This window comes from Protomyctophum bolini, assembly GCF_963924005.1.
Source record: "Protomyctophum bolini genome assembly, chromosome: 11".
NCBI classification, from domain to species: Eukaryota; Metazoa; Chordata; class Actinopteri; order Myctophiformes; family Myctophidae; genus Protomyctophum; species Protomyctophum bolini.
This window is the reverse complement of record NC_137872.1, coordinates 33,214,545-33,346,931: the sequence shown is the minus strand read 5'-3', so window position 1 is coordinate 33,346,931 and position 132,387 is coordinate 33,214,545. Positions and strand designations below refer to the sequence as shown.

The window sequence follows — 132,387 nt, the reverse complement described above, 5'->3', positions numbered from 1 at the left end:
ACTTCATTCTTGCTACATATTGTGTTACCCACTCCCCTCTCCTCGTGCCATGGTCCCACCCCCACCCCCACCCCCCATCTCTCACTCCATCCCTCTGTTTCCTGCGTTCACTGCATTCGCACCTCTGAGAGGAGGGTGTCTGGTCTGCTCCCACCCCCCCCCCCCCCCCCATCTCATACATCCTCAGTGCTATACTTGAGCTCCAACAGCATAACATTGACCTGTAAAGGCCTATTCATTATATATACCGTACTCCAGTTTTAGGAGATGAGGTGACCACCTTTTCTGTGCAGGCCACCTCAAACTGGAGTATACATGAATAGGACTTATATAAGGGTCCACTTTTACGCTGTTGCAAGAGATGAAGAAAGACTGAGAATTTGTACTCGTACGAACTCCCCTTCCACCCTATATGCCACAGTCTCCCCATCTTCCTCCTTTCCTCCCCGCCTCGCCTCGCCTCCCTCTCTTCCTCTCTTCCTTCCCTCCTTCCTTTCCCCCCCTTCCTCCACCCCCCCCCCCCCGCCCGCCCGCCCGCCCACCACTTCGATGGGTGGGGTCCGCTCTGCGGCGGTGCCAGGCACTGTGTGGTATAGAGTGAATCCAGGAGAACATGAATATTCATAAGTGAACCAACCACCCTGCACCCTCTCCACTACACCCTCCTCCTCCTCCTCCTCCCCCCCACACCCCACCCCACTCGGCCCTGCAGTCGGTGGCAACACTTGGTAGTGGCACATGGCGAGACAGCTGTTGCAAACCAAGCCAGGCATCTGTGCAGTGGGAGAGAGCACCATGGAACAGGAACACACACACACACACACACACACGGAAAGAGAGAGAAATAGAAAACAGACAAAAAAAAGAGAGAGAACAGACACAGAAATGCATGCAGAGAAAGTCACAGAGAGAGAGAGAGAGAGAGAGAGAGGGAGAGAGGAGTGAAAGAGAGAAAGAGAGAGGGAGAGAAAGAGAAATGGAGGGTGCAGAGAGAGAGAGAGAGAGAGAGAGAAAGGGAGGGTGGGAGAAAGAGAGATGGGGCAATATACGCTTGATGCGAGAGTGTGGGGCACTAGCCAGGGCATCTGGGTAAAGGCGAGCCAGACAGACAGAAGGACAGGGGCGGTGGCAGGGTCATCTGGGTGAAAAGAAAGGGGGCGAGCCAGACGGAGGGAGAAGAAGGGTGCTGGTGGGGAGGGTCTGTCTGGAGAGAGAGAGAGGGAGAGAGAGAGAGAGAGAGAGAGAGAGGGAGAGAGAGAGAGAGAGAGAGAGAGGAGAGAGAGAGAGAGAGAGAGAGAGAGAGAGAGACGGATCAGAGCGGGACACGATGGGCATGGAAGTGTGAGACGACCAGAGAGACAGGACGACGTGGGCATCTGTACATGGAGACGACACACACACGGGCACACACACACACACACACACACACACACACACGCGCGCGCACACGCACGTGCACAAGACAGTAAATAGATATAGACAGGCAGACAGGAAGTGGGAGGAGACAGCGAGCGCATGCAGTAGAGACAGCATGGATCTGTCCATGCAGGCAAGGAGGCTAATTTATAAACACAGGCTCGTCTCCTATACTCAGATAGTTATGGTCTACACCTGTTCTGGTCTTGCTGCTAAATAAGTATATAGATGAGAAATGTGTGAGGACATCTTTCGTGCGTAGAAAAGACAGACATTTCTAAGGTACATAGAAGGTGGTGGGGGGGGGGGGGGGGACTGTAGTTGTGAATCGAGAATAAGCGAGAATTGTACTATTATGTCACAACGAGCAAGACGTATATGACAAATTATATAAAATCACACCTGTGTGAACTGAGTGGTGCAACTCCCCTCTCCCCCGTCCTCTCCTCTCTCTCTCATTAGCAGGCAACAGTGCAGCACTATAATACTATCTCTCTCTCTCTCTCTCTCTCTCTCTCTCTGTGTTTCTGGCACAACAGCGCCCCTACTGGTACGCATGCTGGTGCTCATTAACGTCACAAACACGGACATTGCACGTTGCACCATGCACTCAAAAATAAAAGTCGCCTCCCAAAGCAAGCACGATATAATTTAAACGACACCTCCAAGTCTTTGAGAATAAAGACTCAGTAAAAAAAGCATATATACATTCTGTAACTCCAAGAGTGCATGTGAATGTATAATAATTGCACACTCTCAGTTAAGTTATAACACTGAAGATTGCACTGAGTGCGTGCTCACACACATATATACAGTATAGTATAAATCTGAGGGAATGCTCCTCTTTGATGACCATCTCCCAGCCATGCCCAGTTTGTGCCCTATCCTGTGCCCTATAGCAGTGGCCTGCCATGTCTAAGCCCCTCCACCAATCACCAACCATGTATGCACCCCTCCCGCCCCGGCCCTGCCATGGGGGCCCCAATCCTGGCTAGCATCCCTCTTCTCCACCAACCCCACTCCTCCCCTATAGCTCCCCCTGGACCCCCATGCAACCCCCCCCCCCCCCCTCCCTCTCCATTATACCCACCAAGGCGGCAGAGAGAGAGCCTAGCGCTGCCCTACATAGCAGCGTGCGCAGCAGGCTGGCACCGCGAGGCACCCATGGGCCTGTAGAACTGTGTCAGGCCTCGGGACTCCTTCTCTCTGTGATCGACACCAACTAGCCCTATACCGCGCGGAGGAGGAGGAGGAGGAGGAGGAGGGGCAGATATAACATGAGAGCTGCTCTATACCGAGAGATTAGTGCCGATTGAAGTCGTCAATGTGGGAAATAAATCAAATAATTGTAAGAGAGGAAAGGAAATAAAGCGCTCTCTGATCTGAGGTAAACCGGCGTAGAGTGAATGAGCGACAGCTGAACGCTTGCAGAGCGTTCAGCGTATAGCACAGGAAGACCTGAGGACCTGATTCTATACAAATGTTTTCTTCCAGATCACGACAGTTTTTCTGATAAACCTATACGTTTCTGTATCAGTGGTTCTCAAGCTATTTCATGTCAAGGACCCCACATTTCTTTTGTAATTGGCCGCCGACTCTCGTCTGAAAACATGTTGTTCCAGGAATCCCCATAAGCAATGATATGAGATAGAAAATGTTCGCTGTGAAAGAATATATATATTCAAAGATTTTGCACACATTTTCAAGAATTTCCCAAAGATAGCAGATCTATAGAAGCTCGTAGCGCGGCACTCGGTGCCACGCTATGAGCTAGTAGATCTGCTATTTCTCGACCGCCGAAGTTTAAAATAATGGTTGAAGTGGTTAAAAGCCATGGTGACACAGATGCATTCCCGGTCTTAATGGCTTAACACAGGAAGTTCTGCTCAACGAAGCAAAGTTTGCGGAAACCTCGTGAGAGCATTCTCTTTTTCAAGAAGCTATAAAATATATTTGAAATATAGATTTAAAGCAAAAGTAATATTTATTTTCAAAGGTCTCAAGGCCATGACTAATAAGGCATGAAGCAATGAAGACCACTTGGGCCCTTTAGCAGGCAGCGTTTAGGTCCAGGACACTGAAAAAACTGAAAGGAATAAATAGTATTAGTCATAGCTTTTTGAAAGGTTTTTGGCTACAAGCAATTCAGTTCAAATGTGGCCTCTGCATCACGGCCATAAATAAAAAAAATCTTAATCATTTCCCCCTCTGGTAAAAATAGCATGTAATTAAAAACCGTTATCCACAGGGACAAGCCCTAGATACACTTGACATACTCAATCTTTAATTAATACACTCCAATATCCAAATCCATCTTGCGGTCTGACATTCAAGAAAATAAAAAACGAAGAGCAGTTTAGGAGCAAAAGAAACCTTGGTGCGTTTGTCTAAAACATAGATAAATAAATACATTGATCGTAGTTTCACTTCATTCACATTTGGTGCAACCGCTTAAAACAGGAGAGCGTAGATATTTCCTTTCATATAATTTAAGCGAAAACATTCCATCATAATTCCAACAATAACTATATAATAAAAGATAAAATCTTGCACGATCCCCACAGATAATTCAATTTGCAGTCATCCCTTTTTCAGATGTGCTGTGAGGAGAAGATCTGAACATCACCACAACCCGGCCCTCTCTCTGTTCTACAACAGACAGCACCAAAACAGACCTGGGATCTGAACATCACCACAACCAGGCCCCTCTCTCTCTGTTCTACACAGACATGCACCAAAACAGACCTGGGATCTGAACATCACCACAACCAGGCCCTATCTCTGTTCTACACAGACAGACAGCACCAAAACAGACCTGGGATCTGAACATGCACCACAACCAGGCCCTCTCTCTGTTCTACACAGACAGCACCAAAACAGACCTGGGATCTCAACATCACCACCACAACCAGGCCCCTCTCTCTGTTCTACACAGACAGACAGCACCAAAACAGACCTGGGATCTGAACATCACCACAACCAGGCCCTCTCTCTGTTCTACACAGACAGACAGCACCAAAACAGACCTGGGATCTGAACATCACCACAACCTGCAGGCCCTCTCTCTGTTCTACAACAGACAGCACCAAAACAGACCTGGGATCTGAACATCACCACAACCAGGCCCCTCTCTCTCTGTTCTACACAGACAGCACCAAAACAGACCGAGAACATGTCGACGTCAAGAAAGTCAACAAACAGCTGAGCAATGACAAAGAGGACGGACGGACAGACAGACAGACAGACACACACACAGACACACAGACACACACATCCTACCATCCACCAGGACCTGGCAGAAAGGTCACAACACAGCTGCCACCTGAGCCCCGGGTCACACTGCCTCTCCCACGGCATTCCTGTGTCGCCGCCCAGCAGCAGCACGCCACCTCCCACTTCAGGGGGAAGAAAAAAAGGGAAAAGTCCTCTTCCTGGGACTGCAGCAGACGAAGTAAAAAAATAAATAAATGAAACACCAGACTGTCAATGAGTGGGAATTAGAACACCCGATTGGGAGAAAACACCAATCAGGGAACCGCCTGCTATAACCGGAGTGTGTGCTCCTCCTGCGCCACCATGAGTGTTAGAAGAGAGAGTGTGTGGGGTTTATGCTGAATGTATGCATGTATGTGCCGTGTGTATGTGTACCGTGTGCGTGCGTGCGTGTGTGTGTGTGTGTGTGTGTGTGTGTGTGTGGCGCGTGTGTGTGTAGTATGCGTGTGTGCGCATGGGAGCGAGCGGAGGAGAGGGGACATGGGCATGAGAAATGCCACTGAGCCCTCGTTCCAAGCAGCTGTGCCTCCGCCGTGCCCGTCCAAGTGCTCCTGGTGCCATGTGCACCCTGAGCCACCAACTCTGTACCAAATACGGAGCTTAGTGTGTGTGTGTGTGTGTGTGTGTGTGTGTGCACGCGCGTGCACATAATTTTTAGCATCAAAAAACGTGTGCAGTACATCTAGTAGATATATCCATGGCTCTCCTATAGAAATATGCATTAGAGCATCTTGATAAGCAAAGAATGACTGAAAGCAATCCCACTTCTGTGTTCTGTGGTGAAGTATACCAGGTCCGCATGAGGCCAGACTCTTGATGTCTGAGCCAGGATACTGTAGTGTAAACTGCACCCACTGCAAATACAAAAAGGAAAATAAAATGTTTGCTTTTATTTTGTTTTTACTGAGGTGGTTGTTACGAATTTATACTTAGCCGTATGACCGTGTTGAAAATAGCCAATTGGGTATTTTTGACACATGTTGGCGATAGATAAGTCCAGCACTAGACTTCTGCAAACCTTCCAGTTATTTACTTCAGTAAAGCAGAATCCAGCGGTTTGGTTTGAAGTTTCTCTGCAGTGCGGTGTGGTCGTATCGTGGCATTCTGGTGGGTCAACCGTGTAACCCCAAGTTATAACGTCCTGGGTTTGAGTCCCTTTCTGTCACTCACTGTCCTGTACAAAGGAGAGGCACAATGCCATGAACAAAACCATCGACATATGACAATGTTCTCCGATGTTACAGTCAGTGTGTTCTCTACCACACATACCATACCACACGATTCTGGTGGTCTGTGGGAGATCAGCATGAAAAGCATACGGACAAGGGTTGTGTTCGTCCCCAGGCCCACCCATACGGATAGTGTTCGTTCCCAGGCCCACCCATCTGTCCCCAGGCCCACCCATATGAAGTGTTCGTCCCCAGGCCCACCCATACGAATAGTGTTCGTCCCCATGCCCACCCATACGAAGTGTTCGTCCTCAGGCCCACCCATATGAATATTGTTCGTCCCCAGGCCCACCCATACGAATAGTGTTCGTCCCCAGGCCCACCCATACGAAGTGTTAAGGCTCATATACATAGTCTGGATTTTCGGTGGTGGGGTGACCACCGAACTACAACATGACATCACGAGCCGCGGTGAAGAGCAAACCACCGCCACCGCTCCAGCCCTTCTCTCTGTTTTTACTCACCACCGCTCAACGTTATTTCAGCTCCGGTGGTCAGCTCACCACCGGAGCGGTGGTCACCTCACCACCGAAAATCCAGACTATATGAATAGGCCTTTAGTCCCCAGGCCCACCCATATACGAATGGATGCAGTGTTTGCACTCAACGGCTCTGTTAAGGCACTGTTGCTGAAGAAGAAATTAAAACCCTTTTCCACATCTACCCCTCACCTCAACAACCCCACCGTCACCCCCATACACACCACCATACTGTACACACACACACACACACACACACACACACACACACACACACACACACACACACACACACCAACGCATATACGGACCGAGAGGAAATCTGTTGTTGATGAACATAATAAAAACATGAGAAAGTCATTTTCGTCTGCGGTATAAACATTTAGTCATTTCACATGAGGACAGCATTATTGTGGATTTTATTTAGTCATGCCCATTATAGAAAATAAAAAGGAAAACGTCTGAGAGTAAAATTGGGTTTGCCCGTTGTTTTACTTGTGAGCTCATTCCAGTGGAACAGTGGAATTATCTGATGCATTGTATCTGCCCCATCAATCTGACTGTCTTTGTCTGTCTGCGCGCCATGCAGCCTGCAGATGATTCCGTCTATTTCGCCTGTCTCTCTCTGCTTGGAAACCTGTCTGTCTCTGTATCCACACTGTCTGTGTCATATATCTGTCTGTCTGTCTGTCTCTGTATCCACACTGTCTGTGTCATATATCTGTCTGTCTGTCTGTCTGTCTCTGTATCCACACTGTCTGTGTCAATGCCTGTGTTATATATCTGTCTGTCTGTCTGTCTGTCTGTCTGTCTGTCTCTGTATCCACACTGTCTGTGTCAATGCCTGTGTTATATATCTGTCTGTCTGTCTGTCTGTCTGTCTGTCTCTGTATCCACACTGTCTGTGTCAATGCCTGTGTCATATATCCGTCTGTCTGTCTGTCTCTGTATCCACACTGTCTGTGTCAATGCCTGTGTTACATATCCGTCTGTCTGTCTCTGTATCCACACTGCACATCAAGGAAGCAAGCACAACTCCCAACTCTCTCTGAGCATTCTTACTGCACGGTTCGGGAAAGTAACTTTACAAAAGAGAAAAAAGCAGCACTCACGGAGCAGTCCTTTAAGGTAGGGGTCTGCATCCTTATTTGTTTTTAAATTGAGTGCCATGTCTTTATTTTCTAGATAGTCAGTGTGCCATATCAACATTCGTTTTAATGACACCACATCAAAAATGTCAACATATTTTGATTGTCCACGAATATAACGTTTTTCCTTCTTTTTAAATATTTTCTTTCACATTGTTATAATGATCATTATATAACCCACGCACCTCCCAGACTCCCTCCCCAGTCAGAGTTCAGAGTTTTAATGAATGTAGAATTATGTGCAGGATGTAATTTACATACAAATGTGAGAGACTTCATTTATTTGACTATACATTTTCTAAAATAGTTTATTTTAAACCAAAAATGCTCTCTCACATACTTATGCCACGTGTGCCAGTGATCACCCTCCTTTGTGCCAATGTTGGCACGGGTGTCTAAGGTTGCCTATACCCCTGCTTTGAGGCACTTTCAATACAATAAATACATTAGTGTATGGTACGCTGCAGAGCAGGCGGCACAACGGACACGTTTTCCGCAGTCTGTATCACATCATATATCTGTCTGTCTCTCTCGGTATCCTCACTGCCTGTATCCATGCCTGCGTGGCAGCTAGCCTCTCTCTTGTGTGTCTCACACTTTTTTCTTTTCTCTTTTTTATTCAATTATTCAGGGAAGCCCATTGAGTGTGAGCTCTCTTTTCCAAAGGACAAACAATAACAAACATTTGAACCGATAAAGCTCAACGTCACAGATGAAAATAAATACATGAAACAGGTGCAGTCACTATATGTAGTGTGTCCTCAACAAGAACCTCAAATGTCTCTATGGAGAGACCAATCAAACTAGTTTCAGAGAGTCCTGAAGCTTGTTCCATTTGTGTGGAGCATGATAAATGAAAACAGTCTTTGCTTGTTCACTGTTCATATACGTGGACTGGACTTGGTATATCTAATGTGTGTCTGTGAACGTATTGAATGTGCAGCAACCTTTGGTGTTCGAAGCGAGGCTATACAAAGGAAGGTTACTTAGTTAAAAATGAATAAAATACAATGTCTGTCCAACCTATTGTATGTACGGTACGCACATGCACATGCACACGCGCGCGCACACACACACACACACACACACACACACACACACACACACACACACACACACACTTACTTATTAGGAACGCCTGTCCATGTACATTATCACAATTTCTAATCGGCCAATTGCATGGCGGCAACTCCATCTGCTGAAGTTCAAAGTAAACCGAGCATCAGAATGGGGAATACACGTGATTGAAGCGTGGCCTGAAGCGTTGACACAAGGCAGGACAGGACGTGTAGTCATGTTGTCAGATGCCAAATTCTGACCCGTACACCATATCAATCCAATCGAGACTCATCAGAAACCAAAGCAAGGAGTTTCCAATCATCCATCATGTCATACAGTATTTCCATGAGCCTGTGCTGTTCCTGCATAGCCTCAGTTACCGGTTCTCGACAGGAAGCTGACAGGAAGTGGAACCCGGCGTGGCGTTCTGCTGCTGTAGCCCAGCTGCTTCTAGACGTTTGACTATAGTCTACGGACCCCCCCCCTTTAATGACATTTCTGGAACCCCCACATTTATATAACTATAAATTGCTATACAATGCTAATTTAACTCTGTGTACAAATGGAACCTTAGCAAAGATAGGGTCCATAAGGTTCCATTTGTACACTCTCTGAGTTACAGACCCATAAAGGTCCATATGGTTCCTAACTATCATTTAGGTGGGGACCCTCTGGAACTCCCTCAAGGACCCCTGGGGGTTCCCGTTGACCCCACTTTGGGAACCACTGATTTAAGGTACCTTAAACCTTTATCTGCTCGACCCAGTCGGGCCCTTCTCCTCCCACCGCTGGCATCAACCAGGCATTTGTGTTGCCCTCAGAACTGAAAGATCTGTTATTTCCCAGTGAGCAGCAACATGATGTTATACGGTAAAGTATATGACTCATGCATTTAGAGCATGTATGTTACATGTATGGTGTATTATCTGTGAAGGAGAGCGACTATACATTAACATCACCGGTTTGTAGTTATCACTGAGGTTTATACATGCTTGCAAATGAGCGGATAATCGTATGCACGGAGGAGAGGGGCTGTGTACCACACACACACACGCGCGCGCGCGCACGCACGCACGCACACGCACACACACACACACACACACAAAAACAGTGCAGTATTCGAGACGGCTGTGGAGATGAGTGGCAATTATAGGGTTCCCGTTCTTGTGGGATAGCCTGTTCCGTGCAGGGCCTATAGCTTGGCATGGATCCTCATTTTAAGGGAATTTAAAAACACTAGACGGGACCCTATTGTGTGACCCCCCCCCCCCCACCCCCCTCACATTCGCTTCTCCCCCCACACGCTCACTTCCATCCCTCCCTATAGCTCCCGGTCATGATTCAACGCTGTTTTTAATCTTGCCAGGGCCCCAGTGGGGCCTACAAGCGCAGGGACTGGGCGCCATGCCTAGATGACCCCCGGTAATATGGAAATGGATGGAGTGAACCCCTCGCTGCATCTCTCACTCACACACAGTCCCTCGTGGACCCACTCACTCACTCACTCACGCATTCAGTCGCCTACATTTCACAGGAAGAAAAAAAATACACCCTCGCCTCTTGATTTTCCATCAGAACCGTTTCACCTTCGACAATATTCTTGCCAACAGAAATGGTGCTCGCTCTCCTGGAGCTGTGCAGTCCTCATTGGAAGCGCTTTTCTCTCTCTCTCTCTCTCTCTCTCTCTCTCTCTCTCTCTGGTGTTATATAACTGCACTAGATTCCCCTCTCTCTCTCTCTGTACACCCACACCACGGGTCAAGGGCTCACACTGGACAGCCACTGATAATGTCTAGTGAAGTGGACCTGCTCGGAACACAAAGTTCCAGAGCTCATGGAGCCGCCTGGCTAAACTGTTCCACAGCCACCTAGAATGCGTCACGCACGCACGCACTACACACACACACACACACACACACACACACAGCCCACAGAGAGCCGCAGAGTTTGGGATGTTGTTATACAGTTATTACGATGGTGCAAAGGGTCTATAGTTCTCCTGTAATGAGCTTTTCTAGCCCTCCGCACTGCACTGTAGTTCCTGATACTAATCACACAACATCAATTTTCCACTCTGGGCTAAATTTATGCCTGAGGGACAGGATACACTAAAATTCCAAAGTTTACCCTCTCTCTCTCACTCTCTCTCTCTCTCTCTCTCTTCCTCACACACTCCCGTCGTAATTTGTCCGCCCACTGGCTTCACTTATTAAGTTTCAAAAGGTTTCTGGGCAACGTGGTTTGAGAGAGGGGGGAAAAAGGAACCATGGCATTTTTTTGGCACACCACTCTGCCCGTCTTGCCCAGAACGAGGGGGTTACCATGGCATCAGTGGGCACCTCATAAAGCAGACCATTGTTGGGGCTTGTGTGTGACTGTGTGTGTGTGACTGTGTGTGTGTGTGTGTGTGTGTGTGTGTGTGTGTGTGTGTGTGTGTGTGTGTGTGTGTGTGTGTGTGTGTGTCTGTGTGTGTGTGTGTGTGTGTGTGTGTGTGTGTCTGTGTGTCTGTGTGTGTGTGCAAGCATGCATGCATGCATGTGTATGTGTGTGCTATACTGGGGTTGCATGGCAACATCCTGTGCTGTGTATATATGGGCACTGCTGGTAAAAAAAAAAAAAAACCCTAAAATATTCAAAAGATAAAAAATAATAATGCCAGCCAATCAAATCATAACCGCGCGCACTTTCCTCTCCTTGTCAAGCTGTTCCATTTTGTGCTTCCGTCTCCTCCTGTATATATACCTGTACTGTGGGTCTGTCTGTCTGTCAGTCAGTCTCTCACACGTAGCACGAGGCACTATACCCACATCCACAGTTCCACACACCATTTCCACACTATAGGGCCATAACTCTGTCTGCACATTATACCCCAGGAATTAAAAGATTACACAATCGTTACTTAAGATCATGATTTATCATTCCCAAACACAACTGCAACAGGTCTGTCTGGGGGTTAGCAAATTAGAAATGATAACGGACTCCTCCCCCCCCCCCACCCCCCCTCCACCCCCCCTTCTGCGTCTGTGCAGCGTTTCTCACAGATTTCCATTAAAAGCTCGAAAGTGACTGCAGAAACATGCACTGCATGCTTAAAAGCATGGCCGCCGTAATTAGAAAATGAGCCCCGGCAATCTAAAATAACCTGAGGGAGGAAAACAGAAAACATTTTATTTTCCTGTCCTTCCTACTCAGATCCATTAGCCGAGAAGGGGTATATAATGCAGGTTTGTTTGTAATTGTTTCGGTTCCAAATAGCCCCAAACACTAAGTTACTATGTGTGAAAACCTGGAAACAATTTGTGGCTTTGACTTCAAAAATAAATAAATAAATAGAAAAAGATGTGTGTCAGTGTGTGTGTTTGTGTGTGTGTGTGTGTGTGTGTGTGTGTGTGTGTGTGTGTGTGTGTGTGGGGGGGGGGGTATTTCAGTTAATAAGGGTTTGGTTAAGGCTGAAACAAGCGAGTTGACAATAGCCTTTGACAGGTGTCTGCTCATCGACTTTCTGCATGACCAGAGTTGGTGCTAAAGTTGCATCTAGAAGTGAGGTACATACTAACCGTATGTACTGTGTGTATGTTCTTGTGTTAGTTAGATAAACCTAGAATGCAAATCTATACAGTCTAAAAATCAGGGTACTCTGCCGCACTCTGCTGGTCGGTCTGGAGAACTACGAAATGAGATGACGAGGAATCCCTCAGTCAACTCGGGTGAGGTGCAACGGGTGCACATTTATATTTCATACATTTTATTGGGCGATGGACTGACAAAATGTTGTTATGTAATCGAGTGTCTGTTACGTTGTCAATAACAGGGGAAATAATTAAAATATGGGAAATAACAAAATATGTTGTTCATAACAACTTGCTTGGACACACTTTCAATTTGATGTAATTCCCTGACAAGTCCAACATACTACGTGTATGCCAAGAACAGTAACCCGGGGCCCACATTGATCAGAACTATAATAATGCAACCACCTGGAACAGACTATACCCAACTTGGCAATTACTTACATGCCATGATTAGGCCGGGTATAAGCCTGGCTGCTGCATGCATGTGTGTGTGTCTGTGTTTGTGTGCGCTTTCTGCCGTTATCGTGTTTCTTGCACTGGTCTTGCTGCTCGCTGCCCTAGCGTTGTGCAGCAGCATGTGGCCCACAGATTAACGCTTCAGATGAGACTCACTCCCGTTCCTCATAACATGAATGCCCTCTCTGTTTGCGTACAAGGCCCGGGTGAACAAGAGCGACGCGATATATATGACAGGGGTCTTTGTATATCTTCTCCTGTGCAGAAGCGGGGCATCCTATTATGACTAAGAAGCTAGGGGACCGTTTTGGTCACAAAGGGTTAAAACCTGAGGGGCCGTTTTTTGGCATTATATGCCGAATTGGCTTTTTTCCCCCCTTTATAATACATGTGGAAAACGGCTCCAAACAGATTTTAGTGCAAGACAGGTGCCAGCACTGCCATCTGCTTTCAGTTTTACCTCCCTCTTTCTCTTCTCCTCCTATCCACCCCCACTCTCTCTCTCTCTCTCTCTCTCTCTCTCTCAGAGCCCCCCTCCCTAAATTAGCCCCAATCCCAATCCATCCAGCACCCTCTCCTGTTCTGCTTCCACCAATGAGGGCAGCTCGTCATTTCTCTCGCTGGAGCGCACACACACGGTTTAAGTACCTGAATGACAATGAAATGTTATCAGGTATGACACGTCTTGCAAGAGATATAGCGGATAGCAAAAAAAACATGTTCAGAGGAGTATATAGTCCACCCTGAAAATGACTTATTTTCTATCAATTCTACGCCGCACGGAGCCTTGAATACAGGACGTTTTTGAGCATTCCTGAGCCAATCATTTGATGACCGGGTCGTCGGTCAATAAGGTCTCAAAGACTCCGCCCGTCACCAAATGATTGGCTCAATCCCGTGCGAATATGGCTTTAGAAAGAAACTAAAAAAATAATCTCTGTGAATTCAAGGCTTCATACATGGGGTGTGTGTAGTGTACTGTGTCATTTATGGAAAATACATTTATTTTTGGGGGGTGAACTACTCCTTTGACGTACACATGCACACTCAAGAGTGAAAAGACACACATACGCATATACTTTTCTATTCCGCAGGTGAGAAATATCTACAGTGTTTCTCGTCCCCTGACTGCACTTCAATCCGGACTAACTAATTATTTTGCCACGTCTATCCAAGCCAACTTAATAAGAACGCCATAAGCCACATAAGTCAAAAGCATTCTCTCCCAGGAGCTATCACTTTCATGTCTAAATCCTTCACATGGTCTTTCACAGGCTGGTATTGTCTTAAAAGGAGGTGGAGGAAGAGATGTCAATAAACGCCTTTAAAAAAGACCTAAGGCTGCAGCTGTCAGATACAGGAAGCCAAAGCCCTGCATGCTACAGTTGATAGGCTATTCCCAAACCCCTTTTCCTGTGCGCAGATACATTCCTTTACTGTCTGCAACTTTCAAATAGGCAAATTCTCGTTAAAATATAAATTTTAGTAATGTACTGTTATGAAAATGTATCGCCATAAAAGTGAAAACATATTGTTGGCTACTCTTTTTGGGCTCACCCAACGTGCAGAAGGCCAAGCCTCATTTAAAACGTGGCGCCATGTGCCGTGTCGCTCAGTTCATAAACGCCATGCGTCTCATTACTTTAACTTGCGTTTTGTGCTTTCCTGGCACTTGGCCGCCACTAATGAGCCCATTAGGACAAAGGTGAGTCCTGAATGAGCGGAAGACGAGTCGACGACGGTAAACAAGCCAGGTGACGAATCGCAAATGAGGGAACATCAGTCGTCTAGATGAGAGCAGCGCTGTCTGTCTGGGAACACAAACGGCTTACCTCGACCACAGCGAGAGGACCAACTGCTTGTTGATGTTGTCAAGAGTTTTTGAGACTTGTTTTTGTTGGCATGTTTTGAGAGGGTCTTTTAACACACAGGTGCTCTTTTTCAAAGGCAGTCCTGAGCGCCAGAGCACTTCTTGGCCGATCATGATCGTTGTGGTTCCAAGACGTTTGTTTGGGTGCACTGCTTTTTTTTGTCTAGCTTGATGCTTGGTAGGCTGCATATGGCACTTTTCTGCACTGTGCAAATTCACATTGTCCACAAAACACCTTTCAGGATTTCCCAAATAATGAACCTCCTCTGGTTGAATATTTATTTGAGCACAGTCAATGGTTGAAAGTAACAAAGAAAGTGCACAAGTACTGTACTTATTTAGAGGTATACAAACACAAACCGCAGATCTCACATTACTCCCGTGTTTGCTGCACTCCATTGGTTACCAGTCAAATCTAGGATGCATTTCTAAATTCTCTTAACATATACAGTAAGGCATTACACAGGCTGGCTCCACTTTACATCTCCGAACTACTGCATGCAAAGCCAAACATACAGTAAGATCTCTCAGGTCCTCTGATAAAGGCCCTCTGTCTATTCCCTTCCGACAATATAGACAACTAGACCGTGCATTTGCAGTGGTTGCTCCCACTTTGTGGAACGCCCTGCCCTTGCAGTCTGTCGAAAGAACTTGTTAAAAACGTATTTATTTCGTAAGCACTGTTTTTTGTTTGTTTCTTGCCCTTGTTTTACCTTGTTGACCACTGTGCAGCACTTTGTAACATTGTTTCGAAAGGTGTTCTATGAATAAAATGTACTGACTTGTGTTTTACTTGCACATTTTTTGTGTTTTATTTTTTGTAGTTTAACTGATAATTTATGTAAATTATCATATATTAAGCTCAATCTTAAGTAATTAATGTTGCAACTGGTAAAAGTGGAGCTGTTATTAAAGTAACACATTTGCATTATTAATCAAAAAATGTGACAGTGAAATAGGCCATTACAATTTCTGAATGTACTTTTACAGTAACTTAGGTATGCTGTAAGCACTGTATATTTTGAAGCCAATATGATACTTTTGTACTTTTAAACATTTTAATTGGGGACTTTTACTTGTAACAGAGTACTTCTACAGTGTGGTATTGATATTGGTACTGATACTGGTTTTACTTCCCCCACTTCTCCCACCACAAAGCACAGTAAAGAAAAGGCCTTTTAACCCCATTTTGGTGTTAGCATTATGTTATGCTTTAGCTATTGAAAAATAGCAGATCTACAAGCTCATAGCGCGCGCTACGATCTTGTAGGTCTGCTATTTTTGAAAAATCGAAGAACGACTGACATAGAAACATAGCTTTTTCAGAAAACTGTCGTTTTCAAACAGACATTTTTAGAATCTGATCTCAGGTCAAAATGGCTTAAAGTTAAAGGGGAAATAAATGACCCACATCAGGAAAAATGTATTCCACTCCATAAGCTTTCTATCCATAACGTTGATATTGTTTCTACCCATCATCTTTATAGAGGCAGTCCGGTAAATATGACAATCGCTTATTTGATCTATCTCTGACTATGTCTATGTATATGTACACAGTAAAATCCTCAGTGTTATACTCTTAAACCTGTAAACACTGAAATGTAATATTTGTGTGTGTCAGATCGATGAGGATAATATGTGTTTGTGCCAGGCAGCTATTCAGCTATCCTGTGTGGTCACTGGGTCAGGGGCCAGAGGGCACGGTGGGGGTTCAAACAGTTGTTGTCTCTAATTCACATCTAACTGGAAGGAAACATCCTCCCACCCTCACACACTGGAAGCGATGCTACTGCTAGGCACTAGGGAGGGAGGTTGCCTTGTGTGTGTGTTGTGTGCGTGTGTGTGTGTGTGTGTGTGTGTGCGTGCGTGCGTGCGTGCGTGCGTGCGTGCGTGCGTGCGTGCGTGTGTGTGTGTGTGTGTGCGTGCGTGCGTGAAGCTGTGGGAGACATGCTGTGAGAGGTAAAACGTGGTTCACCGCCGCTGTGCTTCCATGCAGACTTTTGTGCAAAAAAATACAGATAGGAACAAAGAGAAGGGAAAATGTGTCTCAAAGATATGGCAATTCTCAAAAAAAACACACGCTTTCCTGCCAAGCCCTGTGTAAAAGTAAAAAATCCCCATCCATATCACTCCATTTCATCCAGAGAGCCATCGTCGGGACGGTTTCACTCGAGAGTAATCCTTGAGATTATATCCCCGCGTGACGGACAATGAGCATATTGTTTTAATCTCGTTGCTGTAATCCAGCTCAGCTCCTCCGTATGCAATCGATGGCATTAAGGCTCTCCTGAGAGCTGGAGCCGTGAGAGAGATACATGCGGTCCAGTATTAACTACTTAAGAAGGCCTGATCTATTCGTTTGCGTGGCGAAAGCAGACGATCTACGAGGTGAACAATGCACTGTGATCTTTTAGATCAGATACTTCCACAGCATGTGAAAGCATGTATAAAGGCTCTTGCCCATATGCCCATGCCCAAAACAGGAACACCAGGGAGGCAATCCGTCTGCCGTTGCCCCTCAGTGTCTGGAAAAGGATCTCGGCTCATATCTAATGGGATGATAGAGGAATAAATGGGGGCGGTTTACAGCACGTTACCCATTTATTTTAACCTTGCAATACAGCAGGCTACTATTTAGGCAGGCACATGTCATCGTTATGATGCATGTGCCCTGAATGCATTCTTCATTCTGAACACACAAGCACACGTCACATGGCGAATACAGACATTTCCATATGCACTGCACCACGGGGCAGTCCGTCACGAACTCCCCCAGAAAAATCCCTTGCAAATGTGAACATGACTTCAGCTTCGGCCGTGTAACCCCGAGTGCTCTTATGGAGGGGAGATTAAAAAACAAGGATGGGGTGAAGCCATCTGTTTCACGGTAGAACCGGAGAGACAGGGAAAAGACATGTGGAGGAGCCAAGGCTCATAAAGAAAACGGCAGACTCAGGCCAAATTGTCAGTCAGTCGGTGAGATGAGATGTCATGCTAGCCAGATATGCTAGACAGGCAGGCGGCTGCGCCTCAGGATGAATCCTCCCTATTTAATGTGCCCCTACAAACCCAGCTGATTCACTGCTATACACTAACGCACACACACACACACACACACACACACACTTCAGTCTAATAGGTTTTGTTCTGGTGAATCACTCCAGGTTTCCTTAATGGAAACACCAAACATGCTGCTGTAACATTGGGTGACAAGGGCACCTTGGGCTTGCAGATGTTCACGCCGATGACAGATGGCGCCCGGTGCAGCTAAGGGAGCGACGGGAGTGATGTCTGCGCCAGCCTGGTGCCACTTGCACTCCCCCCTCCCAACCCACCCTAAATTCCCCCTCTGCACCCCATCCCCAAATCTCCCTAATTCTCTCTCCACCTCTTCATGTGTGTGTGTGTGTGTGTGTGTGTGTGTGTGTGTGTGTGTGTGTGTGTGTGTGTGTGTGTGTGTGTGTGTGTGTGTGTGTGTGTGTGTGTGTAGGTGTGTTGTATGCCATGACTCAGCGCCCTAGGATCACAGAGCACTGGCGATTGGCGATGCATGCTACAAAACACATACAATGCGCTTGGATCCGAACGCTCCAGCTTGGATCAGGTTGGATCAGGTGACACTGTCTGCTGCATTTAAGTCTTTGGGTAAAGTCTTTCAGCAAGTCCACTTCCTCACAGAAGGAGACCATGCAGTGAAAGGCAAGCCCATGAGGTCAAATCTGTTTTCCATACTGCCCTCCGATCTCGGGTTTTGAGCAGGATTTAAAGATTGTAAAAGATATATATATATACTGGCCAAAACCTCTATTTCTCACAGATTAGTGTGGAAATGCCAATGGTGTTTCAGTGTTTTAACATGCCACTAGAAATGGAAACGCAGGTGATGTGAGGAAGGGAAAAGAAATAAGGCATTCCGTCATTGTTGCGCCCAATCTGCAACATCAGTGGCGACTATTCAATTCATTTGGTGACAATTAACCATATTTAGTGCCTTTTGGCAAGCGGGTTCATGTGGATTAATGGCATGGTGACAACGGGCCAAGCAATGTCAGAGATGACAGTCACGTTGACTGAGTGATTTACAATTAGAACGTATGCATTTATCCAGAGTGACTAGACAGTGTGAGATCAGAATAAACAAACCCTAGTCAAAATAGGGTAAATCTGTCACGTAAGTAGAGTGGAAAAGGAATAGCCTACTATTTAGCGCTTCAAAGAAACAAGAATATACCAGGTAATTCAAACCTAGCATGAACAAAGAGGGGAAGCCACTTAAAAATAGCATAAGTTTATCAGATCATTCAACTTCCGACTGAAAGCAAATCAAAACTGTATGTTAAATAATTTGTTTTTTTAGATTTGCTATGATGACAACACTACTGTTGCATTAGCACCCAGTAGCATACCCTTTCATTATGTGTTACGTTGTTACGGACATCCATGAGCAGAGTGATACAGTGATATAGAGCAATGGTTCTCAACCTTTTCGGGCAGTGACCCCAAAAAAGAATCATATTTGAACTGTGAAATTTACCAACAAGCAGTTGGAATTGTAGGAGTTGAGGCATTCAATTGCATGACTCGGTTCCACAGATAGATATTGTGAAAATAACAGATCTACAAGCTCACAGCGCCTCGTATCGCGAGGTGTTATGAGATTGTTGACAATTGTTGCCTCTTTCTAATAATTTCACAATTTGACCAGTTCTTTTATAGTATAGTTTGTTGATTTCATTGGATTTAACTTTTTAGGTAATAAGAAAAAGTCTTAAAAGTCATTAAATTGTCATTTCACTGTCATCTTGGGACCCCCCCCCCCCGCCCCTGGCGGTCCTGACCCACAGGTTGAGAACCATTGATACGGAGAGCCTTCATTCATGTGCTACAGCCGTGCGGCAGTACAGACTAATGACTCGCACGCGAGCCCCGGGAACTTAAGCCCCTCCGAGAAGAGGAGCAGAGGACTGCGAAGAGAGGGTAGAGCTGATAATTACCTCCATTCGTCTTCATGGGAGCACCGGCACTCGATGATGAAGGTACGTATGCCCGAGAACCGGAGCAGGCTCACGTTTGATGAATCTCCCCTTAAATCAGCAGTCACCGGTGGATGGAGGAGGGCCTCCGTCAGTCCGTATGCTCCCCATTCATCATCTCGTTAGGACCACAGGGCCGGTGGGGGGGGGGGGGGTACGGGCCTGAGGACCGCCCCGGCGATGGGGCGCTGCAGGGACTTCAGAGCTGCAGCAAAATCCAAACATTTTGGGGGTGTTATGAAGGTTGTTTACAAATCTGTCAAATCAGGCACATTAAATGCCTTTTCCCCACCACCACAATCTGTTCAGTCCCTGCACTGCTCCATCATTTGTAGAAACATTTTAATGTATCAGAGACAGAGTGGCACGGGAACGCACGTGGGATTATAGGCATTTACAGACCACAAGCCAATGCCAAATCCTGCTGTAAAGCCAGTGTGTGTACAGATGTATTAGTAGTAAGTTTGCGACAGGCGTGTGTCCTTCTCGCGCAGGTGTTGTTTACAAGAGCGTGAGAAGATGTGAGTGGAGATTCCCGTTGATGCGAGTTAATTCGGTTAAAACGTCACTGCAACAATGTGGTGACATGCAGGAAATATACAGCAGGGGGCCCCGGGAATTCCCAACGAGATTAGTTTTTTTCTTTCACTGCACTCTCTTTGCCACTAAGTGAGCAGAAATGAAGGCAGGAAGCCTGTTGGTTTTACCCCCCCCCCCCCCCCCCCACACGCACGCACACAGCTCACAGCTTCATCCCTTATAGGTGGATGAAAAAGAAAGAAATGCCACAACCATTGCTGCTTTCTCCCCCCCCCCCCCCCACACGCACGCACACAGCTCACAGCTTCATCCCTTATAGGTGGATGAAAAAGAAAGAAATGCCACAACCATTGCTGCTTTCTCCCCCCCCCCCCCCCCCCCCCATTATAGACCCAGAGGAGAAAGGCAGCAGGGCACGGATCGCCCCCAAACCTCCCGTTGCGCTCCAAACACATCACTAACTGCATCTCCATGTGGTACATCCATTACTGTAAAATACTCTGCTGCTCCCCACTGAACCCCCCCCCCCCCCCCCTTTCCTTCCCCTTCTGTGCCCCCACAACACCCCACCACAAACCCCCCCCCCCCCCCCCCTCATCATAAGACCGCTTACGCTGGCAGTTCTGAATTGGGCTACGTCCAACTTTAACATTAGCAGGGGGCGGGGGGGGGGGCCTGCAGAGAGGCTGTAAGAGTGATCACAGCCACAACTTGGGCTTTGCTGATAGGATCTGCACATGGATTACTTTCAACGATTACTTTCACACTCTTGAAGTGAGATTCCCCCCCCCCCCCCCTTTGTGAGGATCATGGCTTCTTTTGTGCCCTTCTATATATTATATACCACGACATTAAACAAAACTAAAATCAGTCACGTCGTTGAAAACCTTTTCAGATCAAGTGTTTGCTGAGTCGGCCTGTCTATGTGATTAATCCATATCGGGATGCCAAGGATGCCGTCAGTATAATAAAATGTTACCATTATGGGCCCTATTTAAGCATGCTATTCCCGTAGAAAATATATCATTCAGCAACAGTGCAGAAGAACATTCTTCAAATGGCAGCTTTTCTTCTCGTCCGTCTCCCGGTTACTAGTGTGTACAGTACGGCCACATGTGGTGTCATTACTGGGAAATGGGATATTTTTGGACTAAGCTCTCTTTTTTGCTTGGAATTTGAGGAGATGCTGACAAAGCTGATCGTTTGTGCCAAATCTGGAATAAAAGTTCTTTCATTGTTTAAAAAGATCATGTTCAAGTTCATTTTGAGCCCTGATGTTTCATTATGATTTTTTTTTTCTTTGGGTCAACAAATAGTATCACAGACTTAGGCTAATAGCATTGTATCAAAGACAAACTTAAGATAGTCTGTGACGTGCTGTGCGCGTGTGACAAAGTTTTTTGTTTTGAGAAATATGACTGAAAATCATTTGTGTTCATTAAGTTATACGACAGTCAATTCGTGATTTTACAACTTAGACAATTATCTCAGTCACAGTCACAGTCACAGTCACAGCCAAGTAGGTGAAAGACAAAGTTTTGCATGCAGGCATCCTGCTGGAGTGGCTAAACCTCTGCTGCAAAGGGGCTGCGCACCACTTGTGAAATCATGAACCCATGATAACAGGATTAAATGCGGGCGCAACAACGTGGCAGGGGTCACCGGAATTAGAATAGGACAGAGTTATCTCCTGCCATTTAAACATGAATTTTACATGTGTTTATAAAAGTGTGGTGCAGAGCCGGACCGTGTTAATAATTCATCTGAGGCCCATATGGATGGCCTATACTGTTGGCACTCACATACTGAGGTCTGCCCTGGCCAACAGTGGAATTCAGGCCTAATGTAAATGTGCCCTTGCATCTCTGGTCTGCATATGGGGAAGCCGCCATGGTTTGATGCCAGGCTCAAGCCCCTGGGTTCGGCCCCTGCCTGGGTTTATATACCCTTCAGCTCACTTGCCAATGCTTCTCAGAGGACACCATGTACATCTCTTCATGCATGCCACCTCTTTGACCTCTGCCATGTCCTGGGCATTGCATGTAGACTGTAGAGTATAAAAGAAATACTCTATAGTGTACAAATTAACCCTGCGTCGCGAGCCCTATATAGCGTCCCTATTCCGGGCACGGCATAATACGACGACCATTTGGCAAAATAGGGCGAACATTTGAAAATATCTGATCTACAAACTCCATGTGCGACACGACGCCTTGTGATCTTGTAGCTTTGGCAGTGATTTCGTACAGAGTCTACAGACGGGGGGAAAAGGAGGGGGCCTGGCCTGCCCTGCCCGGCCTATAGTATCTAGCAGACGGCAAGCATTCGTTTTTAAAATGAGGCCAATAAGGAAGAGCCATTTCCCCTGATGCACTTAGTTCTCATTAATGGCCCAGCAGAAGAACCAGGCGTTCAAAGTGAATGAAGTTTTGGCTGAACTTTACACTGGATTTTTATTACCGGAGTATACATTTTCATAAATACTTTGTTTTCAAGCGGTCGTTTTTAAAGTTTTTCGTTCCATTATCATGATACGCGTTTAATAAATGATGGTCCCATTAATTAAAACATTTATGATAAAGTAGAGTATGTTCTAGCTAGGGCTTCTATGCAACATTCGAAATCCCACCCGGGTTGTGCTTTATAACCACGCCCCGCTTCTGTGGCCAACGCGGGGGTGCCTCTCGTCTCTCGCCTCCAGCTGCAGACTAGACCTAAATATATGACTATGGACTAGACCGCGACGGAGGCCCGTCGTCTCAAGCGAACCCGAGCGAGCTAAAGCGAGCGACTTGCCGTCCCAAATATTCTAGCTCAAGACCCAAAAGAGAAATTTGACGTTTGCCCGGGTACCAAACTAGTGGGGAAAAAAAGTCATAGCAGAATTTATGGAATTTCTTAAATGTTGGGGGAGGGGCAAATCTTTTTAAATACTTTTTTTTTAAATGTAAAATGTATACGTGGGATTTTTACTCAAGCTGCGAGTCTCACGACGCATAAAAATTGGTCAGTGATCCACTGTTTGGGAAACAGCTATAGCTAAAGACCCCTGGCACTGGGGGACAAAACATACAGGGTTTATTTTGGTTAAAAAAAAGACATTTAGCAGACACAACAATCCAAAGTGATTTACAAGTGCAATAAACAAGAAGATCTGATCATCACCAAGTGAGTAGTATAGCGAGGAGAACCAGGGTCAAAGCAACAGAGCTCAGACCACACTCCTGTGGTTCTGGGATACCAAAATAGGAGGTTATAGACTTATAGTGGCACATGAATCTTATTCTGAGAAGTTGAAGGAGCCTGAATGAATTCAACGTTGTATAATGAATACTGAAAATAGACAATCTACAAGCTCACAGCCTCACACGCGTCATACAGCAAAGTGTTGTAAGATTTTAGATCGCTATTGTCAGTACTTGGTAGTGGTGCATTCAATTAATCGATATGGCAATATATCGACACAAAATCTGGACGATAGGTGAATCGATCGAGAGGCTGCTGTATCGATACGGCAATAAATGGCATGAATTATCTGGGTGACGCAGTGTTGACCAACGTACCTCTGTTTAACGTTTATCAAAGCCCCCCTTGCACGTTGCACTCCCTTCCCAGACCCCTTGTTAGGATGTTTAGACATTTTATTTTAATTCAAAGATCTCTGTGGGCCTGAAAGTGTTTTTATTGACAATCGATATATATCGTACTTATAGTACTTGGTTGTATTTTATTTTTTGTGTGACAACATATTAGGGACACTAGGTTTCATGCAGGGCTTAAGTAACTGAGTGAAGGTGTCCTACTTAGCTCCATTCAGCATTTATCACCATGCCCGTCTCTGTCTCTCTCACACATACGCAGGAATAGACCTGTCATCTTGCCACCATTCCCTTATCTTCGAACTGCTAACAAGCCTATTTGCCAATGACTGACGTTGATGTGATCCTCAAAGCCCTGGACTTGGCACCAGATCGCTCCTAAGCCAAATTAAGCCTCTGTCATGCCCCCACCACCACCACCACCATAACCCCAACCAACCCCCATCACCAAACACCCCCCCCCACTCCTCCTGCCACCCCTGCCATGGGAACCCTACATGTTTAATGACGATGGAGGGCTTTGCGCTCCCGCAACACAAAAGCAGTGACATCTGTCTCTGTAAGTGGTGCACTCCAGCACAACCCCATTCGTTCTATCTCCTGTTCTTGAAAAGAAATCAAATATAAAAGTTAGCGGGAGAGAGAGAGAGAGAGAGAGAGAGAGAGAGAGGTTGGGGGGGGGGGGGGTTAAAGAGGAAAGAGGAGGTGGAGTTAAAACAAAGACCCTTTCTTTGGAAGTGTGTTTTCTGGTTAATTCTCCTGCCCAGTGGTCCCTGAACGTTCAAAGAACGTGTTAAAAGAGCCTCAGTCCCCCCTTGCTCTGTTGCTCTCTAGCCATTGCCCACCTGCTCACAAATAATGGCAAGTCAAGTAGGAGCTTGAAAGACCTAACAGCCCCCCCCCCCCCCCCCCCCCCCCCCTCAACTCCCACCACACACACACACACACACACACACACACACACACACACACCTCTACGCCCTGTGAAAGTCAATTAAAGTTAATGGCCTGCCTTTGAAACACATTTAAGATAGATACCAGTATACAGGCCTTAAAATGGTGGACAGTAGGTTTTGGCCAAGAGAGAACCACACAACCCCACGTTTTAGAATATATAGCTGCACTGTGTCATTTCAAGTTTCCACATTTTTACCACAGAACTAATAGAGTTCTGCTTGCTCGCTCAGGGGATGTTAGGAGGATTTCACATCTTGGGAGATCGCCATGGTTACTCAAGAGAGTGAGTGACCTCATGGACTCCAAATTTGGACATAGTGGTCGACCCAGGATTACGACCAACACCATATTTGGGCACAGGTGCAGCGGGAACTCTATATATGGTTATGGCCCAGGCATAGTGACATCAGGGGGATGACATGGCATCCTGCTGGGGACAGTAGAAAATGGGAAAGCGCCTCACAGACACCACTTGAGGATGGATGAGCGAGCTCTTATTGGCACAGTGAAAGACTCTATCGATATTGAACTTGAACATCATTGTGTCTTCTTGACTGAACATCATTGCAGTGTCTTCTTGACTTAACCAGAAAACCAAAATCAACACAGTTTGAACCTTGGGTCAAACTTTTTGTCAAACCAGAAACAAGATTGTGTCAAAGGTCGTGTCGTGAAACCAGACAGGACAGGATCTAAATGTCTGAATTGAAGAACAGCTGGGAGACCAAATATAACCACCCCAATTGTAGGCCTATAAATCAAACCTCCTCTACCAAATAATTTGATCAACAAATAATTTGATCAACTAAAGAAGTTGCACAATATACAGCAGCTTAACCTTTCAACAAAATAACGTTTTGTTTTCAGCAAATATTACTACATTTACATTATAAATGCTATGGTTGTGTTTCGTAGCTCGTCTTGCTAATATTTGTGTTTTTAAATGAAAATATCCAGAATAAGTGACTCCAGATTAATAGTACTTTATATTCATGCATTCAATAATGAATTAGTCCATTGTTTACTTACTTCGTTTGGTTGGGCAAGAGCAAGCCGAAGTCAAACCGTACATACTGAATATATATAGGCTTTACTCATTGTGTAAGTATTGCTACAGGCAAAGTTCCAAGATGTGTATAATTGTTTGTTTCTCAACAATATTGAACAGGCAGTGTAGTAGTCGCCTGTGAATGGGAAGGGTCCTTCCTTCTTGCCAACAAAGATGGCGGCTTCCATACTGAGCAGGAGGACAGCACTATTTTGTTGGAGATTTACAGCGAATTGTTCGTTAAAAACACATATCCCCGTTACCTCACAATGCGGAGCCTTACAACAAGTCGCAAATTATAACCCTAAACCATTGAGACTGAACCTTAAAGACCCATATATCCCAGACAAGGAGGACGAGAAGACACCGGAGTGGCGGAAGACGGCGAAGAGTGACCGCAAGCTTTACGGTCGCTATGGTTCGGCATCGGGGATCAATCCTGCCACGCTGTGGCCCAGCGAAGCTCAGCTGGCTGCGATCATCGAGGACGAGAGGCAGTGGCACCCTCCTTTAGAAGTGCTGGTGGAGAATGTAGCGTCGAAGGAGAAGGAGGCGACAGCCAAACTTGTTGCTAGGTAAGTGTCTAGTTCATCAAACATGCTGGCAGCAAAAAATATCTCTCCTACAGTCTCTCTCTCACCCTAAGATTTTGAATCGCGTAGATGTATTTGATCGATTCTGACATTGATTGAAAATGTCAGAATCGATAAAATACATCTACGAGAGTCTAAATCTTAGGCTCTCTATCAAAGGAGCTTTATTGGCACGAGAAAACATACGTTTGCATTGCCATATCTCTCTCACACTCACACACACGAATTGTACTGAATGGAAATAAGATCTCTACGTGACATATTGTCTAATTCAACAGTGAACGCTTTTGTGTAATGTAAGTTAACTTACCCGTTTGGTCATCTGCAGGTCGGCGATGAAATGTCTTCCCAGATCTTTCTAGTTTTGCATTGTACTGCAACCCTTTAGTCCCAATTCCCTCCATAGACTGCCCCATTCGTGACTGACAAAGGTGTAGAGATGCTACCATATTGATACATTATTGCCATTATACAATTTATTTCTCACAAAGAGGGCATTCTATGGAGAAAACTTAGCCCCATATGTGCCCTCTCCCTACGCTCATTCTGTAGCTCCGAGCTTGTTTTTCATAAAAATCCACCGTAGACATGTTATGAGCTACTTTCTGTCAAGACATCCTCTGCAGGAGTGCAGGTGAAGTGCTGGAGTTTGGAAGCACTCGTCGTATGTCACTGAACGGCCCTGGCTGGTACCACCTGTTTCGAATTTGCACATAATGCTGATTAACAAAAACGAGTGCTTCCAAACTGCAACACTTCACCTGCACTCCTGCAGAGGATGTCTTGACAGAAAGTAGCTCATAACATGTCTACAGTGGATTTTTATGAAAAACAAGCTCGGCAGATTGAAAGAGGATAATTCAAGCTTGGACTACAGCTGCAATGTTGGTGAGTTTAACGTTGTTTAAGACAAGCAGATCGCAAACCAAATTGGATGAGTGGGGAGTCAATGGAGGGTATTGCAACTCTAGATTCATCCCATTATAAAAAAGAGAGTTGCAAATTGCGGCTACAACTACCCTAGTCTGTGTGCATTTCAGTGATGAATGTCCCATATCCTAAACCTGTCCATTTTCCAACACAGAGACAAAATCACTGCAGAACATATGGCTAAGATGCCCAAGATGGTCGCTGACTGGCGTAAGGGAAAGAGGGAGGCTAAAGAGAAGACAAGCGAAGACAAGGCCCGCCGTTCCAAGCTCCTGGCAGAGGCTCGGGAGCGCTTTGGCTATGCAGTAGACCCCCGCAGCCCCAGGTTTTTGGAAATGGTCACTGAAATCGAAAAGGAAGACAGGAAGAAAAAGAAACTGTTGAAGCGCAGACAGAAAGACGAGCAGGCAGGCATCATCCAGCCTTCTGCTTCAAGTTCTTCATAGTCTTGGACTGATATGCTCTGAATTACTGTACATAATAATTATCAGTGAAAAAGGAGTCCGTAATATTTGCAAGCAACATTAAAGGGATGTTTCACTTTGAAGCATGTTTGGGGTGATCTACTCTGACTTTTGTGAGCACCCGAGACTAGTGCTGCACGATTCTTGCTCAAATGTGAATCTCGATTTTATTCCACAATTCTCATTTTTTTCCATGAAAATATTTACATGTTGCAAGGTGAATCATTGTCTAGCATTTTATGTAGACATAGCACTCTAAGCGTATACTCTGTTTCATTGTACAGATATTCTACTCTTAGTGCTCTGGATAAAGAGTGTCTGCTAAATGCCTAAATTGTAAATTGGGCTTTAAACCTCTTAAAGTCTCTCTTGTAGCAAAAACAAAAGATTAAAATTAATTGGACAGCCCTGAGCCAACTAGTGCTGCACGGTTCTTGCTCAAATTCTGAAATGAGATCACGTGTCTGTCATGTGTCTGAATCTAGATTGCTTTTTTTTATCATGCAGCAGCACTAACTTAAGACAGTTATGGGGATATTTCACTTAAAAGAAACTGCCATTTCATCATTTGAATACCCCAGATATTTGATTTATCACGACATGCCCCCATTGTAACTTCAAACTCAATTTTAGCCTTGATGGATTAGAGAATGGGTATCCTCATACGTGTCTGGGCTGCACACAAGCCAGAGTAGACCATTAAAATTATGCACCAATGGATATAAAACGTACAGTCACAATAGACAACTTACTTTGTTTCAGTGGCGGTGACATTTAGGAGACAACAACATTGGTTTAACATAAAATTTATTGGAGTCTTAATTTGTTAGAAAAAAAAGGAAGTGTGGGCAGGGGCAAAAGAACTTAGAACAGAACAGTTGCTGTAGCACCTTCTACACTTAAATCATGCCGACTCCATGATAATACCTGAACATTAACATAGTAGTCATTCTGCAAGACCTTTTTCTACCACAAGAGGACGTCCATTATATAATTCTCCAATTAAGCTGTAATAAAATAAAGATGTTTTAGTGTAAACGTAAAAGCAGTGTAAAAAAAATGTATGTTTTTATTTAATAAATCTGTAAACCTATGAATGGCAGTGACATTAATACTATCTTCTGTACTACAGTAGTATAGGTGGCACCATTGTCAAGATGCATCGGCAACATTGACTGTAAAGTGCAAATAAGAGTGACAAGAAACATGTATGGGGGAATTTGAGTATTGCCTAAAAAACAGGGCCTATAATGGAGCTTCAAGTGGTATGGATGGATGGAGGATTCCAGTGTGTCCAGCCTCATCTATCATGAGGAAATGGAGTCTCCTTAAAGCCGGGTGACCTCATTCCCGTCACCTGGATCTGCCTTGAGTTTAGTGAGGGCAGCATGTATTCTGAACTGAGTCCGGGATTCCATAGAGTAGTCTTTGTAGCTGTGTCTGAGAAGAGACAATGGGAAGCATTGGTAAGACTGAGGCACGGCATGAGCTAGATACACGTACAGTATGCAAACCTAGTTATTTAAATGACCATCTACTGTATGTGGGGGTGCTACGCATTTCATCCTTGCCGTTCTATACATATTATTATGAATATTACATTCAATTACACTTATTTTAACCAGATAATTGCATTAATTAAATTGATCACCCCCCCCACACACACACACACACACACCTTATTATCCTAAACACACCACATAACTGCATGGCTCTTAACTTTGCATGTGATGATGTAAAGGTTGTAAAATAACAGACTTAGCCTTGTGCAGCAGTTTGATAGCCTCTTCCTTCCTGCCATGGTTTAGATACAGCAGACCGAGTTCCAGCAGGGCATTGGGAACCAGGTAGTGGTCATACTTAATCTTCTTCTGACTTCAGGACACAGGGGGATGGGAAATGATGCATTATTAACAATGTTTCACATCTAAGCTGTAGTTGTGAGCAATATAGCCATGTCAGGTTTTTGTTTGTCCAGTAAAAAAATATTTTCCCCTGGGATTGATTAATAAGTAATTACATAGAAATTGGTCTTTTATGAATTGAGGCTCTTCTCATATCACACTTGGTAACAGGTCATGTCGCCCCAATTCCATCTCGCCTTGTATTCTTTATTTTGTTTTACTGAGAATAAGGTTAGAAATCAGTTTAGGGTTAGGCATAGTTTTACTGGGGTTAAGTTTAGGCATCGTTTTACTGAGGTTGTGGTTAGGAATAAGGTTAGGTTTAACCGTTTAAGCATAATTTACTTAGATTACTTTAGAAATACCAGGCCGCGCTGTTCCTGTTGTATGCCTGGGGCGAGCAGTCTCGTATTCTCACAAATGACATGGTATTTGACTTAACCTATTCAGGACGGGAACCACTTTTGTTTTCAGCATTATGTTATACTTTAGCTATTGAAAAATAGCAGATCGAGCTTGTAGACCTGCTTTGTTTTTATCTTGAAAATGTGGCACAAATCTTTGAATATATATTCTTTCAGAGCGAACGTTTTTAACTCAAATATTTGCTTCTGGGTGTGGTCCCTGGAACAACATATTTTCAGATGGGAGTCTGTGGCCAAATACAGATAATTCTGTGGGGTCCTCGACATTGAAAAGGTTGAGTACCACTATATAGAAACATAGTTTTTTTTTCTGTGAAAACGTTTAGGATTTAGAACCTTGACCTCATTCCTAAATGGGTTCAACATGGTTTGTCATTTCAAGACTTCTATCACTGCATGCATATTTCCACATCCATGTACTACAGTATGTGTGTGTATGATATTGTATGCATTTGTGTTGAACTACGGTCTGCAAAGGCCCTCCGGGACAGTAAAGCTTTACCTTACCTTCAACTATGACTTGATGGGTGAGTTTTTATTTTTGTAAACATTGTTTGTTGATGCTATCTCACAGAGAACTGGGCATGCTTAAAAGCACAAATGTTAATATTTTTGAAGCCAATTATGTTTAAACCCAAGATAAAGAATGTTTGAAGCTTAAAGATATTTTTTGAGTAGTTGCTTAAAGTAATGTGTGAATAAAGGTTGAATTTGAAGATCTCTCACAGTACAGTCTACTATCTTCAACCAAAGTTTGCAAAAATTGTATTTGAGCTACATGTAAAATAATGGTGCTGCTGGCAGCCAGCTTGTTCATTCCGGCTTTTGCTAAAATGCAACAATCCTAGTCAACATTGGTCAACATTTTCAAAAGGAAACTGCTTGAGCTACTTGTCTTTTGAAGGCACTGTAATGAAACATTCATTTTACATTTTAAATGGTTCCTCACCAGCCATAAACCTTGTTAAAACATTCCTCAGCTGCCTGGACTTGATGCTGATTCTTCAGACACAAACCCTTCAGTAGGTAGATCAGACAACGGTCATCCACCGAAAATTCATTTTCTGCAGAGTAAAAGGACTATAAGCATTATGGACAATTTATGCATTGCTGCACGACCATGAAACTAAAAAAGAAAAGACATTTTCAACATGAATTATGTATGTATTATCATAAAGAAGATCAATATTACTTCCATGTATTTACAACATACGTATTAACCTTAAACTCACCAAACCATACCTAAATTGAACCATTATACCCTGCCTTATGTGAATTATCTGCAGGCTACAACCACATGGCATACATTGCAGAGCATCTGACTAGCCATTTGTTATTTAGTTCACTCCATTATAACAGCAGACTTTACCGGGAGTCTCCAGCAGGGTGCGCTCTGCCTCCAGTAACGTCTGCATCAACCCATCAGTCAACTCTGGCCGCTTGCTGATCACGGTGAAGCCATTCCACATGTACATCATCTCCTACAAGAGTACAGTATAAGTGGAAATACTGTTCACATACTATTGCACAGAGAGAGAGAGACTGTCTATCTATCTATCTGTCTGTCTGTCTGTCTGCTTACCAACACCGGCACTGGTAGCCTGACTGGATGGGAGGCCTTGTAACGCCTGGCTTTGCGGATAGCAAATTTCTCAGTTGGTGGAGACTTTCCTGCTATCTTTTGCTTGAAGGTGGGCACCTGTCTGAAGGCCCAAGCCATTAATAAAGACAAAATCAACAAGCAAAGGATGGTTAAATATAAATAATTGTTAAAAAATAGACTTTCAACTATCGTAGATCGGTTGACTTACCGGAAGAGTTCCACTTCATCTTCCCCGAAAGGCCTGGCCTCTTCCTTCGGCAGCATGCTGAGGCAAGCAGCCTTCATGTATATATACATGGCCTGACGGACAAACATTTTGTTTTACTTCATTACTTCATCACACTATATAAATACACGGTGCCAGGATTTGGTCCTTTTTCCATTTATCTAAAGGACTCAACATTACTGCTCTCGTCATATTGTCTCTTTATTGTTAATGGTGTTTAATGTTTGTGTTTGCACCGTTTGTTTTACATCACCATTACATCACCTAATCAACATGTATTAGCGCCCCTCAATTCACACGGGTGTGATTTTTAACACTTAAATTTAACTTTTGGGGGAGAAAAGCGGCATTGATAGTTATACAACAGATTGGTTAAAATAATGTTTCATTCATTAAAACTGATAATTGTAGCTTTTAATAATAGGGTGTCCTCTGTACCTTGGACCAGCGGCTTTCCTGGCTCAGAAGGTCTGCGTAGAAGTAGGCCATCTTCCACACTCGTTTGTAGGTGAAGCACCACATCAGCTCCCAGTAGCACATGTGGTGGAACTGCTTCCATGTCTGCTGAGCCTTGCAGCCGTCCTCAAACAGTGCCACTGCCTGGTGGTGCAGCAACATTACACCCAGTACATCCTTTTAGGTCAAAGCACTGCAGACTTGGCAGTTTATTGATTTGAGACAGGACAGCAATGTGTTTGTTTGTGGCTGAACCACATCTAGCCGAGCATCGTAACAGACTTTCTTGTGGACACGACAAGAATAAAACTCCCGACATTGAATTCTGGGTTTTTATGCCTCTCTTATATATAAGAGACAAAACTGTGGATATGAGCTGTGAATCTTACTTCATCTATATTGCCTTTGATCTCTTCAGTTCTGCCTGCAAAGAAGAGGAATATTGCTCCCTGGACAGAAGAGGAAAGATAAGATGTAATACAATATTTAGGCATACATTTGCAGTGACGATTAATTCAAATTGAAACAAAAGCAGTCAAAGAAGAAAGGATCATTGTAGGACATGTCAGCCATCACATGCCAACCGAGTGTATTTTGTATATCAATAAATTAAACACCCATACTGTACACCTATCAGATGTGGCGGTATTTAGTCAAGACACATTGTTTCCTTGTACAAGTGCACACAATGTCCTACATGGCTACGTTTGCTCTGTGGGCTGGGCTAGCAGGTATGTAGGTCCAAGGTGGAGTGGGGAATAGAAAGGGATGATGACAGAAGGAGTCATAGACTAAAAGGTATGCAAGTGGAAGAGCAGTAAAGTATTAGTTTGATAGCATGACAATATAATGCTTTAAAGTTTAGTCAGTGTTCCTAAATACATTTTTTTTTTTTTTTTTTTTAAATGTCATATTGATTCTTTGTGCTACAGATTGAAAGCTTGTTTTGCTTGTTCCGCTCGCCAAAAACTGGTCACCGGTCTCTTTCTGTCTGGACTATGGTGATACCATTTATAGGACTGCTTGCTCCTCCACCTTGGCCAAACTGGATCCCTTGTACCATGCTGCACCATAACCTACTCACCTTTCAAAACACATCACTGTACACGGCTATGCTGCAGTTGGTCGATTCTCACGGATATCTCGCAGGCTACATCAATGATTTTATTGGGTAGGCCCATAGAGTATATAGGTAGGCCCTAAAATCATGATCGCAGGAATTATTTTTGGGTACTTCTGATTCCGGCTTGTGGTTTCCTGCCTGATGACAACAAATCATTGACTACAATGTTACCATGCGTTCCCGACCGGATCATACACCCGAAAAGGAATGCTGCCCAGGCTAGTATAGGCCTACAAATGTATTATTTCTGTACATATTGTACATTGTGTATTTTTTCTATATGCACAACTTTGCGCCCTGTCACACTGTATCACTTTGGAGATTTCTTGTATTATCATGGATGTATTATTGGCTGTTCTGTAACTTGACATGTACGATGTAGCATTGAAGTGTAATTTTATTTCCTGCCTCTTGGCCAGTTAATTCCCACTTGAAAAAGAGACTCTGTTTCAATGTGTTTTTAGTGGTTAAATAAAATGGAGAGAGTGAGAATTGTGTGAATGAAATCTTTCTGAGCGAAGAACATGTAAGAAAATGTTTGTTTTCTCCGTCTATGGACGGTGGCTATAGGGTCGGTGGGCTGCTAGCTGGGATTGGTAGGAAGAGTTTATTTTGTGCGATAAATTCTCAATAATTTAAATGGCTGGTTGTGTCATGAGTACATCCACACAGAGTGTGAATAGAGTGTCGCAGTCCCGCCCCCTCGAGAGACCCGGAAAATAAATCCCTGTTCATTTTCCTCATAGACTTTTCAAAAAGTATTTATTATTATTATTTAAGACGTTTACACGCGTACAAAGCCAACTCTTGTCGTGACAAATCATGACAATAAACACAATGTTTTGGGCCAAACAAAGAATTAGAAAGTAGAAAAAAACGGCAGGTTACAACTTTTTTTGTTGTTTTTCTTCTTAGTAATTATTTGGTCCAAAATATTGTGTTTGTTGTCATGATTTGTCACGACTCGAGTTGACTTCGTAAGACGCTTAAAAGGTCTTTAAATAAATACCTTTTGAAATGTCTATGGGAAAAATGCTTTGGGATTCATTTCCTGGGCCTGGCGTCGTCATGAAAGGGGCGGCACTGCGACGCTCTATATAACTAAAGGTATAAACTAGGTCGATTTCAGCAAGAATAAAATCATCAACCTGTATGAATAAGGTATCACCATATTAATAGTTTGATTTGAAATATTCATACCCTGAAGAAGGCATTTTGTGACGCAACGTTGGTCATCTTAAAATATGTTTTGCATCGTGACTACAAGATTCTTTTTCAAATGTGAAATATTTGCGACACATTTTCAGATCGTATATTAGTCATCATAAGTTCGTCCCGAGTTGGTGTTGGCTAGACCACACTCAAGTCTTATTTTTACAGCATGGAACCTGAGTTGGGCATCTAGAAAAGCATTTCTCTGTCCGTCTGTCTGTCTGTCTGATCTTGTAAACCACTTGTCCGTCAGTGCCAAATTCTTGTGCACGAAGCCAGTAGGGCATGGAAGACAGTACATACTTTTTTATGTAAACGTTTAAGGATCTAAAGTATGCAGACAGTAGAAATACAGTCAAATGGTGAGTGACTGCGAGTATTAAAGAGCCAAAGTGTGATAATCTGGGTGGATGGAGGGATTCATGGAAACGACTGCGGATGTAAGCTACAAATAAGGTTGGTGTTGGGGTGAGGTAGTGAGACGGAAAGTTGAGTAAGAGTGTGAGAGCACGAGGGAGAGGGAGTGAAAGAGTGCCACTCACCCGTGGGTAGCGGAGCCTGAAAGGTTTCAGCAACTCCTCAGCATCAGAAACCTCCGCCTCCCCCGTTCCTAAGAGACGGAAAAAGATAAATTGCATACTGTAATTGCATAGGCAGCATCAAAGTAAAGTATGTTTTTTCTTCTACCAATGGGTGCCCTCAAAATGTAAATAAAATAAATAAATTTTATTTACAGTATACATTGTTGGTTTCCAATGAAGTTCCTTTGTAAACAATCACATGGGGTTATACATGTGGGTTGATATCAATAAGCTTTTAAAAAGCTTCTGTATTTTGAATATCCTGTTGAATCTACTGAAATTAATGAAGCATCGTTAGTTCATGCAGGAGTAATTGGTCCCAGCTGTAATCAGCCGCCAGCCTGTTGTTTGAATAAAGTGAAATGAAAAAGCATTTCTATGCCCATTTACGGCCCCGTCGCACAACAAAGGCGGTCCATTTAAACATGGCTGACTCCTACACACGCTCATGCACTGACGCTGCAGTGCTACACATGCTGTTGCTGGCAAAGCGTGCCTTCCCCTTTCAAGGAGCATGGTTTGCATGGTCTTGCATGGGTTAAAGGTTAAAGTGAAATGAAACATCTTCCTTTGGGCACACTCTTGCATAGGCTACCCAAGCGGGGTTTCTGAATTGTACAAAGTATAACTGTATTCCATTTCTTGCAATAAATGCTTAAATCTATTCCTGACTGAATTGTCATGTCAGTTTAATGAAAAGACAATAGGACGATAGAGGGAACATGTCTTTACTGGAAGTAGATTTGCTTAGCCCAAGAAGACCAGGTATACTAAAGAAAATATCAAGATAAAGTTCAAACAATAAGCCACTTAAGTCTTGCATTTACACTTTTAATTGCTCATGGACAAATGTGGTTGGATGTCATCGTCCATGTTAAGGTTTCACTTTGAACTGACGGTTTTGTTCTTGCACCACACACACACACCAGACTGTATATCTACCACAAGGTATAATAATGTTTTTGTTTGAGATCTATAACATTTTCTTTTCATTTTTGTTGACACAATCCAGGTTTCTAAACGCGATTGTATGTGATTTGTAGAGAATGATAGAATAAGTGTCATAATAAGATGAAATAAGTGACCATGGTTGCGATTCATGGGTCTACCCTGTCTAATGATCCATAGCATCTGGTGGGTGGTTGAGGATTGAAGTGTGTATGTAAACACTGACAGCGTACAGTAGTTAGTACCTAGTATGAAACTAAGAAAGGTGTAGTAGCAGAGCAATAGCAGGACACACAGCATGGAGCGCAGGTTCGTCCCTATCGCACCATCATGCAGTTGAGACAGGCCATATTCCTAAAACGGGACACAAACGTGCAACGCGCATTTTAGTGCAATGGGCTTTAAGCCTGAGGGAGAATGATATACTGTAGTGATGTGGGAAGTACAGTATTTATATTCACATACCTTGTCTCCAGAAAAGCCCGCAAATTCTAAGATTTTGAGTAACCGTGGAGGAAATAGGGAGAGAGCCTGAAAAAAAGTACAACTGAAAGTCAAACTCTTTGTGGTGTGAATTGGTCATTGCCGAAAAAAAACGTCAAGCCAATTAGGAACACTGGGATGCTTGTGGGATGTACCAAATTAAATGCTCCTATTCCAAATGAGATTCCTCCCTCCAACTGAATGTGGCTGGGTCCTTTGAGAGAGTTGAGAGACTGGACGTAGGAATGCAGTTCTCTGGGCGATAACAGGCAATTATGTCACATATTTACAAACACAATTATGCATAATAGCATAATAGAGGATAATTATGTCTCATTATGCAATAAAAACTAATCTAAATGTACTGATAATGGCATGCACTTAAGCCGTACAAAAGGCCATTATTGTTTTACGACTGTGGGAGGTCTCTTGAGCCATTTGCAAGTTACCGTATATCGTGTACAGGATTCAATATAACCGTACAGTGCTTTCTTTTAAGATGCCACATAACATTTCACACACACACCTGAAGAAGCTCTGAACAGTGACGACTTACTTGTAAATCAGGAAACTGTTGCGTACTTTCATTCCTCCTTTGATAAAACTCACCATGTTCTCATCCTAGATTAGATTTGAGTGAAAGTAAGTAAATCAAGCCAATTAAGTTGAGTTAATTACAAAAGGAATATTGAATACAGTTTTAACCACTTAATTAAACCCCGCTATATATATACTTCATTGACCGGAATCGCCCTCATATAATCTCTACACCACATCTCTTTGCCCAAAATAGCCGTTAGGAGCAATGAGTGATGACCATGACTATTTCTGCCAAATGTTCGCATATTTTTGGCAAATGTTCACCTATTATGAGTGACAAGACCCAGAATACGGACGCTAAGGTTCATGGGGTTAAATTGCGCAAAATGTAGAAAGCAGTTTAACCCATTCTGACCGGGCACCCATTTTGGTGTTGGCATCATGTTATGCTTTAGCTATTGAAAAATAGCAGATCTACAAGCTCATAGCGCGCCACCGAGTGGCGCGCTACGAGCTTGTAGGTCTGCTATTTTTGAAAAATCTAAGAACGACTGACATTTTTTAGAATCTGATCTCAGGTCAGAATTGGTTAATCAGACCAGTGTGTGTCCAGTGGAAACCTCGTTATGAATCTGATCTCAGGTCAGAATGGGTTAACTGAAACACATTGAAATGGTAATATTGCCCGTTGCATGATGCAACGCACATCATAACACATGGATAATAGAAGGAACACACAGTAAGAGCTCTGTATTTGGTATCATGAGAAGTAAGTCACTGAACCTGTAGGAAGGTGAGAGCAGCTCTCTGGAGTTGGCACTCTGCATAACACACTTCAGCATGGAGCTGCTCTGCACACACACACACACACACACACACACACACACACACACACACACACACGCGCACACGCACGCACGCATCATTTTTAACAGTCAATATTTTTTACTGAACCATTTGTTACATCTATACAGGTGTGTGGGTGCACAGTAGTAGTAGTTATGTGTACAATTATATTAGAATATAAAGCGTGAGGTGCCCGTGTCCTGTGTGGGATGTTTAAATACAGCAAGGTGCTGCATGTACCGCCTTAATAAATGTGCATATTATGTATGTGTGCAGGGATGCTGGACCCTTACCTTCTGTGAGTGTCTGTCCAGACTTCTGACCCAAACCTGGAGGCTTCCGTCTAAACCTGAAACAGAGAGCCACAATATAATTAATATAACCATCACATTAGATAATTTCAATTATCAACAAGTGTAACCAAAAAGGTTTGATGAAATCAACAACCTGAGAATTTCAGTAGGTTCTGTTTTTAGCCTTGCTAGCAAGTGGTGCTTAAAACCCATTTTGGGCAGGAACCTCTTTTGGTGTTTTAAACATTATGTTATAATTTAGCTATTGAAAAATAGCAGATCGGTGGTGCGCTATGAGCTTGTAGGTCTGCTATTTTAGAAAAATCGTTAAAATGTGCCACAAACCTTTCCGAAATTTGTCATGATTTAGAAAACTTTTTTTTTTAAAGGATGTAAATGTCGGTTCAGTCTGGTTCGTGTCCCCGTTTTTACTCCCCGCTTTCGCACCAGTGAGGGGTGGGAGGGGCGAGCCCACACCGGGCCCACAGCAGTCAGCACACAGAAGGCAAGGCAGAGGCTGTGTGGAATGTGAAGCACAAAGGAGCTGTGCTTATGACAAACACAAATAAAAATGTCGGCGAAAACAGAAGCCCAACACGAGGATAAAGGAAACATTCAGTCCAAATGTCCAGTTTGCTAATTCACAACTACTACTAGACTACTTTGGTGTTGAAACTTTGAATTTCTTCGTACATTTACGCTATGTGGGGATTATCTGACGAGGTTAACCTTACATAGGCTATACTAAAATGGTCTATGGTCTAATCTAATGGAATAAATGGATGATCAGATGCAGGTTTTCACTACTCATCTAACTGTAACTATAGGGCCGTCACCTTGCCCTCCCCCCCGCCCCTTCCTCACTGGTGCATCTCGAGGACGACTGGCTGCAGTGGCTGGATTACCAATGTGCAAAAGGCTGCAGGACGAAATCAACAGATATTGGTAAACCTCTTTGCAGTTTGCACTTGAACTTTGGTTCCAGAACTGGTTCCGTTCTAGATTCTCGGAGCCTTGATGCTTTCTTGGAACCGGCGGCCATTTTGTGGTTCCAGTTCCGAACCAACCTTTAGAGTTCTGAACCATTGGAAACATTCTCACTGGGGGAAAAAAGAACTGAACCAGTTCAACTGAGGTGGAAAAGAACTGAACCAGTTCAACTGAGGTGGAAAAGAACTGAACCAGTTCAACTGAGGTGGAACAGAACTGAACCAGTTCAACTGAGGTGGAAAAGGGGCCGTTGTGAGTGCAGTGCATTCATCCTTCGCAGAGAATGAAACCACACTTTGGTCAACATTGTCCACTTGTTTGGTCCAGTTGTATTTGGTCTTTTGTTCTCTGAATATTACACCTAAAAAGGAGCGTTTTCTGACCATATTAAAAGCAAAAGACTGTGTGAGATTAGCTATTTGCCACTCTCTATTTACAGTCAATATATATCAACACACTGTCAATATAAGACGGGTACAATTATTCCAGTCAAAACATTAACAAGGCCCTTGTGTGAGAAAGCAAATTCCAACCAATCCGTTTTCCCCGTCTGTCGAAAGTCAAACGCATGCAAATTCTGGCGTGGCAGGTCTCACCAGGCCACGCTATAATATAAAAGGCTTTCATTTGCATGTTACTGCTCTAGATGAGAGAAATATAGGGCAGGAGCACTTTAGAGACTTTCATGCAGGTAAATAAAGGATTTGAACCCTGATGTTTTACATAATATATAAGAGAAAGAGCATTGGTAGGAAAACATTTACGGTAGCAAATATAATAGACCTGTATATAAAGCAGTCAACATCCACAAAATTTGGCTAAGCTTATTAAACAATAAAATAAATAAAGAAATAGACATCAAGGATAGTCAAATCACTCCACCAGGCCGACGTCATGGGGGAACGATCACGATTAGCATCAAATATCTTGTAGCTTCTGCCATATTTCACATTTGAGTTGTTTTTTTGTAAGAATATCTTTCACTTAATCTCAGATCCACCGCTCCGAATCACCGATCAGCCAAATATGGAGCTGTGGAACTCCATATATGGATGTCAATATGACGTCATATTGATGCAGCGAGAGGTTATCTTGTGGATATTTGTGCTCCAATTAATGTGCACCCCTTTCTAGTTCATGTGGTTGCCTATCACAGTATTGCGCTTGCTTCTATTATAAATTAGATGTGCCACACTACTCCTCCCATAGTTTTGTGGCACATACATGATGAGTCATAATACAAAACTGCATCAAGGCTACCACTCTTTGCAATTTCTTAAAATAGTGCCTTTCTACAGTAGTTTGACATTTATTGGCATGATGAGACCCACTTGTCTCAGAACCAATGCTTTGTTCAAGTAAGCTGATGCTTCATTATTCAACACAAATGCCCGCTTTCCAGGGCTTAATTAATGCGGGAGCTTGCCGAAGCTCAGCTCCAGAAACCTCCCTCCTACGCTCCGGTACCTACAGATGTGATCCGCTACCTGTAGAAGGCGTACAGGCACCATCCCAAACATCTGTATTTAATCTATTTATTATTTTGGTTTCATTTTTCAAGTCAACTAGGCTTCTTCATGAGGTCCATTCATAGCAGTACAATGTTGGTAAATTAAGATATTTGTTGAGAAATATATATTTTATATACATAGATTATTTAACAACTAAAAATCACAACTGTGTGAAGTGAGGGGCGCTCTTATCATCGTACATGATCCATTCATTGTCAATAGGAATTACATTTTGTGTCGGACAAAAATACTGATTTGCTCAGAAACATATGACGTAAATTCTCCATTCATTGTCAATGGCATTTAATGTTTGTGTACACTATAGCTGAATATAGGAGGGGGCTAGCGCCTGTAAACCACAGAGGTAAAGGTCTACTTCCTGGTTTTGGTTCAGTGGGGATGGCAGACAGGGAGAGAATACTTTTTCTATGGTGGGGAGAGAGAATTGATGTTTCCACATAATGGAAACATCGGACAAAAAAACAAAACAAGCATAAAATGGCATTTCATTGGAGCCCGAATTAAGTGTACGCGCCCTTGTGCAAGATGCGTATCAAATCCCCAGCTACAATGAGACAATTAAATTAAATGTGATGTTTTCACCTAGATAGAATTAAGGCAAGGATGCCTTTTCCCAAGTCACTAACTCAGGCAGCTGGCACGCATATGCAGCTCAACCTTTCCCCTTTATCTTGCGCTGCAGTAATCCGATCTTACATCAGCCTAAATCATCACGCAAGTTACACAGCACTTCATGCCTTTCTCTCCAGATCAGTGCCGAGTACTGGTCTTCTGGAATCCACTGGTATTTAACAATGATAAATAGACCAGCAGGGACCTGGGACAATAGAATCTGAACTGACCCAGACCAAAGTGACCATGGTAAAACATGGACCTGAACCTGTACATGTCTTTGGTACCGTCAGGTACTTTTTTATAGTTTATCACCAAAGATTAGGAGCAAGTGAATGAAAAGACTATGTGTCTCTACAGAGTCTACACTGCATTCTTCATAGGCTTGCAGGTAGGAAGGGATCAAACGTCTTTGTGTTGCTCAGCCTCAGACCCACAGAAAAGGGCAACTCAATGTTGAACTGCATGCCGTTTTTGTTGGTCTGTATAAGTAAATAAAATCACAGTAAGGGATGCCCAGTCGCCCACTGTGGCTGCCACATGACGTGACTGCTTAAAGCAAACCTTAAAGTCCATAGACATAGCCTTGGCTGCAATGTCTGAAAGCCAGACGTTATATACATTTTGTCCAGATGCACCGGATGGCAGCCAGTTTGATGGCCGTTGCTTTAAGTTAAGGCGATAAGCTCTTGGGGTGGGTACTATGAGGGGGGTCCAGTGCAGTGGAAAGTCAAAGTAAACAGAGTAAAGAGGCGAGCTGAGCTGATACTATATGTATGGAAAGCCGGCATAAAAGCAACCAACATTCAGGGCCATTTTTACGTATGGGCTGTTTCAAGACAACCCAGTTGAAAAACAATTATGTTTGATTGTGATCGTCTTAGTCCGTGTGGCCCAACTGAGACCTGGCCGTGTGGGCATTGTACCGTCTGCCTACGCTGTGCACAGTGAGCAGCATACCGACCTCTGACAGACGTCTTGGGCAGTCTTCATGGTGTTTCCTGCACTCGCGATGTCCTCATGCTGGAAAGTCATCATGGCCTGCATTTCCAGTATTGTGGCATAGATGAGAGCGTGGTACATACTCTCCTTCACCCTAGACGGGAGATGAAAAGGTCAACATCATACAAATGTAAAATACAGGAGAAAGAGAGGGGGAGCGCAACTGTATGGCTATTATATAATTATTATACATGCTTGCAAAAGGATATGCGTATGTACACCAACTATCTGATTGTCATTATTCTCCCTATCTGTAACTAGTCCTCCACCCTCCCACCCAGCCCTGCATGGTGTTTGTTTTCCAGGACTCCCACTGCTGCCGGCGTTGAGCTTTGTTTGGGCGTCAGCTTCAGCAAACACTTCATATCCTGGAGGAACTGGCCTACTATGGCGACCTTGGCTGACAGGAAACTCTTCGGATCTTCGTCGAGGACTGGTCGATCATGTCTCAGCCGACAGGATATTGTGCTGTACTTCCATCAGGGACTGGCCTATGACGCTTCAGCTAACAGGAAGTGCTGCACCTTGGGGCATCCCGAGTAGTCTCGCGTAGCCAGACAACTATCCCACAATCTCTGATCACAAAAATATATTTTAAAATATCTTTACATAATTTTTTATTTATTTAGGCAATGCGAGATTAGCATCCGAGTGGGTTTTAGTGGGTGGGTAATCTCTCAAGAGAGATTCAGAGCTCCGCAGCTGAATCCGTCTGCAACTCCCATTACAACTTGTAGAGTATGTTGTTATTGGGAATGAAAACAAGGGAGTCAACGGGCCGACGTCCGGTCTCTACACAGGGAATTATGCGGTGCCCCCGGAGGCAAATTCATTATTTCCCCCATTTTTGCCAATGGGTTCCCAGATTGGTGGACGGGAAGCCAGTGGTAGGGAGGGAGGGCGATCTCTAGTGACTCACTACAGGTCGGTCAGGGGCTCGGGGTGCCCGCTCAGCGGGGAGCGGACCTAGGAATTATAGTGCGTTCCCCCAGATGCACTACGCCGGATGCACTAACAAGGAGTGAAACTCCTTAGTGTCAGATGAAAAGAAGTGGATGGTGACATCATGTTTATCACAAGAGACTGGGACTGTACATGTGAAGGGTTAATTGGGAGTTTCCATAACAACTAAAGGGAAAAAGGGAAATACTGCAATTCACGATCTACACTATTATTAAACTCTGTTGCATCACAGAACACATTGGGCGCAAAAGTGCTGACATATTAAACTGCCACCTATGTACATACCGAAAAGGACTAAAGATAAAGCCACAGACAGCTGTGGCTAGCTCGTTCCTGCCTCTGATCTGCTCTGTCGCAGTATAGCCACTGTCGGTGCGGGAGGCGGTACAATGGGATGTCAATAAGGAAGTCAAGGAAGGAAGGAAGAGAGAATTTCAGAGCTGCCAAAACGGTCAAACACAGATTCAAAATACTTGACGGCTTCTGCGCCAAAGGAAAGTTATCAGACGTTTCCGGTGTCTCCTATAGCTCTTATATATGCTTCTTTTGAAACATATCACAATCACTCAAAAGCCGCAGCACTGACGTTTCCGACGGCATGTACAGCTGCGTCCTATTGTGGGCTCACGAACTGAAGAGGGACCCTCCGTAAAGTACATCCAAATGTCAGAAACTTTACCGGAGGGGTTCCGAGAGGGGCTACTCGGCGGCATCAGTCCGACACTCTACCCCAAACCCAAGCCATAACCGCGAGCAACGACGCGTCGCAAGGCATCAGCCGCGGAACACCCGCGGCAGACGGCATCAGTCCGACACCAAACCCTATACCCAACCATAACCGCAAGCACGACGCAACGCATGTCGGACCAAACGCCATGCCCACGGGAGCGAGCGGCAGTCGAGTGTCATAATCTCCCAAGTGTCCACGGTAGCGCCGCGGCTGTTACCGGCAGTTTACCAGCAGTTGCTGCGTTAAAACCACGGCCACGAGATGGAACGGCAGTGGAGTGACATAATCCCCTGGCACATGCCGCCCCTATACCCCCCGGCAGCGCCACCCCCGCGGCTGTTACCGGCAGTTCACCGGCACGACCGACAGAGCAGCGGAACGGAGCTGTCAATAATCCATCCAGCCTATATACCTGCCGGGGCCACGTCTCATGCCGTTTGCCGGATAATGCACTCGCACTGATTCTGGGTTTTAGGGGTAAATCTCCCGTAGATAATCATAACACTGTTACCGTGGCCGAAGTCTCTCCAGGCTCTCATTGAAGTGGTTGTTCAGGAAGAGGTCCAGAGCCTCCATACACTCATCCAAACACTCGCCCAGGGTCATCTGTGAGGAGCTGATCACACACACACACACACACACACACACACACACACACACACACACACTTAATGCCTTGTTAAATGTATGACATTTAACCAGTTTTCATTCTAACGGCTAAACCTGTGCAAACATCTAGACTAGACACTGCAGTGTGCCTGGGGAGGACTCACAGGTGAGGTATTAACCTTGCTTGGCTGCTGCAGAGTAAACACAAATATGAGCCATGTGCTGCATGGTTATGGAAATGAGGAACACACAGAATCTGTTGTCATGTCCAGTGAGGAACAGATAAGTGCACAGTTATAGTTATTAATCTGCAAAGCACCTAGTGTTTGCTTAATGTCACATCTTTCCAAATATGTTACATTTAGCTTATGCAGAGTAACAGACTAAACTTAATACTGATTGTGGGCATCGATCTTATGTTATCAACAAGTCCCTGCTGTTGCCTGTAACACGAATGAAAACGAACCTGTTTTTGTCAGTTATTTTGGTAACACTCGCAGATAAGGTTATTTTTGTCACAAGGAAGAGAAGAGTGCAACTTGCGCAAGACAGTGCCGAAAAAGTAAATGTATAGGCGCATGTTATTTGTTATTTTCTAAAACCTTTCCAACGCTCTCATAACACTTAACTTAAGGCCATATGTCTATGAAATGTATTTATTTAGGCAAATTAAATAAATAATAGTTATTGTATTTATTTAATATCAGCTAAATGAGGCATATCGACTTTTCTCGGCATCTCCGACAGGAACCAAAGATGAGACATAGCCTACAGGTGTTGTGTGGGGATGAAATGTTAGTGTGACAACAAAACAAAGTGTTAACTAGGTCTACCTACTTACCTTTCTGTCGCACTTGTTTGTTTCCCATTGGACATATTCTAACTTCTAGCCCCGGGCAGCGTGCCCAAACACCTGTAAAAAAAGGTGTGCGAGCCACTAGCTGACTAGCAGGAAGGGGGAAAAAACCTACGTCTGCTCTGGATTAATGCTAATCGTTTGCACAAAATCGCCTAAATGGAATCTTGATTACCGCTTCAGTTCTTATTCAATTCGATCTTGAGGTAGTCTACTCCAAAGGTAAAGCGCTTGAAATGGAGTGTTGTTCACACACTCTCACAGTGGAAGTGCAACTCTGGTCTGACTCCTCCTTAGCAACACTGCAGTGCCACGCACACAACTTCAAGTGTCGTCTGACTCTGTCTCTGTGTCTGCCGCACTTCAGAGAGGTGCGCAACTGCGCATCAAAGTGCCAGTACTCCACTCCACAGACGCAGTGATACTCATACTGTAGTGTAGAGTTCAGCTGTAGACTTATGAGAGTGTGAAGCCGTCTGTTATAGCTCCACTAGACTATACACATCTTAATCAAGTGTCCGCGTTATTGTATTAATCTCTATTCTATTAACGTGCAATCGATTTTCTAAGTACTCCTATGTTGCTATTTAAAGTAGCCCTCGAGGCAGTCAATAGCTGTATTCTATAATTACAAATGTGTCCACCAGAGGGTGTTGAAGCGGCTCAACAATGCCCACCTGTTGCCTTGTTTTGTTTCCTATGCCTACCAAGACATCAAGTCATTCCTCCTGTGGAGGGTTAAAACAAAAAAGTGTATTGTTAAAAGGTTAAAGTATTGCTATAGTAACCATTGCTGTTAGTTCAGTCACCGTGTCTCTATCCATGCAGGTCTCTCCAAGTCCAAGCTCTTTAGTGAACAGAAAATACATTTTCAGGTGGATTCCATTTCCAATTCGAATGGCCTATATTGTCTGTACATCAATTTCTGCTCGTCATAATCTTGCATGTCTCGTGAAATTGGTATCTCAAACTGAAATTGTATATTTTGTTTAGGCCTACTTAATATTAGAGTAACTTTAAATGATGGGCCACAATCTTCTCCATCTCTGTCACAGTACACACCTTCTGACCAGCAGTATGAGAACAAATAAGGAGAACCCTAAAAGTAAATACTTATTAAATCAGTTTCACAAAGAGACCTACACTACAAAGCTTTTTATGGACCTGAACTGAGCACTCCCATTATTTCATGATGCCAGTGAAGAGTATAGCTATCCATAGAATATTTAATTATTTACTCAAAGCAGTGAATCAGTGACCATTTACAGATAAGAGCATGGGTTTTCAAAAATAACAGCTATGGTTTCGGTCAAGATTCAGGACCTCCCCCCCCCCCCCCCCCCTGGCTTTTTTGCTATTATCGTGATTCTTTTGATCTTGTCATACTAAAAAGGAGGCTGTACAGTCATTTCACTCTGTTCCCAAAGATAAAGTATTGTATTTAATGTTTTTAAATGTCAGTTACTTGAAAGCTATACAAGAAATAACAGGACTGTTGTATACTTTTCAAGTAACTGACATTTAATTCAAAACAATTAGGCCTATTAGGTTATCATTGTAGACCACAATGACTGATGGGCACAGGGAACTTAAATAACAACCAGAAAATTCAGAACTAACAAGGAATCATCAGAGTTGCACCAAGACCACAGAAACAAGGGATCATCTGACACCATGTGGATAAATGCTGTAATTACAGTCTGTGACCACAGTCAGTACGAAAACGCTATCTGGCATTGATTTAAGTAGCCTAAACAAAAAAGTTTTGCAATACAACCATTTAAGAAATAGCTGGTTTCTCACACATAATTATATGCCAGTGTTGTGAAACATTTTTGAATATAATATATACTAATAAAATAAAAACGTTGTTTCAATTTGGATTTAATAATACAAATTAAAGTTGTCTTCAAAGAGGGAGAGACCTGGACCATAAAAACAAAAGTTTGGCGTTTCCATGTTTCATTTAGTTTTACACATTTGTAAATATTAAACAAACTGTAGGCTATGTCACTATTATGGTATTTGTACATCACTCACTGAAACACATTTTGAAATGTATTTACAACAAACAAACATAGGCTAAAGAAAACAAACAATCAAAAAATATCTTCATAGAACAACTTCATTTGTATAATTTATTACATCACAAATTAAACGTTTCATACACTTTTGACAAAGACATCATTTGAAAATTACTCATAATGAAAATAAAATTATAAAATAAATTGTTGGATTATGTGAGTAAAGTGTGCGCGCGTGTGTGTAATTCTAGTGTGTGTGCGTGTAATTCTGGTGTGGTGTGGTGTGGTGTGGTGTGGTGTGTGTGTGTGTGTGTGTGTGTGTGTGTGTGTGTGTGTGTGTGTGTGTGTGTGTGTGTGTGTGTGTGTGCGGCGTGTGTGTTCCTGTCATTTCAGCAGAATGCAGCTCTGGGACACAGGATGCTATTGTATATCCTTTATCTATCGACACACTGGGGAACTATCCGTGTCAAGTTAAAAGCCAGAATAGAGGGTTTTCAGTGAAAGTGGACTGGAAGCCGGTGTACGTACTGCACAGTATAGGCTTACAGGAGTGTGTGTGTCAGAGGAGACTGTAGACCGGACTGTCCGCCGTCCGGACATAGTGCTGGCAGGCCAGTCCAGATTCACTCATGAGGACAGAGGGACAGATAAGAGGCCGGTTTACTTTTCACTGTGAGGGATAGTGTAACTGTTACGTACCATTAACACCGTCATCATCACTCCAGACTCCAAGACTTAGCATTAAATTGAAACCAACTGTCATCACCAGTCACCTCCTTTCCTGTTGCTTACGCATGGTGGCTACAACAGGCCATGTTGCGTCTCATGTTGCGTCTCAGTGCACGCAGGCAAATGGTTTGGCATACTTGGACTTGGACAGTGGTTTATATGAGTTGAGTTGCTTAAGTTTTGACTATCAACTTTATCTGACTAGTAGTGACTTTGTCTGTCTAGTATTGTTTCACTGGGAAAACAGACCCAGCAGCATGCAGTGTTTGTTACAATGGCGAAAGAGCTTGTGGGCTGTTCTCTCTCCTTTTATACTAGTGGTTGGTGATTTTATACTGGCCCAGGCAGGTGTCACAATCTCACGACACGCCTCCAATCTCTATACTGCCACTCCCACCATCCATCATCAGCACTGGAAAACATAACAACACGGTCGTAATCATGCCCTCCATGCTTATACATGGGGGCCATTATTAGACTTGTTCACATTATTATACTTAATTACAAATTTACCATGGAAATCAATGGAGGTTGAACTGTTCCTGAAACTTTGTCCAAATATGGAGATGACTGACATCATAGTACTGATGTCAGTCACATTACCTCTGATATTTATCCTTTCTGTTGTTCTACAATATATACAGTTTACAATATAGCCTTCTGCTGAGATCATCACCCTTCTCATCCTGAAGCATCGTTTCGGGAGTAAGTTACCACTTAAGCCCCACAAAATAGCAAAACTAGTGTAGTGGATCTATAGAGTTTGTAGGTTCACAATTGTCACTATTATGGGGATAAAAATAGAAAATGTTTGCCTAAAATGCCCTGCCCAAAATAGGGACACCATGCAGGTTAAGTGTTTATGTACAGTACTGTACGTGCAATATGTACAACGTGTGTCATGGACTGAGATGCATTCAGTGTTGATCTGAAGTCTGATTAATCAGCCCACCCAAACGTATGGGTGGGCCACAAACACAGGACCTGATCCAGAAAAGGTTGAGAACCACTGGTCTTTAAGCAGTTGGAATTTCTACTCCAATTTGTTCCCTCCTCATTTCCTCATGAAGCCAGATCGGTTTCATTTCCTCCAAAGCCAACATCAGTTTACAACACATTGTTGTAATTAAGTTCAGCTCTCACTAGTACGGTGGAAATGCAGTGAAGGTCTGTCTTCTCTCTCCTCTCTCTCTCTCTCTCACTCTGTGTCTCTTTCAATTTAATTCAGTTCAATTCCATAGACTTTACTGCCATTAGATTTGAGAGTTACGTGTTGCCAAAGCACAATTATGATTTTGAATGTATCACACAACAACAATGATGAGTATCATACAGTAATATTGTATTACTACTGGCTAGAATAACTGTCTCCTTATTTGGAATCCCTGAACATAACATCATTATCTGGATTCTCTGTAGAAGACGTGGATGATGAAGAGGGTAAAAATGCCGAGCAGTGAGGCTCCCCCGAAGCACAGCTGCACGCCGTAGACCAAAGGCCACAGAATGTCCAGCAGTCTCCTCTGAGGGGCCGGAACCCGTTCTGTGATCAGGTCCGACTCAGACCGTGTCAGATCCTCTGATCGCTTTCTCAGGGGCTGCGGCGCGCCTGCAATACTTGGTTCTTGGTTCTCGACCTCTAATTTGACCCCCGGGAAACTAAAAGGGCTGGAACCTTTATGGTAGTCTTCGACATGATGCTTCAGACTCAAGTATTTGTCCTGGTTGAGGTTTTTCCCCACCTCCACGGCAATGTCTGTCCTGCCCACTTTTTGCAAGGCGCGGGAAAGCCGGTCGACGTAGGTCTTTGCGCCGTTCTTCAGAATCCACTGCGTCAGATCATTCCGGCACTGGCTTTCCCTCTCTGCTGGATCAGTAGCAATCCTCATGATGCGGGGCTCGAGTTCTAGGTGGTCTAGATGCTGGACTATGTCCTCCCTCTCTGCAGCATCAGTGGCATCTCTCCTGACTTGAGTTGACCGTGGTGAGGTTGTGCTTGAGGTATTGAGTATGTTTTCCTCTGGTGACAGTCGCTTCAAACGGTCATATATGCTCTCCTCTTTGTGGGAGAGGGCCCACAGGAGGTCTTTGCACTCCTTAGACGTCAGCATCTCCACCAGACGCTCCAGCTGGTGTATGCTGATGCCATCTGCCACAGTGTCCTCGCCAAAGCTTTGGAGTAACGTGATGGAGAAAATGATGAGAAGACTCCAAACCCTCATGTTTTACGCGATATATTGCTTCGATCTTGTTGTGTCCCCTCCCCTATCGTCTAATGCTCCGTAGGTCCTACTTGGATGAAGTGGACGTGAAGATTGATCTTCACAGCTTAAATAGGCTGACCAGAGGGCAACGTCACAAACAACACATCCACAGGTGATCTCTATCTCTATAAAAAAGTTGCTGCGTTCACACGGGCAGAGGCAAAAAGATGCAAAGATCACAGCATAATTTTCCGCGTTGACGCTTTGTTGCACGTTGAGGTCACCAAGCGTGCGTCCGTAGTGACGTGTGTGACCGCAACTACAGTTGTAGCTTTGCCTCTGCCGATGTGTCAACGCAGCATATGGCCTCGGTCATCTATGACGTCACTCAGTAGTCAGTACTATAATGATGTATATGTCATCTCCATATTTGGGCAAAGTTTTAGCCCAATCCGACCTCCATTGAGTCCCAAGGTTTTACCACGTTAATGTTTCATAAACATTGTGTGACAAATCATTTGGGGATTTACTTCCTCGCACGAGAATGTTTTGGAACAGAAGCATTTCTGCACAGACTGAGGGTTATCACAGTGCACAAAATATATTAAGTATTAAGTACAACAATCCATGCCAATTTGAGGTACTTATCTTTAATATTTCAACATGAAATTTCACCAAACAACGGGCAAAATCGGTGACAAGTGTGTGATAACTGCCCAGTGTGGGAGTATAGGGATTTCTTTTTTTACCATTACTTCACTGAACACCTGCCCGTAGAAAAAAACATGGAAACACACCCACCTTCTATGATGTCACTGAGCATCCTGAAGGTACCCAAGGACCCACACACCTCAGACATCGGCAACATTAAAGAAAATCACATGAAAATAATTGTCCGGGTGAAAATCACCCGCGGTTAGTGTTCTGGGGTTACCTCGAGTTTTCATTAAAATATTGCTAAGTAGGAACTTAAAGTATACATCCAAACTGGAACACAATCTCCATTGATCATTAATATAAACATGCTCTGAAAATGCTCTCAACACGGCAGCCTATTACAGTATGTTAAGTGGTCAGATGGGCGGACCGCAAACTCTTTTCTAGTGGGCCCTGATCCAGAAACCACTGCACACTAGGCAGCACAAAAATACACTTGGTCTAGAGAAATACACCTGACTTTATTTTAAAAGAAATGTAGTCATCATACAGCATACTGTACATACAATGTGTAAATCTCAACGGCTATTTGCAGACCGCTCCAACAGGAGTCCCTCTCTCCAGCATTGATCCGCGCTTCAGTGTTTCCGTGTATCACAATGAAAGCAACTGTATCTCATCATGTAATCAATGAATCACTTGTTATCCCCTGCATGTGTTATAGTGTAGCTTATAGAATTGTAAGACCATTGAAATGAGCTTTTGGGAAATGAAGATGGAACCCTGGCTATGCTGTGTAGGGTACAGTACGTCGCCTTCCTATCTCAAGAAATAAATATGTACATTCAAAGGCATCTCTTGGCAATACTTCGATAAAAAATATAATTATAGTGTTAATAATTGTTGATTGCACATGTTTTGATATATAAGTGTCCCGGTCCAATACCCTAAGAATAATTTTCCTTCATAATAAAAGTCCTCTACCGGGGCCTCCAGTGTCCAGGTAGACACAGTTCCTCTTCAGTGGTGATCCCTTCCCTTTGATCCTATTTTGCAGTAGAGAGTCAAGGAGACAATCATGGCACACACCTGGGATAGGATATAAACATCAAGCATTAAATAGAATAAAGAGTAAGAATGTGTGTGTGTGTGTGTGTGTGTGTGTGTGTGTGTGTGTGTGTGTGTGTGTGTGTGTGTGTGTGTGTGTGTGTGTGTGTGTGTGTGTGTGTGTGTGTGTGTGTGTGTGTGAAAAAAGAAATAAAGAACATGACCTGATAATGATAGATAAGACTATATCAGTGGTTCTCAAGTTCCTTGATGGGGTTCCAAATGGACCCTCACGTGTCTGTAACTCTGAAACTGTACGAATGGAATGGAACCAAATGGAACCAAATTGGCCTGTAAGGGTCCATTTGATTTGAACACTCTCAGAGTTATGGGGGTCCTTGAAATTAAACAGCTTGAGAACCACTGGGCTATTATGAAACATTGTATACATTGTTTCAAACGATGTACTAGAGGCTGCTTCAGAGAGACATGGCCATGTGAACATAAGTAGTCCAAAGTAGTCAGTAGCAGGTGTCCTACCTCCAGAGCTGCAATCCCCAGGGCCACTGCAGCAACAACCACTGAGTTCTCATCGATCAGTTGTATTAACCTCGGGAAGCAGCCAAGTTTCACTGTCTGAGGAAATAATAAACACCAGTTACTATCTATGATCGAATGGCCATCAATTAATCCCAAATGGTTCCGTATCAAACTCTGGGTTCAGTATATGGCTACAGCAAATACAGTGACCAGGGATAAAAGTGACGAGGAGCTCCGTCCAAACTCACTTCACGCAGTTTTTGATTCCATGTTTTTGTAACCCATTTTTCACCCCTGTGTCAATTATCTAATGTGATCCTGGGCTCTACACACCCTCCGCCAACCTGGGGAGAGCAACGGACTTGAACTCGTGCTTCCTTCATGCATGAGTGTCCAAGTAGCTCCTTTACACCTGACAGGGGGGGAGTTTCCCTGGTTGGACATAGTGCGTGGAAGGAACACGTTATTCCAACCAGTTCCTTTCCCCTCCATCAGGCGCCCCGGCTGGCCAGGGGGAGGCTGTTTAGAGACCAGGATTACTGCATGTTGTTTTGTGAGGGTACCTACTACCTACCCTAGGGGACACGGGGAGAACATGCAAACTCCACACAGAAAGGCCCTTTGGCCAACCCCGCCTCGGGTATGGGAGGAGGAGAGAACACGCCACCAGCACCCACAGCGTCCCCAGCGGGAATCGAACCCAGGACCTAGCTGTGAGGCGACAGCACTACCGACTGTGCCCCCGATTCACTCTTTTTAAGCTGGTTAAAATATGTAATACTGAAGTTAACCGCTTCAACCATAGCGTAGTGGACATTTAGGCAAACGTTCAGTAAAAATAGCAGATCTACAAGATCACAAAATATAGACACATAGTGAGCTTGTAGATTTTTGGCAAAGTGATTTGGTGTAAAGGGACAAAAGGAGGGGAATGAATGAAATGATCATTCATTGATTGACAATTCTGAAACATAAAAAATATCACAGAACCAAAGGAAAGACTGTATGGCCCTTCTTTCATATCAGGACTAGTTGTAGAAGCATCAGGTGTAGGGTTCGTCAGTACTGGTATTCTCCATAGTTCAAGCCCATACATTGAATTCAGATTTTCCCAGCCATTATCAGCAGATTTCTCTGATAGTCTGGCTACGCGACACTAGTGTCAGAGGTCATACCGTGTTTAATGCACTCTCAGCCAGTTCTGTGTTACAAACGCCACCCGTGTCTGGGCTGCAACACTGCGTTGGGAAGTTATTTCCATTGCCGGTGTAATATGGAGAATCAATGAAGTCTGTGTAGTTGAAGAATCCACAGCACCGTAGCTACAAGGGACAGAAAGATAATTTATTTTCGTCAAAGCACTGAAGTGTTGAGTGCAAAGGAAATGTCAGGTTAAGTTATATCACAGTAATTTAATAATTTGTATAGCATAACAATGTACCGTCTCCATAGTTGAATTCCAGAGCTGTGTGACGTCTGGATTCTCCCCGTAATCTTTTCGAATGTTTTCCACTACTTTCAATCCCAGCGAGTTAAGCATATCATCTGCCTGAAATGTAAAGTGCAGAATTTTGTTTTTGAATTCAGTTCTGACTAATTATGCTCTGTTATAATGCCATCTTTTCAAAGGAACAAGTACATAAAATCTCTTTTCAAGATTATTGTCTTCGTCGTGTCTGGCCATCCTCTATATCACGTCTCTTTCCAGTGGTTGGCGCAGGCGAGTGCAGCGGCATTTTCAAAATTCTTAGAAATATTTGTAAAAGTTTCTAAACAAAAATAGCAGATATACATGTTTTGTATGTCATCTACATGCATTGCAAACATGTAGATGGTCAATCTTTTTCTTTTGTTTGATTTATTTTGCCATTTCACAATAGTGCGGCCGCAGCCAGAGGCTATTAGCAATGTAGGGCTCCTTGGCATGGAAAAGTTGTAGGGATTTCTGTCTAATGACTTACCAATGGTTTGAACACCAGGACTATCACTGCTCCAGCCACCTCCGCTATGAACACCACCAACACTATCACAAAGAACTATAGGGAAGATAAGGAAGAAGAGTGAATAAGCATGACTTTCATAATACTACACACTCCCCTCAACAACCTGACCCTCTGTCTACAGCAGGGGTGCCCAAAAGGTAGATCGATCTACCAGTAGATCACAAAGGCTGCAGTGCAGGTAGACCACATGACATGCCCCTGGCCTAAAATATAAATAATGAAAATTTAAAAAAAAATAGTTCAAGTGGCATATGCCACTTGAATTAAGGTGACTTGATTGATTTACATCAAAAGGGGCCTGCCTCAAACCCACAATGCAATACTTTGTTTTCGACAGATTACGAACGCCACGTGCTGAAAGTGTATACCACCATAACATCTGGATTGTTAAGGCCTATTCATAGTCTGGATTTTCGGTGGTAAGGTGACCACCGCTCCGGTGGTGAGCTGACCACCGGAGCTGAAATAACGTTGAGCGGTGGTGAGTAAAAACAGAGAGAAGGGCTGGAGCGGTGGCGGTGGTTTGCTCACCGCGGCTCGTGACGTCATGTTGTAGTTCGGTGGTCACCCCACCACCGTAAATCCAGACTATGTATGAGCCTTTAGTTTAACCGCAGCAGCCTTGCATCTTTATTGTTGGCATGTCTTAAAAATAGGGGAACATTCGGCAAAAACCAACATTCATCAGTCATCCAAAATGGAAGAACAAGAAAGCGGCATTGAAGGAAATGAAGGACACGTGAAGTGCAACTATGCAAATATTAATATTCTATTACATGGGTGTTGTGTTGTCATCATTCAGAATAACACAGCATTCCAGTCTTGCAAACATGCGTTATTAAAATCTTTATTCAAAGTGAGTGGCATATTCAAAGAGGGTGCATAATGCAATTCAGGCATGCATGCACACACACACTCACACACACTACAACTGATCTAACCTAATGGATAGATGTCTAATGTTAAACCTAACCCTAAGCATAAAAACTTGGGGACACCAATTTTTGTGTTCATATTGACATGCACTCGGGCCTGTCTAAGGTGCACTCACGCACGCACGCACGCACACACACACACACACACACAGACACACTCCAAAGCCCCCACAGGTAGATTTTTAAACTATTTTCAGCAATGGGATAATATAATTTTTGGTGGGTAGATCTTGTTCTGCTGGTCATTTAGCAAGTAGCTCTCAAGTTAAAAAAGTGTGGGCACCCCTGGTCTACAGATATTATATGTTCACCACGCCTACTTTGTGTATAGCACCCTTGGTTCATGATGCCGGGCATACAAAGTAGAGATGGAATCTGGTCTGTATAAGTGCAAGGCAAGTGATCTGGCTGTACAATCCCCAAAATTCCGTCTAGGGAATACAATTTTGCACAGGAACAGGTGTCAATTATTCTTTTAAAACGCAGCAATCCATGGGATCCATGATGCAAAAGATAAAAATTTATATTCCCGCGAGCTGCTGAGCTTTTTCTTAAACCTTTGGCCAGTACATTTTGACTAGGCCCCTATCTTTTAAGGAACAAGTTGTCATATCCTCTTTTCATCAACTGTGTAAGATCTAACCTTTTCTCATACTTCTTTGAGAATGTTATGCTTTTAGTTCCTCTTTGACCTTCTTACCAGCAGCCCTGCTACAGTGAGATGAATGGTAAGTTGACTAACAATTCGTTTTCTTAGTGACAAATAAAACCTTCTTGATTCATGATGTGGCCTCTGTTGCTCCTCAACTTTGGAACAGCAAACAAAATGGAAAAAGAAAAACTAATTCTCACATACTACTTCATGTCATTCTAAATGTGTGTTTTTATTTATTTTCTAATGCCTTATTATAAACATTTATTGACTCACTACTTATTGAGGTTTTTTTAAATCATATTTGTACCTTATTGTATTTTTGAGTGGTGCAACCACTCCTACAACCAGCAATGTCCGTGTACCTGTTTGTGTACCTGTTTGTGTACCTGAATGAGCACGAGTATGTGACTTATTAATAGCAGTAGGGGGCGCCAGAAACAGAGAGAGGGGTAGTGCTTTGTCTCTAGAGAGAGAGAGAGAGAGAGAGGAATTGCACCACTCAGTTCACACGTGTGTGATTTTTTGTATATATCTTGCTCTTACATGATTGCGTCTTGTTCAGAGTCACTTTGCAATTCGTGACCATTTAACCCATTTTGGGGGCGGGAACCCCCTTTGGTGTTAGCACTATGTTATGCTTTAGCTATTGAAAAATAGCAGATCTACAAGCTCATAGCGTGCCACCGAGTGGCGCGCTACGAGCTTGTAGGTCTGCTATTTTTGAAAAATGCAGGCAACCTACCATGAGCAGCATGCACCTGCTTTCCTTAATGGCTCCACAACAGCCCAGGAAGCCGATGATGAGCAGGACGGCCCCGACGGCGATCAGCAGGTAGCCCACGTTCAGGATCTGATTGATCTCCGACGGCGCGTCCTCAATTTGATCCACGATGCCGAGGATGGAGCTACTGTCCACCTTCACCCAGATGCCCACGCCCAGGATGGCAACGCCTGCCACCTGGGGGTACAACGTGGGTGGGGGGGGGGGGGGGAGAGGGAGACAGGCGAGGTGAAGAAAGGTGGAGAAATGTATTCCTCAAAGAGGAATTGCTCATTGCTCCCTAAAGCTGCAAAGTCAGTGTTCAGCGGTAATGTCAAAGATATATACAGAGCAGGTCTTCTGGACTTTGTGTATCCACGTGCAGTTCATAATTCTTATCTCGCAAACAGTTATAACCTGACTTACATTTTAAACGGTATAGGCAATGTAAAATGTTCCCACTCATTTCTGTGTCATAAACTAATAAAAGTGTCTGTCTGTTCACAGTAAAGTATATATTTGCAGTGCGTTTGCATATTACCGCAATCGTTCCACAGCTCAACTTACGCTATACATATACGTACATCATTATAAGAAGCCTATATGACACGTTTTTATGGCAACCACGACTGCACCTCCATCATTATTATGAATTAGTTTGATTCCCAAATGTTACACACTTACAAAGATAATGCCATTGAAGGCAAACATCATGGCTTTGAGGAATCCAAAGCACCCCATCTTGCTGAAGCTTGCTCTGCCTGTAAAACAATGAGTAAATAATATTCTTTTAAAGTATGAATTCACATTGTCAGAGTATCTACAGGGTGTGTTGATTTAACTACAAGAACAAATGTATCTAAATGGAAATGAACACTTTTACTGTGAATTTTATCCCAAGGCAGAACATTGGATTTTCACGTCTTCTACAAACCCCGTGACCTGTCCTTAATGAACATTTTTCTGATTTTCTCATATAATCAACAGCAATTTTAACCAACATTTGACATTAAGTGACATGTGTAAAGAGCATGCCATCAGTAACCTTATATAAGACGTTGTATAAGAGCGTGAACTTGCTGTCAATTTAGCTGTTTCTTCGCAGGTTTTGTTCTTAGTTTCAGTGCGTCACGCTGTGCTTCAGATGGAGTCACAAATTAACAGAGTGAGGCCCCCGTAATAAAGATGCTGTGTATGGTGACTTTGTAAAACCTGCACTTTGTCAAGACAGTGGAGAGGTGGGGGAACAAAGCACCTGCCACTTTCCCAAGCTCTCGGTATAGCCTTTGTCACCTCACACACTTATCGTGCTCAAACAGTCACGAGAGAGCCCTTGCTTTTTCGGTTCCCTGGCCTCTGGTGACATTTGAAAGAGGTCCGGCACCTCTTTCTGTGACCTGGGTGAGTGGTTTGTTTGTTTTAGAATTAAGTCACACACACAGGCAAATAAACTGGACCACAGCACGCACACACACACACACACACACACACACACACACACACACACACACACACACACACACACACACACACACACACACACACACACACACACACACACACACACACACACACACACACACACACACACAGGCAAATAAGCTGGACCACAGCATTTTCATGAAAATGGATAACTAAACAAATAAAAAGGAGGGGTAGGGAATGAAAGGACCTCGCAGGTTACAGACCAACCCTGGCAAAATATGCCTTTTGCAACAGCTTGACTTTCATCAGACTTGAAAACATTACTGATATATTAAGGGGGTAAAGTAGGTCCATAAACTCTAGTCACAGATACATCAAGAAGACCAAAACAAAGGCTTGGGAGTCTGCATTCCCATAGAGAACTCCATGGCTGGCTAGCCAACATATCGCACCCAGCATTTTTGGAACAGTGTCAGGACAGTAGTTTTAGTAGAGGCAATCAGGAGCAGATTAGAGATTACAATGCCATTAACTACCTCTGCTGACGCACAGACAAACACACACACACACACACACACACACACACACGTTCTGGTTGTGTAAATGCCTCATTTCACATACTTTTTTTTATAAACTTTGTTACCCCTTGTTTCTCACTATGTTGGAGTCTCTCTCTCTCTGTGTGTGTGTGTGTGTGTGTGTGTGTGTGTGTGTGTGTGTGCGTGTGTGTGTGTGCGTGCGTGCACGTGCGTGTGTGTGTGTGCACGCACGTATAGTCCTCCAAAATGGGAAACAGTGCCCTTTGTTTACAGTGACAACACAAGCAAATTGTTATTCCAAACAACAATGACCAAGCAAATAACCCTATTGTAACGGGTCGCGTTAAGAGGTTTGATTGGGATGGCTCTGTCTTCACATTCATACTGCACACATTGTGCTTGCCTTAAAAGGTATATGATAGTAAAACGTTATTTCAACATTCCCCAAATATTCACTCATACAAGTATGTTCAGTTCTGAAATACAGGGAGTGGCTATTGAGTGCAATTAACAAGAGGTTATCGTAATGTGACGGAGTAAAGCTGGCTAACATCAAGTTAATCATACATGTGGAGCCAGAGGACAGGGTGTCCTTCCATAGAAACATAATGAGACTTGAGGGAAATCACTCTTCTCTTCTTCATCCTCCCACAGCATTTCCCACTTCCTTATGGTCACTTTTCAGAGGCTATTTCACTCTAACATTCAGTAGTCAGCCCTGTGATTTATTAACAGGCTAGACAGACTAGAGTCACATGCAAATGACAAACATCATTTCCTAGCAACCTGCAAGCAGACCCATGAGCCACTTGCATAGATGGCTTTTACATTTAGCCTGGCTGAAACATACTGTATACCTAAATTACAAACTGATACTAATGATGGCACTTACTGTCACTTCCTCTTCCTATATTACATATTTTAAAAGGAATATGAAAGAGTGTGTGGTTCTGGAGCTTTAAGGCAAATTAGCACACCTTATCAAATTCAAATGATGTTATAATACACCGCTGCACCACCTGTGAACATTTGAACAATTGTTTTGTGTTTATGAAGGCTGCAATTAGATCATTATTATCTTTGTGATATGATTGCATGGCATGACATTCCAGTTTAGAATACTTGATCTCATACTGCTATGTCAGAATGACCATAATTAATTCATAGTCGTTTGAAGATGCTATTATTAGATGAAGTAACTTAATTACATACGTAATGTTTGATCATCTCTAAGACAGCAAATGTTTCTCTGAGACATTCGATATTTGCAAGTTCGAAAAACAAGGTAAATACCATTGAATTAATAACACACACACAGAGCGACAAAGCCGTTAAATGTCCTTTCGGACTGAGCCAACTCCCATCAAAACATGAGACAAATCTCAAAGGATGCCATTGAGGGAAATAATTGCCGGCTGGAGCCAAGATCTCAGGAGGGACACAAAGGATCATTGTGGGATCCCTCCCTGTGTTGCCACGGCACCTGATTTCACTGGGAAATAAGCATCCGCCTACAACAACACCGTCCACCACCACCACCACCACCACAACACACACGCACATGAACAACATGCTACTTCTCGGTGATGACTTTGAATTCGTGAGCCTCAAGACAGTTCAAGTTCAAGTGAGCCCTCTAAAGAAATCTTGTCAGTATACTGTACCTTTTTCAGATGAGAAGTTCCAAAAAGGGTAAGGCGGTCAGAGGGTGAGGAGCAGTGATGTCCGAGTTCAGCTGGTCTTCACTCAGATGATGGAGGCGGTTGCTTGTGCACGGCGAGTGTCAACAGGAGCAGAAGAGACCGCTGAGGCTCCCTGTAGCTGTTTTTTCTTCCTGTGTCCTCTTGGTGTCTCTCTCTCTCTCTCCCTCCCCGCTGCTCGCTCTGGGAGATGAGTGTGAATGCGTTATTTTCTCTTGTCAGCTGTCTGGTCTTATTCTAAGGCTGCCAGTTTGTTATACTCCAAGTGAGGGGAGGGGGCGGGATGAGAGGAACAGGTGGGCGTGACCCATGAAGCCAAGTTGTTCAGCTCACCATGGCTCCAGAACAGAGCCATACCCACCTGAGCCTCAGGTTTCCCCTCAGGTCCTGAGGGGAAACCAAACACACACACTCACGCAAATGCACGCACGCACGCACACACACACGCGCGCGCACACACACACACACACACACACACACACACACACACACACAGAGCAGAGTGTCTTTGTATCAAGGTGTGAATTGATACAACGTTTTTCAACCGTTCTATAGGCGAGCCAAATGCTGCTATTTGTTTTGTTTTGTGTCTTTTGTTTCTTCTCGTTTTCATATTGCTTTCGATTGTGACTATGCTATACTGTAGGTTGTTTTTTAAACCTTGCTCTGCGTACAGCACTTTGGAGCCTTGTTTTGAAAGGTGCTATATACAGTAAATAAACTTCAATATCATTATCATACTAAAATCATAACAGCTGTTAAACTGAACAGATCGGAAACTGGGTTGTCAGCAGCAATACAATACGTCATTGTTGGTTTGGACTTTGACCTCATCATTTCTACTGTAACAGCGTGACAGAGAGAACATATTAAACTTTCACAATGTCTTTTTCGTGTGTGACACAGAACACTGTGTAACAACTGAACTGGAACGGGAATCACCGGCTGCAATACAAGGAAGCCCCGCTTAGAATGATTACTCGTGAAATGGTATAACCACCAGTAACACACTAATAAAATCCCTCCTCTCTGCCAGGCAGGATGCATGCCCCAGTAATAATAGTGATTGTACATGGTCTCTGTCCTCCTCTCTCTCTCTCTCTCTCTCTCTTAACCCATTCTGACCTGAGATCAGATTCATACGAGGTTTCCACTGGACACACACTGGTCTGATGAACCCATTCTCATTCTGACCTGAGATCAGATTCTAAAAAATGTCAGTCGTTCTTCGATTTTTCAAAAATAGCAGACCTACAAGCTCGTAGCGCGCCACTCGGTGGCGTGCTATGAGCTTGTAGATCTGCTATTTTTCAATAGCTAAAGCATAACATGATGCTATCACCAAAATGGGTTCCCGTTCAGAATGGGTTAAACACCATAATATGCCATATGGGTAAATGGAGTTCCTCAGGGCTCAATACTAAAATGTTCAGTTTTCTGTTATTGTGGGGGAAAGCTTCAGCTGAAAATAGCCAATCGAAAAGCTTACAACACAACGCATTGTGAACATGTCGATCTACTATTTTAGGCTGAAGCTTTTCCCCACAATATTGATGCTGGGGTTTAAGTGGTTAAATTAATACACATTATTTGCCTCTCTCCGTCTGGGCCACAGTCGATGATACTGTTCTGGGGTTGACCATATGAAACAGCCCGCACACCATTCAATGAAAGATTGCGATTTCACGTGTCAGATTTTTAACTATGCTGAGTTTTTGCTATGGCCCACACTCTCAGTGCGAGTAAGGGCTGGGCACCATGCCCTAAATTGACAAACCCAATTTGTCATGAAAGTGCTTTGTGCCGAGTCTGGCCTCTCATCTGGGATTAGCTCAATAATGCTCGACCCTGTTGAAAACAAGTTTAGTGCTTTGTCATGGTTCGTCCACAAAGTAACAGTTTTTGTATTGACTTATGTGCTTTCATTTGAAATGTACCCATTCTGCATACTGTGAAATAAAATGTTCAAACAATCAATCAATCAATCATCAATGTATTCATCATCATCATGGCCCTCTGAACACCCTCAACAACACAATGTCACTGAGTGACAACACAATGAGACATGATAAATAATAGATTTTGTATCTTCTAGAAAACTACTAAATAAGAAGAAATTAGCCAGCCGGGGCGCCTGATGGAGGGGAAAGTTACTGGTTCCTTCCACGCACTACGTCCAACCGGTGAAACTCCCCCGGTCAGGTGTAAAGGAGCAACTTGGACACTCAGGCATGAAGGAAGCATGAGTTCAAGTCCGTTGCTCTCCCCATGTCCCCCATATATAGGGACTAGGTTGGTGGAGGGTGTGTAGAGCCCAGGATCACATTAAATAATTGACACACGGGTGAAAAATGGGTTAAAAAATCACGGGATAAAAAATAAATAAAATAAAATAAATACTGTACTGTTGGGCGGGGCCGTTCATAATACAATTGAGGTATGAAGCTGCGGGCCGCATTACATTTATCCCAGGGCCGCATTTGGCCTGCGGGCCACACTTTGGACACCCCTGGCTCTACATGTTTGAATGTCAAATTTGTATGAAGTTATTAGCCGCATACTAGTTCTGCACCGTTTGTCCCTCAATTTCAAATATTTTAGACGAAAATAGCAATCTACAAACTGACTCGTCGCATTAATTTGTGACACACTGTGAACTTGTAGAAATGAGCATTTGCGCCTGTCGTAGACATGCACAGAGCAAGTTCAGTCAGGGAACCTCAGTCAGCGCGCCGGCCGTTAATTGGGCCACCGCAGCATCAGGCTCTCATCCACATGATTCACTCAGCCAATCACACGCTCACCCCATCTCATACCGGCTACTTGAACCAGAGGTTTGCATTCCTCTGCCTTCTTGTATGCCCACTGCTGCTGTATCAGCGATTCAGCGTGCCGCTGTCATACAACCTGCGCTCAATTCTGCTGCTGACCCACCTCCACCCCAGCTACCACCTGTCGTTTTGGATCTACTGTTTTAGGTACGGGGGGATTCGGAGTCCCTATGGTCTGGACTGATGCGCTTGACCTGAGTACCTAAAAAGCAGATCCAATACATCGCCAAACCATAATAAATATATTGCATTGATTATCCTATATTCAATAAATATATATATTACATCCTCCTTGAGTTGTCTGACTGAACTGATATTTTCACAGAATATTCACCCCAGAATGGAGATTATAGGGTTCAAGTGGTTAAGAGTGAAAGACAGAAACACAGAGACTATTTCTAGCCCTGCCTTCTGCCTGGTGGAGATAAAAAAGGATAATTTAGGGGAGCTTAGTGATATGACTTTTTTCCGTCAGTTGTAAAAACATCTAAAATGAGCCCCACAGGACTGTTATCTAGTACATCTTAGCTCCCTTTAGTTTACAAGCATACTACTTCAAGTCAAGACCTGCTTTGATTTAGATAACAGTGGCATTTCCCCATCATGCCACTTGGATTACATGTGTGCAATGGATTACATGTGTGCAATGCCGCGGTTCAATAAACGAGGGGTTTATTGACCATTTGACTGACACACACACACACACACACACACACACACACACACATAGACGAGGACAGTTTAATGATCATTTGTTTGAAACAAATGACTCAGAAATAAAATATGTGCCATATTCAGGTTTTACAGTGATGTATCAGCTGATAAGACTGACAGGAGATAAAAAGTGCATCTGCTTCAAAACTACATAAAACATACTGGATCTCTCACACACACGCATGCATGCATGCAAGCATGCATGCGCACACACACACACACACACACACACACACACAATAAGCACCCACACCAAAGACGCTACATGAGAAAGGGAAGTGGACCACACAATCTTCCTGAGAAATTAAGTACCATATGAAATCACACTGGAACAGTATACTTCTCATCAAAATAGAAATACTGTTGCTCAAGACACCCCCGCCCCCCCACCTGCTTGCTCTGTGTTGGCATTGCCTTGGGTGGCTAATAATGTACTATTCTGTCCATATCGGGTTGCAACTCGAGCAGGGCTGAGTCGGCTCTATAGCGACCTTCGCAACGCCCCGACACGGCAACTCACGCGTCTCTCGTGGCTCAAGTTCCCTAGAGACGGCGCCCCCTCCGTCGTGGTCTAGAACTATACTCTATCGGCGCAAAGAAATTGAAAAAAAACGTTTGCAGTTGTAGTGGCGGCAGCAGCGGGATTCGAACCCCGGATGTGTGGGTTCAGAGTCCAACTAGTAGGAGGGGGGGGGGGGCAATCAGAGGCAGGCGGGGGCGGGTCTTTGCGCAACAGTATTGCCGCTGTGAATGACGCTTCTTATCACAGCCCGTGTCAGAACACTTGAGTGATGGACAAAAGAGGACAAATCTATCAATCAAATAGGACTCTGCTTGTGTAGAGTTACACAATGGTCAACGTAGACAAAGGGAATTAGCAGAACAAAGACCAACACTGATCTTCAAAATCACCTTCAATAATCCCATTATAACAATGTAATCATTTTCAATAATCCCAATTAATACAACCATGTCATAAAAAAACATTCACACTGCTAAGCGCTTGCCTTTTTTTCTTTTTCACCATAAATTAATGCCCCTATTTTGTACTTTTGTGTTTCAAAAGTAGCAGAAATAGCCATAGCATAGAAGCTCACAGCGCATGTTGTTGACACACTGCATAGTGAGCTTGTATATCAGCAGTCATCCCCATTTTAAATGTTTAAAATAATCTGTGGGCTTCATCAATATTTGTGACTTTACTTGGAACACCGGTAAGTCTTTTGAACATTTCCTGAAAAGTAACGGTGTTGGACATAACAAGGTTTCTGCCCGACAGCGATGACATGATCCTTGACTCGGCAGATAGCATTCGCCGCACATTTGTTCTGCATCAGTTTTCCATACTCATCTCACATTGATTCAAAGCTCATTATTCAGTGAACTCCTTTAGTGAGAAAGAAATCAAATTAATCGTTGCATTGTATTGGGGAAACACCACCAACAAAGTGCTAAGTATCAGGGATAGTACAAATCCGACGCTCTAATCGATGTGTAAACAGTCATGCTGAATCGTGACATCAACAGTGGATTGAGGTTTTGCTTTTTCTTTGTACCGTTTTACTGTTTATCTGCTGCGTACAGCCTGTGTCCAGCACAGCTGGAAGACGCCTCGGAGCTGAACCGTGTCGTTATCAACAGACTCTCTGTGAAGACACATTTAGGACCATCTTGAACAACACACTGTGAAATCCTCAGTGTTCATGTCATTTCACTCCAAAGAGTGTACAAATGGAAGCAAATGGACCCGTCCATTTGTACCCTGATGTATATTACTGTACAGGAGACGCGCCGCTTCAGAGGCAGAGGCTTTGTCTCTCTGGGTCATCCCCATGTCCTATTAGTAACATATTGTCTTTGTTTTATTTGCCCCCGACCCTTTCAGGTTGACTGCTTGTCGGGGTGGCTCTTCAGCTTGTGGAATTTGACACTGTCCAACTTTTCAAACCTCTTTCCACAGTGCTCGCAGGTGAAGTTGTAGTGGGCTTCCGGCTTGTGCTTCTTCATGTGCCAGTTGAGAGACGCCCGCTGGCGACACTGGTACCCACAGATCTCACATCTGTGGGTTGAGAGGGAGAGACGGAAGGTTCAGCAGATCATGGAACAGAGAGAAGCCAGATGGAGGTAGGGTGGAAGGGTCAGATGGAGGTAGGGTGGAAGGGTCAGATGGAGGTAGGGTGGAAGGGTCAGATGGAGGGGTGGGGTGTTATGTACTTATGTTCATGTTCAGAGAAGTTCACTTATTTTCACCCTGCAATAATGGGCTGCAGTGATCTTAAATGTTACCCTCATTTAAAAATAACAACTGTGTGAACCGCTCATAGCTCATAGCGCGGCACTCGGTGCCGCGCTATGAGCTTGTAGATCTTCTATTTTCCAATAGCTAAAGTATAACGTAATGCTTAAAACATCAAAAGGGGTTCCCGCTCAAAATGGGTTAAACAGGGCACAGGGATAACCTCCGTGCCCACCACCACCGCCGCGGAGAACAGGGCTGAGAATCTGCCGCAGTGCCGTCTGGCTCAAACAAACAATAATGGCCTTGTTCAACGGTGGGGAAGTGGGGCGGGGGAGGGTGATGTGATGTCCCTTCCACATGCTATGTGGGGGCGGGGGAGGGTGATGTGATGTCCCTTCCACATGCTATGGCCCTTCCACTGAGACTCGGGCTGGCCACTTTGTGTGTACTGGAGGGGACACGTTGCGTACGAGCGTGTCCACTACTACACCCTCCCTAAATTAACCAAGCAGTAGGGGGCAGCAGTGACAAGGGCCTACGGACAGTACAGGGGGGCAGTTACTCGGGGGTAGAGTGGGCCGGTAGAGCAGCCGGAGGGTTCCCAGTTCGATCCCGGCTCCCTCAGAGTTAGTGTCCTTGAGCAAGACTCTGAACCCCTATTTCTCCTGATGTGCAGGTTGGTGCCTTGCATGGTGTGTGTGAATGAAATGCACAATCTATGTAAAGTACTTTGGATACACTGGGCGAACACTGGGCAGACACTGGGCGGACACTGGGGAGACACTGGGGAGACACTGGGCAGACACTGGGGAGATACTGGGCAGACACTGGGCAGACACTGGGCAGACACTGGGCGAACACTGGGCAGACACTGGGCGGACACTGGGCGGACACTGGGCGAACACTGGGGAGACACTGGGGAGACACTGGGTGGACACTGGGCGAACACTGGGCAGACACTGGGCAGACACTGGGCGAACACTGGGCAGACACTGGGCGAACACTGGGCAGACACTGGGCGGACACTGGGGAGACACTGGGCAGACACTGGGCGAACACTGGGGAGACACTGGGCAGACACTGGGGAGACACTGGGCAGACACTGGGCGGACACTGGGGAGACACTGGGCAGACACTGGGCGAACACTGGGCAGACACTGGGCAGACACTGGGCGAACACTGGGCAGACACTGGGCGAACACTGGGCGGACACTGGGGAGACACTGGGGAGACACTGGGCGGACACTGGGGAGACACTGGGCAGACACTGGGCGGACACTGGGCGGACACTGGGGAGACACTGGGCAGACACTGGGCGGACACTGGGCAGACACTGGGCGAACACTGGGCGGACACTGGGCAGACACTGGGCGGACACTGGGGAGACACTGGGCAGACACTGGGCGAACACTGGGGAGACACTGGGCAGACACTGGGCGGACACTGGGGAGACACTGGGCAGACACTGGGGAGACACTGGGGAGACACTGGGCAGACACTGGGGAGACACTGGGGAGACACTGGGCGGACACTGGGCGAACACTGGGCAGACACTGGGCGGACACTGGGGAGACACTGGGGAGACACTGGGCGGACACTGGGCGAACACTGGGCAGACACTGGGCGGACACTGGGGAGACACTGGGGAGACACTGGGCAGACACTGGGGAGCCACTGGGCAGACACTGGGGAGACACTGGGCGGACACTGGGGAGACACTGGGGAGACACTGGGCAGACACTGGGGAGACACTGGGCGGACACTGGGGAGACACTGGGGAGACACTGGGCGGACACTGGGGAGACACTGGGCGGACACTGGGGAGACACTGGGGAGACACTGGGCAGACACTGGGGAGACACTGGGCGGACACTGGGGAGACACTGGGGAGACACTGGGCGGACACTGGGCGGACACTGGGCGGACACTGGGCAGACACTGGGCGGACACTGGGCGGACACTGGGCGGACACTGGGCAGACACTGGGCAGACACTGGGCGAACACTGGGGAGACACTGGGCAGACACTGTGCGGACACTGGGGAGACACTGGGCAGACACTGGGGAGACACTGGGGAGACACTGGGCAGACACTGGGGAGACACTGGGCAGACACTGGGCGGACACTGGGGAGACACTGGGCGAACACTGGGGGGACACTAGGCAGACACTGGGGAGACACTGGGGAGACACTGGGCAGACACTGGGGAGACACTGGGCAGACACTGGGCAGACACTGGGCAGACACTGGGCGGACACTGGGGAGACACTGGGCAGACACTGGGCGGACACTGGGGAGACACTGGCCGAACACTGGGGAGACCCTGGGGAGATACTGGGCAGACACTGGGGAGACACTGGGCAGACACTGGGCAGACACTGGGCAGACACTGGGGAGACACTGGGCAGACACTGGGGAGACACTGGGCAGACACTGGGCGGACACTGGGGAGACACTGGGCGAACACTGGGGAGACCCTGGGGAGATACTGGGCAGACACTGGGGAGACACTGGGCAGACACTGGGCAGACACTGGGGAGATACTGGGCAGACACTGGGGAGACACTGGGCAGACACTGGGCAGACACTGGGCGGACACTGGGGAGACACTGGGCGAACACTGGGGAGACCCTGGGGAGACACTGGGGAGACACTGGGCAGACACTGGGCAGACACTGGGCAGACACTGGGCAGACACTGGGCAGACACTGGGCAGACACTGGGCAGACACTGGGGAGATACTGGGCAGACACTGGGGAGACACTGGGCGGACACTGGGGAGACACTGGGCGAACACTGGGGAGACACTGGGGAGACACTGGGGAGACACTGGGCAGACACTGGGGAGATACTGGGCAGACACTGGGCAGACACTGGGCAGACACTGGGCGAACACTGGGCAGACACTGGGCGGACACTGGGCGGACACTGGGCGAACACTGGGGAGACACTGGGGAGACACTGGGTGGACACTGGGCGAACACTGGGCAGACACTGGGCAGACACTGGGCGAACACTGGGCAGACACTGGGCGAACACTGGGCAGACACTGGGCGGACACTGGGGAGACACTGGGCAGACACTGGGCGAACACTGGGCAGACACTGGGCAGACACTGGGGAGACACTGGGCAGACACTGGGCGGACACTGGGGAGACACTGGGCAGACACTGGGCGAACACTGGGCAGACACTGGGCAGACACTGGGCGAACACTGGGCAGACACTGGGCGAACACTGGGCGGACACTGGGGAGACACTGGGCAGACACTGGGCGGACACTGGGGAGACACTGGGCAGACACTGGGCGGACACTGGGCGGACACTGGGGAGACACTGGGCAGACACTGGGCGGACACTGGGCAGACACTGGGCGAACACTGGGCGAACACTGGGCAGACACTGGGCGGACACTGGGGAGACACTGGGCAGACACTGGGCGAACACTGGGGAGACACTGGGCAGACACTGGGCGGACACTGGGGAGACACTGGGCAGACACTGGGGAGACACTGGGGAGACACTGGGCAGACACTGGGGAGACACTGGGGAGACACTGGGCGGACACTGGGCGAACACTGGGCAGACACTGGGCGGACACTGGGGAGACACTGGGGAGACACTGGGCGGACACTGGGCGAACACTGGGCAGACACTGGGCGGACACTGGGGAGACACTGGGGAGACACTGGGCAGACACTGGGGAGCCACTGGGCAGACACTGGGGAGACACTGGGCGGACACTGGGGAGACACTGGGGAGACACTGGGCAGACACTGGGGAGACACTGGGCGGACACTGGGGAGACACTGGGGAGACACTGGGCGGACACTGGGGAGACACTGGGCGGACACTGGGGAGACACTGGGGAGACACTGGGCAGACACTGGGGAGACACTGGGCGGACACTGGGGAGACACTGGGGAGACACTGGGCGGACACTGGGCGGACACTGGGCGGACACTGGGCAGACACTGGGCGGACACTGGGCGGACACTGGGCAGACACTGGGCAGACACTGGGCGAACACTGGGGAGACACTGGGCAGACACTGGGCGGACACTGGGGAGACACTGGGCAGACACTGGGGAGACACTGGGGAGACACTGGGCAGACACTGGGGAGACACTGGGCAGACACTGGGCGGACACTGGGGAGACACTGGGCGAACACTGGGGGGACACTAGGCAGACACTGGGGAGACACTGGGGAGACACTGGGCAGACACTGGGGAGACACTGGGCAGACACTGGGCAGACACTGGGCAGACACTGGGCGGACACTGGGGAGACACTGGGCAGACACTGGGCGGACACTGGGGAGACACTGGCCGAACACTGGGGAGACCCTGGGGAGATACTGGGCAGACACTGGGGAGACACTGGGCAGACACTGGGCAGACACTGGGCAGACACTGGGGAGACACTGGGCAGACACTGGGCGGACACTGGGGAGACACTGGGCGAACACTGGGGAGACCCTGGGGAGATACTGGGCAGACACTGGGGAGACACTGGGCAGACACTGGGCAGACACTGGGGAGATACTGGGCAGACACTGGGGAGACACTGGGCAGACACTGGGCAGACACTGGGCGGACACTGGGGAGACACTGGGCGAACACTGGGGAGACCCTGGGGAGACACTGGGCAGACACTGGGCAGACACTGGGCAGACACTGGGCAGACACTGGGCAGACACTGGGGAGATACTGGGCAGACACTGGGGAGACACTGGGCAGACACTGGACGGACACTGGGGAGACACTGGGCAGACACTGGACGGACACTGGGGAGACACATTTCCCCATTAAGAGCGTCTGAAAAAGGTCTAAACTGAAAACCAGGGACCACCACCCTGACTAAGAATCAACCTGGGGACCACCACCCTGACTAAGAATCAACCTGGGGACCCCCACCCTGACTATAGAATCAACCTGGGGACCACCACCCTGACTGAGAATCAACCTGGGGACCACCACCCTGACTATAGAATCAACCTGGGGACCACCACCCTGACTATAGAATCAACCTGGGGACCACCACCCTGACTATAGAATCAACCTGGGGACCACCACCCTGACTAAGAATCAACCTGGGGACCACCACCCTGACTATAGAATCAACCTGGGGACCACCACCCTGACTTAGAATCAACCTGGGGACCACCACCCTGACTTAGAATCAACCTGGGGACCACCACCCTGACTAAGAATCAACCTGGGGACCCCCACCCTGACCATAGAATCAACCTGGGGACCCCCACCCTGACTATAGAATCAACCTGGGGGCCACCACCCTGACTATAGAATCAACCTGGGGACCACCACCCTGACTATAGAATCAACCTGGGGACCACCACCCTGACTAAGAATCAACCTGGGGACCACCACCCTGACTATAGAATCAACCTGGGGACCACCACCCTGACTTAGAATCAACCTGGGGACCACCACCCTGACTAAGAATCAACCTGGGGACCACCACCCTGACTTAGAATCAACCTGGGGACCACCACCCTGACTAAGAATCAACCTGGGGACCCCCACCCTGACTAAGAATCAACCTGGGGACCCCCACCCTGACTAAGAATCAACCTGGGGACCACCACCCTGACTATAGAATCAACCTGGGGACCACCACCCTGACTATAGAATCAACCTGGGGACCACCACCCTGACTATAGAATCAACCTGGGGACCCCCACCCTGACTATAGAATCAACCTGGGGACCACCACCCTGACTATAGAATCAACATGGGGACCACCACCCTGACTATAGAATCAACCTGGGGACCACCACCCTGACTATAGAATCAACCTGGGGACCACCACCCTGACTATAGAATCAACATGGGGACCACCACCCCGACTATAGAATCAACCTGGGGACCACCACCCTGACTAAGAATCAACCTGGGGACCACCACCCTGACTATAGAATCAACCTGGGGACCACCACCCTGACTAAGAATCAACCTGGGGACCCCCACCCTGACTATAGAATCAACCTGGGGACCACCACCCTGACTTAGAATCAACCTGGGGACCACCACCCTGACTATAGAATCAACCTGGGGACCACCACCCTGACTATAGAATCAACATGGGGACCACCACCCTGACTAAGAATCAACCTGGGGACCACCACCCTGACTATAGAATCAACATGGGGACCACCACCCTGACTATAGAATCAACCTGGGGACCACCACCCTGACTATAGAATCAACCTGGGGACCACCACCCTGACTTAAAATCAATCAGGGACCACCACCCTGACATAGAGACGGCCTGGTACCAAGGGGAAGTGGGAATGACATGAGGAAATGGGTCTGCTGCCTGTAATTCGCAAACAACTAGTTAAGTCCCACAGAAAACAGGCTAAACCCACATCACTGTATCCCCATCCTCTCCTTTAAAAGGGTGGGAAGCAGGGACATTACCTACCTACCAAATAATGTTGCATATCTATTAAAGACCCCCTAAGGATGTCCAGTTAAAAACAATTTAGAAAAATTTAAATATTTTAGGCACAGTTGCAGTCCAAAGTAAGTCCAAAGTATGTATAGTAGCCAGTAGATGGTGCAATTTCACCATTTCGATGACGTCAAACTTGAGTACAGCTCAGCTTGCCTTTGCTATGGACAATGTTCAGGTCAAGATTGATCGATTGACTTTTATTCACAGAATGGGTACAGTTAGAAGGTACAGGTCAATACAAAAACTGCTCTGAGGATAAAACCAGAAAAAACACTAAGACTACATCGGGGTTCGGTTCTCCATTTGAATCATGAAACGATGACAGCTCAGTCATAATATATTCTGGTTGAGAGGGTGTTATTAGGCTGTAGTGTCAATCAATTCATATTCAGATCGACAGGAAAATCAACATAACACTTATAATGAATTATCATGTGGTTGCTTTTGTTGCCATGGTTGGTCTCTGGCTGGAAAATCTACAGGAAAAAACAGGCAGAATAACTTTGTGCATGCTTTGAGTTTGAGTTTGTATAGGCTACATGTATAATAATAATAATAATAATAATAATAATAATAATAATAGTTTGTATAGGCTACATGTATGAAATATTCTGCTCGGAATTATCTTAATCCATTTAGGCCGGACGTCGAAATTAAAAAAATGTTCTTCTAAATCATGACAGTTTTCTGAAATACCTATGTTTATATCTCAGTGGTGGTCAATATTTCATGTCAAGGACCTAGAAAATTATTATTATTATTACAAATTATATGTAATTGGCTGCCGACCCTCATCTGAAAATATGTTGTTCCAGGGACCTCCCCAGAAGCAAAGATTTGCGTTAAAAACGTTCGCTTTGAAAGAATATATTCAAAGATTTGCGCCACATTTTCACGATTAAAAAATAAATAGCATATCTACAAGCTCATAGCGTGGAAGTCGGCAACGTTTTTCAATAATAATAATAATAAACTTTATTTATATAGCACTTTTCATACATAAATGCAGCTCAAAGTGCTTCACGGGGCAGGACACAAAAATAGAATACAACAAAACACAATAGCTAAAGCATAACATAATTCTTAAAACACCAAAAGGGGTTCCCGCCCAGAATGGGTTAAAAAATAAAGAAAAAAAGAGCTTAACTTAATGCTGAGGCTTTTTATTAGTAACTTACTGAAGTGGTGTCTCTCCTGTGTGCGTCCTCCTGTGAACCTCCAGGTGATTCTTGCGTTTGAATGACTTCCCACATGTTTCACAGATGAAGTCTCTGACTCCTAGAGAACAATATAAAAAAATATGGGATGAAATAAAATGCCTGGCCGACGTGTGTGTGTGTGTGTGTGTGTGTGTGTGTGTGTGTGTGCATCACGGTGTGTGCATGTACTATACCCGAGTGGATGATCATATGACGATGCAGGTGGTTTGACAGATAGAACTTTTTCCCACAACCTGGATGTGGGCAAACCTTGGTTCTCCCCTTCCGGTGAACCAAGTTCACGTGGTTCTTTTTATAAAAGAAAGGTGGGGAACAAAAAAGGATATCATTTTCATTGTTAAGAACAATCAGTTTAACAGCCTTCTATTCCAAATCAGTACTACATGGCAGAAACGAAACCCTTCAACGAAGCATCCAGAAATAGATTTTTACCTGAAAGCTGCTGATGGCTACATACACTTGGCTACAGCCCTCGTATGGACAATGGAACATCTTGAGCATGCCATCTGCTTCGATGACAGGGCCTCGCCTGTTTCTCCTTGATCTGACACAGCAAAATTATTGGTTATAATTGGAAGTGTATGGCTGCAGTGGCTCTTACTGGATTTGAAAATACATCAATCAACTCCTCTGTACTCCAAGTCACCGTTCGTATGCAAAAATCTGTTTGGTTTTCAACCTGATCCATATTTTCCTTTGCCGGTGCCATGCACGCTGGTTATTCTTAGAGCAGAGGTTCACATACTAACATAATGCTCCAATGCAGCAATACAAACTGACCAGGCAAATCGGAGTGTTTAACCCATTTTGGTGTAATTTAGCTATTGAAAAATAGCAGATCTACAAGCTCATAGCGCAAAAATAGTGAAAATGTGGCGTAAATCTTTGAATATATATTCTTTCAAAGTGAATGTTTTTAACTCGGGTCTAAATGTGTTAAAAGTCCTTCAGACTAGAGCTCTTCACAGGTCCTCTAGAACCCGAAACCTTACCTGAGACCTGAGTGGTTGGGTAATCAAATCTTTTCTTCATTACATTTAAAAAAGAATCAACTTTTAAACTCAACATGCGACATGTGTGTGAATTCGTTTTAATTTTTAATTAAAACCACATAGTACTGTTCTCACATATTTGATAATTATGTGAGTGAGTGCAGTAATCCTGGTCTCTAAACTGCCTCCCCTGGCCATCCTGATGGAGGGGAAAGGAATTGGTCGGAATAATGTGTTCCTTCCACACGCTACGTCCGGCCGGGGAAACTCCCCCCATGTCAGGTGAAAAGAAGCAGCTTGGACTCCTCATGCATAGAAGGAAGCATAAGGTCAGTCCGCTGCCCCCCCCCAGAGGAAGTGTAGCGCCCAGGATTACATTAGATAATTGACACTGGGTGAAAATATGGGTTGCAAAATTGTGGGATAAAAAAAAAAAGAAGCTAATCACCTGCTCAAGCTCCTGTGAAGCTCTCTCTCGCAGCTAGGTTCAACAGTGGGTTGTAGAAGTTGCTTCTCATTCATGGCTGGGGAGGAAACAGCACGATCGATTGATCGGTGCAAATAATCTATAATGCAGAATACTGTATGTGATGTAGAAACTACATCCAGTGTTTATCAACCAGTGGGTCATGAACCAAAAGTGAGCCGCCAAGGGTACTACTAAGTAGTACTAAGTGATATTTTTTTAATCACTTCTTATTTACTCTATCTTTAAATCCTTTCTGGAAGAAAAAAACTGAGAAAGCTTACATAGCAAATGGTAAATTCTAAAATAAAGAGTCAACCTGTGATGGATTCATCTTCCTCTGTTGTCCCGAGGTCTGGGTCTGATTGGCAGACCTGGTTGTAGGTCACGCCCTCAATGACAGTGCAGGTGACTTCCTCTACGTCTCCGCCTCCCATATTGAGTTGGATTCCCTCCGACGCCAGAGCTTCATAACTGGGGCCAGTGATGATAATCAGCTGTAAATGACACACATGGGTAGTATAGTACTAGTTTTACAATTTACAATCAGCTTTGCTTTAACAATAAAAGAAAGCTAGAACGGCGCAAATCGTGGCAAATTGCACGTCACACTGATGAAGGCTGGATAGCCGAAGCGTCTGTCCATTTGTGATAAAATAATAATAATAATAAAATAATAAAATAATGCATTCTTGGGTGACCTATTTTCCAATTAACTCAATGTCTGCCAACGACCTAATTGACCTCTTTTTTAGCAACTCCCACAGCGCCAACGACGTCTTTGTCGTCTTTTTCAGACGGGTATAACATTGGACCAAAAAAAAAAAAAAAAAAAATCTTTTTTTTTTTTTTTTTTTTAAACAAAAAAATGAAAATTTAAATTAAATAAAAAAATGTATAGAGACTGGCGCTTAGGGACTTTTTGGCACTTCTTAAAAGCGATGAATGAGTTAAGACATGTTTTCAAATTCAAACAGTCTCATCCTACGATGAATAGTTCTGAAGTTATGTCAATATGTACAATAGGTTAATCAACAATTGATCTTCTTGACCTCAACGACCAAATACTTCCGATATTGAGAGATATGACTTTGTCTTGGTATTTAACGATGACGTGTCAGTGCACTTACTGAGCCAGATTGCCATACACAGTACACTACACGCACGCACGCTAGATTGTTGATAGTTTACATGTTAAAAAGACTCAATTAATCAGAATTTGAAATTTAAATAACTTTTTTAGAGAAAAAGAAAGGAAGGGAAAGAGGATACTGTTTTTCGTTCTTACGTTTTTGAGGGGCGCTAGCCCCTCCTATATACAGGTATGTGTTTGTTTTAAAAATGCCATTGACAATGAAGAGAATTTATTTAATGTTTGTTTTACATCATCATCACCTAATCATAGCAACATGAGTTAGACTATAATATATTAGAGTTAGTTAGTTAGAGTTAGTTACACTTTAAAACATACCTGTATGTATTACGTTTGAATGGTTGTATTGTCAGGTAAAAAGAATGGGCATAATGTGGGTGAGTAAAAGGTACTGTGATCGGTGCGATACGATCGAGTCGGTTGGGTATGTATGTCAGGGTAAAAACAAAAAGATGATAAGAGCGCCCCTCACTTCACACGGGTGTGATTTTTTCTTTATTATGTGCTGTCTAGCATAATGTACTATGAGGTGTGCTAGACTAGAGTTTGTATGGTTTGCATTTATGTACATGCTGGAATTGGGGACAACACAGTGTGATGGTTGTCATCCAATACTTATATAAACTGATAAAAAGTTATATAAACAAGAATGACTCGGTCATAACTTCCAGCTGCAGCAAGCTCTCGTTTATGAACATCTATAATCAGTTTGTGTGCCGCAGCCTCTGCCTCAGCTCACGGCTTCACGTTGTGGCGTTCAGAGTATGTAGCCAATACGGCTTCACGTTGTGGCGTTCAGAGTATGTAGCCAATACGGCTTATGGCGTTCAGAGTATGTAGCCAATACGGCTTCATGTTGTGGCGTTCAGAGTATGTAGCCAATACGGCTTCACGTTGCTGTGGGTTTTATGCTGTTCAGAGTGACTATGGGTTTTATGGGCAAGTCTCCCATTGGCTTAGACTAGAGGCAGCCAATGAGGATAAAGTGTCGACTACGGTCGCTATTAGAGGATGGTGAACACAAAAAGAAGAGAAAAATGGGTACAGTGAGTGAATAGCTCTCAAGGATCTACCTGTGAGCCTTCTAGAGTTGCTCTCTGGTCTGGTATCTCACAACTGGTCACCACCGTTTGCAGAGTCTGAGGGTCAAAAAACTCTCCTTGCTCTGGCACCTGCATGGGCGGTGGAACCAACAGGTCAGGTTGAGAGCCAAATCCAACATGGTCACTCGGGCTCCGGTAGAGTGAAGGGTCCTCATCCGTCTTCTCCAGTCTGTCCGTTAGAGATGCAGTCACTACCACGCACTCATAGCCATCCGGTGAAGCCCCCATTCCTTCATCTCCGAGTCTTTCCCTCCCACCGACACACCCTTCTTCTTCTCCTCTGCCATCCCCAATTCTTCTGTCTCCACATCTCTCTCTTCTCATATCCTGCACCTCTTCTTCCTCCTCTGAGTCAATGGGCTCTCCTTCCGTGTGAAATGCATCGTCTGTCTCATTAGAGCCCTGTTGTCTCCCCATGACCATGTCCATCTCCCAGACAGTCTGCTCCGACAGTGGGATGTCTCTGGAGGGAGCCACCATGCTGGGCAGGTGGTTGAGATCCGTGGCCTGTTCCACACAGGCCATGGGCGTATCTTGCACCCGAGAACCATCCAGATTTTCTTCAGCATCTAGAGAATGGTAAACAGATCATTTGTAGTCACTTTACTGCAGCCAGCCAGCCAAATCCAAAAGCAAATAAATATTTGCATGTTTATACGATCAACTTAGCCTACAGGGAAAATGTGCTCAACTGTGAGTCAAAGAAAGCCAAAATGAGTGAGGTACTATAACTTGACTAGATGAAAGGGGATAACCTTTCATGGCCAAAACGTGTCCATTTGTAGACTGCTTTACATTATAACATTATTATATACAACGGAGTGTGTAGATTTTACTTTCATCTCGTTTACACTTAAAGTACTTAAAGTACCACTACAAGGAAACCAGTCCAGACATGTTCTTTTGAGGAAATGGAGAGTCGAGCTGGAAAAGGGCCTGGTTAAATTAGTTATTACGAAGTCAAACATAGATAAGAATCGTATTTCCTTCTCCGACGTCCATATTTAAACCTTCTGCTATCAGCTATAGTTTTACGACTCCAACAACCTTTGAGCTGTCTGTCAGCAATCGTTTCCCTTCTCCTCTTCCTAGTCATGATGCCTTTTGCCACTGGGATGTTTATTCTGCTAACCATCTCTCCATCATCATCCTCTCCATTCAACTCCCCCTCGGGCTCTGAATCACTAGCCTCCCTCGGTGGCGAGTAAAGGAACTGCACAAAAGAGTGTTGAGCGTCACACTGCCAGATGGCTGTAGTGGAGAAGCCCAGCTGGGGCTCCAGGACTCTGAGCTGGGGCTCGTGAAGGCACATGTCGCAGTGTTCCTGGTACCACGTCACCAGGCTATGCAGGCTCGAAACTCGCGGCTCCTTCCTTCCTGTGAAAGAATAGGAGTGTAAAACGGATCATTAATAGCAACTGTTACTGAGTGATTTAACTGTTATTGTTTTCATGCACCGATACAACCTGATTTCTTACCCCTTTTGAGCTTTACTGATAACTCTGGGGAAATCTTCTTCCTATTAGACAGATATACGAAAAGGATATTTGGATATTGCCTGGATATTAAAGCAATGCACAATGGAACACAGTGACTCACACCAAAAAATGTGGTGAAGATACCAAGTTGCCAACACTTTGGTGGCTGCATCTGCATCATGTGAGAAATTATAAATTTGTATTAGTATGCTATGCACCGGTCTTCTACCCTTTTCACATCAAGGTCCATTATATATTAGCATCTGAGCCACGGACCACCATTTGATGATTTAGCCTCTCAGACCCAAAAATAAAGAATATGTTTTGTTATCGTTGCCTCGTTGGATAAGATTTTGTCCACAATTCCATGCTGTATTGATGTGGTATCATAGGAGAGTACAGGCAAATGTTGATCAAAATAACAATTCTTCTACATTCTCTGATTGTGTAGACTTCTTGTAAATTAAGTAATGCAGATGTCTAGCAGATATATTTAACAATAATTTAACTTTTGAGTGTAAAATGAAACCAAATTGGTTTCATTTGACACTCTCAAGGGTTAAAGGTCAATAAGGGTCCATTTGGTTACCAACTCTCCATAATTTAGCTGGGGAACGCCTGGATTGATTGATTGAAATATTTATTAACAGTTTGCACTTTGCAGAATTACAGTACATTTCAAGCACAAACTCAATACAAAGACTGTTAACTGTGAGTGGACGACCCAATTAAGCATTACACTTGTTTACAACAGGGTCCACCATGTTCAATTCATCAAAACATTTAGAAACGTACAAATAGACACTTCTATATAGTTAAAGAACAGAACAGGAATTCATCATAAAGGAAGCAAAAAGGGAAAATAAACATATACAGTGAGGGGGAAAGGGGAGGGGGGTGGTGGGGGGGATTCAGATTTTACGGGGGCCAGTTTCGAATTGCAGCCGTCCGTAGGTGACCTTTGAGGGCGGTTTTGAAGGAGTCAAGGGATTCACATGTCTTAATGACTGTTGCAGGGTTAGGGTTAGTCTGTTGGTAGGGTAGGGCGTTCCACATTTTGGTGGCATAGGAGCTAAAATAATTTAGTCCCTTGTTTGTGCCGAATCTGGGAAGAACCCCATCAAGAAGGACCATTGGTTGAAAATCACTGTACTACTACTACTAGACATTTTTGATTGAATACTATATTAACAGTTTGCAGACATAACATCAGGAATACAGTGAACATAGCTCGCCTTACCCGGTACAGTGTTTCCGCTGGTACTTCTCTCCATAGGTTGAGTTAAGCAGGATTAGATACTCTGCCAGTCCGGCGTCGCTCAGACTCGTCCGCCTGCGGAGTTCACTCCACAGCCTGTGGGACTCTCCCAGGTATACCCGCCGCACGTCGTATTTCTTCCTGGACTCCAGACGCCGCTGTGCTCGGTCGGAGTCGGTGAGCCTGGGCCGCCCTCTGCAGCGCCTCAGAGCGGCAGCACGGTCCAGCGACGGAGCCTCCACTTCTTCTGCATAGCGATCCGCCATCTTGGCAACAACAACAGCTGTGTTGTGATTATTGCCAAAAGATTACGGAAGCTGTAGTCTGGCCTAACAGGAAGTCGGAATGTGTATGCATGCACATGTATTGTATATTATATAATATAATATATAAAAAACACATGCGTGTATCCTTGGTGCAAAATACAAAAATACAATCACACGCGTGTGGTGTGGGTGCCAGCCAGGGGAACAACAACGAGTGTACGGTAATATTCAGTGTGCACTTAAAAAAAACTGTGACGGAACACAAATGTAATAACGTTTGTTCCACACGGACCCGTCGGCAGCACGGACACACACGTGAACCATGTAAACAAAAGCTCCGAAATCAACACTAGTGTGTAGAGTAGACTGTAAATCACTTTAAGGTTATTAAGGTGAGGTACAGGGATTGATTGTACAACTGTCACCATGGCAGATATACTGACTGTTGTGTTCAAGACTTTTATTGCACAAACGGGTCTTAATACCACGAAGGATTTCCAAGTAATTTGCCCATCTGCGGCTACCTCCAGTTGTCTGATGGTCGGGGATCGCAGCATCACTCGGTCTCTGCTGCTCCTGGCGGCCGTGACAGCTGCCTCGGAACTGGGGATCAAAGTATTATTCTTCACACAGACTCAGATTCAAAGCCTACCAACCCCTCTTCAGAACTGCACGTCCAAACTGAGCCCAGACAGTTTGAAGGTAACCGGGTATGAGTTTAACTATTTATTTAAATTAAAATAATAATATATATTTTTTTATAAATGTAAGTCTTTTTCTCACATTTTCTTTTTTCTACACTTGTTACAAAATCATTTTGGGCAGAAGCAACTACATTTGTATACTTTACGTTATTTAACAAAGCATACATTGTTTTTTGGGTTTTTTTACATTTTGGGGGGGAAATTGCCAATTATTAGCTGCACAGTGCACACTCAACATGTATCTGTATGACTATCTGATGACCAACAAAGTGAAGCTAGTAAAGGATTGTGTTTTGGGCAGGGTCGGGTCTTATCTATGGTGCTCCCTCTCCTCTCTTCTCTGGAGATAAGAAGAGAGATCTTCTCCCCCCCAGTTTACGTATCTGTCTCTTGTGCACAATACAGATAATTTGGGACCATGTTTTGCAGAAAGGTCGAAGAAATGAGCTGTAGGTGAAAATATTGTACAGACAGTGTACAGTGTGTGTATTACAAACTCAAGACTGAATAGAAGAGTTACCCTGATAAACTAAGTTATGGTCACACAGGTCTGAAAAGTTAATTAATCTGAACTGTAACCTGACTTGGTGTGCATTTGAACCAAGCAATCTTCTAATGCAACTTGTTTTTGACTGACTTAGAAACCTCTCTCTACTCTTTATCTTTCAGAAAATCAGGTTTTGCTATCCCAGGACTGTGACAGAGCTCCTCCAGCAGGTGGCCTGCCTTCACGAATCGGCTCCTCCATCTCTGATAATAGTTGACCGGCTGGAGGGCTACCTCCGCGGCGCAGGAGGCTGTAGCCACAGTGAACCGCAGCAGGCGGAGCAGTCCCGTGCTGCACACGTCTCTGCGTTGCTGCATGACACGGCTGCATTTCTCACACGAGTCCTGGAGCAGCGGGACGCGAGCTTGGCTCCCTGCCGAGTCATCGCCTCGTTCGAGCCACAGCTGGAGGCCGGACAAAGAAGCGGGGATCTGTCGGCACCAGATCCCGTCCTCTCTGTGCTTGATCGCTACTTCCAGGTTCGGTGTACTTTGGACAGAGATGAGAGCTATGGAGCCACGGCAGCTGGTCTACAGGAGGTGTGGCATGTGTACCTCTCTGGGACAGGTATCACAGAGGCCCCCTGTGCTGAGGGAAGCAAGAGCAAGGAACCAGGCATAGCACTGGAGTGGCGGTTGGCCGTTTGTCATGATGGCTTAATGGAGTTTACCTCGGTTTGAAAGTGTGCAAATCACAGACTTTAAGGAGAAGAAAAAATATCAGCATACTTGTTTTTAAGGCAAAAACAAAGCTAAACTTTTTGCCTGATGAAGAACCGAGAGGTTAAAAATAATACAAATAAGCATACATATACTTATTTGTATAACAGTGCTGCTAGCTGAAAGTGAAAATAGCTGTTCTACAAGCTCTTTATTTGGGTATTTTCAGTGAGCGCCACAGTTGTGCAACAACATATAAATCAGGGCTTTGTTTATGTTTGAACCTACATGACTACCCTGGCACTATGATGTGTGAGATAATGTAATCTTTTGCGAAGCCATGCTTCCTTATCTTACATTCAGTAGAAGGTGACCTGTGATTCACCCATTCAACTCATATGACTGTTTAACTGCCAGTGTCAACTCTTGTGTCCTTATTAACCTTGGTTTCCACTAAAGAGGACGCACATGCTGAAGATTGTACATCATTTAATGAGTTTAAAGTTGCATTTTCATTAAAAAATATATATATGTGAAAAATAATATTGGTGAGTAAACATCACAGGTCTTTGTTGCCTGAAGTCACAAGTGATATGCCGGTACTCAGTTTTACTATTCCACGTAATCACAGTAAAAGAATAAAGTTAAGCAAGTTAAAACAATAACAAGAAAATAGCATATTCAAATGTGATTCTCTCAACGGGGAAAAAAATTTGAGAAATATCCTATTTCAAACTAAGCGTTGAAAAATAACTCAATAACTTTAAGAATTTGAAATGGATACCTTCATAGTTGAGTGCATGTCCATGGAAATAGTTACCTCATCAGAATTTACTTACCGTATTCGGCAAATAATTGGAATCAGCCATTTAAAGCATTTTAGAAAAACTAGTTTTAAACTAGCTACGTTAAATAGCTTGTGCTGATTTGTACAGCAATTTATTATAGTGTAATTAGGTAGGGTTCCCTCCCACAAACTGGCACAATTAAGGTTATATGAATGAGACTTACCTAATTGCTGAATGTTGACGTAGTATTGTATTCTTGCATAATGCATTCTTTGAAACAATAGTAACAGGATAGACAGACAAAACAAAACAATCACACATATTTACAAATACAATGCGTTTCATCAGCATTTGGACCATAGAATACAAATGACAGTGAATATTAAATTAAAAGACAAGTAGTCTCCATTAAAAACAAGGAGAAACTGTCTCCTGAGAGATGGCTCTCACTATTGTGTTAACTTGTATTTCAGTGAAGATATAAAAAAACGTATGTACTAAACCTATGAGATCAAATACAAAATGACCGATTTATATAAACATGTGAATTGTTGTCACATCTTTGTTGTATGTGTCAACTACAGCTGCCATTTACATTTAACGATAGTCCTGTACAGATGAGAGCTTATTTATACTCTATTCTATTGTATCCACATTTGACTCTTCTTGCTGCATTTTCCTGGGTTGTCTCTGCTTACAGTGAGGTGTCAGACTGCATCTGACTACAGAGTCTACTGTAAATCCTTGATGTCTCCCTCTTGCTTGGAGGGTAAATTGCAGAGTGGCCAGTTTGGTCAAATATGTAAATACCCTTTATCTGTCTATTTCGTCAGATATCCAAGCCTCAGTCAGTTTGTAGGCTGTTATTGGGCTTAGCTCTTAATCAACAGCCATAGCGGAGTGGTTGCTGACTTGTCAGTAAGGGTTTTCTGGGAACAGGAATCTCATTCTTATACTCATGAGCATAAACTGACAGTTTCCCAATGTCATCTATCCGGCTGGAACTCATGGGGCTGTAGTCCATGGACACCCCAGAGTCGGCCACTGCCATATAGGTGTATCCAGGGCCTTTGGGTGACCAGTTGTGGTTTGGATACTCAAAACTAGACTGGGATGAGAGACGCCCAGAGCCAGAGCTCTGCTGTAAGGAACCCAGGTCAGATTGGGACTCCGATGACTTTGTCCCGGAAGCAAAGAGAACTTCCAGGGGCAGCGTCTCCTCTAAGATGTCATCCAGAGGTTGGTCCCTCAGGTTGTGGCCGTTAAGGGTGACATAGGCGTCTTGGGACTCCATTAGCGAGGACTGGGAGCATGGGGCAGGTTGATGGTGGAGGACCCTCAACTGGTCCATCAGCCAATGGTCATGGGAAGTTTCTTTCCATCTCTCCATCGATGCTGAATCCACTCTTATGAGCGTCTTCTCCTCGTCCTTCTGCTCCACCTCTTCTCTTTCATTGGCCATGGGCCGAGTGGCCTTGGGTGGCAGAGGTGGGGAGACCAGTGGAGGGCCCAGACTGAGCTCTGAGAGGACCTCCAGTGTAGATGCACGCTCCTCGGAATAGAATAAAGCTGGGCTCAGCCAAATGCCTCCGTTGGTTTGGCCCAACCACTCCTATGGGAAAACAATATGTGAGTGAATGTTAGTGCATTAATGTTCGTACAGCCTTATACAACATTAACACTATGTTCCTTTTAGATATTATTACAAGCTTGGATCATTCACCCACACCACATGTTAAAGATGAGAACAGTCTGACAAGATGGTGAGAGGTGAGCTAGACTACTATAGGGGGTATGCGCATGCATAGTGTCGTGAGTGGCAAATCGAATGGAAAAGTGAGTTGAGCGTTGTTTAACGTCCTTTAATGCAATCAGACAGGACTTTTCTGTATGGATGTATGGGCTGTCAAGGCCAGAAAGTAGCCTATAGTTTCTTGCCACTTGGCGTTCCTGCATAACTTCCGGGTATAATAATGATGTCACGCACATACCCTTTATACTATATAGATTATAAATAGGGCTCCATCTTGCGCCACCCTTATCCCTTTTTATTATTATTTGCCATTTTTTACTATTTTGAAAATCATTTTAAAATAGTTCAACTAGCATCTACACGTTGTGAGCTTGTAGATCAGCTATTTGAGCTATTTTAAAAGGTTTTTTTAAATAGTAAAAATTGCCAAATAAGTTTAGGGATAAGGGTTAAGGCCCTATAGCTGAACTATATAACAAACATACGACTCTCTTGCTAAAATGGCTGACCATGTCTGGACATTGTCAAAGTTGTTATTCACTCTCTTGACAACTTGTTTTGGTCACTTGGAGATTGATTGTTTCTTCAGAGACGTCTCCTCTGTATCCACAGGGTCAAAGTTCAGCCCTCTAGATCTAGTCTCAAACAACCTAGCTCAAGTATTCTATAAACTTGCATACTAGATATAAGATGCATACAAAATGTATATAAAGTATTACGAAACCATATTATCAGAAAAAAGATAACTGGCTAGGTTGCGTATCAACCACAACAATTATGGAATTTTAATAGTAGCTATTTGTACCTGAAAGTCACCACCATAAACTGAAAATAGGCCTTGGAACTTGCTCTCGGGATTTGGAATGACAGGCCAAATCTTCTTTATGAGAAACCTGGATATGCAATAACATAAAAGCAGTTACATGTTTGTTATTATACAGTACGAATGCTGTAATGGATGGAATGGAGATTTGTCACCACCAGTAAATATAGTGGAAGGCGGTACTCATTTTGTGTGCATGAATGGCTGACTGACCTGCGTTGGGACAGGAGTGTCATGGCTGACAGCATTATGAAGAAAAGAGAGATGATACAAATCAGAGATATGATGAGTGGGTCCAGATCTGGAGGAGACAAAATGGCCAAGAATGAGATGAAAAGAAGATCTCCCCTAAGGATTAATGTGGTGGTATGTTGTGTTTCTCTCTATTTTATTGTTACTATTTACCTTTATTCAATGCTAAAATGTTTGTTGAAGATTTGTTTTTAATTATTATTGTATGTATTCTTTCACCAGTAGTTGTAGGTAGAAATGCTCTTTTGCATCATGTGACAATGACTGCCAAAAAACGGCATAATATCATGAACACAATAGCCAATACTAGTAGTATTAGTATTTTATTAAATTTCCACAAATGACACGGCATCACAGTACATGTCAAGGCTTGGAATAGCCAATCACCCCTCCCCCCATTCTAGTTGCATAGTGATCTGATGCTTGGTGCGTGGTGATGCATCCTCGTATTACTTTGTGTAGGCTATACACACCTGCTGGCAGAGTGTCCATAAAGATGGGGTCGGTCCAAGCACTCCAGTAGCCGTCATAGCTAATCCCGTCCCCCGGCTTGACACGGACCCGCACCTTGTATTGGGTCCCTGGCTCCAGATCTCTCAGGACCAGCTCTGGTCCGTCCACCTCCTCCACCTGAAGGGATTAGGATGAGATGTAGAATGATCTTCATATATACAACTCTGATGAGTGGCAGTCATTCAACGGAATACATTAAAAATAAATGGGAAGCAGAACTAAACATAGAAATTACAGAAAAGGATTGGACACATATGTGGAGAATGCATCAGTCAACTACCAATTCACGGATATGGAGGGAATTCTCTTGGAAAAACCTATGCAGATTTTTTATAACACCAAAAATCAAGAGTAAACAGTTGAAGCAACAGATACAATGTTGGAGAGGTTGTGGGGATGCAAATGTAGATCACTCACATGTTTTTTGGAAATGTCCCAAAATGGATATGTTTTGGAAAATGATACATGAGCAGATACAAAAGATATTGGGATACGAGGTGCCTATGAAGTGTGATGTTTTGTATTTAGGAAACCTGATGGGGGGTCAGATACGAGGAGAGGATAGATATTTGATAAACATTTTATTGGCGGCAGCAAAGAAAGCTATCACAAGAAAATGGGGACAGATGGAACCTCCAACACAGGAACAATGGGAGGACTTGATTCAGGAGATTCATTTTATGGAGAAACTAACACACAGTCTGAGGCTACAAGAAGAAAAAATGGAGGACAAATGGTATAAATGGACAATATTTAAGGGTATAGGGGAATGAGACAACTGTGGATGCCTAGAAAGATGTATGTAACTTTTTAAAACGCAATGTCGATGCCTGTATTTTTTTTTATTTTTCTGTTTTTTATTTTTTGTACGTCTGTGATGTTATATGTATTGTAAGTTGGTTTTTTCTGTCTTGTCTTGTAAAACAATAAAAATTTAAGTTAAAAAAAAAAAAGAATGATCTTCAACTCCCTGATCATTAAACATTACAAGTAAAGTAACCAACATTAAACAGTACATGGATCAGAGCCATAGTGCCCAGGAAGTATAGGCCTACTGTGTAAAGCCCAACACACACCGTCTGTGAAGCTGATCCTGGGCTCTACACATCCTCCACCAACCTAGTCCCCATATATGGGGGACAAGGGGAGAGCAACGGACTTGAACTCATGCTTCCTTCATGCCTGAGTGTCCAAGTTGCTCCTTTACACCTGACAGGGGGGAGTTTCCCTGGTTGGACGTAGCGCGTGGAAGGAACACGTTATTCCAACCAGTTCCTTTCCCCTCCATCAGGCGCCCCGGCTGGCCAGGGGGAGGCATTTTAGTGACCAGGATTACTGCATGTTTTTTGTGAGGGTACCTACCCTAGGGGACACGGGGAGAACATGCAAACTCCACACAGAAAGGCCCTTTCGCCAACCCCGCCTTCGGGTATGGGCACTGATGACGCGGAGGAGGAAACACGCCGCCAGCATCCACAGCGTCCCGAGCGGGAATCGAACAATTATGGAATTGTTTTTGAGATTTTTCTATATAATTTGTGAATATAGGAAACGCAATAAAATATAGATATTTACTTACGACCACGACCCAAAAATGGGCGCCGACCCTGCGTGTTTGGGGTTAACACTGCATTATAATAGTGTTAGTAATGTCACATACCTGTCCCACGTGGCTCTCCACTGTGGCGTAGCTGACCTCAAACACCATGAGGTTTTCCATGAATTTGACAGTAGGAGGCACCCAGCGCACCCTCAACTGGCCCTGCTGGTCTGTGGTGCTCACCGTCACATCAGCAGGAGGGTCTGGCAGAACTGGCATGCAGACAGATTGGGGGGAGGGTTAGATTGGATTTGGAGGGAAAGTATGCTGACAATCCTGACAATGTATACTGCTCCAATAGATTTAATCTGGACAAATGTAAGCAATGTATAGGTCTATACTGACTTTTAGGAGAAGCATGTGCTGCATGCTACATTGTTTAACCCATTCTGACCGGGCACCCATTTTGGTGTTAGCATCATGTTATGCTTTAGCTATTGAAAAATAGCAGATCTACAAGCTCATAGCGCGCCACCGAGTGGCGCGCTACGAGCTTGTAGGTCTGCTATTTTAGAAAAATCGAAGAGCGACTGACATTTTTAGAATCTGATCTCAGGTCAGAATGGGTTCATCAGACCAGTGTGTGTCCAGTGGAAACCTCGTATGAATCTGATCTCAGGTCAGAATGGGTTAAAGTAAACATGTATGCATTTGTCTGTCCCTGTTTTTGTATGTGTAGGCTACTGTGTTTTTAAAGCTTTTTTTACCATGCTGTAACACAAATAGCCCAATTTGGGACGAACTTGACCTTGAAGTTGACTTTAACAGTGAGAGTGTAAAGATTGGACCCAAGAATTAATTTGAGAAATAACATTGTTGTTAAGTATGTGTGTGTCTTTACTGAAACAAGCGTACACAGAAAATATGGAAGACTTACTGACGAGCTCGATCAAGATACTGCGGTTGTGGATCTGGACTCCGTCCTTATGCACTTGAACATCCATAGGGACAAAGATATTTGTCTTGTTCAGTTGACACATAAAGAGCCTCTTGGCACCGACAGCAGGGAAGGTCTTCACGGGACACCTGATGCTGTTCTCTCGCCTGCAGGACATTTGAAATCGTGTGAAATGGGACCTTTTGCATAATGAGTACTTTTACTTTTGGTATAAGCACATTTTGATGCCAATACTTTTTTCTCAAGTCAATTTTGAATACCAAACATGTAGGCTACTTGTAACAGACTATTTCGGCAATAGGGCATTGATACTTTTAGTTAAATAAAAAAAATGTGAGTGCTTCTTCCATCACTGCACCAAATGGACTGTGCTGTTACACTGACTCTCACCGCAGATTTCGCTGTGCCTACTACATCCTTTCAATGATGTCCCTGGGGAATTGTCACCACGATCAAATTATGTTGATGTATCACGTTTAATCCATGGGGTTCACGGTTCACCAGGTTTTGATGATCATTAAACCCCATGTGTGATATTCAACCAGTTTTCCAGCATGTGACTCACTTGTAGGTGTATGTGAAGGTGTACTGGTCAGCAGATCCAGCCCTCTCCTCGTCCTCCTCCCAGAAGCAGGTGAGGTCCCCTAAAGTCTCAGAAAAGCACCTAAGGCTCGCTGGCTCCTCAGTCAGTAGTAGGGACACTGGGTGGGGGTAGAGTCGTAGACCATACAGGCTAAAGTTAGATTTGACTTCTAATTTGATTATCAGAAGAAAATAAGGAGAAAGAACATGAGGGCCCTTACCCCTTATCCCTAAAGTATTAGCCATGTTTTACTATTTTGAAATACATTTTAAAATAGCTCAATAGCCGATCTACATCAACACATTGTGAGCTTATCAGCTATTTTAACTTTTTTTTAAATGGAAAAAAAATTGCATATTGGTTTTAGCGGTAATGGGTATTGGGTAAGGTCAGGTGGCGAGCAAGACGGGCCCTCAGTATCCAAAATGATTAATTGTTGCAGGACAGGTCAAGGTTATATTATGATATTAACACTGTTAACCAAACACTGTGGGTTTATGACCGTGTTTATTTATTATTAATATTTAAATAGCCTATTTGTTGAATTCTCCTACCTTTCTTTTCAAAATGTGCTGTCTGGTCCGTGGAAGCCGTTTCTGCATATAATACCACGCAGAAAACCAACAATCGACTCAGATGTTCATAACACATTTTTACTTCCTAGGCTCTCCGTGGTGATTTATGGCTTTTTTTCCCTCTGTGATTGTGAATAAAGTCCTTCCTCAGTCTGTCCACCTCTGCATCACTAGCGTAGTAGCAACCTGCCCGAGCGTCTGTTTTCTCGTTTACCGTCTTGTTTTGCAGATACCATGGATGGGTACTTTTCTTCGCGCGTGTACCAAAGGAGATAAGGTGGGGAAGCCAAACTGTTTACTTTGACACAAACCAGCATGGAAGCAGAGCAGAGGTGGAGCAAGTTTAGTGTTACATTTACTACAGCTCTTGTTTGTGGGAGGGAATTTACGCACGCACTCATTGATGTTGATTGAAGCGTGCGTAATGCGCATGTCATGGACATGTAGGCTCACTACTACTAGGCTGTAGCCCAAAGACTCAAACATGCTTTCATGCGCGAAAATCAAAACAAATCAACAAATAATTGAGCAAACACTATCTATTATATATATTACTTCAGTGTTATTGTTAACTGTTACATTAACCCAAAAGTCAAGCATGATGTATCATGTAGGCCTAACCGAGCCCGCATAGACAGCACAGCTAAGGTACAGGCGCACTCGTACACCTCAACTAAATACTCAAACGGTTTCTTATCTACAAACAGCAGCCATAATGTTGTAGCTGGAGCCGTTTTATCTGTGCTGCAAGCCTGCAGGCACAGCTGTCACTTATAGCCTGTCCGTGATAAGCAAGGGGGCGTTGAGACCCATCCCCAAATACGCATTAGAGCCATAGACTTAATTCACTGTTTGAATTAAAGTTCAATGCTTCATCATCATATCTCTTGAAGGACACGTCTGAATTCTCATTAAAGCCACATCATGCTGATGATTGATGAAACACTGGTGAGATTGAAAAAGATGAGCTGCTTGGTGAAAGTTTCGTTTTAGATTGCATGGGGGCCGGGGCCATCATTTTGAAATTCAGGCCAACTGACTTGTAGTTGTAGGTGCTGTTGCTGTAGGTAGGCGTAGGCCTAACAGCAGGAAAAGAGGGGCTGCAGGAAATAGTCGCGGTGGACAATGGCAGTGTGGTTTCTCCGATAATATCATAACAAAAGCTCTGGCATAATGGTAAAGTTGTGAGGAAGGAAGGATGTAAGCTAGGCCATACATCATATATCAGCATGTCAAATAACCAGGCAGTGTGTGTGAGTGGCAAGTTTTGCAATATCTCCAATGGCATGGGATTGCAATAAATAGGTAGTGTCTTTAATTTCCCTTTTATAATGATTGTATTTTATTTTCATAAACATATTTCAACATATTCAATTAAATATAATTATATTATATTCACTTTCTAACAATGTCAATGCCTAAAACAGAAAATAAACACCTGTATGACATAAAAAGCAGATTACACCCTCTTTTGGTAGCAACGCCACTAATCTTGAATGCAACCACAACCAGACAGATCAAAATCACAAATGATAACATGCGTCTCTTGATTAACATTCCCAGTTGTGATATGCTGAGTTGTTTTGGTATAGTGAGTGAGTCAGTAGATCTTCATCTCTTCCCAATTGGGTACAGTATATCCACATCAGCAATGTTGTTGCATCTACAACTACAGTAATACAGAGACTGTGTGTTACTAGCCCACCGCATTGCTCACATCCTTCATAATGGTAAAATAAAACCCCCTGTGTGGCTCATTGTGGAGTGATGGCCAGTGCAGATAACATGATCATATCTCTATCTTCTACTTGAAACAAAATATCAGTGGTCAGCAGAACACTCAGGCAGGAGAGATAAGTGGCCTTGGCCACTGGAGGGTGACCGGTATTTGGCAGGTTTGACCCAGCCCCAAGGTTCTGCAGAAGGGACGTTGGGGATGGCAACGTTCGGCTGCTATTATGGCTCTCAAAGGCCACATGACAACCCAAACTGACAGTCGGGACTTGGTAGCCTACTGACAGTCAGTACAGTAGTAGAAACGTGAAATGGCACTGTATACGAGAAGAGAGAAGTGGGGATATTATTCACACATCTTCATAACAGCATCTCTGACAACTTTTATACACGGTCAAATCGACAAATCCTCAGTGTTTCATTTAGCTCTGAGATTTTGTACACTCCGAGTACATACATTCTTACTGAGGATGTTAGTTTGTAGTTACCAACAGAACTTCTTAACTGAAATCAGGATTAAGAGGATTTTACTGTACAGTGTCGTCTACAATTAACATTGATTAATTAGCCAAATTACAGACAGTGAAAAGCATAAAATCTCAGATTTTCTTAATCCCAGCAGTATAACAAAACATTTTTACAGTATTATGATAAAAAAGTAACACAGGCATTTAAACATATCCAGTGACATTTTTACATCAGAGCAATTTGTTGCTCAAATTAATGGCACTGCAGTTCTGTACAGTTGAGACTTTAAATTGATATTTCTCAGACACAAGCATTCTTCCCTTTCTGCCTTTCCGAGTATATCAAGATATTGGCAGACTACAATGGGCACTTTATAACATTTATAAATGACCCAGTTGTAAATGCTCAATTATACCATTTAGCCAGGCTGTAGTAGGTACAGCATTGTTTGTTGTGTGCATTGTGAAGGAAGCAGCATTGTGGAGAGTTTGGTACAAGGACAAACAATGAACATGGCTCTGGCCAGGTCAACTGACCTGAATCAGTGTCACAAAAGTTAATTAACTGAAAACAATCCAGTTGGGATGGATAAATGCAGAGGACAAATTTCATGAAGTCTCTACTCTAGTCTGAACTTGAAGCCAGACAACTTGTGAAATTTGCTGCAGGAAGCCATCACGTTTGTCATGTCTGTTCACGAACATAGATTCTAAAATAACTTTAAAATCATATTGAATCTCCATTTCTGCTACGCAGCAAGCCGGAGGGGCTTCGACTACTTTGATTTACGCTACCACTTATTTACGGGACTGCAAAGGTGAAATGGAAGTGTCGGGGAAGCAGGACATCCCATTTCATCTCTTTGTATTTGTCAGCATTTCCAAAGTAGACCGTTAGGTGGAAGGTTTTCAAAAATGTGTGAGCCAACAGTCTGGGGACTAAATTATTATTCACAAAACAAATGAAGTCTAGTACAATATTGTCCTCGCATCGTTATGCCTGATTATACAGCGATGTCCTGTGACCAAAAAAAAACCCTGATCCACAAGCTCTCCACGGGTAGCGAGCTTGCCATTTTCGGCATCCTATGGCAAAGTATACAGTAATTTAGGCATTAGGGACACCAGCCCAATGTCTTCTTTTGTTCCCCATGTACTACTTTCATCTGACTTTGAGAAACAGAGGGCCGTAAGAGCTACTACTACAATGACATTTGAGGGAGTGGGTGAGTATGGTTTGTACACAGTACGGATTATCCTATAAATTATTTAGAACCTACAGTATACAATTATAGATATTGAACACACTACAATCTTATAATGGGAAGATAATACAGTGGGCAAAGGCAGCACTACATTCTAAAAATATTTGGAACCAAGAAAGATACATTCAGTGAAATGCTGATTGCTGAATTTAGCTCTTGTTGTGCCGATTATGTTTAAGGAACTTTCAGTTGGAAATAAGGTGAATTCTGACAGGAACTCTAATTCCATTCACCATTTATAAAAGCTTATTATACTACAAAAATGGAAGGCAGAAAGTCCATTCAGGAATCCACGGCCCAAACCAAGAAGACCAGGCAGTTACACTATGAATTCTAAAGTTTTCCAGTGTACAGACAAAGCATACAGTATATGTATAATTATAATCATTGCAACTACAGTACAACATTTGGCATCTCTAGCTGCTAACTAAACAAAAACACATTTTTCTTCAAAAGTAAAGCCTGGAAAGGTTTCTAACAATAAATAGTTTAAAATGCAACAGATAGGGCTGAACAGGCGTCATGTGGTCAAGGCAACTGACTTAGGAGGTAAGGGAGTGAAATTGTGGGTAGGGGGTTGTGTCAAGGCTACAGTGTGCAACATCTGACAGAGGTGTTGTTGTGAACTTGTGAGTGCATGTTTGTGCGTTCACATGAGAGAAGGAAGGAGCGAGAGAGACTGTGGCTCAGGAGGTAGAACAGGTCGTCCAATGATCCATGGGTCAGTGGTTCGAATCCCGGCTCCTCCTGTCTACATGTCGAAGTGTCCTTGAGCAAGACACTGAGCCCCAAATTGCTCCCGATGTGCTGGTTGGTACCTTGCATGGCTTCCGCCGCAATCGGTGTATGAATGGGTAATGCACAATCTATGTAAAGCGCCTTGGATAAAGGCGCTATATAAATGCACCATTTACCATTTAAAGAGACAAGAGAGAGATGGAGACAGATCCTACGGTGCCTCCAGCATGGCCCTGCACTCCAACGAACACCATTGTTGGTGTTCAGTCCTTGGCGCTGCACAAGCAACTCCTACCGGTGCCACGTGGCCGTTTGGGGGATCTGGGAGAGATGGCGTGAACCTCTGCACGTTACTCTCTCCTGGTGAAACTCCTCACTGTCAGGTGAAAATAAAACTGCTGGGGTTCATCAGAGGAGACGTGGTCGTCTACACACTCTCCAGAACAGTGGTGGTTGACAGTTGACTAAAGTACACAGTACCCACTACATTGGGGATAAAATAGAAACATTTAACAGCTGATGACTTTCCAGGATCAATGTCCAGAGAGAGGTCTGCTGACTCATTCATGTTTGAGGCACAATAAAAGGGCTGGCCTGTGTGTGTGTGTGTGTGTGTGTGTGTGTGTGTGTGTGTGTGTATGTGTGTGTTGGGGGGGGGGGGCAATTGGAAAGACAGGGTAGGGTACTAGGGTTTAACATGCACAGCCACCCTGGTTTTCTGGAGGTAACTCGTGTAGGCCTTGGCCCCTGTGGTTTGACACGAGGTCGTTTCCATCTCCGTCCACGGTGTCGTTCATCCTCTCACAGATGTTGTCTACTAAGCTTTCAAACACCTGCTTCACGTTGATGTTGTCCTTGGCACTGGCCTCGAAGAATTGAAAACCTGAGGGCGATTGTAGAAAGAAGGATGAAATTAAATGTACTGTATGTACCGTGTACGTGGTCATGGTACAATGACCTTGTACGAAATTATTTTATAATAATATAATATGAGGGTATGCGCATGCATAAAGTGAATGGCAAATCGAGTGGCAAATCAAAAGGCAAAGTGAGGGGCAAAGTGAGTTTAATGTTGTTTAACGTCATTTAATGCAATCATATTGGACTTTTCTGTTTGGATGTATGAGCTGTCAAGGCTAGAAAGTACTTCTTTGGCACTAGTAGGCGTTCCCGCATAACTTCCTGGTTTGATGATGATGTCACACGCTATAATAAGCCCCTTCATATCACTGAACTGGGACACTTGATATGCCTTTAATGTTAAGCAATAATGTTAAAAATAAAATAAAAGAAGATATCCAAAAGGGAAACGCATGAACATATTAAAAACATTTCAGTGTTCTGTTCTGTGGCAATATTTATTAAATTACAAATATTTATCCCCAGTATATATATATATATTGGAAACTAACACTGTACATAAAACAATTACTGCATGCAAGAAGACTAAGCAGTGCACCCTGCATGTAGCTTTCAAGTAGATTACAATTGTAGTGCGTTTCACACTCACCTAGCTCTTCTGCCAGCCTCTGGCTGTCCTCTGTAGGCACAAGTCGGTCATCCTCCATGTCACACTTGTTGCCCACCATGATCACCTGAGCATTGTCCCAAGAGTACGTCTTAATCTGTGTCGCCCTGCAGCATGAAGAAAGAAAGAAAGTGAGTCAAGAGAGCACAGTCTGAAGAGTCCAATATGGGGGGGGGGGGGGGACGGACATGGAAATATCTTACACAAATATGTATACAAGCTCACCAACGCGTTGCAAACGTGACACGTTGTGAGCTTGTAATGTAGATCAGCCAGTTCTGCCGAAATGTTCCCGCCAGAATAGTGTCTGCTCATCCCACTGAGCAATAGTCGTTTATTAGACTAAAGCTAAAAAAAAAGTTTTTTTGCGGTCTAGGCTTATCTTAGATTTTGATTAGCAGGTTTTTTTTAAATGTCTATACATAGACGTTGAAACGACGTTTCACTGTCTAATCTAAGTGGCATGGTTGGGGGTTCAAGTGGTTAAAACAACCACTGGTATTTGATTGTTCATGCTCAGTGTTCACCTACCAGTCTTGGACTGCACTGAAGGAGTCCTGGTTGGTGATGTCATACATGAGCAGGAAGCCCATAGCTCCCCTGTAGTAGGCTGTGGTGATGGTACGGTACCGCTCCTGGCCTGCCGTGTCCTGTAAACACACACACACAGAGAGTTGTGTAAGTGAAAGTTGCTGTAAACTCTATATTTCCATAACAACAACATAGTGTTTGTTAATAACAGCGGTCTCCTCATCTCTTTACTAAGGAGAAAAGAAAATCCATTTTCATGTCAGGATACCAATTTCAGGAGACAGAACACAGGATAAACAAAGTGAAATTGGAAGTGGCGAAGCAAATAAATGAGCACAAAGCACTCATTCTGTATGGTGGCTGTTAACATGTCATTTCTATTTTGAGCCACAGGAGGGCGACAGTCACCACACTATGGCCTGAGTTTGAACTTTTACCACAGATTAAAGATATAGTCATAGCTCAACACTGACAGGCGCCCTGGCCAATCTGCTAGTCACTAGTGCAGGGTACGCCTCTGCCTGGCCAAGCCAGTTGCACCGTTAAGAACTTTACCCTGTGCCACCCGAACTCCTCCTGTTCTGAAGGTTTAATAAGGTCCTGGTCCACCTTATCTACTGATAAGGCTTCAATAATATGAACGTGGCCTTTGTGTACACACAAATTAAATTATAATTTATGCATTTGTGGTACAGATGGTTGATTGTGCACCATATTTACCACGGATACAGTAGACAAACACGAGAGATGGGCGATCTGTATTCAGTTGGCCGGATGGTCAAGGCTCCAAAAAATGAGTCGAGACATCCGGCGTTTTTCTCTCCAAAGAGAACACAAACCCAAAGTATATGTACAGTGCCGAGCCAAGACAAAAATTAAGACTTGAGCAAAATGAGAAAAAAAAAAAAGAAAATCACATCCTTGTGACACGATCAATGAGATGAAATCCAATTTGAGTGTCACAAACATTGAAGAAGAAGGTGAGGACGCAAATTCCGATTGGCCGGAATGAGATAATGTATGATGATGTACTACTACTTCGGCCAAACGGTTTGCGGAGCGGTCTTGATAACGGAAGGTCGCTAGTTCGTATCCCCGGACCGGCACGTTAAAATTACCACCGCTGAAGTGCCCTTGAACAAGGCATTGAACCCTTACCATGAAATGTTCTATGAGCAGGGCCTGGCTGTAAACAAGTTCTTGAGCTTAGTCCAGTTACCCTGGGTAAACATAGTAACTTTCTTTCTAACTTTCTTTGTGTGATTTTCTCATTTCCACGTAACCTTTCACAGGCCGGTCAGAGTCAGCCAAAGAGCCGTATTTGGTCCCTGGGCCGTGTAATGCCCAGGTCTGCTCTATAGAGTCTACAAAAAACATGTCCCACCAAAAGTTCAAGCCAATTTCCATATCAAAATGCCACCGACTCCAATACACGCCATTACAGCGTACACCAAGGTAATGTCTAACCAAACAACAAGCTACCTATGACAAATTCACATTTAAATAGACAATCTTGCCTGTCATTTTCTTTTACCGGAACAGAGCTAGTTTCCCAATGGCATGTAGGAAAAGGGTTATTGAAGCAGTCTTTCTTTCTGTGCTGGACTGTGGAGATGTCATCTATTGAAAAGCTGCTCCTTCTGTCCTTTGATACAGTTTATCATTCTGCCCTGTGACCATTATAGGACTCATCACTGTATCCCATGTGATAGAGTGGCTTGGCCTTCCTTGGCCGACAGGCAAAACAAACACTGGGCAATGGATGGGACTTTAGTTTACCATTGTATATTAAATCTGTAACAGTTGGCGATAGGGCCTTTCTGTGTGGAGTTTGCATGTTCTCCCCGTGTCCCCTAGGGTAGATACCCTCACAAAAACATGCTGTAATCCTGGTCTCTAAAACTACCTCCCCCTGGCCAGCCAGGGCGCCTGATGGAGGGGAAAGGAACTGGTCGGAATAACGTGTCCCTTCCACGCGCTACGTCCGGCCGGGGAAATTCCCCTCTGTCAGGTGAAAAGAAGCAGCTTGGACTCCTCATGCATAGAAGGAGGCATGAGGTCAGTCCGCTGCCCCCCCAGGTTGGCAGAGGAAGTGTAGCGCCCAGGATTACATTAGATAATTGGCACTGGGTGAAAAGAAAACTGGGTTACAAAATCGTGGGATAAAATTTAATAAAAAAAAAATCTGTAACATATAGCATAGGACACGCTCAGTGACTGGCTCACACTGAAGGTCCCCGAAGTAAACACCGAACTGGGGAAAACAGCATTTTGTTTTAATGCCCCAACTTAACTACTTGTGTCTGCAACTGCTTTTAAACGTGTGTTTTATCACACGATAGGGAAACGTTTTTGTTCTGTTTTGTTGTAATCATTGATGTGAAAATGGAAATTGTACTGTGATGCATCTTAACGACATTGCAAATGAGGGCAACCTCAATGTCTTTAGAGAATAAATAAATGAAGGTTTGAATGAATGATCTTCTGCTTGCATCAGTACCCAGACGAGGATAAATACACAGGGAATGGGTTTTACAGCGCCAATAAGGGCGGGGCTATATCTGTGCTGCCTCAGAACCACAATGACCCGGTTAGGACATCACAGGAAATCTCAAGTGGATATTGTGTTTGATGTCAGAGAGGACTGTTCAAAAAGGGAATAATGGATGCTAATGTGAACACACACACACACACACACACACACACACACACACACACACACACACACACACACACACACACACACACACACACACACACACACACACACACACACACACACACACACACACACACACACACACACACACACACACACACACACACACACACACACACACACACACAAACACACAAAGCAAACAGGCCTGCAGGTGAAGGGTGAGAGTTGGCAGGGCAACTATCCAGGCCAAGCCCCTCGCTCATGGTTACTTGGTAACCTGGCTCGGCCCCCATTTGCATCAGCGTGTGTGAGTGTGTGTTTCCTTTACTATTCTCGCCCTCGCAGTGAGGAGGGGGAAAGAGGGGAGGGGAGGGGGGTTGTCCAGGTAACCAACCATTGAGGTTTATGAATGTTCCATAATAGCCAGGACTGTTCCGAGTGGTCAGCCCAAAAAATGATCCATCTCTCCTTTCCGAGGGACAAGATTCAGAGCACTTGCACTTTGTAAAAGCCAAGCCACACCGACATCCAAGAGAGTGCACGAAGAGTGCTTCCTCCGGAAGTAAGCCAATTTATTCCCCCCAATCTAATACTCTTCGACGGTCTACCCGCTGGGTTGCCTGTCAGCAGCCATTTCTGTTTCACACAAGTATGACATGTGCTTTCTCCTATACAGAAGACATGATCAAATATTTGGCAGCGTAATGGAACTTCTAACCAAATAGACTGGTCTCCAGGGCAATAAGAGGCAGCTAAAGCAAGTAAACAAAGGTAGGTCCTGAAGGCATATTCATGACAGTGGGAGTTTAAGCGGGGTCATTGACGTCACATGGACCGTAATATTTATTTATGCATCACTTGCTTTCATGTCAGCTGCCTACACAAAGCAGTGACACACACCGTGTCTAAAGACCCTGCCCTAGCGCAAACCATGTGTGTGGGATCAGTGTGCGTCTGTGTCTGTGAGCCATATTGTATTTGCCAACATTACAGAAACATGCTCCCGTGTCAACAACAGCGGTGTGCTTTTGTATGTTTTAAGGGCAAAGCGGTGTGCTATCAGACCAAAGCACTGTTTCCCTGACACACACAAAGGGAGGCTGGCAGTCGGACCATCAACAACATCCCATTTCCTAAAAGGCCAGGAGAAATGTCCAGAAGACAGAAAAAGGTGTTTTAACAGGAGCGAGAGGGCTTTGGGCTGACCTCCCTTGGGCATTCAGTAATCAGTATAGTTGATCATTAACACTATGCAGCTTGACATTTATAAACATACCTGTAAGGTAGGGCACATTAAGACATGTTTGCTGCTCCCACACCCTCTAAATAAACTGTTGCCATCATATCCTCAACACGTCTCCGCCAGACACTGATAGGGAACTTCCTATGGTCGCTGGACTTAGGAAATACCGGGGTCTTGTATCATCAAGCCCTAGAACCAGACTGTGGTGACGTCTATTCCATATACATCCAAGCATGGAGAGTATGCTCAGCATTGTGTCTCCAGATAAAAGCTCATGATAGCCTAATTATCATGGGCACATACAGTTCCGCAACCATCCTGTTTTGTGCTGCCGCATTATTCACACTTCCTCAGCTTATAGCATGAAATGAAAGCTCAAAGTGATGCGTCGCTAGCTTGAAGATAAATTGCCGTTGGCGGGCGACACCATCGTGTGCCAGTGTATAAATGTGTGTGTGTGTGTGTGTGTGTGTGTGTTTTGGTGTGGGTGGCTCCATGGTTGATTCATCCCAAACACAAAATAATATGGCCACTTACAGAATGTTAGATCAATGAATCATACAGTATGTTTATACATAATTAGGATTTGCCACGTCAGTAAAACAAATGTACGTTACACTGAAAGTATTGAGCAAGGATATCCATTGCCACAGGGATGTTTAACAACTTACGCGCTATACTTTGTTGTATACAACAAATAACAAAAATGGCCGGTCTACAAGCTCACAATGCGTCACAGCAGGTGTTGAGCTTGTAAATCTATTATTTTAGCATATTTTAACATTTTGTCAACAATTGAACATGCCCAAAATACAGACCCCAGGTTGAAACTGTAGCTTAAGTCTTGCCACTGGTTTACAGATCAACTGTTGAATTAACATTCATCCCAATCAACAATTCAATATCTAGAAGAAACCATTATACATTGTCTCTGGAGCACAATGATCCCAGGCTGCCAATACACTGTAGTAAAATAAAAAGGCAAACTTTGGCAACACATTTATTACACCAGGCAGCTTATGAGCTAAAGGAGGATTTATATGCGCAAGCTGAAATCCCCAGTGATGAAACTGAAAGAGTGACTCATTGCCGAATGAAATGGTAATTTGAAGTACTGAACATACTGTGCACATGGTGGCCATCTCTCACTGAATTAACATTACAACCTTGAATCAATGCTGGATGAACCCTAAAGAGAGAGAAGAAACAACGGCTTGGACTTGTCTGCATGATTACAAGACCAGAGAGTAGAAACCTCCCTTCATTTGGTATGGCTAATCAATCTCCTTTATGCATGAATGTGGACCCGGAGGAGATGGTAGATGAAGAGAGGGCTCCTTTGAAACCATGAGAAAGTCGGTTAAAGTGTTAACATCTCATCAGCTTTCTCCCAAGTCTGATGCTAGGAGGAGCTTTCTTGGTCTTAGTCTATATCCATATCGATTTGGCAATTGATTGACTGGGACATTCTGACAAATCAATTTGAAAAAGCTGGACTCTTAATCCAGTTTTTCAAAATAGTAAAAAATAAAATAAAATAAAAAAAAAGGCAAAGAAGGGGTGATAAGGCACTGGCTAAAATAGGGTCCATAGGCTCTGCAGCCTGACAATGCGTCGCGGGATTGAGTCCTGACTCCTGAGCCCGATGGCCTTTGCTGCGTGCCGCTCCCCATCTCTCCCTCTCCCCGTTTCTTTACTGTGTGCTATCATTAAACTAAAAAGGCACAAAAGCCCCCCCCCCCCCATGTATTACTGCCAGTAGTCCACGGAACTCAATCAGTGAATATGTTTCAAATCTGCCTTATGGTGGTGTTATAACAGCGCACACTTGCACAGTACATTTTGGTACAAGTCTTGAACAGTAGGTCGTAGCCTCACAATTGTGTTCCCACTCGTCACTGGCGCTGTACATACAGATCTTTATCATAGCCTTTCCCCCGTTGACCTGTGCATTTTCACAGTACACATGCACAATGCCAAAGAATTGTCATTGCACCACACCGACACAATGATGGAGGGGTGGAGGAGCGTGCCTCTCTACTGAGCTTCCCTTTCTAGTTATCAAGTGATTTGATGTCAGTAGTACATATTGACCTATAATATGTACAGTGTGTTGCAATTAATACTGATCAAGAGATTCAAGAGGGTTGAACAGGGTTGATCACCGCTGTGATAGCTGATAGCTAACACCCGTTTTAATGACAAAACTCTCAAATTATCTGCCAATTTCTATAAATGTCAGACTTTTCTATTAGCAACTTTATCCAAAGTGCTTTCGCACGCGCACACGCACACACGTTCAGTGTCTTTCTCAAGGAAACAAAACCAGGAACCTACCTCCACTGCAGTGCCTCGTGGCCCATACTTCCTGTTCGTCTGCCATGTTTTGTGTCATGGTTTGACTCTTCCCCTGTCTGCATTTCCACGTCAGCCACTCCCACTCTCCATTCCTACTCCATTCCTACTTGTCAGTGTGTCACACACCTGTTCCCACTCCCTCTTCAGCCCAACAGTGACACACCTGTGAACACTTCGGCAATTACCCTGCTCCCCATAAGACTGGACTCTTTCCACTTTCCCACTGTCAGAACATACTTCTGCATTTGGGTCCTACTCCTACCCTTTGACTCACCGTGACAGTTTTGTATGTGATGGACGATCTTATCGTGACATGTGATGATCTGATCAAAATTCCATTCTACAAATTGTATCATCTCACTCACCCAAATCTGCAGCTTGATCCTCTTGTCATTGCGGAAGACCGTCTTGACCTTGAAGTCAATGCCCACCGTGCTGACGAAGGCCGAGGTGAAGGAGTCGTCTGCGTAGCGGAAAAGGAAAGACGTCTTGCCCACACTGCTGTTGCCAATTATCAGCAACTTGAACATGAAGTCGAAGTTCTGGTCGGCTGCGTCCTTCTGTGACGGCTGCTGCTGGAGTCGCGAGTCATTTGATGCCATCTATAAAAGGTAAAGAGAGCAATATAGGATTAAAGCCTAAATTGGTTGGCTGCATCGCTTGCCAGAAAAACAGAAATTGCTTTTATGTATGTAATTTAACTATTTTAAAGCAATAAATTGGGAGATTTGTTTTTTTTCCCCACCTACTTAACAGTCGTAACACAGGCTTAATATTTGATGGCTTAATATTTGATCTACAGTAGACCACCTGTTTACACAATACAGTTCCATGTTGAATACATTGAATTTGTTAAATGCTAAATAACTACTACTGTGCATAACAGCGAAACAAGTGTGAAAGGCCATGAGGTCACCAAAATCAGTAGGGTTCATTCCCCGGGGATGAACCCTACTGATCCAGCCAGTAGTTTGAGATATCTTGATCTGGAACAAAATGTCAGCTAGACAGATGGACACACACAAACACTGCCAGCCTTAGATCCCACTCATCCCAGCCACTAGCGAGCCTAAAGGCAAAACTTCTGTATGAAAACTGAAAGGGAAGCTTCACCAATGACCACCTGTCTTGCCACTTAATGAGAGCCATTCTTTTAAGCCTCATCTCTCCCCAGGGCCAGTATACGATGACATGCTATTAGGCCTTTTATCAGTCATCTGAACAGTGGGAGGAGAGAAAACAACCAACAGCTTGGGTGTGGACTGTGGAGCATCTCCTCATCTCCTCCCATTGTCCATCCTCCCTACAGCTGTGCTGGGAGGATGATTGATCAGATACAGTTGATCATTCAGTAGTAGCAAAGCCCTGCCTCTCTCTTTCTCTGACGGAAAGTATCCAAGTACATTTAGGCCCACTGTGCCTCCAATACTATTAAGAGGTATACTTTTACTTTAGTATAAATAATAAATATAAACCATTTTTCAATACATTTCTACTTCTACTCCATTATGTGTATCTGACAGCATATTGAGTCTTCTGCCTGATGAAGGATTGAGAGACCAAAACATTGTACCTGCAATAAACCGTGTTTGTTTAGCTGTAAGTGAAGACAGTGTGGGATTACTTTTTCCTGCTCAAACATTGACTGCAGTGTACAAAACAACTTTTTTTACAACATACACAACGTGTCACATCTTTGCAGACCCTTGTGAATCGGGTCATTCTGCAAATTTGAGTAATTTTACTTGAATGTTTTGAAGCCAGTAGTTTTGTACTTTTATCAACTTCTTCCACCACTACTGTAGCTCTGTGATGCAGCTCGTCTCCGTGGAGACAGGCCTACTCAGCTGCTAACCAGAGCCCATTAGTGGTCAGGCCAGAGTGGGCTCACTCAGCTTCTAACTGGGCAGATGGAGATCTACACCACACCCTCCAGGGCTATGGAGGAAGGAGTGGAGAGGAAAGGAGACACTTTAAACTCTCTGCAGTAATTAATTAGCATGCATGTTTTGGGACAATATAATGTATGATCTATAAGCTTACAATGTGTCGTGTTGCAATGCAGGCTATATCAGCTAATGACACTAGGGACTCCGCTCAACAACCGTGGTTAACACATAGTAGCCTGCACAAGTAATGGCCAGGTGAATAAAAAAAATAACACTATACAGCACAGGCCTGCCTTCGAAAAGAAATAAACAACATAAAAGGGCATGGCACCAATGTTGATCTTTAAAAAAACAATCCTCTCTGTATGATCTCATATCACATGACAACCCAGGGATATTCACATGTTTCAAACAATGGAACCATCTATGAGTGCTGCAGTCAAAGCTCAAAGCCCCTCTCTCTCTGCATAACTTAAACACAACGCAACTCCAGTCACATGTCTTTTGCATTTACAGAGCTGTTCAGGGACTTTATATTTAAAGGCCTAATTAGTCTTATGTACACACACATTTTCCCCAACAATCACTTTAGTTCTACTTGACCTCATGGTCATCTATCTAAATAACTTTCACTCTCTCTCACACACACACACACACACACACACACACACACACATGGCTATGCTGCCATTTAAAAAAATATGTATAATGATATTCTGAAAGTAACAGCAGAATTCAATGAGCAGAGAGGTGATTCATTTGATAGTGATATTGGGGCAAACCCCAAACATCTGCCAGTGCCACCACACCACATCTCTGAGGGAACAGAGAATAGAGTTCACTCCCATTGTCATTCCAAATGATCCTGAGTGAGTCCACGGGGAAGCTACCAATTTCTTTCTACAGTACAGTTACAGTAGACCACCTGGAACCGCAGCAGCAGGGCCTACTATCTTCAGTAAAATAAATAATGGAAATGTAATTTAATGAATAGGGCCTGGAGGTTGGGTACTACTGGTACTGTTTGCTGAGCCCAGCAGCCAGCCTGCCTGGATATTATTACTCTATTGATTAGTTCGCAGCTGTCGCTTCTGTTCATTATCGAGTCGACACACTAAAGATAAGCTGTAATGTAATTGTTGGAGATTTAGTTTTACATGACAAATAACAATGCCAGACCGTCTCCTTGTTGACAAACTAAATTAAATGCTGCGGTAATGTTAGCCACAACAGAATTTACAGACAGACTTTTTATTATTATTTATTTTATCTAAAGTGAACAATAATTGATTGATCTGCAACAAAAGTGAAACGGATGGTGGTGGGTATTTTATAAAGCGTCACTCTAAATGCAGCTCTACATTATCCAACTTGATCGCATTTGATCACTTGTTCAAACTTCACGGAGAGGAAGTCGGAAGCTGTCTGAGGGGAGAAGAAAAAGCAAACAGTGAAACTTCGGTCAAACTTACCTTCCTGCAGGAAATGTCCTAATCTTGATCTGTTATTCTGTTCCCAGTACACTTGCCTCTCTGACAATAATGTGGCAATGTGTTTCTGTTCCCAGATCTGCCGTCCGTGGTTGTAGAAACGACCACCTGAAATGTCCTTCTCTCTTCCTCGTCGCACCCCTACACACACACACAGTCAGCCGAGGTCTGGAGTGGATAAATTAATATGCTCCCGGATCTGAGTTGTGTACAGAGCGTCGCCCACTGTGAGACAGCAGTGCAGTGCAGGTAGCGGCTCTGTGTGTGAGTCTGACTGTGTGTGAGTCAGTCGAGTGGCCTCCCCGGGCTATATGATCCAGTCAACCAACTGGAGTGGAGAGGGAGGGGGATCTACAAAACAAAGCGTACACGTGCATGTACGCGCAGCCTGGCCATAATACACGCTCCACAGCGCACACACACCGCCCCAAATGGATACGCACCGACGCACGCACGCACAGTAATAACATATAGGTAATGGTATCCCGGGCGGCCGTGGGCCTCGACTCAAGACCGAGTCGTTCTCTCTCTCTCTCTCTCTCTCTCTCTCTCTCTCTCTCTCTCTCTCTCTCACACACACACACACACACACACACACACACACACACACACACACAGTCGCACACACACACACACACACACACACACACACTGTATCTATACTGTAAGTACCATAATATGACATAAAGGTGCTATTAAATAACAATTAAATAAATAATTCAGGGTGCCATGGATGAAAACAATATTTCCAGGGCGTTCCCTGCCAAAGATGTTTGAGTGAGAGACACTATATGCTATAGCAACATTTTCATTGAAGTATTTGACAGTTCGTATAGGCCTATCTATTGATCAGACAGTTGGAAATTAGTAGTAGCCTACTCCACAAGGGATGACTGGATCAGAAAACTGCAGTCTCCCAGATCATGTATTAACATAATCTAACTGCAGGGTTATTAGAAAAATCTATGATGTGATCATTGTGCATTCTATTCCCCAGTTGCGTTTATAGCATCATAAATCATTCCTTTGACTTATAGGGTTTCAGGAGTGAACTAGCTGAGGTTTATATTGAGAAAAGTGTATAGTTGCTCTCCCCTAGCCTGGCTAATAAGCCAGACTCAAATCACACTGTCGTGTGGCAATTTTTGTTTGCCAACGGCTGATTCGGTCTGGCTTATTAGTCAGGCTAGCTCTCCCCCACACAAATCGGATTCATTTCCTTGTGTGTGAACTGTGAAGATAGGAATGAAGGAGGGGGGGAACTCATGCAGGAAAACCCATCAGCACTTCCTCGTGTTTTTGAATGCCACAGAACTGGAATGCAAAGAAAGGGACAGTGTATCAACCACATAGAGCAAAGGCACCATTTGGTTTAATTTGCACACTCACCAGAGTTAAATGGAATGGGCTGTGTAGCCTACTCTTCTCTATCCAACCAGCGACAATATTGAAATATGTTTAATTGCTCATTATTTATTCCTGTCAACTTTGTTTTCTTGCCCAGCTAGCGAATTCTCCTCAACACAGCAAAATAGTGTTAATTAAGTCCTTACAGATGCATATTTACACTCATATTTACACAGAATTAAATGAGCACTCAAGTACCGTATGTATGGTGGAACTAGATATTGCTCAGATTGTGTACTGAGTGGCTAAACTTGTTCTAGGTTTTAAAAAAGGGTTTATTTCCTGATGCCAGTGAAGCCTGCTAAACAAAACCATTTAAATTAAGCATTATGTTCTCAGGGAGGCCACTGAATGCTAAAGCATGAGCCTATAAACAAATTATACTAGACAATAATAATACCACTTTGTACATCCAGGTCCAGGTCTTTTAAGTAAGCACAATTTATAGCCTACCAACTCTGTCACATGTAAATGTCCTGTATTAAAAATGTTACCTATAGAAAGTGATGTATCTTGCATAGTAATTGTGGAGTTTAAAAATAAAAGAGTATACTGTATACATTTGCCTTTGAAGTATAGTACTCGTACTTAGTTACTTTTCACAATCGGCCAAACAATCTCTTTTTGAAAGAAACATAATTTTAACATGGCACCTTGTTGATCACAATATGTAGAATTACACTAGTGTGGTTGGTCATCCAGGTTTCCATTAGATGATATTGTAGCTGTAAAGGGGCAGCTGCACCACTCTCCTCAACAAATCACCATTGTCTTCTTTCAGAGGTGGCCTTAACAAAATCAGATATATGCGTCAGTAACAAAGTTAAAACCTGCCTATTCCAAATCCAGGCACTGGCTGCTGGGTCTGGATTCAGTCAACACTAGCAAATCAATAAAGATTTTCAAAACCATTTGTACAAGGCACAACATGTAAAATAAGCTCAGAAGACAATAAACTGGTTATTAAGTGAACTGTGATACTGACCTCACACATCAGCAAGTGTTCACAACTGGTGTGTTTATTAATCGTTTTTTAATCCACAATTGAAAGAAAGAGTATATTAAGCATACAGTAGCAGAAGCTAGTAAGCTTAAGCTACCACAATCTACTGAGCTATAGACTATGGATGACCACCACAAATGCACTTTTGCAGACTATGGCAGATGACTCCAACAAACCAAACATTACCTCATGGTTGGAACTTCAAGTAATGGAAGTATAAGACTAGTCATTTGGCAGGCAGAGTTGGGTGTCCAGCTACGCCTTGAAGATCCAGCAACCCACACCAAGGACCAGCAGTTCTCTTTCAATCTCAATGTCACATAATAGAACTGATTTCACATTTTCAATTAATTTGTTTGTTGACAATATTCAGGATCATAAATTCTACATGCAGATGTTGCTGATTTAATGTAGTCTAAAGTACCATGTTTCATTTAAAAAATAAAGTGATTATAACCGATTCCCACCGCATCTATTATGCAACTTGGACAGTCGGCGGCATGGCCATCGCACCGCTCGCCAGTGCATGTACCTTTGTTTTCAAGTGAAGTAAGGCATTTCAAATACATTGAAATAGAACAGAGAAGCTACACTGTTTCAGTGACATGGTTGTGAACTTGTGATTGGGGCTGGAACATCTAATTCTGCCAATAGGATATATACATTGTCTATATAATTGATAGTATGCTATATAAAAGTGAGAGTTGTTGAAGTGCCATCTGAGTGGTTTTCTTTCCTTAATTAAAATATGTTTTCAGCTCTATATTATGATTGCAATCATTCCTATAGAATGTTTGTTCAGTAACAGGTCTCCCTGTCTATCGTATACAGATAATTAATTTTCAGGTCAAGATGAGGGAGAACGCATACAGGAATAACACGATAAGCTAATTAAATTGGAACACACACACACACACACACACACACACACACACACACACACATTGAAGCTGATAAATGGGTACTCTCTCCTGATTGGATGAAATTGGCAACCCATTTGAAAATGTATGTTCTGTTTATCAAGGAGATGGAGATGGGGAAAGCAATGTTACATGTCAATGATCTGAATATAATAGAGCTTTAACGTTAAAAAAAAGGTTTTACTTTAATTAAATTAATAACTATTACTGTATTCATTAATAGTGCTATAAAGAAGGAGCACCTATAACTGAAACCTTAAGGTCTAAATAGTGGCTAGATTTAGAGCCGTATAGACCAGGTTAGTGGTGGTGCAGATGAACCCTGTCAGGTTGCACAGTGCGGAGAGTCCGTGGTAACGTATGAATGTGCCCTTCAGTGCTCTGTACTTGGGGTCCTGCTGTTTGAGCTTGGCGTAGGCGTCCTTCTGGCTGCCCTGACCGATCTGGTTCCCCAGGCCGTGTTCCTCCTCCACCTCCCTCAGCTGGACCGTCACCTCGGTGGTCGACGGGCCAAACCACTGGGCGTTCAGGCCCGCCGTGATCACTGCCACAAAGTACAGACTCATCTGCAACAACCCGACAAAGATACAAAAAAACAATCATCTTGTGTAACAAATGTAATAAGATGTAATAAACAAATGTGTAAGATTCAATAACCTTTTTTTATTTTTTAATGATTTTTTTTGCGGCTTTCACCTATTTTATAGAAGGACAGACAGTAGGCTGACAGGAAATGGGGGAGAGAGATGGGGGAGTGACATGCAGTAAGGGCCATAGGGATCTGGAGTCGAACCCGCAGCACACTGCCAGACTTGGGCTACCGGCCAAGGTGCCTGGACCACTGAGCCACGGCCCCATTTTTAATCTAATCAATTAACCACTTAAGCATTATTTTAACAGTGTTGTCCAAAAAATGCTTATATATAAAAGGTTAATATTTTGGAAATGTTTTGAAAATATTCGCCTATAGGCTAATGAACATTTCCAAAAATAAGGATAAGGTTTATTTTATGAAATTATTGATGGTTTTTCATTATCAACTTGAACTAAATCGATTACTTTGATTAATTGCTGCACCCCTAGTTGTGAATGATGTCTGACCTGAACACTTTGATGCCAGTCCAGCAGCTCTCTGGGGTGGTACACTGCATAGAGCGCCAGGATGACAAAGTTACTTCCCAGCAGACAGTGGAAATAAACAGGGAAAAGCTTGCTCTGCACTAGACCAAAGGTGTGCAATGTTACCCGCCGTCTCAACACGACACCTGTTAAAGCAATAAAAGAGAGAACATTAGGAAAACAGGAAAACGGTGAAGTGTGTTGCCACAGAAAGTGTTTTTCTTTCTGGAAATAATTAACAGTTTATATTTTGGGCTCTCTCTCTCTCACCTGCTATAAAGGAGACCCAGACCTGCATTCCCCAGGAAAAAGAGAGCACTAATAGGTGCAACACTTTGGCCAAGTCTGTGGGTTCCCCTTCTGTCACCATGGTAACGGGCAACTGTGCATGAAATGTCAGGAAACAAAGTTAGGATTAACCTACCCGGTATTTTAAAACAGACTACAATGTGGCTGTCATTGTGGTTACCGGTACTAGTGTATACTGTATGCAGACAGTATAAGTCTGAAACAATTGCCACCGAGAGAGGCACACCAGAATTCACACAATTTCAGCTGAGGGGCTGAACATATGCTGCAGAACTGATAAGACCATGACATCAGAGATAAGGACTGCAAGTTGCAGACTCACCAGGGAAAAGGAACATACATATACGTTCCTTTTCCCTGGTGAGTCTGCAAACTTGCAGTAATAACACAAGCTCAAAACGAGAAGTCCCATGAGCTGCATGCCTGTCTATGTAGGTTAACATAATTTGCATAACTTTTTTTATGAACTTAGCATTAGCCACTTGGCTAAGAGAGAGTACACACTACACTACAAGGCATAGTTTTTTGGCTCTTACTGAATTTTACGTTTAGTCGAGAAAGCATAGGCTAATACACATTACATGATACACTTACCTATGTTTCCTCCCCTTTACGTTACTTAAATTATATCAAAACTCTTTAAAAATAAGATAATTTATAGGCTATATTATAATCTACGTTTATTTGAACCGTGCACTTCCTATATGACGCACCGAATGCCCATTAACCACGCCCCCATGACAAAAGCTACAAATGAAATTGATATTGTATGACACACACTCACACACAGAGTAATCTAGTAAGAGAGTAATGACACTCCCGTTGACTCTCATTGTAATAATGGAATGCGGAAGTGCTCATTCTATCTCAAGTTCCAAGTTCCAACTATGGTTCCAGCCAGGAGCAATGTTTGGAACTATCGCCCATGGGTACCAGTTTTGCGGCGAGATCAAAGCGTGTCACCACTCTCTTACTAGATTACTCTGGACACACAGACGTTTCCAACCAATCATGGCCAATGTTTACTTGTGTGGTTCGTTCCGTTGAAACCTAAACTGTTCCTGCCCGTTCCGTTCCTCTTTACAAAACATGGATGATTAAAATAAGGTAAATGTCTTTGCAATAGATTATGTGCAAAATGTGCAGTTCTTCATGGCATAGGGTTCATAGCCTATCAGTTTTTCCCCCCTGTTCACAGTATTAACTATTTCTTATTTCAGAATGGCGATCTGATGCCCCCTGCTGTTGAAGGTAAGGTACTTAAGTGTGAGATTAGGTGGATGTTATGTGTGCACTTTTTGCTCACACAGCTAAATAAACGTACCCTTCTAGTTATGAGTATTTAACCACTTCATCTGACAAATTCCTTATCTCGATACATCATATTTTTTATGACACTGTTGCTTTCCAATTAGCCCATCAAATATTAATTTAGTTTATTTATGTATGTATTTTGTTAGTGGTGGAGTCAACGAAGGAATACAAAGCTGAAGGTATCTTCATAGCAGTACACAAAATTTGGTTTGCAGTGTTGTCTGCAAGTAATATGTTATTTTTTTCAATTGTTTTTTCTTTTATATTTTCTTCTGTGTTTTGCTGAATACAAATTAGCCTATCAACTATAGTACCTACATATATTAATTTATTGATTACGATTGATTCATGATTGTTTGTTAAAACATAAATCACTGTGTACAATAAATCAACAAAATAAAACAAACCTTGTGACTGACAGTCCATTTATTATTATGGCAGAATCGTGATAGTGGCAACATTGAGAACAGAGGAGGTGGAGAATCAAGCGAAGGTGCCAATCATATCAATCATACTTAATTCCTATCCATATTATCTTCTCTGGCTTTGTTTTCACAGAGAGATGTTTGTTTTTGTCCTTCTTACAGACAATGGATTGCCTCAGTAAAACTATGGCTATGTATGATAGAGAGGATCCACAATCACAACTCTGTTTCATTTCTTCAAGGTCAGTGATCCTATAGGATTTGAGTGAAAACACAAATACAATGTTTTATGAGAAGTACTGGTTGTAGGCTTGACAGAAGAAAACAATCCAAGCAACAAAACTCTACAACAATGATGCATGTGTACTCCTCCTATAGCTGAGCTGCATCACCTGGCCCGTCATGTAGCAAACCACCACATGGAGGCACACTTTGAAGCCCTGCATCACGGTCTGCTCTGAGCTCAGCTACCTACATATACGTACTGCCATGTCTCATTCCAACCAAGGAGGACAAGGAGTCTCCTGCTCTAACACATACACGTCTTCTTCTGCCATCCAGAGGGATGCTGCCAGACTCACCCAGGAGTTGTATCACAGGTGGATATGATATTATAGGACGAGATATGACAGACAGGGCTGGAAAGCAAAGGTTAACATTATAACCTTGTCCTTCACTAATAAACATTATGTAATTTATAGAAATTACTACATAACAAACCACTATTACTATAAGTACGATATAACAGCTGTACCTCCTTCCATAGCTCTTTATTTGTCTCTGTGTGCTTCATTTGTCTTTCCAGTCGTAATGTACTATGGGAACAGGTCACTGAACTAAGGGGGCGAAAATCCACCACATCCATGGCCAACTCAGTAAGCTGATGTTATATCTTTGTAAATGTACTATCTTTACATGATGATAATGTCTTGGAAGCTGCTAAAACATCTGATGTGATTCTCCTGTCTCTCCTTATAGGGAATCAGAGAACTGAAATGCAACACAAGTTATCGGAAGGACTAAATAAAGATATGGTACTAAACAGTCCACTTTTGCTCTTCAAAGTTTCTGAACATTTAGCAAAACATCACACAAAAAAATGTTTGTCAGTGTCAGATTTAGGGGGAAAGAATGTAAGGCCAACAACTTGCCTGTAATATAAGCAGTGATGACTATGGATAATAAATGCACATTCATTTGTTTTGGTGATAGCGGAGGTAGATATGACCGCATCACCGGACTGAAGTTCAGAAGAAGGCACCTAAGCACATGTAGCAGAAATTATCCCATTGCAAGATAATACAGCAAAAGACTATGCAAAGTCACCAATACATACTGTACTTTTGAGGAGAAATAATTATCACTTAGGTGTCTGTGTATAAAGTGCTAATCTTTGTCTCCTGTTCCAGCATTTGGAGAAGCTTATGGACACATGCCAAGCACAGGAGCAGCTGCTCAGGTAACTCTCTAGAAAGGACTCAGGCTAAGGTGAAACCTTTTGGATAAAAAGTATGTGCTATTAGTATTGACCATATTCACACGGCTGTTATTTTACTCTAGCGTCATATTCAGGGTTGGATGAGACATACATAACAGCAAAACAGCTGTTGTGTGAATATGGCATTGATGTTGCCATGTATAACAACAACAACATACTACTGTTTGTTTGTTGTCTCCACAGTTTGGATATCTCTGAAATACAGACCAAGCTTGAGGCAGTCCGAATATCCAAAAAGAAGGACTGTCAAAAACAGGTAACACAATAATAATCAACTCGTTCCTGCTTGGTCTCTAACCGATATTAGAAATATTTTGTTATCCTGCTTTTAGGTTGCACTGGGACACCACCAGGTGTAAAAGCAACACCATATAATTCTGGTTCAGAAGAACAGACACAGATTGTTGTGATTTTACTGTTTTATCATAAATCTGTGCAAAGTCTGTGCAGTTTGCACTTTCTCTAACAACCTAAAACATGAACCTTGGTTGAAAAAAATCTAAAGTTGTCCTTTAAAGACAGAAGTCTTGACTATTGTCTACGAATAATCATTATTTGCTATCAGCCTTAGATTCAGTTGTCTCAATCTACCAACATATGCCAAACTATCTCCATGCCGTTGATATTTTAGACATGTATATGTACTGATAAAAGGAACTTCTTAATAAACCCTACTACCCAGGAGCTCTATACTTTGTACACTCCTTTTTCCCTCAACATTAAATGTTTGCCGATAATAGCCAATCAATCTACAAGCTCACATCATGTGACATGACATGTTTTGAGCTTGTAGATCTGCTATTTCTGATTAATGTTTGCCCCAGAATCCTTAAATGATTTGTAATCTCTGCATCATTGCAAAATGAGGGTATCCCTCAATGATTTTCTCAGAGAATCTTAAAATGTGCATCTTTGTTCTCAGTTGCGGGTTATTAGGGGTAGCCTCGGAGGCCACAGGCGTTTTGTTTTAGGGGGGGATGAGGCAGACCTTGCAACACAAGAGGAAGCATTATGACATGCAAGTGCTCCTCCTGTTAAAGGTTTCTCTCCTTACAGTATGTAACAACCCTGCATAGCAAACAAAGGCTGTTTTTGAACGCAAGTTAGGAGGCTTTGTGGAGATTCTTGATGGTTAACCTTTAGGGTTAACCATCTGCAAAGGGGAACTGTTTTCAATAACTCTTTTTAACAGCTCTCCTCTGGGATTTCTTTTCTTTACTCTTTTTCTAGTTTTACCTTTAAATTGGATCAAATCTGCCATGAAGATCCCTCTCTGTTACTTATAGCAGAGGGACAGTGGTTCTTTTTAATTAACAGAAGAAATTCTTATAATATTACAAGACAACATTCATACAATGCTCACTCTCTAAATATAGAAATACGAAGGTCTCAAAACTCCAAAATTGCTCTGTGATTAGCAAACCTACTGGAATGGATATGATATTTAGCTAAAATTGAGAGAAGATTGATAATATTTATTTTTAGGACTTACCTTGTCATTTTTGAAAGACCAATACAAAAAATACAATTTATGAAATAATGTAAAGAAATGATACAAACTAAGTGCATTGCCAAAGCGTCAAGTCCCACCCATCATCAACAGCACCTGTGAGAACCCTCCCCCCCCCCCCTGTTAAAAATTAACAAATGACCTACTGGTTCCACCCAGTGCGGCACATACATCAGAATGAGATTGTCTCCCTTATTTTACACATGTATTCATGCCCTGCCTGCCATATGCTGTACCTCTGCAGTAGCTTTACTCTGAAGGCAGGCCTGTCTTTTGACCCATTAATCCTAGGCAGATGCACCCGTCCACAGATCTATTTTCCACAAGGGGCAGGCATCTGCCCCTCCCAGACACCACCAGCTGAGAGGGATTTTCACCTCGCAACCTTTCTTTCTTGTCTGGTGACCTTAAATTCGCTCAAATGGTCTCATAATGTCCTTGACATATAACTTCCACACACACAAGCTTGTTGATATGTCAAGACGTGCTAGAGGGTCACTGCCATAGACTGGTCACTGCACTGGTTTAGCCAATAGGAGCGTGCTTATCCCAACATAACCAACGTTAACCACAGCTGTTGCCAGACCTTCAAGTATAATAAACTAATTAGGGTGTCTGTGATGCAATGCTATAGGTTGTGTCAAAGTTTATGAAAATCAGCCTGCTAGATTATCAATCTTTAGTAAATAAGGATTAATGAATTTAGTAAGTAAGTAATGCTCTCTGGTTGGCTGTTTTGTTATTGACCTATTCAACAGGAAAGGAAAGGTACTATGTTTACCCAGAGTAACTGGACTAAGCTCAAGAAGTTGTTTACAGCCATGCCCTGCTCATAGAACATTTCATGTTAGGGGTTCAATGCCTTGTCCAAGGGCACTTCAGCGGTGGTAATTTTAACGTGCCGGTCCGGGGATACGAACTAGCGACCTTCCGATATCAAGACCGCTCCGCAAACCGTTCGGCCACCGCTGCCCATTCACAGCTGATCAACTCCGTAGTCCGTCCTCTTTGTATAGTCATCCCAGATGCAGGGGTGGAATACCGAACGTTCCTACCAGGTTCAGACACAGGGGCCCAATCAAGAGCTCAGGGGGGCGCTAAACCCGAGCCTCTGCATGAAGTTGCTGTTATTAATTAATTTGTCACAAAAGTAGCAAAATATTGGTGATGTGTTAGACCTTAACTGGGTGAGATTACTTTCATAAATATTTTTTTTAAAAACGACCTTTTGCAAATATCAAGAGATGAGTTGAAGAAAGAAATGTACATTCGTATTAGATTGGTCGAACTGGCCAGTTCGACCAATCTAATATCTGCTTTTATCTGAGTCTCTCCCCCCCGCCCCCCATTAGTTACATCAAAATGGTCAACTGTCCAAGTATGCAAAGCATGTTAAATGGTTTAAAAATAGGCATTTCATTCTAGGAGAGAAGAACAAGTTAATGCATGAGCTCCCGATGAGCCTATAGGCGTCATACTAGAGACATATAGATCACATGAAGCACATACTTGTGACGGCCAATTGAGACGCATTAATAGAAACCTGCTCAAAGGATTTGACAGGGTCTGGAGGGCTTTCTGGATTCATTGTTAACCCTGTGATTTGAAATGGTCTGTTTAGTCTGCATGTTTATGGTGTACTGTATGTAGTCCATCTCTCTAGGAATCGCTTCAGTGAACTTGCATTTAACGCTTCAGTAAACCTGCACTGTATTACAGTGTATTGATTCTCTTAATCAACAAATATAGTATATAATTATATGGTTGATGGTGATTAACAATTAACATATTGAAGACAGTATGACTATAGCACGTCCACATATTCAGCTCTAGACAAATAAGACCTTTCAATTTGTATACATTTTTGACATTTGTCAATTTGTATACATTTTTTACATTACTTTTGTGTAACGAATACAGCGGTGGCGAATATAAACTGAAAAAGTTCAAATATGCCAGGCGGGAGATCATGACAATTTTAGTGGACACAGGTCTTTACTGCATGGTTAACTGTTGCCTGTCAACCCCAGGCTGCTGTCCACACACTCACCCCAACAGTGATCTCTAATCAACTGATCCCCAGACACCCAATGGCAGAATTTCATCAATGCCCCTAACAGACCTAATCTTTCCTGATCCCAGAAAATGAGGCCTGCCATGTCGGGAGACTCGGGACCCAAAGCTGTCTAAGCTGCCGTCCCTACAGCCGTCATTGCTTTTTAATGGACATGGCCTGAGGATCGCAATTGAAACCGTTTAAAAGTGACACAATATAGCTATACATAGCTGGTTCGACGCATAAAATGGACATACTTGTCTTTCCCAAGGTGCTGTATACTATAGGCCAGAATTGATCTCTGTCCAAATATAGGGGAAGCTATCCAGCAACAGTGAATAAAGCGCGCCCAGCCATCCCTTATAAAAGCTGTCCAAGTCTTGTTGGACTGTGATATGTCTTTGGCATAGTCTTGAGTGTGAGACCAAAATTAACATCAGTGATCAAACTTCTTGTTCTGCAGCACTTGTCGTGGAAATTTAGCCTTTACACACTCACGGTAAGCATCACAACATTATTCCAGCTTCTCTTCTATCTTTTCTGTTAAGAGCGATTGTGATGATTATCATCCTTTAGTCCAGTAGACGAAATGTGTACGTCATGAAATTGTGTCATTCCTACAGCTATAGAAAATGAGTGATGCTGAGATGGAACTATTTGGGGTGGCTGCCCCATACCTCCGCAAGTCAGAGAGGGAGAGGATTGCGGCACAAAACAAGCAATTCGATGCAAAAACCGCCGTCTTTGTGGCTGATCCCAAACAGGAGTATGTGAAAGGAAAAATTAGGAGCCTAGATGGCTCCAGCATTACAGTTGAGACTGAGGATGGGAAGGTGAGCGTATACACTAATCGTTTTTCTGCAGACCATCAGTTCCCATTTAGATGCTGTGTGGCAATTCATCAATTCATCAACAACACAGTTGATTGTAGATCAGTGAAGTGATAATGTTCACCCATTTCAATATCAAAATCGTTTTCTTTTGACTAATATGTTCCATATTTTAGCATTTGCTGTCTTTTTTCCCCCACTATCAGCTCATGATATTCTCAGTATCATCTCATGATACAATCACCTTATTGTATACTTTTTCAGGTTGTTATAGTGAACCAGGATGATATCCGCCCAATGAACCCTCCGAAGTTTGACAAGATCGAGGACATGGCCATGCTGACCCATCTCCATGAGCCCGCTGTGCTGTTCAACCTGAAGGAGCGCTATGCTGCTTGGATGATCTATGTGAGCACCAGGCACCAGCGCACGTCATGTTGCGTTGCGTCGCCCCGCCGTCACCTCACGTCATGTCACATCACCACGTCACGTCACGTCACGTCACGTCACGATATCCAACAAATTATTCATTAAAAAAAAAATACTATGCTTACATAGTAATAATACCAAACTTCATATAATGTTATAGAAGAGCCTAATCATTCTGTGCTTACGTGACATACTAACTCACGTAAGCACAGAAGTCTATTTTCATATAGCACTGCAACTGCATACAAGCCTGTTTTATTATGCCGTTGCATTTTTGTCAAACCTTTGCAGACCTACTCTGGGCTGTTCTGTGTGACCGTGAATCCGTACAAGTGGCTCCCCGTCTACAACCCAGAGGTGGTGGCTGGGTATCGGGGCAAGAAGCGTCAGGAGGTCCCACCCCACATCTTCTCCATCTCGGACAATGGTTACCAGTATATGCTCACAGGTAGGCCATACTGAATGACCCAAGTGACCCATACTCGCAGACCCCTCCTCAGTATTCAATGCTATTGCAAAATGACTGCCATGTGAATATTGTTTAATGCCTTTTACCTGCATGAAAGTAAATAAAATATGTACAATTGCACAATTACACAATTTCTTTGTTTCTAACAGATCGTGAGAACCAGTCCATCCTGATCACGTATGTATCCGGTTCCATTTGCTGTTTAACAAAGAGTTTACTGAAACCCTATATAATCAGTTAACCAGAGCCTGCAATGTGTCTACTGTGTATACCAGTGGTTCCCAAACCTTTTAGCTCAAGACCTGAAAGAGAAATTAGACGTTTGTTTGCCCAAGACCCAAACTAGTGAAAATAGCAAATCTACAAGCACGGAAATAATAATTAAAAACAATATCTGAAAACAAAAAATTAAGCAGTATTTACTCACAACCCATAAAAATGGGTCCGCGACCCACATATGGGCCCCGACCCACTGTTTGGGAACCAATGGTCTATATAGGTGACTACTGTATAGTCCCCCTCCTTTTTTCCCTCTACGAGTCTATAAATATTGCTACTCAGCAAAGATTGCAAATGTACAATCAAACAATGATCACCTGTCATATGACGTCTCTATTTAACAGTGGGGAATCCGGTGCAGGGAAGACTGTGAACACAAAGCGTGTCATCCAGTATTTTGCAACAATTGCGACTGGAGACTCCAGCAAGAAGGAGCAACCAAGTGGGAAAATGCAGGTTCAAGACTGATACACTATCTACGACCAGACTATCAGGAATAAACATTAGCGAGATTTTTTTATAATTAGCTCAGAGTAAAAAGAGAAAACATTGTTTCAATCATTTTAGTTAATTTCTCTTCCTAAAGGGCACCCTGGAGGATCAAATCATCCAGGCCAACCCTCTGCTGGAGGCTTTTGGGAATGCCAAGACAGTGAGGAATGACAACTCTTCTCGCTTTGTAAGTTCATACAGTACACGAGATATAATGATTTTAATTTTTATTATTATGGCATTTGATCTACTATCTTAGATCTTACTATCAAATAATTATACTAATACATCCCCAGGGTAAATTCATTCGCATCCACTTTGGAACAAAGGGAAAGCTGGCATCAGCTGATATTGAAACTTGTAAGTTTGCTTAAGTTACATTTTGACCTTCTCTGCTTTTGATTTTTCAAATGTTGCAAATACACCTCTTTTCTTTCCATGTTTAGACCTTCTGGAAAAATCCAGGGTGACCTTTCAACTCCCAGCCGAGAGAAGCTATCACATCTTCTATCAGATCATGTCAAACAAGAAGCCTGATTTAATTGGTAATTATATCTCAACAATGTGGAAATGTAGAGAAGAAACATGTAAGCTGTATGTAGCCTACAAGTAAAAAAATCTTAAAAAAATCTTTTAACAGTAATCTTTTTATTTGAACTTTTTCAGAGATGCTTCTGATAACAACTAATCCGTATGACTACCCATTCATCAGCCAGGGAGAAATAACTGTGCTGAGCATCAATGACGAAGAAGAACTAATGGCCACAGATGTGAGTTCAGTACACTCGATGATGATAGGCTTATGACGAGACATTGAAGGCTTTTGATGCGTCGGTCATTTAGACTATATCAAGGTTCATTTGTATTGAATGTAATTTAATGTGAATCTTTTGGGTTTTGTAATATCACCTAAACACAAATATCACGCAAAATTATTTAGACCGATGCGTTGTGAGCTTGTAGATCTGCTATTTTCACTTGTTTGGGTCCCGGGGAGACATCAAATGTCTCTTTGGGTCCCGGGCTAAAAGGTTTGGGAACCACTGATTTAGATAAATACTAATCCAATGGTTCAACCTCTATCATTTATTCTGTAGAGTGCCATTGATATCCTTGGTTTCAACACGGAGGAGAAGCTTGGCATTTACAAGTTGACCGGTGCAGTGATGCACAACGGAAACATGAAGTTCAAACAGAAACAGAGAGAGGAGCAGGCGGAGCCTGACGGCACTGAGGGTGAGTGGTCCCTGTTAGAGAATTCACTGAAGGTGAGTGGTCCCTGTTAGAGAATTCACTGAAGGTGAGTGGTCCCTGTTAGAGAATTCACTGAAGGTGAGTGGTCCCTGTTAGAGAATTCACTGAAGGTGAGTGGTCCCTGTTAGAGAATTCACTGAAGGTGAGTGGTCCCTGTTAGAGAATTCACTGATGGTGAGTGGTCCGGTCCCTGTTAAGAATTCAAAACCACATCTAATTGAATTGTTTGTATTTATGTACTGCAGATATTTTATGTTAAGTATTTTTGATATTTCTGAGTTAAAACAGACGTAATGGCATTAAAATAGATTAGTATGATATGACGTTTCACTGTGTTGTCCTGTATCCAACAGTGGCAGACAAAGTGGCTTATCTCATGGGTCTGAACTCTTCCGATTTGCTGAAAGCCCTGTGCTACCCCAGAGTGAAGGTGGGCAATGAGTATGTGACCAAGGGCCAGACTGTCCAGCAGGTACGTTTGATCTCCAAGCTCATCACAGTCACCCTGCTGCAACACTACAATAAATCAACATCCAAAACTATCTCTTGGCTCATTTGCAGGTGAACAATTCGATGGGTGCACTGTCAAAGGCTGTGTATGAGAAACTATTCCTGTGGATGGTGACTCGGATCAACAAGCAGCTGGATACCAAACTACCAAGGCAGCACTTCATCGGTGTCCTGGATATTGCAGGGTTTGAGATTTTTGAGGCGAGTATAGCTTGTTTTTCTAACTTTATAATAAAGAAACATTTCCAAATATTTATTGGCGTTATAAACTAATGAATGAAATAATGCTCTCTAATTCAGATGAACAGCCTGGAACAGCTGTGCATCAACTTCACCAATGAGAAACTGCAACAGTTTTTCAACCACCATATGTTTGTGTTGGAACAAGAAGAATACAAGAAAGAGGGGATCGAATGGGAGTTCATTGACTTCGGCATGGACTTGGCTGCCTGCATTGAGCTTATTGAGAAGGTACATCACCTCTTAGCCACTTACGTGTGAGCCCTACATACAATATTGTATGATATATACTGTAGCTCAACAAGCTCACAGTGTGTTGTGATGTTTTTTTACTTTAAAAAAGTCAAAATCACAAGAATAATTTCTACTTGTGTACAGCCAATGGGCATCTTCTCCATCCTCGAGGAGGAGTGCATGTTCCCCAAGGCGACCGAGGACTCCTTCAAGAACAAACTGTACGACCAGCACCTCGGCAAGAACAGCAACTTCCAGAAGCCCAAGCCCTCCAAATGCCGGGCGGAGGCTCACTTCTCCCTGGTGCACTACGCCGGCACCGTGGACTACAACATCAGGCACGTGCACACATATAGACATCAAAGGGGGCCCCTAGCTGCCCTTTTACCCGTCTGTAAAACAACTGCCCTCTCCAGACTCAGAATGCAGCTTTTACTATAAGAAATGCAAATGCCCTCCCCTCTCCTCTCCTTTCCATGCCATACCCGAGACGAGAATTTTCAGAAATGTCTTGATCTTGAACGCAGCATTTTGCATTTAGAAATCCATGTCATCCACACATCTCCAGTAGCCAACGAGTGCAGGGTCGCAGCCGGACAATAGCAGATCTACAAGCTAGAAGTGCCCTCTTACGGAATTTCAGCCCCTACAAGCTCACAACGTGTCGTTGTGCTGCGACCCGTTGAGAGCTTGTAGATCTGTACATTTTAGTCCAAAAGTGCCCTTTTTACGGAATTTCCGCCCCTGCCCGCCTCTGTTAACACTCTGCACGTCCTTGTACTTGTACATCAGCGGCTGGCTGGAGAAGAACAAAGACCCGCTGAACGACACTGTGGTCCAGCTCTACCAGAAAGCTGCCGTGAAGCTGCTGGGTCAGCTGTTTGCCACCTACGCTGCTACCGACGGTCGGTTCACACAACAACAACAACAACTCTCTGTTGGTTCTTATTGCGGATCAGTGGTTCTCAACCTGTGGGTTTAACTGCCAACATGACAGTAAAGTAAAGTGACCATTTAAGGACTTTTAAGACCTTTCTAATACCAAAAATGAATGAATGAATGAGTGAATGAACTGAAAAGGTTGAGAACCACTGAAGATACATTTAAAAAAATCATATTCAGTTAATATTTGGTATAATAAATGCCCCTGCACAATCATATCTGTCCGTTAAAGCTTATTTTCTCTTGCATTATCAGATGCAAGCAAGAAAGGTGCCAAGAAAAAGGGTTCCTCTTTCCAGACGGTCTCTGCACTTTTCAGGGTAATGAACATTTTACAGGCTTCGGATCACAGGTGTAAAATGTAAAATTGGTGTAAAGTTTACAGAACTATAGGAATATAGGAACGGTTATGTCAGGTTTTCACAACCTCGGCCAAAATAGAATGATATAGGATTCAGGTAAGAAATAAGTGAGTTCAGGATTGGATATATAGGTAAGAAAATAATTAGTATTGGTGAATACTGAATATTAATATTATGTTTGAGTGCTCTGTATGCTGTTAACCATGTCCATTCACCTCTTCCAGGAAAACCTCAACAAGCTAATGTCTAACCTCAGGTCCACACATCCACACTTTGTAAGATGTCTCATTCCAAATGAGACCAAAATACCAGGTAAAATAGAAATGTGACATTGATACTTTTGCTAGTACATTGTAAAGTTTAAGTGGTGTATAATATTGTAGTTTTAAAGTACAGATTATAGATTTTCGTTGGATATTCTACTGATAGGTTATTGGTTTACTTATGATCCTATAGATGACTATTTCTATTACCTGTGTTTTCCTTGCTTACTGTAAATCGCTCTGGATTAAGTCCGCTAAATGCCTAAATTGTAAATGGTTTACTTTACTTTACCTGACCAAAACCTTGACCGTTCACATATAGGGTCCATGGATCACCAGCTCGTTTTACACCAGCTACGCTGCAACGGTGTGCTGGAGGGCATCAGGATATGCAGGAAAGGATTTCCCAGCAGGATTCTCTATGGGGATTTTAAGCAGAGGTAAACAAATTGAAAAGAACGGACACAAATTCTTGACAAATGTAGAATGTAACACAAATTCAAACCGCATTACTGTACTTTCTTAACTAGTGGTTTTCAACTCTGTTATTTGCAAACCCCTGGCAGTTCTGGTAGGAGGTTAATTGCGTGTGTCCCGGTATCTTTGTCATAATAATATCCTCCCTGACAGATACAGGATTCTGAATGCCAGTGCAATTCCCGAAGGGCAGTTCATTGATAGCAAAAAGGCGTCAGAGAAACTGCTCTCCTCAATCGACGTGGATCACGCCCAGTATAAATTTGGATACACAAAGGTCATTTTACTAAACTGGAGACATATGTTCGTGTTATGTATCAAGTTGTGAATGAAATGGAAGCATTCAATCTGGGCGGCTTTTTCAATTAACCACTGAGGATCAGCGTCTTTGCAATCTGTAGGTGTTCTTCAAAGCTGGCCTGCTGGGTCTTCTGGAGGAGATGAGAGATGAACGCCTGGCAGTTCTGATGACTCGAATCCAGGCCGTATCCAGGGGTTATGTCGCCAGGCAGAGGTTCAAGGAGATGTCAAAGAAAAGGTCACTGAAAACTCGTCTGCACACCATACCACTGTCAAATAATACATTTCTGAAATATATATTTATATATATATATATATATATATATATATATATATATATATATATATATGACATATTTATTGAAGTTCACATTCCATCGTTATTTCACATAGGGAATCTGTTTTCATCATTCAATACAACATCCGTTCATTCATGAATGTGAAGAACTGGCCTTGGATGCGGCTTTTCTTCAAGATAAAGCCGCTGTTGCGATGTGCAGAGGCTGAAAAAGAGATGCAGAACATGAAAGAGGCCTTCGCACGAATGAAAGAGGACTTCCTAAAGTCTGAAGCCAGGAGGAAGGAATTGGAGGAGAAGATGGTGGCCCTTGTTCAAGAGAAAAATGACCTCTGTCTTCAAATTCAAGCAGTAGGCCTCTAAAACACTCAATAAAGCAGAGTAGTTTGTTATTGTTCTGTTTGCTTATATTGATTGTATATCAGATAATATGTTAAAGGAAAAGAGGGGCATGTAATTACTCCACCACCACTACTACTACTACAATTATTACTAATAATTATAATTAAAATTACAATGAGATAATATTAAATGTACAACATTTTCACAAATATGTGTGTCTATATAAAAAAAATATATATATATATATCCTTGTGTTTCAAAAGGAGCGAGAGAACCTCTGTGATGCTGAGGAGAGGTGTGACGGCTTGATAAAGAGCAAGATACACCTTGAGGCCAAAGCAAAAGAGTTCTCTGAGAGAATCGAGGAGGAGGAAGAGATCAACGCCGAAATCACTGCCAAGAAGAGGAAGTTGGAGGATGAGTGTTCAGAGCTCAAAAAGGATATAGACGACCTGGAGCTTACCATTGCCAAGGTGGAGAAGGAGAAATATGCCACAGAAAATAAGGTAATATGGTGGTAAAGGTACTATTCTATGTACCAAGAGGCAAATCTATATAACCAAGACTGGTGAAATCTAACTGAAACAGCTAAGGTCCCTAAGGTCTGATTAGCACAAAGGGGTCGTATGCAAAATCTTGAATTACGAATTATGGTTCAGTTAAAAATCTAATTTCCACAAAACCACCCCCCATGTATGTTTGGGCACAGAATGGAAAAACAAATCATGATTATCTCGTTTGATATATGTATATATTTTTTGTATAGGTAAAGAACTTGGTAGAGGAGTTACTGACTCTTGAGGAGAGCCTGATGAAGTCATCAAAGGAGACAAAAGCTTTGCAAGAGGTTCATCAGCAGACCTTGGATGACCTTCAGGCTGAAGAAGATAAAGCCAATACTCTAACCAAGACTAAAATAAAGCTAGAGCAACAGGTTGATGATGTAAGTATTACAACTCAAAATCAAAGTCCTCAAATCTCTTGTGTTCAGATATATCCATACATTGATGTATCAATTACTGGCTTATATGAACATCTTCGTACAGCTTGAAGGATCCCTGGAACATGAGAAGAAGATACGTGCAGACTTAGAGAGATCCAAAAGAAAACTTGAGGGGGATCTCAAGATGTCCCAAGAAACCATCATGGACCTGGAAAATGAAAGGGTCCAAATGGAAGAGAGATTGAAAAAGTAAATCTTTATAAATTCTAAATCAACACCACTGACTGAAGTCATACAGTTACAAATTTAGACAGTGGCGATACAGGTAATCTTTATATCAATATAGCATTGCATTTCACTTCTAAAATTACTTAAAATATCCTTTCAGAAAGGACTTTGAGCTCTGCAACCTGCAAAGTAAGATTGAGGATGAGCAAGCACTGAGCATTCAACTCCAAAAGAAAATGAAAGAGCTTCAGGTATAATTTGATTTCATTGTACGCCTCCTAGATCAACAGTACTTGCAGTATTATGCAATTTTGTACACATTATATATTCTTCATAATATCTAATAAATAGATGAATAACACAGAATACAATTTGTGGTAGGCACGCATTGAGGAGCTAGAGGAGGAAATTGAGTCTGAGCGTTCTGCTCGGGCCAGAGTGGAGAAGCAGAGGTCTGATGTCTCCAGGGAACTGGAGGATATCAGCGAGAGGTTGGAGGAGGCCGGAGGAGCGACTGTTGCTCAGGTCGAGATGAACAAGAAGCGCGAAGCAGAGTTCCAGAGGCTGCGGCGAGACCTTGAAGAGGCCACGCTGCAGAATGAGGCCATCACTGCCGCTCTACGCAAGAAACAGGCAGACAGTGTTGCAGAGCTGGGTGAACAAATCGACAACCTTCAAAGAGTCAAGCAGAGAATTGATAAAGATAAAAGTGAATTAAAGATGGAGGTTGACGACATGGCCATTAATGTAGAGAGTGTTCTGAAAGGCAAGGTACAGGAGCTCTAGAAAATATGCCTTGTATCATGGCAATACTTAAAGCAGCACTATGTCGGTTTGGGGTACAAATAACATGGCAGCCAACGTCTTCGACTTCATTACCCAAGCATGTTTGGTGAGGACGAGCTGTGATTGGCCAGTCTTTGCTTTGACAGGCAGTTCGGCCTTGGTGCCTTGGCAAATGCCAGGATGAAACTCATCCTCTCCCCTATAAAGTAATAAGCCTCTAGCAGGGACCACCCTGAGTCTCTATATTTATAGAAGGATGATTGTTATTGTTTAAACATGTAACTTTATAATTTTGTGGGACATAATTTATGGTAGTTACATAGTGCTGCTTTAATTGTCCTTTCTTCCTCACGAATTACATATTTTCCAAATGTTTCAAATGGCAGTTATACCAGTACAGTAGATCACCTGGCTTACAATCCATATTAAATATTTTAGGCTAACCTGGAGAAACTGTGCAGAAGCCTGGAAGACCAAAGCAGTGAATATAAGGCCAAGTCAGACGAGGCCCAGAAGTCTTTGAGTGATTTTACTGCACTCAATGCTCGTCTACAGGCAGAAAATGGTAAGTTTAGAGTCCCTGATTTAAGAAGATGAAAGACAAATAAACCGACTTGCTTTGGATTCAGTGTGTCACTTCTGCTTCCTCAACAGCTGAACTCTCACGACAACTAGAGGAGAAGGAGATCACTCTCTCCCAGATGAACAGAGTGAAGTCCGCCAGCAGTCAGCAAATTGAAGAGTTGAAGAGACTTTTGGACGAGGAGATTAAGGTGTGACAAATACAAAATACTTTGACAAGATATGAAAAAAATAGACCTTTTTTACTTTACTACTTTGTTGTGAATCATTTCAGGCAAAGAATGCCCTGGCTCACGGTTTGCAGTCGGCGCGTCATGACTGTGAGCTCTTAAGAGAACAGTACGAGGAGGAACAGGAGGCCAAAGCAGAGCTGCAGCGCTGCATGTCCAAGGCCAACGCTGAGGTGGCTCAGTGGAGAACCAAGTATGAGACTGATGCCATTCAGCGCACCGAGGAGCTGGAGGAGGCCAAGTAAGAATGAAAGGAATAGAATATTCACCCGTACTGTTCTCTGCTCCCACAGTGAATCTTATTTGTATAGTACGTTTTGACCTCTGTGGTCTTTGTGGGGATTGGACATATGCTATTCCATCATGAATTGCCGTCATTTCAAAAGGAAGAAGTTGGCGCAGCGACTGCAAGACTCTGAGGAGATGACCGAGGCAGGAAGCGCCAAATGTGCGTCACTGGAAAAGACCAAGCAGAGGCTGCAGTCTGAAGTGGAGGATCTCATGGTTGAGTTAGAGAGGTCAAATGCAGCCACCGCCACCTTGGACAAGAAACAGAGGAACTTTGACAAGGTTGTTTTTATTTTCACTCTAGCACTAACTTGATTTCCTACAGTGTCACACTTTTTCCTACATAATCATTTTGATATAATAACACGTGTTGGCAATTCCCACAATAAGGTGCTTGCTGAATGGAAGCAAAAGTATGAGGAGAGTCAATCTGATCTGGAAGTCTCTCAGAGAGAGTCCAGGGCACTGAGCACTGAACTCTTCAAGCTGAAGAATTCCTATGAAGAGTCTCTGGACCACCTCGAGACCATGAAAAGAGAGAACAAGAATCTTCAACGTGGGTTTTCTGGAAACAAATAGTTGGTTTGGTGTCACAAAGCACATTTGACTATGTTTAATCTAAAAATAACTTTGGTTATTTTTCAGAGGAGATAACAGAAGTCACCGATCAAGTAGGGCTATCTGCTAAAGCCATCCATGAACTGGAGAAATCTGCAAAACAAGCTGAACAGGACAAGAGGGACACACAGTTAGCTCTTGAGGAAGTGGAGGTATATATATTTTTTCTGCCAATGTAAACGGCAAACACTGCAGTTTTAATTTAACACTATAAGAACTGAGACAGGTGGGTCCATTATGGGTCAATTTCTTTAATTCAAAGGACTGACCGTGTCTTTCTATAGTCCTCCCTGGAACACGAGGAGGCCAAACTGCTGCACCTTCAACTGGAGCTGAGCCAGATCAAGAACGAAGTGGACCGAAAGGTCGCAGAAAGGGACGAGGAAATCGACCAGCTCAAGCGGAACCACCAGAGAACCGTGGACACGTTGCAGAGCACCCTGGAGGCCGAGACACGCAGTAGAAACGACGCCGTTCGGGTCAAGAAAAAGATGGAGGGTGACCTGAACGAGATGGAGATCCAGCTGGGACATGCTAACCGCCAGGCAGCCGACGCGACCAAGCAGCTCAGAATCCTCCAGGGATCCTACAAGGTTTGTGGGGAAGTGGATCATTTGACCAGTACATTATGAAGTATTTACTTGACATTCGTTAACTGTTTTTTGTTTTGTTTCTCAGGATATGCAGGTCCATTTCGATGAAGCCGTGCATAGTCAGGAGGATCTAAAGGAACAACTGGCCATCGTAGAGCGCCGCAATACTCTGCTGTTGTCTGAGATTGATGAGATGAGGTCTGCACTGGAGCAGGCGGAGAGGTGCCGCAAGGTGGCCGAACAAGAATTGGTGGATGTCAGTGAGAGAGTTCAGCTGTTGCACTCTCAGGTAAGGAGCAAATGACATGACATTTGGCGCTGCACTGCGGCGACATAGACATAAGGGCTACGCTTGCATGCGGGCCCTTTGTCTAAGACAAATTTCTTCCTCGGGAGACAAATAATAAAGAACCTTGAACAAGCATTGATTTTGCATGCTTTCAGAGCAGTCACTTGAACCTTTAATTAATTGTTACATTTACTTATCCCCCTCAACTGAACAGAATTCCAGCCTCCTCAGCGCTAAGAAGAAGATGGATTCTGACATAGCCCAACTACAATCTGAGATGGAGGACACTATTCAAGAAGCAAGAAATGCAGATGAGAAGGCCAAAAAATCTATCATGGATGTAAATCTCGACCAACAAAAAAATTTCTTCAGAATGTATTCATTCAGATCTTTTTAGACAAATCTTTCCCCAATAACAGTTACTCGAGTCTAATGGATGCCAATGTTTGTTGGTTGGTCCAACACTTACACATACTCATACATACTCCCTAACCAAATGGTTTCTCTCTGCAGTCTGCCATGATGGCCGAGGAGCTGAAGAAAGAGCAGGACACCAGTGCTCACGTGGAGAGGATGAAGAAGAACCTGGAGGCCACCGTGAAGGACCTTCAGCAACGGCTCGACGAAGCAGAGCAAATCGCTCTGAAGGGGGGAAGGAAGGAACTGCAGAAAATGGAAGCCAGGGTATGAATCATTAGGAGAAAATAACACATTTATATACTTTAATATGGGCGCCTGTGAGGCAGGTGCATATCTCTGGGTCCTCGTTCATCCCCTGGGTCACGGAAGTCATTTCTCTATGGAGAATAACATTGGGTCATCTTAGAATCGTCTCATATAAGAATTGTGGTCCGTAAACTAATTGTCCAGGCAATATTGTCAGGGAGGTGGCTCTGTATTGTTTACGATAGTCATATTTGTGTTGAGGCTTCATATCCATATGAGTCAAACCGCCGTGCTCATTTGTTTATTTTTGGGACACCGTTCTTACTTGACACAATATTAAACAAGTCTATGGGAATTCATAATGGGGAAAGAATGTGACGCAATGATAGAGAGATTTGGTGAAAATTAAAAAAAGAATAAACAGTTGCTGAAATGTTTTTTATTTAACATAAAAACAGATTTTAAACTGAGTGCATTTCAGATCCGTGAGATGGAAAGTGAAATGGAGTCAGAACAAAAACGAAGTGGGGAGGCCATGAAAGGTGTACGGAAATATGAAAGGAAAATTAAAGAGCTCACTTATCAGGTATGTCAGAAAGGTGGTTGCTTGATGCCGAGCATATACAATATATGACAGAAGTGAGAGTAATGAAAGGGAATGAGTTATGAGTCTGTGTTCACTGTTCAAGAATGAAGAAGAAAAGAAGAATGTGGCAAGACTCCAAGACTTGGTCAACAAACTTCAGTTGAAAGTGAAAGCATTTAAGCGACAGTGTGATGAGGCGGTGAGTAATATGCCTTGTTGGCTTGTTATAGATATAGACATTCAGTGGTCATATTTGTTTCCCCCTGAACTCACTGCATTCTGTGACACACAGGAGGAGCAAACCAGCACCCATTTGGCTAAATTCCGGAAGGTGCAACATGAGCTTGAGGAGGCTGAAGAACGAGCTGACATCGCCGAATCTCAAGTCAATAAATTCCGAGCAAAAAGTCGTGATATTGGTGGTAAAGGAGAGGAGTAGAGATCTGCATTGTTGTTGGGTGAAATCACCCCTTATTAGGAAACATTATATTAAGTCATCAGCTATAGGATTTGTAATAAATAAAATAAAAAGTCAGTTATTGCAAGTTTATGGGATGGTGCAAGAGTAAATAGACAGACAGAGACATTGCTACACTAGAAGTTGGGATGTACATTAGCTTATAGTAACTTAGTAGAAAAATAAAGATATAGTAAAAACTATGTTGTGTCATGGTTTT

The 132,387-nt window shown here is 43.6% G+C and overlaps 9 protein-coding genes and 1 long non-coding RNA gene across 13 annotated transcripts in view; 4 read left to right on the top strand and 6 right to left on the bottom strand.

Moving 5' to 3' along the window:
* The window catches only part of LOC308324782, a 14,876-nt gene extending 10,473 nt beyond the window's left edge, over window positions 1-4,403 (top strand). The window contains exon 3 of the long non-coding RNA XR_013964966.1: window positions 4,012-4,403. This is a non-coding gene — a long non-coding RNA (uncharacterized lncRNA). The remainder of the gene's footprint in view (window positions 1-4,011) is intronic.
* A 21,415-nt stretch (window positions 4,404-25,818) lies between these two features.
* Window positions 25,819-28,763, top strand: gadd45gip1 (growth arrest and DNA-damage-inducible, gamma interacting protein 1). Its single transcript, XM_080777061.1, has 2 exons — window positions 25,819-26,254; window positions 27,357-28,763. The coding sequence occupies exons 1-2, from the start codon at window positions 25,854-25,856 to the stop codon at window positions 27,646-27,648; spliced, it is 693 nt and encodes a 230-aa protein (XP_080633187.1). The 5' UTR covers window positions 25,819-25,853; the 3' UTR covers window positions 27,649-28,763.
* A 147-nt stretch (window positions 28,764-28,910) lies between these two features.
* LOC308324769 (tetratricopeptide repeat protein 39A) lies at window positions 28,911-45,882 on the bottom strand. The gene is made up of 18 exons (XM_080777046.1): window positions 45,586-45,882; window positions 44,647-44,751; window positions 42,405-42,536; window positions 38,307-38,362; window positions 37,951-38,018; window positions 37,184-37,248; window positions 36,783-36,882; window positions 36,610-36,675; window positions 36,390-36,498; window positions 35,158-35,225; window positions 32,670-32,729; window positions 32,263-32,424; window positions 31,807-31,898; window positions 31,578-31,698; window positions 31,365-31,476; window positions 30,945-31,059; window positions 29,425-29,541; window positions 28,911-29,106 (listed from the first exon to the last, which is right to left on the bottom strand). Exons 1-18 carry the CDS (start codon window positions 45,618-45,620, stop codon window positions 28,995-28,997), a joined length of 1,695 nt encoding a protein of 564 aa, XP_080633172.1. The 5' UTR covers window positions 45,621-45,882; the 3' UTR covers window positions 28,911-28,994.
* A 5,458-nt stretch (window positions 45,883-51,340) lies between these two features.
* On the bottom strand, window positions 51,341-61,017 carry tspan34b (tetraspanin 34b). Its single transcript, XM_080774886.1, has 8 exons — window positions 60,783-61,017; window positions 57,839-57,915; window positions 57,137-57,352; window positions 54,763-54,837; window positions 54,243-54,350; window positions 53,977-54,123; window positions 52,802-52,897; window positions 51,341-52,303 (listed from the first exon to the last, which is right to left on the bottom strand). Exons 2-8 carry the CDS (start codon window positions 57,893-57,895, stop codon window positions 52,235-52,237), a joined length of 768 nt encoding a protein of 255 aa, XP_080631012.1. The 5' UTR covers window positions 57,896-57,915; window positions 60,783-61,017; the 3' UTR covers window positions 51,341-52,234.
* A 4,904-nt stretch (window positions 61,018-65,921) lies between these two features.
* On the bottom strand, window positions 65,922-81,040 carry znf653 (zinc finger protein 653). 2 transcript variants are annotated; one of them, XM_080776861.1, is made up of 10 exons: window positions 80,736-81,040; window positions 79,496-79,536; window positions 79,065-79,394; window positions 77,988-78,586; window positions 76,081-76,258; window positions 75,744-75,819; window positions 74,736-74,847; window positions 74,477-74,591; window positions 74,262-74,361; window positions 65,922-66,422 (listed from the first exon to the last, which is right to left on the bottom strand). In XM_080776861.1, exons 1-10 carry the CDS (start codon window positions 81,017-81,019, stop codon window positions 66,245-66,247), a joined length of 2,013 nt encoding a protein of 670 aa, XP_080632987.1. In that variant the 5' UTR covers window positions 81,020-81,040; the 3' UTR covers window positions 65,922-66,244. The 2 variants fall into 2 exon arrangements, with proteins under 2 accessions (XP_080632987.1, XP_080632988.1); XM_080776862.1 differs by lacking the exon at window positions 79,496-79,536 and having other exon boundaries at window positions 80,736-80,918.
* Window positions 81,041-81,215: 175 nt separating this feature from the next.
* swsap1 (SWIM-type zinc finger 7 associated protein 1) lies at window positions 81,216-83,016 on the top strand. Its single transcript, XM_080775957.1, has 2 exons — window positions 81,216-81,721; window positions 82,393-83,016. The coding sequence occupies exons 1-2, from the start codon at window positions 81,446-81,448 to the stop codon at window positions 82,948-82,950; spliced, it is 834 nt and encodes a 277-aa protein (XP_080632083.1). The 5' UTR covers window positions 81,216-81,445; the 3' UTR covers window positions 82,951-83,016.
* Window positions 83,017-83,523: 507 nt separating this feature from the next.
* epor (erythropoietin receptor) lies at window positions 83,524-91,000 on the bottom strand. Its single transcript, XM_080775894.1, has 8 exons — window positions 90,694-91,000; window positions 90,122-90,257; window positions 89,536-89,702; window positions 88,719-88,870; window positions 87,019-87,175; window positions 86,507-86,594; window positions 86,276-86,363; window positions 83,524-85,329 (listed from the first exon to the last, which is right to left on the bottom strand). Exons 1-8 carry the CDS (start codon window positions 90,788-90,790, stop codon window positions 84,601-84,603), a joined length of 1,614 nt encoding a protein of 537 aa, XP_080632020.1. The 5' UTR covers window positions 90,791-91,000; the 3' UTR covers window positions 83,524-84,600.
* Window positions 91,001-92,043: 1,043 nt separating this feature from the next.
* rab3db (RAB3D, member RAS oncogene family, b) lies at window positions 92,044-107,014 on the bottom strand. Its single transcript, XM_080777095.1, has 5 exons — window positions 106,602-107,014; window positions 103,606-103,842; window positions 96,978-97,096; window positions 96,429-96,553; window positions 92,044-95,801 (listed from the first exon to the last, which is right to left on the bottom strand). The coding sequence occupies exons 2-5, from the start codon at window positions 103,840-103,842 to the stop codon at window positions 95,611-95,613; spliced, it is 672 nt and encodes a 223-aa protein (XP_080633221.1). The 5' UTR covers window positions 106,602-107,014; the 3' UTR covers window positions 92,044-95,610.
* A 698-nt stretch (window positions 107,015-107,712) lies between these two features.
* On the bottom strand, window positions 107,713-112,095 carry tmem205 (transmembrane protein 205). 2 transcript variants are annotated; one of them, XM_080777139.1, is made up of 4 exons: window positions 111,972-112,095; window positions 111,339-111,450; window positions 111,051-111,214; window positions 107,713-110,515 (listed from the first exon to the last, which is right to left on the bottom strand). In XM_080777139.1, exons 2-4 carry the CDS (start codon window positions 111,436-111,438, stop codon window positions 110,213-110,215), a joined length of 567 nt encoding a protein of 188 aa, XP_080633265.1. In that variant the 5' UTR covers window positions 111,439-111,450; window positions 111,972-112,095; the 3' UTR covers window positions 107,713-110,212. The 2 variants fall into 2 exon arrangements, with proteins under 2 accessions (XP_080633265.1, XP_080633266.1); XM_080777140.1 differs by lacking the exon at window positions 111,972-112,095 and having other exon boundaries at window positions 111,339-111,507.
* A 6,717-nt stretch (window positions 112,096-118,812) lies between these two features.
* Window positions 118,813-132,149, top strand: LOC308323763 (myosin-4-like; the record flags this gene model as incomplete). 2 transcript variants are annotated; one of them, XM_080775569.1, is made up of 39 exons in its annotated part: window positions 118,813-119,013; window positions 119,275-119,418; window positions 119,731-119,887; window positions 120,058-120,085; window positions 120,532-120,643; window positions 120,774-120,866; window positions 120,976-121,039; window positions 121,126-121,224; window positions 121,346-121,449; window positions 121,777-121,915; window positions 122,287-122,405; window positions 122,495-122,644; window positions 122,744-122,914; window positions 123,062-123,255; window positions 123,710-123,822; window positions 124,115-124,179; window positions 124,446-124,533; window positions 124,807-124,924; window positions 125,115-125,238; window positions 125,363-125,499; window positions 125,655-125,910; window positions 126,165-126,407; window positions 126,668-126,844; window positions 126,948-127,093; window positions 127,233-127,323; window positions 127,454-127,843; window positions 128,297-128,423; window positions 128,513-128,631; window positions 128,715-128,911; window positions 129,057-129,240; window positions 129,349-129,514; window positions 129,604-129,728; window positions 129,861-130,169; window positions 130,255-130,458; window positions 130,673-130,798; window positions 130,972-131,142; window positions 131,606-131,710; window positions 131,814-131,909; window positions 132,003-132,149. In XM_080775569.1, the coding sequence occupies 39 exons, from the start codon at window positions 118,813-118,815 to the stop codon at window positions 132,147-132,149; spliced, it is 5,799 nt and encodes a 1,932-aa protein (XP_080631695.1). The 2 variants fall into 2 exon arrangements, with proteins under 2 accessions (XP_080631695.1, XP_080631696.1); XM_080775570.1 differs by having other exon boundaries at window positions 123,710-123,826; window positions 124,122-124,179.
* Between the last annotated feature and the right edge of the window lie 238 nt (window positions 132,150-132,387).

Excerpts from the sequence above, each read along its gene's own strand:
- gadd45gip1 (XM_080777061.1), top strand. The coding sequence starts at position 25,854 with ATGGCGGCTTCCATACTGAGCAGGAGGACAGCACTATTTTGTTGGAGA. Across the intron at positions 26,255-27,356 it reads ACAGCCAAACTTGTTGCTAG|AGACAAAATCACTGCAGAAC; the intron begins GTAAGTGTCTAG and ends TTTCCAACACAG.
- LOC308324769 (XM_080777046.1), bottom strand. The coding sequence starts at position 45,620 with ATGTCCAATGGGAAACAAACAAGTGCGACAGAAAG. Across the intron at positions 42,537-44,646 it reads CTGGAGAGACTTCGGCCACG|GGTGAAGGAGAGTATGTACC; the intron begins GTAACAGTGTTA and ends TCTCCCGTCTAG. Across the intron at positions 35,226-36,389 it reads CTTTCTTAGTTTCATACTAG|GAACGGGGGAGGCGGAGGTT; the intron begins GTACTAACTACT and ends TCCGTCTCTTAG.
- tspan34b (XM_080774886.1), bottom strand. The coding sequence starts at position 57,895 with ATGGGGTGCTTTGGATTCCTCAAAGCCATGATGTTTGCCTTCAATGGC. Across the intron at positions 54,351-54,762 it reads TCCTGGTGTTCAAACCATTG|GCAGATGATATGCTTAACTC; the intron begins GTAAGTCATTAG and ends TTTACATTTCAG. Across the intron at positions 52,898-53,976 it reads CTGAGAGTGCATTAAACACG|ACAGTGAAACTTGGCTGCTT; the intron begins GTATGACCTCTG and ends TTATTTCCTCAG.
- znf653 (XM_080776861.1), bottom strand. The coding sequence starts at position 81,019 with ATGGCGGATCGCTATGCAGAAGAAGTGGAGGCTCCGTCGCTGGACCGT. Across the intron at positions 78,587-79,064 it reads TGCTGACAGACAGCTCAAAG|ATGCTGAAGAAAATCTGGAT; the intron begins GTTGTTGGAGTC and ends ACCATTCTCTAG. Across the intron at positions 74,592-74,735 it reads TAGCCATCAGCAGCTTTCAG|AACCACGTGAACTTGGTTCA; the intron begins GTAAAAATCTAT and ends TTTTATAAAAAG.
- swsap1 (XM_080775957.1), top strand. The coding sequence starts at position 81,446 with ATGGCAGATATACTGACTGTTGTGTTCAAGACTTTTATTGCACAAACG. Across the intron at positions 81,722-82,392 it reads TGAGCCCAGACAGTTTGAAG|AAAATCAGGTTTTGCTATCC; the intron begins GTAACCGGGTAT and ends TTTATCTTTCAG.
- epor (XM_080775894.1), bottom strand. The coding sequence starts at position 90,790 with ATGTGTTATGAACATCTGAGTCGATTGTTGGTTTTCTGCGTGGTATTA. Across the intron at positions 90,258-90,693 it reads AGCACATTTTGAAAAGAAAG|TGTCCCTACTACTGACTGAG; the intron begins GTAGGAGAATTC and ends ACCCCCACCCAG. Across the intron at positions 85,330-86,275 it reads TTTATGGTGGTGACTTTCAG|GAGTGGTTGGGCCAAACCAA; the intron begins GTACAAATAGCT and ends GTTTTCCCATAG.
- rab3db (XM_080777095.1), bottom strand. The coding sequence starts at position 103,842 with ATGGCATCAAATGACTCGCGACTCCAGCAGCAGCCGTCACAGAAGGAC. Across the intron at positions 96,554-96,977 it reads TTCAGTGCAGTCCAAGACTG|GGCGACACAGATTAAGACGT; the intron begins GTAGGTGAACAC and ends TTCATGCTGCAG. Across the intron at positions 95,802-96,428 it reads GAGGCTGGCAGAAGAGCTAG|GTTTTCAATTCTTCGAGGCC; the intron begins GTGAGTGTGAAA and ends AATCGCCCTCAG.
- tmem205 (XM_080777139.1), bottom strand. The coding sequence starts at position 111,438 with ATGGTGACAGAAGGGGAACCCACAGACTTGGCCAAAGTGTTGCACCTA. Across the intron at positions 111,215-111,338 it reads CTGGGTCTCCTTTATAGCAG|GTGTCGTGTTGAGACGGCGG; the intron begins GTGAGAGAGAGA and ends TTGCTTTAACAG. Across the intron at positions 110,516-111,050 it reads ACTGGCATCAAAGTGTTCAG|ATGAGTCTGTACTTTGTGGC; the intron begins GTCAGACATCAT and ends GGGTTGTTGCAG.